Genomic DNA, 132936 nt, shown 5'->3' with positions numbered 1-132936 from the left:
AGAGATTCAGAAGCTCATTGAAGCTGGATATGTTAAGAAACTAAAGTTAAATGAGATTAATCTCAGTGACGAATCTTGGTATATTCCCCACCATCTTGTAGAACATAATGGCAAGCATCGTGTGGTATTTAATTGTTCCTATCAGTATCACGGAGAGAGTTTAAATGCCTATTTGTTACCTGGACCGGTTCTAGGCCCTACCTTGATTGGAGTTTTACTTCGGTTTAGAGAACATCAAGTTGCGATAAGTGGAGACATTAGATCAATGTTCCATCAAGTTGGTCTCCTGGCTTCTGATTCTCCTTTGCTACGTTTTTTGTGGCGAAACATGAGAAGAAATGATCCAGTTGATGTCTATGAATGGCAGGTCTTGCCTTTTGGTGCTACATGTAGCCCTTGTTGTGCCATATATGCTATCCAGAAATGTGTTCAGAATCTTCCAGTCAAATTTCAAGATGTTCCGTCTTCTGTCTTGCATTCCTTTTATGTGGATAATTGCCTACAAAGTTTTCCAACTACTGAAGAGGCCAAGGAGATGCTTATGAAATTGCGTTCTTCCTTGGCTGAAGGAGGTTTTGAGATTCGACAATGGGCCAGTAACCATGTCTCTGTGACTGACCACTTACCAGCCGAAGCTCGTTCAGTAGAGACCAACCTGGGGTTAAGTCATGACTGCACAGATCCATGCGAGGGAACTCTTGGATTAAGTTGGCATTGCTTGCAGGATACTTTGAGCTATAAGCACCGTCTAGTGGAGTATACTGTCCTAACTTTGCGAGTGATATATTGTATACTTGCTCGCCAGTATGACCCTCTGGGTTTTATCATTCCATTCACGACATGTGCTAAAGTTCTTCTGCAACAATTATGGATGAAACCTAACAGAGGATGGGATAATCCAGATATCCCGGAGGGAATCAAGGCAGCTTGGAAGGCATGGGAAGGAGAGTTGCCAGATTTGGTCAAGCTCCAAGTACCTCGATGGTATGGTCCAAGAACGAATTGGGAAGATCCAGTCATCAGAGAGCTTCACATATTCTGCGATGCATCCGAAAAGGCCTATGGTTCAGTTTCCTATTTGCGTCTGGTAAACGGAAATGGTGAGATTTCTATATCTCTGGTTATGGCTCGTTCAAGGGTAGCACCAAAGAAGACCATTTCTATTCCTCGTTTGGAACTATGTGCTGCTCTGACCGGGGCTCAGCTGGCGAACCTGTTGCAAAAGGAACTCACCTTGGATGTTGAAAGGGTGACACTTTGGTCTGATTCCACAACTGTGTTGACCTGGATCCAGTCCGAATCCTGCCGGTACAAGATCTTTGTGGCAAACCGCATTACGGAGATTCTTGAGTATACTAGACCGGATCACTGGAGATATGTTGACACTGTAAGTAATTCAGCAGATGACATCACTCGAGGCAAGAGACTTGATCAATTGTCCGCAACCAGTTCTTGGTTTCAAGGACCACCTTTTCTATATTTGCCCTATCAGCAATGGCCAAAATCTCCAGCCTTAAGAACAGAGGAGGTTGGGACAGAGCTGAGAAAACTTTTGTTTTGTGGACTTAATCAAGCATCAGTAAACTCTCTCAAGTACGATGCATCTCAATTCAATACCTGGTCAGAGTTGATGGAAGCAACTGTTGAGAACCTCTCTTTGGACTTAAGAGCTGAGACTAAACCTTCTCAAACACAAGCAGAAGTATGTCTTTTGCGTCAAGCACAGGTGGAAGATTTCCCTGAGGAATATAAACTGCTAAAAAACGGTCATGGAGCTCCCTCACACAGCCGTTTAGTTGGTTTGGCACCAGAGTATGATCCCGTTACAGAGCTAATAAGAGTGGGTGGACGACTTCGTCAGAGTGAGGATTTGGATCTTGAAGCTATTAATCCAGTTGTTTTAGATCCTAAGAATAATGTTACCAAACTTTTGGTTGCTGATTATGACTCCACTCTGTGCCATCCAGGACCACAAAGAGTGTTCTCTCAGCTTCGTCGGAAATACTGGGTTCTGAGAGGGCGGCAGTTAATAAAGAAGATTCAGAGATCATGTCTTGAATGCAGGAAGTGGAAAGGTGTGCCTTCAGTTCCTGGAATGGCTGATCTACCAGTTTCCAGACTTCGCCTGTATAAGCCCCCCTTTTGGTCGACAGGTATGGATTGTTTTGGGCCTTTAACCATCAAAGTAGGTCGCCGACATGAGAAGAGGTGGGGCATTATATTCAAATGCCAGACGACACGGTGTCTTCATTTAGAACTCCTCTCTGGTATGGATACTGACAGTTTCCTCTTGGTTCTTCGAAGATTTGTAGCCCGTAGAGGTAGGCCCTATGAAGTAGTATCTGATCAAGGAACTAATTTCAAGGGAGGAGAAAGAGAACTCCAGGAGGCATTTTCGCAGCTTAGTCCTTCCTTCCAAGAGATACTAGCCCAACAGCAAATTAAATTCTCATTCAATCCGCCATATTCTCCCCATTTTGGAGGTACTTGGGAGAGAGAGATACGGTCTATTAAGACGGCATTACGAGTAGTTCTGGGAATACAAGTAGTCTCAGAGGAAGTTTTGTATACAGTGCTCGTTGAAATTGAGGAGTTGTTAAACTCAAAACCTCTTGGCTATGTATCTTCAAATCTTTCAGACCCTGATCCAATCACACCAAATATCCTACTGATGGGGCGGCGAGATGCATCTCTTCCTCAAGTGATGTATGCAGATTCAGAACTACTTACCCGTAGAAAGTGGAGACACAGCCAAGTTCTTGCAGATCGATTCTGGGTCAGTTTTGTTCGAGATTATCTTCCAAGTCTTCAGACTCGTCAAAAGTGGGAACTTGATGGTAATCCTATAGCTCCTTCTGCTATCGTCATGATTGTGGAACCTCAGCTTCCTCGGGGACACTGGCCTATAGGGACTGTCAGTAAGATTTTGCCAAGTTCTGATGGAAGAGTGAGAGTTGCTGAGATTTTCAGCAAAGGGAAATATTTAATTCGTCCAGTCAACCGTCTGATTGTTCTTCCTGAATTGACTGATTCTGATAATTCAACCACATGAACTTTCTGTAAATGCAAATATGTTAACATATTTGGGGGCGGCTGTAGAAAATCCTGCTGTGATCTGATTGGCCGACTGTGTCTTGATAAAGAGCACCTGTGGCATACCTGTCAAGTTTTGGATTTGAAAATAAGGGAAATTTTCAGTCCCACCACCCCAACAAAGCTCCAGTATCCCTTACATTTTAAGACAGGTGTTATAGCCCAAATTAAAACACAAAAGGGTATATATGAAGAGCATTTATTTAAAGGCTTATTTGCATATTTTCTGTTAATTTAACATTGCTTGTCTTTACATTTACATTTTATTTTAATTCCACACATTCTTTTCATTTCATATTGCTTTTCTTTAACAGTTTTTCTTTTCATTTCACATAACTTTTCTTTTACTCTTTTAGTGAGTTGTTGTACAAATTTGTTGCAGACTTTGCATTCTTTAAAAAAGTAAATTCGCTGTCCCATTTATCACGGTATTTACACATAGGTTTTGGTTTTTTGGCAGGTGTGCCTTCACTCTCTATTGTAGCATCCATCATCCGTCTCTGTTTTTTCTTTTGTTGTTGTTGTTTTTCCCACGTTTTAACTCATGTCATCTGACCTCACACACCCCTCGCGACAGGCTACTACAGGTGGGAGTTATCGCGAGACTAGTGAAAGAGCTTAGATTGGGAATGTTTTTATTATTATTATTTTATTAATAACGAAAGAACGAAAGAAGGGTAAAATACGTGACTTTCCCGGCCAAAACGGGATACTTGACAGGTATGGTCTTACCTGCTTGATGAAGTCCGAAAAGGAGGAAGTCGTGGTTGCAAGCGGGAATATAACGTCATCATTAACGGGCATTGACGGGTATTTTCCCAGTCAATTTTCAATTTTCAATTTTCAGTCGAATTTCCACAGCTGGATGCAAGCATACAAGGTTCACATTTGAGAGTATTAATCATATGAATGGTTATTCAGTGTTTTTTATTTTTATTTCTTTTTTAAATTAAATTTTAGCAAATTATGGTGACGTCACGTGACGTATTACATTCGGGTATTTTTTTTTAAATCTTTCTATCGTGTTGTTCTCACGTTTGGGAAGGGTATGCGCTATTAATGTATTATACCATACACAGCAAAAATATATATATATATTATAATAATAATCTTCATGTGCTGGAGTTAATTGTTTCCCGTAGTTGCTAAGCAACTAAAGGTTATGGTTAACATGGTTTAACGTTGATATAACACGTTGTTTAGCTTTCAGCTAAACGAGGAGCTGGAGGAGGCAATAAGAATAAGTTATGATTTTGGCCTGTGATTATTTGGCTTCCTTAACCAGTGGAGGGTGTTTTGAGTCTTACAGAAGTGAGATGGGGTGAACAGTGAAGTGGAACACTACGTATAGACCCTTTGGAACTAAAACATGTTAATCTACCAAGTACAATTATACAGTTATTTCATCAGAATCAGAATCACGTTTATTAGTTTATAAGTACTGTTCTCTATGTACAAGTATGAAGAATTTGGATTTTGGTTAACTGGTGCTTGACAAAGACGAAAGAAAAACAAGTATAAATAATAGAACAATGAGATAATACATTTTTAAATAAGACAAGTAAAAGCTATACATTTGGTTTGACTTTGAGAATCTTTAGGATGGAATTTCACATGAGTTCAAAGGACAAGTTTTAGCCAAAAGTTAGGTATATTTTCACTTAGTCACTGGCCTGGTAAAACGGAAATGAGTGTCTGACGTGCTGTGGTAAGAAGTCACTACTTCTCACGTATTAAACTTCCTTCACTGAAAAACTCACAGAGGAGCAAGCATTTTTGTTCACTATGATGGCGTTGAGGCTGCTTCTGTCCTGTGTTCTTCTTACCCCAGGTACAAAATCCAATCATTGTACTGTTCTAAATAAGTCTTTGATTAATTTCCTCTGGTGAGAAGAGCATTTTTAAAATTCTCTCTGAAAGTAAAGTTTCGTCTTTTTATGACATGTTAATCAAGTCTTTTTTGGAATTGAAAAATGTTTCACTGAAATGTTGCCAGGATTTTATGAGATGTAACTGATTTATTGCAATACATATGGTGTTCATAAATGTGATCACCAGATCTCACTGAATTGTTTGATTCAACAATGATGGATCTGATGATGATAATTGTGTAATCTGAAGTCACCATTATTATTGTGGTTAGTGTTACCATTGATTGAGTATTTTGACTTTGTTGGTCTTGATATTGGTTCTTGTGTTCTTTAATTGGAGAAACAAAATCTTGTTTTTATGCTACAAAATCCATTAACTAAATTACAATTCAACAAAACTATTTAGCTTTTGTCAACTGTATGATTACTGTCTGTATAAACAGTAAACAAACAGCTACTGTTTGTATTTTAATAAAAGGCTTATTTTCTCTGTCCTCAGGGTTCAGTGCTGAGATCTCTGTGTTTGTTCAGACGGGAGATTCTGTTCAGCTTGAAATACAGACACAAGAACTACCAGAGTTTGATGATTTATCCTGGAGTAATGAAAAATCTGAGAATATAGTAACATATACAAGTGAAACTAAAAGAGTTAGACTCTACAAGGACAGAGTGGATTTCAATAATAAATCCTTCTCTCTGACACTGAAGAACACACAGAAGACAGACAGTGGACTCTACACAGCAAAAACAAGTGGAGAATCAAACAAGAATATTGTAACATACAGAGTATCTGTTATGGGTGAGTGTGATGTGTACTGCTTAGTCAGTGATGTAATAAAGTTAAATATATTCAGTTTATATTTGCAATCTGTATATTTTTCTGTAAACCTTTATTTGAAACGAATAAATGTGGAATAAATAAAAATATACATTAAAAAGGAAATAAAACTATAAATATATATCTTTTTAATTTTCTTTGTATACTTATTTCATTTAGCATTTTACATTTCATTGTATATTTATGAATTTATTTATCAATTTTGTCAGGTTTGGCATACCATAGTGTACCACTTATGTGCATCCCTGAATATACATTTGTATAGCACAACAAAATGTTATTAGCTAATGATTTTTACATACTTTTTGTACAGTGATTTTTATAATGACTTCAAAACCTTCAGCACATATTTTGATATATAACAAAATTTATTCAAAAAAATGTGTGTGTGTGTGTGTGTGTGTGTTTCAGATGCAGTGGAAGCTCCGGTCTTGACTGTAAACTCAAACTCATCCAGTCCTGACCCTTGTAACTTTACATGCAATGGAAGTAACATTATCATCAGCTTCATCTATAATGGTAGCAGATGTTCTCCAGAGGAAGTGTCATCCTCTGATAACTACAACCTAAGACTGAACTGCACTTGTGACTCCATCACGTGTAACTACAGCAACCCAGTGAGCTGGAAGAATGACACAAAAAAGGTTAATGAAATCTGCACTGTTAAAAAAGGTACATACTGTATCCACTCTGACCTGTAAATACACTCACAGATTAAGAAACAGAAAATCAATGAGAGAATGTGACTTAATCTTTAATACTGTATGATGTTCAACTCTTCATTTTAAATGCCAAACACTGGACTGAAATTCCTCTCAATGTAAACCTCAAGTCTGTGAAAAGTGGAGATATTTGTTCTTATCTTTCATGTCTATAAACAGGACACCATGAAGCAGCAACTGTGTTTCCCCTTTGGGTCCTTGTTATTTGTCTAATCACATTGGCATCGGCATCGGCAGTGATCGGCTTCTGTATATACAAGAGGAAAAAAGGTACAGAGCATCTAATACTGTGATTATCTTATTTCAATAACAATTATAGCACTCTTTCATATTGATTGCAAGGTGTTTTTGTAAACAGGGTTTTTTGTTTGATTGTTTCAGTTTTTCACCATTTAATTTACACGTTTGCTGTCACTATTTAATTTTAAATTGTCCTGAAGTGTGGCATTGCATAATTCATTTTTAGAAAAAAATATATTCCATGTAATTCCACTATCCCACCTCCTCAAAAAAACTTTTTTCTAAATGCCATAGGCCATAATGACTATAACGTTATATTACAATATTCATGTTTAAAACTTTGGGATGCACTAGGCTAACTGTTTCAGGTATATATGCCCATTGAAAAATGAACGCACTTTAGTACAATGCAAATACATTAAAGAACTACAGATATGATGACTAGCTGCCTATAAGTATTGTTATGGTGCAAAGAGACAAACGGCAGAGGCATGTCATCAATAACGTTTAATGGAATGTAAATGTACATCCAAGCTTAGCTGCAGGAATCTGCGAGGGAAATGGACAAGAACATTAGTGTACCTCAGTAACAATTACTCTTGTATGGTTGTCTATATACAATAAACATTATAGTGCTGTCAAAATGAATGATTAATCCAAGTGATTAATCAAAAACTAAAAATGAAAAATAACTCATAATCCTTATACCTTCTTGATTGATAGTTTCCGGTATTCGGTACATACGTCTGCTATGTCCAGTGTTGGGGGGGTAACGAGTTAAAAAGTTGGTATAGCCTACTTATCACAATATTGACAATTGCGTTGTCAGTCGCAAACGCTAATATATTAAAACGTCTCGCTACCGAACTACCTACAGTAGCTTCATTTGTGGAGGACGAAGAGAAAGCACCCACTTGGTAAATGAGCCAGTAGTGAGAAATAACTTTTAAGTAGGGTCCATTGCCATTTCTATACTTTTAAAATGGTACCGGTGCCTAAACAGTGCCTGAACCAATACTTAAAAAAAAGAACCACAAAAAAAAGACTATGGATAACATTTAAGAACATTACAAATATTAAAAATAAATCCATAGCTTTCACCTTGGATGCTCTCATTTCCCAAGTTGTGCTTCCCTTAATCTAAGGCTAATAAATGTATTTCATAATCTGGGTCATTATTTAATACAAAACCACACATAATGTTTCTACTGTATCTCTGTCATTCACTCTGATATTTAGTTAAGATGAGTGCTGTCTGTCACTGTCTTTAATCAGTTCTGTGGATTACTGTATGCTCATTCTTTATAAAGTAGCAACAATGTCGTTTTTAAAATACAGTACTGTGCAAAAGTCTTAGGCACATTAGTATTTTCACCCCAAAAAAGGGGTTTAAGCCAGTTATTTGGGTTGTTAAGGGCTAGATTGTCTCTGGAGGAAACAGATGAGCGGTGACAAGCGAAAACTTTACAGTAGATGAGAAACCGACTGCTCCCTCGTGACCTTTTGTAAACTGTATTTATGACAAAGAACTGCACAGATACTGATATTCTAACAATCTATCGATAAACACATACCTTGTGTCCTTTGTTTGTTTAAGTGAGCTCACGCTGCTCCGCCGCAAGACGGAAGACGGGGAGGAGACCGGTCTGACGCCGATTTCATATGAAATTTAAGGGGACTGACTCTTAGGCGATAGGCGATACCGGTTCCAAACCCAACCCTACTTTTGAAAAATAAGCTATCTGAATAGTTTTATTTTTTATTTTATTTATTTATTTTTTGAATGACGACAAGCCGGAATGAAAGGATGCCGAAATGAAATAGCAGTAACGAAGCTATTTTTAAAATGTAAGGAGTAGAAAGTACAGATACTTCCGTGAAAATGTGTAGAAGTAAAAAGTCGGCTGAAAAATAATTACTCAAGTAAAGTATAGATACCCCAAATTTCTACTTAAGTAAGGTAACTGAGTATTTGTACTTCGTTACTTGACACCTCTGAAAATACTACAGGTATTTCATTTGAAATAGGGGAGAGCAGGGGCGAAAGTACCATTTTTCAGAAAAACATCATTTTAAAAGATCATGTTGTAGACAGAGATATAGGCTATTTCTGCTGTGGCCAGTAACTCAGAAGTGTTGTCTATCAATACCAGGTGGTATTTTGTAGAAATGCAGAAAGACTTCAGTATAATTTCACTTTGAACATAAGTTGCACATTGTTACTTTCGACCCCATCGGTTGGGATGAAAGTAACACAACAATATAAGCTAGAATTCTTGCTGTTACTCTTATTTTTCTTAAGTATACCTGATTGTGACCTTGTTAATATGTAACTGCAAACATATTTTGCATAAACATATTTATTTTATCTTTGCAAAAAAATGTATTAAATTACATCTTCATATTTTCATTTTAAATTTAAGTTTCATCAGATGTCTCAAAACCTGACTGTACTTCTTATTGTCAATTTCAATGTATTTGTGTGTGTATATATATATATATATATATATATATATATATATATATATATATATAAATCAACAGAATGTACAATATAAAAATTGTATTACATTAGCATAATAAAAAAACTCAAAACATAATGTAACAGTAGGCCTATTTATGTTTCCATCCAGTTGTTTTTATGCATAAATTGAAAATGTGCATTAAAACATATGGAAACACTGCAAATTCATAGGTGGAGGTGTAAAGGCTAAGATATGGCTAAAACCTAAATATAAATGTGATGTAGCAGCTGCCCAGAGAGTGATGTTCCTCTATGTCCAGAAACACCCTCTCAAAAACATCTGGATAAAACCAGACCTCTGTCTGTCTTTCTGAACCTCACTCAGACATATTCTTTTGGTATAATATGACATAAACATTTATAAGAAATGATGCAAGACACAGAAAGTCACAATATAGCATGCACCAGAACAAAATAAATACTTTTTGTCACTGTAGCGGGACAAAAGTAACAATTGTTACTTTCGTCCCGAAAGGAACTCCTCACATTTAAACTCAATTTAATTTTATACTGAAAAAATCTGAAAATGCAAACTTTAGGATGTGTTAAAGCACTAAATAACCTGTAGATTGATCATTACTGTGACACATGAAACAAGAAAAACAACATGACTAATTTAAAAAAATTAATGCTTCAATAATTTACTTTTTGTCCTCGAAACCAGTTTTACCTACGGACCTAACTTTGGGAAACGCTGAGGAAATCACGTGATATTTCTCAGCTCTGTCAAAGATTGCATACTGAATATGCTGTCATAGCTGGGAATGCAAATGCAGAAAGAGGCTTGGAGAAAATCGATTTGTTACTTTCGTCCCACGTTACTTTCCACCCCGCTCTCCCCTACCAACAAACTTGACACTTGTTTTTTTAACCTTATGACACACTTGTTTGCTGAGCTTCCATAGAAGTGTGTTAACCAATTATTGCTACAGATGCTGATCCATTTTTAAAAGCGTTGTAGAGCAAAAGGTTATATCTGTTCTATGCCCATAAACTGAATATTGTTCTCTGAATATTGAATATCTGTTATAAACATCATAGGCACCCAGACGAATGAACAAACAATCTATGCAGAAGTTGACGTAAGTGTTATACTACTATTCTTCATTCTGTTATCTTTCAAAACAAGTATGCAACATGTTTTGTGTCTCAGTTTTTGGTAATAAAATCTTACACTCCCAGAAATAACTAGAAGCTGTCACTGGGGCAGTAACCTTTTAAAAGATACTAATATTTACTATTTAGGTACTAATCAGTACCTTTGAAGTTAACAAGTCAATTCACCTTTGTTTATATAGCACTTTAAACAAAACAGATTTTGTCAAAGCAACTAAGTGTTAATAAGGGAAAATGTGTTCTGATGATGCAAGAACACCATGCAGTATATAATTTAAAGTCAGTTCATTGTTGAATCAGTGATGTCTTCATCTGACTCAGTTCAGCTCTCATCCAGTAGTGTCTGTGCAGTCAAATCAACTCTGCCAAAAATTGTCTCCCCAACTAAGTTAGCCAAAAACGGCAGTGACAAGGAACCAAAACTCCATTGGTGACAGAAATAGAGAAAAACCTTGAGAGAAACTAGGCTCAGTTGGGGGCCAGTTCTCCTCTGGCCAAAAACCAGCATGGTGTGGTTTTATATGCATCATTTAGGGGTAAATAAGGTACAAAGGTGTACATTTTGAAAGGGTACCTCCTCAGTGACTGCTATGTACCTTTTTTCTGAAAGTGTAGAATCTGAGAGTGTATACTATTAGTGTCTATTTTAATTCATTAATTCTTTGTTATAACTTCTTGGTTATTTACTGTTATTTACTGTTATTTACTGTTACTGTTACAGGGGAAGTCATGGCCTAATGGTTAGAGAGTCGGACTCCCAATCGAAGGGTTGTGAGTTCGAGTCTCGGGCCGGCAGGAATTGTGGGTGGGGGGAGTGCATGTACAGTTCTCTCTCCACCTTCAATACCACGACTTAGGTGCCCTTGAGCAAGGCATCGAACCCCCAACTGCTCCCTGGGCGCCACAGCATAAATGGCTGCCCACTGCTCCGGGTGTGTGTTCACAGTTTGTGTGTGTTCACTGCTCTGTGTGTGTGCACTTCGGATGGGTTAAATGCAGAGAACGAATTCTGAGTATGGGTCACCATACTTGGCTGAATGTCACGTCACTTTCACATGACCCCAGTGGCCACTTCCATTTATTTTATAATTTCCTATGGCAGATTATTTGGTATGAAGGAAAGGAGTAGCGGAAGTCAACTTTATTGCATTGGTTTGAATGCTGTATGTGTTCAATACCTTATCAAGTAAATCAAAAGCAAGCTAAAAATGACCAGTCTTCTATTTGATGAAAATGAAGACCAACTGTTTGATGCCGCTAATAGTAACTGTATATGAGTACTCACCACTCATTTCAGCCATACCAGCAGTCTGACATCTTGATTGGATTGTTTCTGCAGGATATCATCAAGCCACAAAAGTCACTGGAGATGTTGGAGAAATCAGAGTATCCTCAGACAGTGTATGATACCGCTGGAGATTCAGGACAGACTGATGTTACCAACCACACCACACCCAACTATGACCCTATGAGTCAGGTGAAGATTTAACATCACTCTAATCTCACTCAGTTACAATTCCTTTAAAATTAACTGATGGTTAATTTGGATTAAATGTCTTAATTGGAATGAAGGTGAAGACAAGCTTAAATTAACAACATTCAAATGATAAAGTTCCTATATTTGTGGGTTAATGTTTAGGAAACAGTCTGCCATTTGCAACCAGTTTTTTAAAGGATTTGTTGGGAAAAGTGTTTTACATGAACTACAGTTGATTTTGTTCTTCATTTCAGAGTGGATCACTCACAGACAAGAGCAAGCCAATGACTATCTACTGTGCTATTCAGCAGCAACCAAAACCCCCCAAAACTGAAATTGATCACACTATTTATGGTGTGGTTAATAAACCATCAGCCAAATATGAATCTGCACATCCACAATCAGAATAAAAGTGCACTTTTAATGAAGCTGAACCCTTTAGCAATACAGGACGTTCAGGAAGATAGTTTTATTCTAAGTGTAAATAAGCAGAATATTTGTGATATGCAATGTGCTGTTGTCTTTAAAAAAGAAAAAAAGAAAAGAAAAAAAACCTGCACTTAGTCTTCCAACATAAGTTACAGCAGAAGCTCCACCACAACTTCTCTTTACATCTCTCCTCCTCTTAAAGTACAAGCCAACACAACTGAGGGGTTGTGAATATGGGTTATAATGGTTCAGGTACATTTGTGCAATAGAATATATTCATCAGAAAAGCACAAAAATGTGCAATGCATGAGCACTCTACATTTTGTTGTAGCAGACACTTAATAAGACAGGCTACATTAATGCTAAATTACATAAAGCTGCACAAGCAGTAGTGAATGAATGTCTTTTTTATTGTAAAATTGTTGTACATGGCTTAAACAGAAATGCAAAATCTCATGTGTGTTCTGTAGATTCCGTTGGAGATTTCACCTCCTCTGCAGGCAACACCTGAGAACCACTTCCTGTAAAGTATGTGTCAATCTATAAGAGTTATTTTTAAGGGTGGCAGGGGGTTCATTTGCCCATTGGCTTTTTGTATTCAATAATTTATTTATTGAATAGGTCTGTGATTGCTGTTCTGTTTCTTTTGGTTTTGTTTCTTTTTCTTAAGTTATTTTATTTTAGTATAAACGTATTATTATTATTTACTCTGTTGTGCAGCTAGATGTAATTTAGCATTAATGTAGCCTGTCTTATCAAGTGTCTGCTCCAAAAAATGTTAGAGTGCTCATGCATTGCACATTTTTTGTGCTTTTCTGATGAATATATTCTATTGCACAAATGTACCTGAACCATTACAACCCATATTCACAACCCCTCAGTTGTGTTGGCTTGTACTATAAGAGGAGGAGAGATGTAAAGAGAAGTAGTGGTGAAGCTTCTGCTATAGCTTATGTTGACCGTTGCTATGGACGCGGAACGGACTATTTTTTTTAGCGGAAGCAATAGAATCGTTTTTATAATCAATAAAGTCATTTTTAAATCAATATTTTGTGCAATGTAATAAGCGGGATCATGTATAGCGAGGCGGTTGTTATAGTGAATAACAACCCCTTCAGGCTGATTTTTCACCAGCAATGACTGCAAACTCATCTGTTGGCCGCTCATCGTGTTCAAATCGTCCCTCACGCTAGCATTTCTTCTAATTACATGACAGTTTACTAGCATGGGTGTGGATCAGAAGGCATTTGCATGTGGATAAGCAAGGCGAAAAATTAGTGCCAAAAGTCACGTGACAGTTTTTCCTACTTGTAGAAATGTGTTTTGTACTCGAAGCTTTTTTTTTAAATTGAAGGATTTTTTTTTTTTTTTTTTTTTTTTTTTTTTGTACTTGAAAGATTTTAGTTTGTACTTGGAGGATATTTTTTGTCATTGAAGAAATAAGTTTCTTTGTATATGTAAAACATCCTTTATTTGTTTGATAGCTACGTTTTTTATTTGCAGAACAAAATGCATTAGTTTGTGAGTGATGTTTTGGATTTGCAAACCACACTGAGTGTGAAGCTTGTGAATCGTTGGGTGTGAGTAAAACACATTTTGTGTGTGTGTGAGGTTTTGGCATGATTCTCGCTCTATAGAAATCTGTCCTTTTTGCAGAGTTTCACTCATCAAACGTACAGAACAGACATCTGGAAAGAAAAACAGAAGCCATACACCTCATTAGAAGTCAGTGTATCATCAGAATGAACAGCTTCATTTAAGACACTGTGGTGGCAATTTTTCAAATTTTAATAAAGGTATGAGACAAAAGTCTTTTGAATATTTATTTTCTTCCAAGAAAAGGTGACAGTCGTACAGTCATCCAAGTTGACTGCAGAGTCAGACCAAAAAGGAAAACCCCGACTTAACATTTATAACTTCATCAAATGCAGATGCTTTGATCTCATCCACTCATAATGCATATTCAACATATATGTCCACTTGAGGTGTTCAACTATGTCCTCCAGATGAGTTTCTAAAAATGCAATGCAAATAATTTTCGAAGTAGCCAGGATATCTAAGAAACTAAAATAACATTTTTGTATCACAACTGCTTAGCACACATATAAAAATAGATATCCTGTTATCACTCAGCTCATCAAAACCTCAAGCACTTTGCAGCAAACTCAAGCACTCAGAAACAATCTATGATCACTCTTTAGTAGAGTGAAGAAAATAAAATTAATATTTCAGATATAAATAAATTTTACTCCACAGAGACACATCCCAAAGATGAAACTTAAGAGGTGCAGCTCTCCTTTAAACTGATTCTCAGAAAGGAAAACCAAAAAGAACAAATGGGACAGGTTTCATCCACAAAGGAAAACACAAGAAATAGCTTTTCCTTCCTTTTGTCTTTTTTGTGTGTGGTATATAGTAGTATATATTTATTTATATAACACAATATTTACTTTTGGCCCATCATATTAATAAGTGGGCACCTCTGTTTTATACAAATCTGTTAGCCAGTAAACAAGCTACAAAACAACAAACAATGTGATGCTATAATACCACATACATATTACACAACACTTGAAAAGAAGTCTGTTATGTTTGACACAATGCTTCAGTCAATGTGTTTCCCACTTGCAAACTTTGGTTTCCTTTAGTCAGTGACACATGATTTATGATACATGAAGTCTCATTGCCAGAAAACCATGTGACTGTTTCAGTATCACGATTCACGAAGTGCTAAAACCAACACAGCTTGATCTTATGATTATGAGTTAGTTTCCCGCTCCAGTTAGTTCAGTATTATTAAAGTTCATCATTTAGCATGCATTTCCTAATGTTCAAGTTAAAATAATCAACTAGTATACATTTATAGTTTTTTTTAACTTTATAATTCATTCATATGAAGCCCTTGATTCTTGCCTAACTGTATAAGATTACTTTATTAATACTATTTAGTGAATAACATTGTGTTCAATGCACAAACACTAGCCTGGTAATACCAAACTCTGCTTCCCTATCATAGGTCACTTCGATGCTGCGGTGACGTCACCACGTATGGGAACACCTCCGGTGTGACGAATGTCTGAAGCCCTATACCATCCCGCCAATCCTATTGGCCAAATGGCGCATAGCATCACCCTACGCATGCGCACGCATGATATACCTGGGTGCAGCGCGCCATTTCGCTCAGATTTCATTCCTTCAGGAATAGCGAATCATCTGTGCCCTATCATCTCGCGTTCTCCAGCGATTTTCTTCGAGCAGTGTTAACTCCTCTTTCGCGGACGCGATGAGTCAACGAAAGGTAAGAGCTGTATATGGGTTTATCACAGGGAGGCACTCATGAGAGATTCGTTTGCAGCCTCTCTCATGTTCTCTCTGTGATAGCCTACGGCTATGGTAAAATAAGAAAAGTAATCCGCGCTCTGGAGTCTATTTCTTCAGTCGCCTCGCGTCTAACCCCCACCGTTCGCTTCTGCGGTCGCCGAGGCCCCGCACGAGGTGTTGGTTAGGGGCGATATGTGCGGCTTGACTATGAGTACAGTGATGCACTGGAGTTTCCACTTGCTCGCTCTCCCCTACTCGAGCGCGTTAATCAGAGCAGTTTTGCTTTATACTATGTTGTCTAACCGCAGCTTCTACTCAGAGTAGGCTCTGACCGTCATAAGCGGTTCTCTCCCTCCGAGCGGACAGGAGAAACGCGCTTCCCCCTTTCTCAGTGTGCTAATATGTGGCTATCCACGCGGTGGATAAACTACCCTTCTCACGGACCTCCACCAAGAGGTTCGAGGTCCTGGAAGCAGCCTTATCAGCGCATATCACGAACGGCGCGGGTTTTTGCCACGATTAAGTGACATGCCATTATATAGCGATGCCGTTTGACTACCTCTCTAGCCGAACGGATCGCGCCTAACTCCGCCGCGACCTAGTCTCGTCTAGACGTATCGAGTCGTGTCTATTTCGGGAAAATTTCATTCTCTTATTACGGTTCTTTACGAGAAGCCTCTCGTTCTTCCCCTACGCTCTAACATTGACTGTCTCGCAGCACAAGCACTTCGAGCGTCACTGAACTGAGCTGTTATTTGAGCGCCCCTCAGACACTGCACAATTCAGTCTTCAGAGTTTGAGGGACGGCACAAGAGACTGGCGAATTTGGCCAGTTTATGACGGCTCACACAGCTGCCGCGTTCTCGCTAGCGGCGTGGCCCTATGTTTATCTTGTTGGTTTAAATCCTGCCGTGGACACGCTTCAGGATTATACACAACGAAACACAGCGAGTTTGACGCATGCATTTCCTTCTATGTTTGCCGGGGTCTGTGCCCTCCACTGAAGAGTGCTGTTGGACTGCTATGCACATCCAACCCTCTCACTGCAGTCCCCACGCTCTAACATTGACTGTCTCGCAGCACAAGCACTTCGAGCGTCACTGAACTGAGCTGTTATTGGAGCGCCCCCTCAGACACTCTGCACTATTCAGCCTTCAGAGTCTGAGGGACGCCACAAGAGGCTGGAAAATATGGCCAGTTTATGACGGCTCACACAGCTGCCGCGTTCTCGCTAGCGGCGTGGCCTAATGTTTTCTTGTTGTATTAAATCCTGCCGTGAACACGCTTCAGGATTATACACAACGAAACGCAGCGAATTTGACGCATGCGCTTTACTTCATGTTTGCCAGGGTCTGTGCCCTCCACTAGAAAGTGCTGTTGGACTGCTAATGCACATCCAACCCTTTCACTGCAGTCCCCACGCTCTAACATTGACTGTCTCGCAGCAAAGGCACCTCGAGCATCATTGGATTGAGCTATCATTTGAGCGCCCCCTCAGACACTCTGCACTATTCAGCCTTCAGAGTCTGAGGGACGCCACGAGAGACTGGCGAATATGGCCAGTTATGATGGCTCACACAGCTGCCACGTTCTCGCTAGCGGCGTGGCCTACTGTTATCTTGTTGGATTAAATCCTGCCGTGAACACGCTTCAGGATTATACACAACGAAACGCGGCGAGTTTGACGCTTGCGCTTTCCTTCTATGTTTGCCAGGGTCTGTGCCCTCCACTAGAGAGTGCTGTTGGACTGCTAATGCACATCCAACCCTCTCACTGCAGTCCCCACGCTCTAACATTGACTGTCTCGCAGCAAAGGCACCTCGAGCATCATTGGATTGAGTTATCATTTGAGCGCCCCCTCAGACACTCTGCACAATCCAGCCTTCAGAGTTTGAGGGGCGGCACAAAAGGCTGGCAAAGATGGCCAGTTTATGACTGCTCATACAGCCGCCACGTTCTCGCTATGGCGACGTGGCCCGATTTTTATCTTGGTGAATTAAATCCTGCCGTGGATACGCTTCAGGATTATACACAACGAAACGCAGCGAGTTTACGCATGCGCTTTACTTCATGTTCGCCAGGGACTGTACCCTCCACTATAGAGTGCTGTTGGACCGCTAATGCGCATCCAACACTCTCACTGCAGTCCCTACGCTCTAACATTGACTGTCTCGCAGCAAACAGCTCTTCGAGCAGCATTGGATCGGGCTGTGACGCCAGGCATAAATAATAACTAATAATCCCTCAGACACTGCGCAATCCAGCTTTCAGATTTGAGGGGTGATTCTAGGGTCTTACACAGACGACCCATTTATGACGGCTCGCACAGCCGCCGTTTTAGTTAGCGGCAGAGCTTGATGTTCAATTCGTTGGTCTAATTCCTGCCGTGGACACGTTCAGGATTATACACAACGGGACGCAATAGCTCTTATGCATACACTTCCCCTGTGCACGAATGCCGCAGGCTTTTCCGTGCACGGACATTATGTGTATGACAACGTTGCAGAAAGCGGAAATTTGAGACTGCTAGTATCGTTTTGGGTCGCGTGTAACGCTTGCCCGGCATTTCTCAATGGGTGTTACGCACAATTGTCACGGATACACCAATTCGCTTTTTAGAGGCCCGCCTCTTTCCGCTGAATTCTTTCCACGGTGGTAGACTGATGGTAATAGCAGTGTTGTGACAGGAGATGTCAACTCTGCTGAGCAAAGGGGCTATAGAAGTCGTAGACCCCGTACTTCTCAATGCATGGATGTAGCTCTGGCCCCGTTGCGGCTCCAGGGCGTCCATCTGTTAACCACTTGGATGATTGATAGCGGCATTCCCCGTAATTTGTCTGGGGTTACTTCACATGCACCCCTTTTCAGTGGAAAAGTGGGCGGAAAGACGAAATATTTCACCCCGTTGTCTTCCGCATCCGACGATTTCGGTGACACGGAGTTGTGTGATGTCGTTAAAACTATGGATGCCAACCGAGTTTCTCCTACCGGGGTTCGGCTGGGGATTGAGCTTTCCCAGAGACCGTCACGACGGATGCGTCTTTGACCGGTTGGGGAGCTGTTTGTCAAGGGCTATCAGCCCATGGAGTGTGGACAGCTGCACAACGCAGTTGGTATATAAACCGGTTGGAATTACTGGCAGTTTTCTGGCTCTCCAGTAATTCGCGAATCTGCTGATCGGCCGTCTTGTGCTGCTCAGATCAGACAACACAGCGTTTGTCTCATACCTGAATCATTAGGAAGGATTACGCTCTCGCCCCCTGTGCAGGCTGGCGAGACATGTTCTTCTCTGGTCTCAGAGAAAATTTCTGTCGATCCGAGTTGTTCATGTCCCCGGACGTTTGAACTTCGGAGCGGATATGCTATCCAGACAGGCTCTGGAACAGGGAGAATGGAGATTACACCTCCAGACGGTGAATCTTTTATGGTGGATGTTCGGCAAAGCGAAAGTGGATTTATTCGCGTCAAACATGACTACGCATTGCCCGCTATGGTTCTCCCTATGCCCCCCATCGCCCCTGGGCGTGGATGCATTAGCTCACAGCTGGCCCAGGACCAGTCTGTATGCTTTTCCTCCGATTCATTTGATCCCAGCGGTATTATGCAGAATACGGCGGGACAGAGTGGAACAGCTGCTGCTGGTGGCTCCGCGATGGCACACGCAGCCGTGGTTTGCGGATCTATCAGTCTGCTAGCGGGCTCTCCGTGGAGATTCCCCTCAGACAAGATTTATTATCACAAGCACAGGGGCTGATTTGGCACCCGAGGCCAGATCTGTGGAAACTGTGGGCGTGGCCACTGAGCGGAGTGCATTAGTATGTCCCGGTCTTTCTGTTGGAACCACTGAGACTATATTGAATTCTAGAGCAGCTTCTACGAGACGCTTATATGCTTTCAAGTGGAGACTGATTACAGCCTGGTGTGGCAATCGTAATGTGGATCCAGTTTACTGCCCAGTGGCTTCAGTGCTGGAGTTCCTCCAGGATTGTTTTTCGGATGGCGTAACACCAGCCATTTTTTTAGGTTTACGTGGCAGCCATTTCAGCTTACCACGAATACATAGGCGGTGCCTCTATGAGGCGTCATCCACTAGTTTCTCGTTTCGTACAGCGTGCGCGACGGCTGAGGCCTTTCCGCCCTGTGCGAGTTCCTTCATGGGGTTTATCCATTGTGTTGCTAGGTTTATCAGGGCATCCGTTTGAGCCCTTGGAGCCCGTATCGGATAAATTCTTGACACTGAAGACATTTCTTCTCATGGCTTTATCCTCCCTCAAGAGAGTTGGGGATTTACAGGCTCTTTCTGTTTCACCCTCATGCATGGAATTTGCACCGGGCTCTGTGAAGGTGCTGCTGCGGCCCAGGCCTAACTATGTTCCTAGGTTGCATCTAACCTCTTTCGCTTTCAGTAAGTGTTCCTGGAAGCTTTTTCACCTGCTGAGGCTGGTTCAAGAGATCTAAGTCTTTGCCCTGTGAGAGATTTAAAGACTTATGTTGATCGTACAGCCCCTTGGCATGAATCTGACCAGCTGTTTGTCTGTTTTGGACATAAAAGTAAGGGCCATGCGGTTACAAAGCAGCGCATGTCCCATTGGCTGGTGGAGGCTATTTCTTTGGCCTATTAGGCGCGCGGACTCGCTTCGCCCTTAGGAATTGAGGCTCATTCCACTTGAGCTGTGGCTTCTTCTCAAGCTTTTCTCAGTGGATCTTCTATGGATGATATCTGTGCTGCGGCAGGATGGTCCTCACCGAGCATTTTTATCAAGTCCTACAGTCTGGATGTGAGGATGGCTCCTGGCTCCCGGGTTCTCTCCGCTTGAGCAGATGCTTCCTCGGATCTCAGTTATCAGGTACGTCAGGCGTTTTGGTATATCGTTCCCATACGTGGTGACGTCACCGCAGCATCGAAGTGACCTATGATAGGGAACATCTCGGTTACGTATGTAACCTTGGTTCCCTGAATAGGGAACGAGATGCTGCGGTTCTGGCCGTTCCGTACCTTGATAATTTCTTCATCTTCAGTCATGAAATCTGAGCGAAATGGCGCGCTGCACCCAGGTATATCATGCGTGCGCATGCGTAGGGTGGTGCTATGCGCCATTTGGCCAATAGGATTGGCGGGATGGTATAGGGCTTCAGACATTCGTCACACCGGAGGTGTTCCCATACGTGGTGACGTCACCGCAGCATCTCGTTCCCTATTCAGGGAACCAAGGTTACATACGTAACCGAGATGTACTTCACTTTGCTTTCTAGACAGAGTCTGGAAGGGCATAATTGACTAGCGTTTACTTTCTCGTGGCGGGGCGTTTGTCTGAAGTTTAAAATCATTGGTGTACCTGTAAGCCAATCACCTAACGTTTGGTTATGACGTGTGTTATTCGCCGGCTCAGCCTCCTCGAGTTTTTATATATAGTTGTGTCTTTAATTTGTTTAATAATTATTACACAAATAGTATATTAAAATTAAATTTCACAATTTCACCGTTGTTCTCCCTTTTCATATTATTCACTTTACTTCAAGTTGTACTACATGTACTTTTTAATGTAACATATCAATTTTACTATATTTTCACTGTGCACTGTATCAGTGCATAATATTTTAATTGTCACTGGATCCATAAAGGCTTTTCAGTTATATTTGTTATTGTGAGTTTATCTATAGGCTATTGAGTGCTATCAAAATAAAAAGCATACTACCAGTGTGTCAGTTTTTGATTTGTATTTCATGGTTGTATTCAATTTTCCAGTGTTGGGCAGTAGCGTCGCTACAAGCAGCGAAGCTACTAGTTTAAGTACATTTCTCAGTAGCTTGGTCGTAGCTTCACTGCTTTCTGAATCAAATAGCTTTTCAGTAGCGAAGCTCTTTTTTTACCAAGTAGCGCGGTAGCTTCCATACAAGCTACATTTTCGCAAGCATTTCTGAAGCTCAACTCAGATCGGGAAATACAACTGCAAAGATCGCTGATCCTGGATCAGTACTGACGCGACGGCGCCACTTCATCTTGTTCGTGTTTACGGTGGATAGCAACCAACCATCATTATGAACCATCTTTAAGCCACCTTCTGCTCCGGATGGTACCACTCCTTGGCCAGTCACGCAAAAAAATTATTTGATGAAATGATGTCATAGGATGAGGTCGGAGAACAGTTAATCCCGAGGAGTGAGTCGCCGTGGCCGTACCTCGACAAGTACATGACACTGACTTGAGATAACAGAGAGAAAATACGTTTTCAGATGCTGCTTGTAAAAATGATCAGGGTCCAGCCTGGCCATTTTTTTTGTACTGTTTGGAGGTCTTGCATTTTGTTCTGCAAAGGCCTACAGTATATTAAGCATGCCCATGCAACAGGTGCATACACTTACTTGTGTGCACATTGTTAATTGTATTTTGATTGTTTTTGTTGCCAAATTGATAAGGAACACAAAAAACTATTAAACTAAACAATTACACCTGCCTATCTGTTTGACAGTTTTGAGCACTGAGATAGCATTGACTTGTAATAAAACGTGTTCAACTAAAAAATGTAATTTTAAAAGTAGCTTAGATGTAGCAAGCTATTGTTGATGTAGCTTAGCTTGCTACATTTCCCAGGGGGGTAGCTTCAGTGTAGTGAAGCTTCATTTACTGTAAAGTAACTGGTAGCTTAGCTCACTACATTTTCCAAGTAGCTTGCCCAACACTGCAATTTTCTCAATGATGGTAAATTATTAGTGTTTAAAGATGCATTATATAAATTTTCCCCATTATTCCAAAGGGAATGAACTGTGTTCTGACTTGAGACACAAGAAAAAAATAAAATAAAGAAAAATGTTGGGGTTGAACACAGGGAAAGAAATAAAACAACTACATTTCATTTAAAGCACAAATTACATTGCATGCATATGTCTCAGTTATACTACATTAACATTAGAATTGTAAACCAAAAAAAAATCAAGTGAGACAAGTGTGAGCTTTCACAATTTTAATTTAAGTTCACAAAATGAATAATTTTCCAAAGTTTATTGTCAAATGGAGTTTGAAAGGCTGCGCGTTCGATTTTCCACATACACTGAGCTGCTTCAGCAGGCAAAAACGCACACAATCATTAAAATGTGAAATTAAAATGTGCAGTTATGGTGAGTTACCTCGTAAACACAGTCTTAAAGGTGCCATATGCAAAAATTGAGGTAAAAATATCCAAAACATGACCTACACGCATCAAAAGAATGAGAAGAAATAAGGGCGATAATGTCATTAAAAAAATGTCCAGTTATAGTGCTGCAGAGATATCAACCTTAATTAGCATTAGCATTACTAGCCCCGGCCCGACAGGTGTCGTTATACCAGTTTCGGCCATGGGAGGCGGTATGCGGGCAACATTACCACCAGCCAACCTGCAATACACGAATAACTCGCATGGCTTGTGGGCGTGTACTTGAACCTGATGTCAGTCGTGTGGAAAGTACAGCCCACTACTTCATTTCAGTTCAGGGAAGAGAGCATCACCCGCTACAGGGAAACAACCGCGCTCGGAAACACAAATCAAATCCGATAAGAAAAGGAGCCGAACCAGAGTAAACATCGGCTTTTCTTTCAATCGCTGGAGACAACTGATGGACCTGAAAGAAATGAGGTTCCACTCTTAACTTGCAACATTTCTTTTGGATTGGTAAGTAAGATGCTGTTAGTATTTCGCTAGAAGTTTGTTTTATATGTTTGTGTATTTGTTTTCGTAAAGTTATAATATAGAAATGTATTGAAGGCTGTTCGATAAACATGCTAATGTTAGCGATGCTAACCATAGCTGCGTTTGATAATTAGCTAGCTATAACTAACCCATTGTTTTATTTCATAAGTAACCTGCTCTCTCTAGTCTGTTGGTCTCCATGTCCTCTTTGCTTCGCAGGGGCGTGTCTAGGGGGAGGCTGGGGGAGGCAGTGCCTCCCCTAGGATAAGCCCTGCCTCCCCGAGAAACGGACTGTCCCTCTGATGATAAATAAACATTTAAAAGTTGATTGTTTTGTGCATATTTTTCCATCAGTAGCAGATGAGTCTGACCCAACAAAAATCCGGTTTGGCGCTGTTTGACAGTGCGCGCGCGCTTCAGGCTTACGGGCTCAGAAAAAGTGCATCATGTGAGAATATTTTATATTATATTATTTTTTTGCATCTGCTTTAAATCCTTACCGCTTATTTAAAAGTTTCATTCGTGTGCTTTTCTGACGTTCGGTTCTTCTAAGCACAATCAAAGCGCGGCACGAAAACGAAAAAGCCCTTCAAACTGTGCCTGATTTCTAAGTTATGTGCTAATACTGTCGAAACACACAAGGTTTATGTATAGACTAAGTTGGATATGTCTAAAATGAAAGTAAACAACTGAAAGAGGATACATGTCTGTATGCATGCATGTCTTAAAGGGACAGTAGGCAGTACATGCTGCCGTGTGAATTAAAGGGATAGTTCACCCTAAAATTTAATTTCTGTCATTGTTTATACACTCACATGTTGTCCAAAATCTATATTAACTTCTTTCTTGTGCTGAACACAAAATAAGATATTTTGTAGAATCTGTGTAACCAAACTGTTTCTGGTTCACATTGACTTTGATAGTAGTAAAACATACTCTGGAAGTCACTGTGAACCAGCAACTGTCTGGTTTTCTTCAAAATAATGCTTATGTTTAGCAGAAGAAGGAGTGTTTTTCTTCACTAATAAAATTTTTGGGTGAATTATTCCTTTAATGTTAATAAAACACCAAACCCACAGAGAAAAATCACTCAATACTCTTGACTGAAAAAAAAAAATATACAGTTGCTTTAAAAGGAATCAGTGTATATAGTGTTTTATTTTTATACTTGTTCATTAATTTTTTTTAATGCTCCTGCTAAATACATCTCTTGTACCTGAAAATAAAAAAACTTTATTTGTATAATATCCGTATTTTTAATGTGTATCTTTGTTCTAATTTTTTAATAACAAAGATAAAATAATTACAAAGATTTTTATCTTCACCCATGCACTTTGGCCTAAATATCTGCCATACTTTTTCATATTTTGTTACCTTAAAATGCTTTATAATAGGGAAATTAGTTAGGCTGTGATACTCAAACAGCTTGCAAAATAGAAAAAACAACATGACAAAGAATCAGGATAAAATCATGATTTCTAAAAAAAAAACAGACTTATTAGATTTGTATTATATCACCCACCCCCTGAGGGAGAACAAACCCATACAGACTCCACACCCCTGTAAAATAATAATAACATTGCCTATGACAAGCACCACTAATAATAAATAAAATTAAATAAACAAATAAAATAAAAATAAAACCATATTTAAAAATAATTATGTTGCCGCTGCTAATGAGATCATAAATTAAATTCGTATAGTTTCACAAAAATTTCTTTTATTTCAACTCTCTAAGTCTCCTTACCCCCTGTAGCCTAATATGTTCCCTTTTATCTAGGCCTACGTGTTTACATTTATTAATTTAGCAGACACTTTTATCCAAAGCCACTTACAACCAGAGAATAACATTCAAATACTGTTCTCATACTGTTCAAATGAGCATATGCATTTTTTTTTTTTTTTACCTGGGGCCGCATTCACAAAGAAACTTATAAGAGGCTAACTGGCGAATTTATGGTAGCACCTACGTCTGGAACAGCTTAGAAGAAACAAATTAATTTACCTCTTGTCTATACAAACGTGACTTCAGATTCATTTTAAAAAAGCCTACTCGTGTAGCAAGTCTTCTCACAAGCAAACACCTGTCACTCATCATCAGGCAATCACCATGATATGTTCTATATATGAATCTGTGAATAATAATAATAATATAATCATCATATTATTAATGTTGACCGGGTTTAACTAACTTTTATGTGACAGCTCTATAGTCTAATAGGGACCCTGTACCTATCTCTGGGTCCTGGCTTAGAAAAAGATATGCACTAAAACAGATTGTGTGTAGTATAGCTTAATTTTGCGCCGATTTTTTTCAGTTGTTTATGTTGCCCCCCCAAACATTACATCCTGGTAACCCCTCTGTTGCTTCGTGGTTTTTCTGTGCGTGAGAAAATTGATGTGTGGCGTGAAAGCATGTGAAAAGAGTCAATTGCGTGTGTCTCACGGTGAATGCTTGAGAGTTGGCAGCTCTGGTTACGTTGGTTGGCGCTAGCTTTGATCAGATGTCTGATGTTTACCAATGATGTTGACAGAATGCTATCTGTCAAATTAATTTAATTCAAATAATGTGTATAATACAACTCAAAAGGTAATATGAACAAAACGAATAGGAACAAATTGACTGGTAAAGGTGAAGGGGAGTAGCTTGAAGATGTCATGTTTCAATATCACTTGACATCACCCAACGTTCCTCTGGAGGCAAAACGTCCTCTTTTAGGCTTCGGCCAGGGGCGTCGCTAGGCCCCCTAAACTTATGCCCAGCACCCCTAAAAATTATTTGATTAATCAATTAGTGATCGCTTCAGTCCCCTTTAAAATCTCATTTGAGACGGTGGCAAGCTGCATCAAGTTCCGGCTCCTCCCCTGATCTGAGTCTGCATGGATTCAGCGCGTTTTTCAATCCACAGGGGCGCCGAGCAGAGCGAACATCAGAGAGTACAAGGTGTGTGTGTGTGTGTGTGTGTGTGTGTGTGCGCGCGTGTGTGTGCGTGCGTGTGTGCGTGTGGTGTGTGTGTTCTCGCATCCAATACCAGTAGGCTACGTCTTCGCTGCGTTCACTTTCAGCCTTTATCACAGTGTGACAGATTTTTTTTTTCTTCCAACAAAAAATGAAGCGATTAACACCCATGAAAACATACTTTAGAAAACGATCATGATTTATTTTAATTTACTTGTTGAAATTGAAAACATATTATTGTGTATTTCGGCATTACATTATGCAGCCATGCAAAATAAAATATTAATGACACACATCATTGTCTGAAAGTACTAAATGGCACAGAGAGAGAAACATCATGTGGAGTTATTTTGTTTTCTATTATTAAACATAATTTTGTATTAAGTAATAATTAATCATTAGTGTATCATGATACATATATTAGAGTAAGAGTAGGCTAAAGGGATCTGTGATTTTTTTTTTTTTTTAAGTAATTGATTTATAGAAGTGGCAAATTGATAATGATGTTATTTTTAATAAATATAAATAAATATAGAACAGATTAAACATATTGCCAATAGACAATTACATTAATACATGTTTTGTCTATATTCTTAATGAATATTAGCTGGTTAGTTAAATGATTTGAAATGAAATAAATGTTCAGGGGCTGACTTGATGTATAACCAACCGTATTGTTGATTATAAAGGCTAAAAAGCTAAAAATTAATAATAATAATAATAAAAATAAAATATAATAATTTATATTTCATTGTAGATGGATATACATTTTTTTTGTCGTGCGGGAGTAGGTCTGCAAATGAGCAACAGTCAGATGAGAATAGAACAGACAGCCTCACACACACACACACACACACACACACACACAATACCACTGTGTTCCCAAGATTCATTGCAGTCATTGAACCCTTATGTTGTTTTAATTTTCTGCCAATTTCCACGTACATTTCATAAGAAAAAGCAGTGGTATCATCAAAGGATGAACATGAATGTCCTAATACTGAATCAGGAAGTCTTTATTGTAAATAAGGGTATGATTAACATCTTATAACATTTAGTAAAGCTAAAGATTTGTGTGACAATAAAACTGTCACTCAAAATATTAAGATGAATAGAAATATATGGAACTAAGTATTTTTACTAAACAATCTTAATATTGGATTAATTTTCTGCCATTCATCAATAATAAAAGATAATGTCTTCATCTTCAGGGTCGTCGTCATTAGTGTCTTCTGTCTCAATGTTGTCTATTGTGAACCGTCTTGTGAGAGAGTCCCTGAAAAAGCTGACTTTCACTTTCTGATCACAAGCTGATGATGATCTGGATGTGTCCATCATGACTGCAGTGCACCCATTCATGGCTTTACTGCGCTTCATCCTTCAAAGAGATTGAACATCAATTATTAAACCATTAATGGAGCAATAGGGGATAATAAAACTAGAAATATTAAATGGTTAAGTAGTATTATAGGACAGACCCTGTGATAATTATCCTGCAATCGGTATCCATCTGAGAGCTCTGCAGAATCCTCTCTACCTCCTCCAACAACAAGCCACCACTTTCTATGCAGTCAAATCTGAAACATTAACATTTCAATACCATTTTTTCAATTTTTAATTAAATTGCATTCAAGGACAAACAGCAATTTCTTTTAAACATCCTGAGACCTGATCTCCTGAAGACTGGGACAGACTTCAGTTAAGAACAGACACTTCTTCATCCAGTTCTCCGTTAGACTGCTGATCTTGAGTCTGACCTTCTGCAGACCAGAAACGGAGAGCAAGGTGGACATCAAAACACCCACAAGCTCTTCATGCTCTTCACATCTAGATTATGGGTATAATAATTAAACTTGAGGAATATATACAGTGCATATTTTCAAATTAAGAAACATAAGTGTTTAACTAGAAGCAAACAATTAATTTTCAGGTAAATAATGAAATGGCCGAATCCTTACCCATCTTCTAAACCTTTAAGGATGTCAAGAGTTTCAAAGAGTTCCTGTCCGTCCAGTTTAGAAATCTCTGAACACGGCGATATGAATGAAATGAATGATGGAGATGTTTCAATCATGCTATCACTGGCCAACTGAATGTCGACTGTCAAGCTTGAAATAAAAGACAACTAGATAAGTCCCAAGTAAATTTTTCTATGGTTATATTAGAAATCTTTGTCATTTCTTTACAACCAGTACCGTCAGGGATAAACTTACGTCGAGTCTGTGTTTCTGGTGATGTTGAGAGAGGAACACACACTGAGCTCACTGTGTGTATTACTGTACTCCACCTGCAAACTGACAGGCTGATATTTAAAAAATGTACTTAAATGTACTTTGCTATCTAATCATTGCCTGCTTTAAGTGAATAAAATGATGAGGATGATGTTATGTTAAAATATAATGAATATATACCAGATGTTATGGAGACTGGGAGCTGTGTGACACATGGAGAAGATCTTCACAGCCAAGTTCTCGGTCAGTCTGTCGGTGGTCAGTCGCACCTCGTTCACAGCAGACATCGAGTGCAGGGACAACAACAGAGCATCCACACTCTCCTCAAATGTAAGACTTCTGTTATTGCATGGAAAATGATTAACAAAATTATTATTTAACATTCAGTTTCATGGTAAATGCCAAAATATCCAGTGATTCTTTTTACACTATAGAGATCCCTTTGCATTGGATATATGCTTTTAGAAAGTTTTTCCAGTCACTGCTAGATTTTTCTGAGTTTTCAGACAGGATGAGCTCTATCTCTGAGAACAACGACTTTGTCCTGGGACTGGAGCTGGTGCACTTCAAAGACACTCTGAAATACAAACAGAAATTGAGCTGGCCAGCAAAACCATACACAAAGATTCATAAAACAGTGAAATAAAATGTTCCTATTTGCTACACAAATGTTTTTTGATTACTGTAAGCAATGTACTCCCTTCTGGACCACTCCTAACTGATCTTATTTGTTCTAAATAGACTCATCTCATAAAATAACATTCTGTTGAACAGTTTATGTTACCTGCATTGCCCTGATAATCTCCTCCACATCCTGATATCTGAGCAGACAACATGCTCCACGCTGTCCAGTTCATAAGAATCACTCTGGCTGAAAAACACATAGCCTCTAATAAGTTTCTCAGCAGACAGTATGGTGTTGTAAGGGAAGTAATGATTTGAACAGTAGATGATTCTCACTTGATTTCATCGCTGCAGTCACTGAGAGGAGGGGATATGCCATCTTCATCACTGTCATCTGATATCTCTCCTGCAGACCGAGCCCTGTGTTTAAATTTTTTTGTAAATGTATGTTCATACTCGAAAACTACAAATCCATTAGGCATGTTTGTTAATGACCGGTTATTAATTAAAAGTTATATTATGGTGTATTTTGTTACACATTAATAATTGTATTGCTTAATAACATCACTAGATGAAGCTGGATGACGAGTAATGAGATTGAGTTAGTTCTTCAGCTCTCTCTCTCTCTCTCTCTCTCTCTCTCTCTCTCTTTAACTTTCTCTCTGTATGCTCTAATTAAAATGTGTTCTTTAATAAAGCTTTAGTTAGTCTTCATTGATACAGCTCATCTAGAATACAGGTATCACTACTGCCTTACCAGAAGAATTCATTCCTGCAGTCCTTCTTGATGTTAGCCTTACTTATCTCAGGCCGCTTGACTGTCACAAAACTAAGTCACAAAAATAATAATATGAGATTTTGCCATCGTGAAATTAAATTCACAAAGGGTTCATTGTGCATATATTATTCACTGAGAGGCTGCAAACACCCTGTTATGTGTACTGTGTAAATAAATTAAAGTAAAGTAAATTCTCACTTTAATGTAGTCAGACTGGTGTTTGTCTGAATGAGGTCCAGGACTCTGGATGCTCCATCCACAGTCATGAATCTGAAGAAAAGATCCAATTCCTTCAGACCAGAGACCGAGTGGAGGACAGAGATTAGCTCACTCACACTCTCATCATATTCTAAAGAACTGTAAAAAAAACAACAACAAAAAAACACAGAAACAGATTTTTTTAAATAATTTTGAACTAAAACATTGCCTATTTATCGGTCATTCTCACCATTTAACAATCAGATATAAAAACACTCTCTTTGGTGAAAACATTGACTTACAACTCAGTCAAGTCTTTTAGCTGGTTGTAGGCCTGAAAGAATCTCCTCCAGTCAGCATTTGCATTCTCAGAGGCATCTGTTAAAGTGATGCTTATGCAGGGAAGCACTTTGTGCTCTGGAGGTTTAAACAGGTTGATATCAGAGAAGTCATCTATATATTTCAGATGATTACAGCCAACAGAGAGCCTGCAAAACAACAGAGGACAACCGCTACTAAAAACATTAAAAGTAAGAGAAGAGTTTAAGAAATTGTATTTTCTCTGAATTTCCAGACTTGTCAGAAAGCTAGTGATTGTAGGGTATCAGCAAATCAAACATTCGATCAAGGCCATGATTGAAACACGAAAAGCTGAATTCCACAGAAAGGCCCAAAGACAGCGGGACGTTCGTAAATCAGTTTCTAGGACCAGCCAGTCTGAAGCAAGCCTAAGTAACCAACTCTTTAACAGAACAGCCTTCAACATTAACGCAAAAGAACACATTGATCACAATAACTCAGGATGGAGATAATCAATTTTGAGGCAAGTAATCAAGATTGATGGTCAAAAAAAATGCACAGCATGACCATCACATGTAAATCCATGATAGCAATCATGATCACAAGCTCTTTGGATTGACTTCCCCCACCTATGTATTGGCATAGAAACATTGCAACACCCCGAGCTATAGTTGGCAAAGGCACCATTTGAGTCCAAAAATCCACTTTAAACACTCAAATTTTTATTTTTTTAGCTTTTCAGTCATGTTTTTTTTTTTTTTTTTTTTTTTTTTGTCATAGCTTTTAGCTTTGATTTTTAGCACTCTTTGTGTGTGCTCTGGCTTACACGCCAGCTGCTCCTCCAAAACTATGAGGAGAAATGCCACCTAGTCTGAACTTCTAGCCAATCAGCAACCTCTGGAAACCCCTTTCGGCAACCAGACAATGAAGGGAACCCCTAACAAACAGGCAACGCAAGTACCTCCAGATTCTAGCTGAACTGGTGAATTTAATAAACTTTTAACCTAATAAGTGTTTGATGGTTGATCATGTTTATACAATTTCACATATTCCTATAAACTTGGGATTTCACATTTTCATTCTCTTATACTCATTCTTTTCTTACTTTCTCTCTTCCTGCATCGTATATGAATGTGTGAGTGCATGAATGTTTACTAATATTTATATGTTAATTTGAATAAACATTTATGTAACCTATTCCAGTTTAATATTTTATCTGGTCTTCCAGATACAACTTTCAGTGTTGTACTATAAAATGTCCATGTAACTGTACTTATTCATCATCATGAAAATGAGAATGATGCCATAGAACATTTCGGATGGAAATATATGCTTGCTTTACTGAAGATATGTGCCACAATATACAAAGTAGTACTACAACCACTATACTAACAGCACTACCTTTGTGACTGTGATGATCTTGCTGCATAATGACAATAACATAAGATTAGTGATAATGGAAAAGCACAGTAATATGGACATTTTTATAGTACAACACTTAAGTTGTATCTGGAAGACCAGATAAAATATTAAATTGGAATAGGCTTAATAAATGTTTATTCAAAATATATTAATATTAGTAAAAATTCACTTGGAAGTCACGGCTTGTTCATGTTGTGGGTCAAAGACAGAGAAACTGCACACACAAGGCAGGAGGAGAATTACCAAGACATTCACTAAGCCAAACGTAATGTCAAATACAAAGTCAATATCCAAACCTCATGGTTATCCCAAAGCCAGCCAAAAGTAAAGAAAAGATTACAGGTTTGTCTCTATGGGGATATAGCGAGGTCAATAGCATAGGTCAGGACGTTAGTACGCAATTATTAAAAAATTATTCAGTAAAATAAGATGAAAATCACCACAGTGGTACCTTGGGAGATGTGGTGGAGTTTACAGAAAACAATTTTATTAAAATGTTTAATGAATTTTCAAATATGAATAAATAGTGAAAAAGATAGCATGTTTCATGATTTTGGCATGCAATTATTAAAGAATGATACAGTAAAATGATATGAAAATGACCACAGTGGTACTTGGAGACATGTACAAAAAGAGTCTGGTGGAGTTTGCAGAAAACAGTTTGATTTTTTTATTAATTTTCAAAATTTGACTATAGAGTGAAACTTTTACTATTTTTCATGATTTCGGCATGCAATTATTAAAGAATGATATAGTAAAATAATATGAAAATCACCACAATGGTAAGTATGGACATGTAGAACAAGAGTGTAGTGGAGATTTCAGACAATAATTTTGTAAGATTTTCTTTATTTTGGCATGCAATTATTTAATAATAAACAGTGAAATGGCATGAAAACAGTTTATTTTAATCATTTTTTATATTTTTCCCCCTCACTTTATGTTGATTTTCTCTGCAAAAACAGAATACACCGTACAATAGCAGGTACAGATTGAATGATAAAATGTACTTATAACACTTAAAACGTGATTTAAAAAAAAAAAAAAAAAAAACAATGGATCCAACTTATATAGAATAATGTTAACTGTAAGAAGAAAGGCAGTTGTAGAAAACATAATCCAAATTATGCATTAATTTAGCATCATTCCTCATAAAAAAGGAAAAAGTATAATTTGAACTCAAAAATACGTAAATATAAAAAGAATAATTATAGTAAAATAAATGGTGAAAACATAAATAGAAGGACGTGAATATAAATATGAATACGAATATAAATATATATGACAACCGAATGAGGATTTACTAAATAAGAAGACTGTAGCGTCTTGTACAGCTTGCTCCGTAATCTACCACGCACCGCTGAGAAGATGCGCAATAACCTTGAAGCGCAGATAGTGTGACCGCAGTGCTTTACCTTTGAACTAGCAAAATCTAACAGGCTAGGACAAATCGACAGAACACCAGACTGCGCTGATGTCTTTTCCCAGATATAGCCTAGTTGTCCATTAATTATTTTGATCATTTGTATTAAGCCGCAAACAGGAGGTGATAGCGAGATTGGGAGCGAGCACAGATGCGGGGATGGTGCAAACTGCAAACTGTATTCATCATAAAATTCTTTTTTTTTTTATTATATACGTAGATGTACCCTATGCAAACTGTGTATGGGGACCGGCGGTACTATCTTACCTCACTCCATCATCTCTCATTATACCCAGACTCTCCACATCACTAACAAGAGACATACTGGTTTTCAATCTACCAAAAGAGAATTTATATAGTTTAGTTTTTAGTACAGAAAGCATATACATCCATTTCCATACAAATGCATTGCGACAGTACCATGGTATATATCATGGTACTGTCGCAATGGATTTGTATGGAAATGGATACAAATAATAATATAATATGGTATTTGCATCATTGTACATCTTTGAACATTTTGTTATTCTTACTGCAAGTGAAGTAAGCTAGAACAAGACAGAAAGAGGGCGAACAGACCAGCCGCCCAGCTCTCAATCAGGTTGTTTAGCCAAACTTTTACTTCCTTCAGACCGGGAACAGAGTGAAGGAATAGCAGCAGAGAATCCATATGCTCATCCAAATCTGGGCATCTAGCGAAAAGAATCCATGTATTAGAAGAATTATTAGATTCTCCCCTGGCCACTGTACCAAATCATGCATTCTTGTATTCATCACCCTGTTTGAAGTAAACTGATATCGATGCTATTGGAAATTATGACTTAATGTTATAAGGAAATTCAGAATTTTAAATTTTAACTTTTAAACAATACTATAACTGAAGTCAGTTTAATTCATTAAACTCACTGTTCTGTCAACTGAATGAGTTGGTAAAGCCTTTTGAAAAGAACCTCCCAACTGGCACTAGATCCTTTAAGAGGAGGGAAACTGAGAATGAGCTTCACCAGTGCCGGTTTGTCCAGTCGATGTGGATGTACCGACTCTCCATTGCTACCAGATCTGGAAAAATTCATATTCATAAAGTAAATGTACACACATTAGGATTTAAAATGGTTATGAATTTACATTTCTTTGTCTTGAATTTAAAATAAATAATTAAAAGAACATAGGATATTTTATGCATGTGTTCTAACGCTATATCATAAGCCCATCTGTCCATTGCAAGAATCAATGATGGATTTTTCTCTTCACTGTCGTGCATCTTGAACCTGCAATAGATTTTACCAACAGTTAGTTAACACAACCACCAAAAAATTAAGTCAAAGGAAAAGAAACAATGACTTACTCTTCAAATGGCTTTCTAGAGACCGAAAATGTTGAACAAACCCTTTCCTCATCACTAATCATGAGATTGCTCAAATGAAACCTAAAAGATCAAAAATGTGTTACAAAACAAATAATAGTCTGATTTAGTGAACTTAATTTAAATAGTAAATTTACAGCCAAAGAAATTAACATGTAAATCAGCTGTACATTTCAGTTTTTATGGCTCAGTGGTAGAGCATTGCTTAAGCAGCGCAAAATGTTGTGGGTTCAGTTCCCATGGAACACACATACTGTACACACAAATGTATAGTCTGAATGCACTGTAAGTCTCTCTGGATAAAAGCATCTGCTAAATGCCTAAGTGAAAAAACTGCTGACTACTCTTGTCTAACTCAGGTTCGGATTCATAGAACGGCTACAGGGTGTCCGGTCAGAACATTAGGTCTCACACCAGGAATGTACTTCAGGGTGATTTATTGTGCAAAGATGCGTGTGATTGATTAGTTGCACGCACACATATATCCACACAATCCTTAAACGGGCCACTTCTAACTAATTTAACTATGAAACATTGACTATAAACACATCTACACATCCAGCCTCTATACTGTCTTGGTTCTCACTCCGTGGAAAGATTTGGAACAGTCCAAATCACGAACACAGGCGGGAGGGTTCGGAAGAGTTCACTTTCAAGGGGTGGCCTTTCTTACAGCCGCCTTACTATATATTGGAATGTCATTCAGTCAAAGGAGATTATCTTGGTCACTGGCCTTAGGTAAGTTCTGATTGGCAATTCCAGTGCAGGCCAAGTGTTGATTCCTGAGCTTCTTGGTGGCCTTCGCTGAGCCAGAGGATGCTACTCTTTTTATGTCTCTCCAGATGTATCTAGGCAGAGGTTTATCTTGTGGCAAGAGGCATACCTGATGGAACATACCGCGGATGTCACTACTGATGGCAACAGAGTGCTCCCGGAAATGCAGAAGGACTGCCAGGAGAGATGGACCAAGTGTTGGACCAGGTAACAGTAGCTCGTTCAGGTTGTGCCCTTGATATGTTCTTACTGCTGCTGGCCCACCAGGGGGCCCCAGTCGGACTGGTTCTATGGGTGTGAGGAGGTGAGGGCAATCAGAGCCAATGAGAATAACAGGATGTACCATGTCAAGTTGTTGTAGAGGTAACCCTGCAAGATGCTTAAATTTCTGTTGCAGGACACTAAATGGGTGTGTATGTTCTGCCAGACCGAGTGCTTTGGCTGTGAAGGCATTACGGATCTTGTAAGCTTTGCTGGGGTTAACAGTTTGGGACACAGTGAAAGTCACTGCCGCCCCGTCAATGATCTGGGTATCCTGTCTCACTGTACGAAGTACAAGGTCCTCTGGCTCCCCCACAAGTCTTAATTTCTGCACTGCATCATGCAGAATGATGGTCCGCTCTGATCCATCATCTAATATGGCGTAAGCCTCCATTGCCACATTGCCATTCTTGATCAGAACCTTGGTCACTTTGAGAAGTACTTTAATTCCGGAGGTTGGTCGGTCAACATATAAAACTGCACTGGAAGGAGCTGCACTTGACTGAGATGGCTTGACCTGGTCATTGACATCATGTAGTTCCATAAGGTGCTTCTTGTTGCAGGTTGGGCAGAAAGTCTTTAGTGTGCAGTTAGCTGCTTGATGTCCACGACCACAACGCCAGCATCGGTTCTTTGTCTTTATCCAGTCTATCTTCAGGTCTTTGCTAAGAAGCTTGAAGTTGTCACAGCCATTCAGATAGTGTTTATTATTGGCACAGTATGGACAATAAGCTCTCACCTTCTCTTCTCTGACTGAAACTGGTTTAGACGTGGCTGACGACATTGATGTGGAATGTGACTTGTCGGTACCAAGTAGAATGGTAGTTGGTCTGCGAAGTTGCTTAGACTCTCTTCTCACCTCTCTGCCACGCACTGAAGATTCCTGCCTTGTATAACAAGTGTACTGGCTATTGTCTTCCTGTACTTGAAGCTCATATTCCAACCAATCAGCGAAGTCCAGCAAAGTAGGATTAGAGACTTGCAAAAGGTGGGTGTACCGCTTGAAACTTGATCTGAGATCATGTGGCAGTTTACTCAGGAGTCGAGACACATGTGATCCACATTCCAGCTCTACAGTACCTTTGTGGCCAAGCTTCTGCAACATACTGACAAGCGAACGCACCTGCAGTCCAAACATCCTGAAGGCCTTTACATCTCCACTGCGTATATTAGTTCCATCCATCAGCTCAGCGATTCGTTGCAGGGCTAATTGGTGGGGTTGACCATACATCTTATCCAGAGCTTTCATGGTGTTGGTGAAGGGAAATCTGGAATTGCTGTAAGAGTCTGCCACAAGGTTGGCCTCCTCCAGTTTCAGATGGTCTGTTAGGATTTGAAATTTGAAACGTTCTGTGGCATCGTCAGGCAGGATGTTCTCTAAAGCAATTCTCAGTCTTGAAAACTCCCTAGGGTCAGAAGACGTTAGGCAGGGGATGGTAGGGGCTGGACCTCTGTTGATTTTCTCTTGGCTACATGAGGGTAAGAAATGATCTAAGCTGTATTCTGCATGGGCTGGCCTCCTCCTTTCCTATGATGGGACCACGGACTCAGACAGCTAAGGTGGCTGGGAATATGGAGAAGTGTGGGAAAACCTGAACTGAGCTGAGTCACTATAATGTGCTGTAAAGGAGGGTCTCTCATGAGGGGAGGAAGAAATGTTCATGTTTCTCATATCTTCAGTCAGCTCTGAGCTTTCCTCTTGCACAGCTGGGTGTGGCAGTCACTTAGTGGCAGATGGTGGCAACCTGGAGCGTGGAGCTGGTATTGGGCGGTATGGCTGTAGAGTCTGAAAGTTTACTGCTGGAGAGTGAGAGCATGGTGATAGCATTTGTGGAGTGACCGACTCGGTAGAGAGCTCTGCTTCGATTTCAAGCTTTGAGGCTCATGTCATAATGCAGCATTCTGTTGACGCATCTCTTGGAATGCTGAAATGATCTCAGGGAGCTGGCTGGATTGTCGTTGCAAGGCTGCGTTCTCCCTTTTCATCTCCTCTAATATGGCTGTAAGCTCTGGCAGCTGTTTCACTTGCCTTTGCAATGCTGCATTCTCCTCTCTCAGCTTCTCAGAAGTACAGTCCCATTGGTCAGTCAGTATCCACTCAGAATGTTCTGATGCTTGGCTCACTGGTGAAGTGTATCTGGAATGACCTGTAGCACTTGCTGGTTCATTCTCCAGTACTCCCTGGCAGGTAAGTGACCGTGATTGCTGTTGATGAGACCCAGGTCCACTGAGCTCAAAGTCTTCTTAGTAGGCTGGAGGGTTAACTCGTCTCCTCGGCCGCACAGCAGGGGCTTCTCTTTCTGGTTGAGACATGTCTGTAGCAATCCACACATCCGGCTCGATGGACCATGAAAAAACTGCTGATTACTCTTGTCTAACTCAGGTTCGGATTCATAGAATGGCTACAGGGTGTCCGGTCAGAACATTAGGTTTCACACCAGGAATGTACTTCAGGGTGATTTATTGTGCAAAGATGCGTGTGACTGATTAGTTGCACGCACACATATATCCACACAATCCTTAAACGGGCCACTTCTAACTAATTTAACTATGAAACATTGACTATAAACACATCTACATATCCAGCCTCTATACTGTCTTGGTTCTCACTCCACGGAAAGATTTGGAACAGTCCAAATCACGAACACAGGCGGGAGGGTTCGGAAGAGTTCACTTTCAAGGGGTGGCCTTTCTTAAAATAAGTGTAATTTATTGAGAGATTAAATCTTAATATGCAAACATTGTTTTCTCTTACTTTATGTGAGAAATCTTTGGATTGACTTGAAGGTAGGACAGAATCTTAGAAGTCCAAATATCTGTGAGGTACTCAGCTTGTATGTCCACCTCAGTTAAACCAGGAACATGACTTAGGAAAGACAGCAGTGCATCCACATTCACATCAAACTCAGTGTTTTTCCTGGGAACAAATGCACAAATGTTAGCAAATAATAATAAAACAATATGGGGAAATTAGCAGAATTGATCTACATGTCTGAGAAGCTCCTGAGGTTTTGAGATGTCTTGAGTAAGTCAGTCATGGGTATTGCAGAGAAAGGACAAAGACCAAAGGATATTTTTGAAAAACCCTGATAATAACAAAGACCAGCTTCTCCTGAGATTTCACCCTGATGCCCGTTTGAGTGGCCAACAGTGAACCTGAAATGAGGAAAAGCAATTATTAATTATTTTATATTGACAAATGTATCTTCAGCTTAAGTTACACAATGTTGTATTTTTGTGAATAAATTCAAGAAATATTAACTGAGAATAAATTCACGAATGAATATGAAATATTAATTCACTTACCAGAAGGAATCGTTTTTTCTTGCAATAGTGAACTCTGAGCAAAGACTCTTGTCCATGTTTTCTGCTTGACTGGCAATACATACACTGAGAAAACAAAAATGAAACCAAGATTAAACTCAAAAACCTAGAAAAAGATTGTATGTATGCCTGTCCATCTAAGACTGTTAAAGCATTAATATACACTTTAATAATTACAACGCATGTCGTTTAATCACCTCACATTAATTGAGAGCCTATATGGAATTTTTATACAAAAATATGCCAAAGGTGTCACAGTGTCTGGGTTGTGTTCCCTGGATTTCCACTAGATGTTCTCCTTTCCCACGGTGTCTGTCACCTCATTAACCACATTCCTCACGTCCCTGCCTAAATCATTGCACCCAGCTGTCACTGGTTATCAATCATTACACTCTGTCAATTTCCCATTAGCGTTCGTCTTTCCCTGTGTATTTAACCCGGTCTGTCTTAGTATGTGCCACGGAGTCCTTGTTAATTCATGTCCGTCAGTCATCGTGCCCTAGCCTTGTGTCCTTGTCTAATTCATGTTTTGTTTATTCTTGATTTGGTTTTGTTTGGTATCGACCCCTGCCTGGACTGTTTATTCTCTTTGGATTGCCCCTTAAATAAAGACGTACCCGCAATTGGATCTCTCACCGTATCCTTGTATCACCGGTCGTGACAGAAGGACTCCGTCACAGCAAAGATCCAGCGGTATATGTCAGTTGATGTTTCCCGTTCCCCAGCCCGGATGGTGGAGCGGAGAGCAAAATATTTAAAGTTGACTGCCCTCCGCCAAGAGGGCAATGAGGTGGGTGCCATGACACAGGTGTTCTGGTCCCTGGCCAAGGGCATGGGATACAATGACAGGTCCCTAAAGGATTATTTCAACAGCAGGCTGGATGACCCGGTTCCTCAAAGGGAAGTTTAATCATTTAGAGACATTTGAGTTCTGGGAATCTGTGTGCTACTGCAGCATCGGCTTCCATGGGATGCCCCAGCCACTCCTGTCTCTTCCGGTGGGGTGGTCGTCAGCCCAGCACCACTGCCCAGGATGGCCACCAGCCCAGCCCCGTTGCCTAAGATGGCCGCCAGCCCAGCACCACAAGACAAGATGGCCGCCAGCTCAGTGCCATAGCAAAAGATGGCAGCAAGCCCAGAGCTACTGCCCAAGATGGCCGCCCGTCCAGCGCCACTTCCCAAGATGGCCATCGGTCCAGAGTCATGGCCCAAGATGGCCACCAATCCAGCACCACAGCACAAGATGGCCACCAGCCCAGCGCCACAGCACAAGATGGCTGCTAACCCAGCGCCAATGCCCAAGTTGGCCCCTGGTCCAGCGCTACAGCACAAGATGGTCGCCAGCCCAGCACCACAGCACAAGATGGCCGCCTGTCCAGAGTCATGGCCCAAGATGGCTGCTTGCCCAGCGCCGCTGCACAGGATGACAGCCACAGCTGACCCGCCAGAGTCGAGTCAGGTGCTCGTTGACCTTCCAGAGTCAAGTCATGTTCCAGTTGATTGCCCAGAATCAAGTAAGATTCCTGTTGATCTTCCAGAGTCGAGTCAGGTCCCGGATAACCCTCCAGAGTCAGGGCCAGTCACCGACGACCCTCCAGAGTCAGGGCCAGTCACCGACGACCCTCCAGAGTCAGGGCCAGTCACCGACGACCCTCCAGAGTCAGGGCCAGTCACCGACGACCCTCCAGAGTCAGGGCCAGTCACCGACGACCCTCCAGAGTCAGGGCCAGTCACCGACGACCCTCCAGAGTCAGGGCCAGTCACCGACGACCCTCCAGAGTCGAGTCAGGTCCCGGATGACCCTCCAGAGTCAGGGCCAGTCACTGACGACCCTCCAGAGTCAGGGCCAGTCACTGACGACCCTCCAGAGTCAGGGCCAGTCACTGACGACCCTCCAGAGTCAGGGCCAGTCACCGAGTCAGGGCCAGTCACCGGCGACCCTCCAGAGTCAGGGCCAGTCACCGGCGACCCTCCAGAGTCAGGGCCAGTCACCGGCGACCCTCCAGAGTCAGGGCCAGTCACCGGCGACCCTCCAGAGTCAGGGCCAGTCACCGTTGACCTTCCAGAGTCCGAGTCAAGTCACCGGTGATCTTCAGGGACCGAGTCAAGTCACCGGTGATCTTCAAGGACCGAGTCAAGTCACCGGTGATCTTCATGAGCAGAGTCAAGTCACCGGTGATCTTCATGAGCAGAGTCAGACCACCAAGGATCTTCAGGAGCAGAGTCAAGTCAGCATTTATCTTCTGGAATCCAGTCTCAAACACCATAGGGTTGCCAGAGCCTCGTCAGGTCCCAGTCGAACTCTATGAGCACCTGACGGATCCTGTTGTGGCCACGGAGGCTACTCTTAACTTGTTCAGATTCTTTGTTTCAGACTTGCCCAACCAGACTCGTCCTCCTGTTGGTCCGGCCGCACGGTTGTGGTGGTCTTCTGCACCGCCCTGGAGGCTTTCTGCATCAACCACAAGGATGTGGTGGTCTTCTGCTCCGCCCTGGGGGACTCCGATCTCGACCACATGGACGTGGTGGTCTTCTGATCTGCCCTGGGGGGCACCCGTTCCGACCACACGGTTGTGGTGGTCTTCTGCTCCACACTGGGGGGCTCTCGTCCTGACCACACGGTTGTGGTGGTCTTCTGCTCCGCCCTGGGGGACTCTCGTCCTGACCACACGGTTGTGGTGGTCTTCTGCTCTGCCCTGGGGGGCTTCCGCCCTGACCACACGGTTGTGGTGGTCTTCTGCTCCACCCTGGGGGACTCCGGCCTCGACCACAAGGACGTGGTGGTCTTCTGCTCCGCCCTGGGGGACTCCGGCCTCGACCACAAGGACGTAGTGGTCTTCTGTTCCACCTGGGGGGTCTTCCGCCCTGACCATACGGTGGTGGTGGCCCTCTGTTCCGCCCTGGTGGGCGCCACGTGATGTCCTTCATGGAATTATGTTTTGTGTTTTTTGTTTTTTGTGTTTTTTTCTTCTGTCTGTTCCCCTCTGTTAGCCTGGGCCTCTGTCCCTCCCCCTGAACCTCCTCCGCTCCACCTCCCTCCGGGTCTCCCTGTTTTGTGTTACACTTCTGGTGTCTGTTCCCCATGTTTTTGTTTTTTCTGACCCTCCGTCCCTCCCCCTGAGCCTCCATCTGTCCGCCTCCCTCCTGGTCTTTGTTTTGTGTCTTGTCGTGGAGCGTCTGGGAGCCGCTCCGTAGAGGGGGGGTATTGTCACAGTGTCTGGGTTGTGTTCCCTGGATTTCCACTAGATGTCCTCCTTTCCCACGGTGTCTGTCACCTCATTAACCACATTCCTCACGTCCCTGCCTAAATCATTGCACCCAGCTGTCACTGGTTATCGATCATTACACTCTGTCTTGTGTCCTTGTCTAATTCATGTTTTGTTTATTCTTGATTTGGTTTTGTTTGGTATCGACCCCTGCCTGGACTGTTTATTCTCTTTGGATTGCCCCTTAAATAAAGACGTACCCGCAATTGGATATCTCACTGTGTATCCTTGTATCACCGGTCGTGACTAAAGGTTGTTTAATGTGATCATTTACAGCATTTAAAATAAATTTTCAAAGTGAGATAAAGGTATTTGTTATCAGTAATGACACCCAGAGAACATCTATTGCTCCTGATCTTGACTCTCTATCACTAAAATCAGTTCAAGAACTTCGAATCATGTTTGATAGCGTTGCATGTGCGTGACATTCTCCCCGCTTCTGACAGTGATTTATGTTGTTGGATTTTGTTGTATCTTTTTTAAGCAACATTCATATCTCTTCAGTAAAGAACTTTGTAAACACTTTTTTAAAAGGTGCTTTATAAATAAAGCTGTATTTATGTAAACTTACGCATATCTTCCCAATATTAATTTACAAATTTGCCTATATTAACATGCATTTAAATGTTGAATGTTCCTGTGTTGTCAGCTGCCTGTTTGTGTTTGTCATTGTGTCTGGTTTACCTGAACTTTCTTTCCGTCATCTCTTTAACAAGAAAATTCATGGTTAAATCGACACTGGTGTTGCTGATGTTCCTCATCACCAGCCGAATGTTACCCACTGATGTTTGTCCATTGAGGGTTTTCAGGATCTTCTGCACACTTTCATCTGACAGGGCTCCATCATCCATACTGCAATGCATTCACAACACTGCTTTACTAATCATGATGTAGCACAAGAACATGGGTCAATTCACCATATTGTCTTCTTTACTATTATTTATAAAAGTAAAACATGGATTTATGGTGGACGCATAAATATAAAGAACACAATATCTATAACAACACTGCTGCAGTTAAATTAGTTACCAGATTATGGTTTTATAAGGCCATTTAGTGTCTAAACTAATTTTTAGAGAACTTTGGCAATGTTGCATTTACAGATATAAAGCATAGGATATGCATAGAAATCACAAGCAAGAGAACATTACGTCAAATAGCCCACGTTCTTTCTTCTCCCCAGGGCTGATGTCAGGAGGGTAACATCAGCGTCAGATATTGAATCAAAATCCAACCTACAAATAAATAAATGACAAAATCAGTTTTCATGTTGCAAACAAAACCTCTTATACTATAATAAAGAAAACAATAATAAGAATACATGGCATATAAGATGATATAATGTTAAAAAATTTTTGGACACTACTGTGATGGCGCTCTTTGAAATAATAAATAAATCCCATTGGATTTGAATGGTATCACCAGAGCCCTGCTTGTAAGAGCGTGTTATTGAAGCAGACTTACCATAAATTTGTACACCTACAAAGCACAGGGTGAAGCATCTTTAGATCTTTCGCATTGCTTTTGACTTCCATAGTTATAATGCGTGAAGAATACTGGAGACAGTACATCACGACATGAGAGTCGACCCCCTTCAAAGACCAGTGGATGTTAATGCCTGAGCGTTCCCACAGCATCATGACGTTCTTCAGTACGTTACTATCATGCAGCTCATACAGACAATGAAGAATGAAATCACTCATGTAATATGTATCCATGATGTTCTTCTCTATAACTTTGCTGATCCATATCTCCAGCTCTGCGAGAATAATGGTAGATGTCGACTTTGTGTGTTCCCCTGGGATTAAACGGCTCACTTTCTTGTTCGAGAGACCAAAAAGGAACCGGATTACAGGTAAGAGTTGCTTATTGTGCCTCCCATTGCCTGCTAATTCCAGTAGGTTCCTGACTTTTATTTTCGCCTCTGCCTTGTCTGTTAACATGTAGAAGAGAGCGGTGAAGAACTCCTGAAAGCTGAGATGCAAGAACCCAAACATCTCCTTTAGATAAATTCTCTCTTGATGGTGAAATTTGCACAGGAAGGGAATGTTTGGTAAATCTGAGATTGCCTTTGGAAGATTGTTTCTGGAAAAAAGGACTTGGCGTTTTGGCGTTCCACTCTCTGCAAGCTGACCCAGGTTCTTGAGGAGGTTGAGCTCGTCATGCGGATTCAAACTGCTGTGATGTTTCAAGAGTGTGAGCACAAAATCAACAAATATGGATGTGGTTGTTGTCAACTCGCTAGTTGCAACACCATTCTTCCCTTTTCTCTTGAATATTGTGCAGACGATCCAGCAGATGACAGGGACGAAGCAAGCGGTGTAGAGCATCTCATGTATCTTCACCTGCTCATACACTTGACTTGAAAACTCTTCATCCTCAAAGAACTTTCGGAAGTATTCACTCACTCCTTTTTCCGAAAATCCCATGATCTCCACAAAGCACTGTGGCTTTTTCAGAACAATCTCCAGTTTGTCTACAGAGGTGGATCTCGTAGTAACTAGCAAGAAGGACTCTCTCATCATATGTCCTTTCAGAAGAGAGCAAACAATGGCCTGTGAATGGGATTTGATGTCTGGTTTTGGAGGCAGTAACACTTTGGTTCCTGAAAGCACGAATTCATCAAAACCATCAATGATGAACAAGATCCTCTGTGGTATGTCTTTTAAGATCTGACCAATCTCTTCTGGAGCTAAACTACAGTTCAGGAGATCCAGCAGGCTCACCTCACCAGAGAGCCCGTTGAGCACTTTGCATCTCAGATGAAACACTACATCAAAGAGTCCAGCGTAGAGCTCTCCAGAGGCCCAATCCAGAATGATCTTTTGTGCAGTGATTGATTTCCCACTTCCAGAATCACCTTGGAGAATGACAGCTTTTCCAGTCACCATTTTGGAGCCATTCTCTGGGCCGAAAAGCTGATCAAGCCTGATGTTTTGGTTTCTTTGATTTGTTTCTCTGGTGCTGAAGAATCTTTCCCCTCTGGAGCACATCTCATTCTCTCGCTCTTCCTTTTCTCTGTGTTTCTGAATAATCAGCGGTTCAGTGTAGCGGTCATTAAGCAGCACCTGTTCACCGGCACGGGAGGTGTATTCTGTAATGTAGACATAGTCGGACAGCACGGACTTCTTGTATTCGGTGATCAATGTGCTTGTATCTGTAAAAAAAAATTTACACAACTGTCTTATTGCAAATTTTAGATCACAGTTATTTCACCCAGCAGTTTCATGTGCATTTCTAGTAACATTTTGTACTTTATTTTATTACAAATTCAATGTTTCTGTTTCAGATGTATGTGGAATTAACAACGATGGGAGTAACATTGCAAAACCATTATCAGATGTACTAATGTGAATTTTATCCACTTCAGATAATCTCAAATAATTTCACATGCTGTGTAAATTCAAGTAGATTTTTACAAACCTGTGACTTCAGATTCAGGTCCTATAGCAGAAACAAAAAACCTTAAGTTAAAACAAAATATTTTAAAAAGTATAAAAATATATGAGTTTTATTACAGTTGTGTTTTGCTGTGCTACGTCCACCAACCAACAGAGAGAGATGCTTACACACACACACCTGGGAAGTAATTAAGAGCAATGTTAATATTTCCAGTGACTGTTGAGTTCTGTATCACAGGTGCCGAAATAATGCTTCCATTCTGGGCACAGATACTGATTTTAGAAACAGCATCATGAGGCTCCACAGTTCCTCTTTTGTCTTCTGTGGAAAAGGAAAGAAAAGACAGATCGCTAAGGTCATTTTTAGCCATATTTTACCTGCAAATCAGCCCTTATCTTGTAAAAAAAATAATAATAATAATAATGCACTATTAACAGAATAATTATATTTTAGCTTAAGATGTTTAAGTTAAGCTCTCTCATGTAAAGTCTTCTTTTAAGTTCTTTAAGACTACCACTAGGTGGAGCGCTAAGCATATGTTTTTGTATTCTGATTCTTTTACTGAAGAGCACGCAGTAAAGTAACGCACTTTTTTGTTCACTGCTCAAGAGTCTTTATTAAAAGCAACACATCTGACTGGCCTGTTTCATGTGTGACTGTAAGTTACCATTATTAGAGACATCCATCTGCTGTCTTCAGTATATCTGAGCACTCCTGTAATCTGAAATGACCAGCTCAACCTGAAGAAAATAGGCAAGATGTCATGTAAGTGTCAATTATGGGAAAAGGCAAGAAATATTTTATGTTTTGCGTTCTATAATTTAGCAGTATTTATCGCATCAGGGGCGTAGCCATCTTTTCAGAAGTGAGGGGGACAGAAATAACATAAATGGTATATATACCATTTTGCTGCCATTACAATATAATATAAAACATTTCATTATAAAATTTCTGTAATCTATCTACAGTTTTTGAACAGCAAGATTTTTTATGTTTTTTAAAGAAGTCTCTTCTGCTTACCAAGCCTACATTTATTTGATATCTAGAATACATACATCTCCTATATCAACCACCAGGGAGGTCTGCGTTCGCGCCCTTTGTACAAGCTGGCGCACCAGATCCTGGTGTGGTCCCAGAGCAAACTCCTCTCACTAAGAGCAGTATATATTCCTGGGAAACAAAATGTGGGAGCAGACATACTGTCAAGGCAGGGGCCGAGGCCCGGGGAATGGAAACTTCACCCACAAGTAGTGAAGCAGATATGGAGAATATTTGGCAGGGCTCAAGTAGACCTATTTGCATCTCAAGAGACGTCTCAATGCCCCCTTTGGTTCTCTCTAGTTCATCCAGCTCCTCTGGGACTGGACGCTATGGTACAGACCTGGCCGAGGCTTCGTCTGTACGCATTTCCCCCTATTGCTCTGCTCCCGGGAGTTCTGGCGAGAGTGCGCCGGGACGGGGTCCTTCTGTTGTTAGTAGCCCCGTTCTGGCCGGGCCGAGTATGGTTCTCAGATCTAGTCTCGCTCCTTGACGGCTCTCCGTGGGAGATACCGATCAGGACAGACCTTCTCTCGCAGGCGCAGGGTACGATAATTCACCCTCGCCCGGAGTTGTGGAAGCTGTGGGTGTGGCCCCTGAGGGGGCACAACTTTAAGCAGCCGGTCTCTCAACCGAGGTTGTTGAGACCCTTCTCCAATCCAGAGCTCCCTCAACGAGGAAACTGTACGCCCTGAGGTGGAAACTATTGCGGCCTACCACGCCCTTCTCGATGGCCAGTCTTTGGGAAGACACCCCTTAGTTACACGTTTCCTCCGCGGTGCGCTGAGGCTGAAACCTCCAGTACGGTCCCGTATTCCCCCGTGGGACCTGGTCGTGGTGTTAGAGGCAATGTGCAGACCCCCATTTGAACCTATTCAAGATATCTCAGACAGACATCTTTCACTTAAAACCTCCTTTCTGTTGGCTATCACCTCTCTGCGGAGAGTAGGAGACCTTCAGGCCCTCTCTGTGGCCCCTACTTATCTTGAATTTGCACCAGGCATGACTAAAGCGTTCATATACCCTCGAGCGGGATATGTTCCTAAGGTTCCCTCTGTTACACCACAACCTGTCGTACTGCAGGCCTTCTGTCCTCCTCCCTTTCGGGAGCCCGACCAGGCGAAGCTAAATTGTATGTGTCCAGTTAGAGCGCTGGACGCATACGTCCACAGAGCTGCCCTGTGGAGAAAGACCGATCAATTGCTTGTATGCTACGGTCCCCCCAAGAGGGGTTTTCCTGCTTCTAAGCAGACTATCAGTCGTTGGATAGTCGAGGCTATCAACGCTTCCTATGAGTCCTCTGGTCGTCCCCCGCTGTCGGGAGCCAAGGCTCACTCTACCCGGGGTATGGCGGCCTCCAAGGCCTTCTTAGCAGGTGTATCCATGCTGGACATCTGCAACGCTGCGGGATGGTCCACGCCCTCCACGTTTGTCAGATTCTATGGCCTAGACATGCCAGTCACTCCAGGCGCTTCAGTCCTCCTGACCTAAGCTGTGCTCTTCGGATACACACTAGGCAGGGGTTTGGTAGTCTGGCGGCGTTGGTACTCGTTCCCCAAAGCGCTTTTGACGCAGCTCGAGTTCCTGAAGAGGAACGTCTCTAGGTTACGTATGTAACCCTAGTTCCTCGAGGGAACGAGACGCTGCGTCTCGGAGCCATAACCCCCGGCACCCCTGCCGGCGCTTGCTGGTACTCGAAGCTGATGCCAGCTGCGTGGCACGTGCTTTTATAGCTTCCTGGTCGCTTACGTCACTCCGCCGGTGACGTCACGCTCTTCCATTGGTCTGATTTCACACGATATTCAGAGTCGCGCACGCTGGGCGCGTTCCCCAAAGCGCTTTTGACGCAGCGTCTCGTTCCCTCGAGGAACTAGGGTTACATACGTAACCTAGAGACGTTTAATGTGTTCGTGTTTCCAAAAGTGTCTGTTTTTCTGTGAAAACAACTGTTTTCATAAAGTGATAGCTGGACGCTTTTGTCCATAGGAGTTTCCTGGGATGAATTTCTGCGCGAGAGCGCCCTCCGGTTTCGAGTATGAATGAAACACACACGCACGCGCGCGCGCGCACGCACACACTCTGCAGGAGAGTTTAGGGCTCCGTGATGTTCATTTCGCCTTCTGGATTCTAATAAAATATCACGTCATGCGCAGACTATCCTGTCTCTTTGAGTTTACATCTATATTTATTCACACCAGCTCTTGAAAACCTCTATGCGAACACACTTGACCGAAAAAGTGCGGGGAACAATTTCCGTGATATTAAAAGTGGGAGGGGGACACGTCCCCCGCGTCATCTACGCCCCTGGGTAGCATAAATTAGCTTGGAAATGCCATTTACTCCCAAATGAGTTCTCTATATAGCAATGAGTTCGGAAACAATCACAATCATTTGTTCATACCTCCTTGACAAAAAATGAGAATGGTAACCATAGTTACCAGAGCTGTCACGTAAAAGCGTAGCCTACTAAATATAGCAGCAGCTAGCATTGTTATACAGTAAACAATGGCACATAGAGTCTGAAAGACTGACTGCGATCCTGTTATGATTTTACAATAGTAGGTTATATTTACGAGTGAAGAACTAGTCAAATCAAGGACTACATACAGTACAAAAAGAACGTTGGATTATGTAAAACGATCTTATAGTTATGATGACAACAAACGTTACTTGAAAGATGAATTGAAAAGTACGAGCTGGTTGAATGTTTTTTTTTTTTTTATCTTGGTGATTTTTAGTTTAGTTTCGCTTTTTATCTGTGTTGAGCAAATGGTAAAATAAAGGCTAAATGTTATACTTCGTTTTTTTATGCACTGTTAAACGTCATGAAGAACTTTTTCGCGTCTCTTTGTCGATGGAGATGTTTAATAAAATATTTATTAGGCTACTGGGAAATGATTTGTACTATTAATAGTTGTAAAGTCCAGAAAGTCTTACCTTAGCACATTTACATGTAGCTTCGCTGTGTCCCTGAGCATTTGTCCTGAAATGATGATGCCCAGGAGGAAAATACTTTTACTTTTCATTTCAAGTGTGACCCGCCTTGACATCATCATTCTGGGCTTCTGTCACGAACTGTAGTCTGTACTGAAAATGAAAGCGTTCACTCAGACACACAAACAAACAAACAAACAGCAAAGTGGTCTTTAAGACTGTCTTCTTAAAATTCATAGTAAACTCACAATCCTGATCAGACCGTAGTATCAAAGCATAATAGATTGGTGTGTAAATGCATTTCTGTCACCTCTGAACCGCGTTAAACAGTCTGTGTAAAGACAACAGGAGCCAGCTGAAGACATAACGCCAGAAAGACAAAATAGCTACTATTTATGATTAAATAGAATATATATCTTTGTCCCTCAATCAGTTTGAAACAATCATAGCTACTCTCAATTCTTTCTTAATATAATATATTTCTAATTTACAGTATAATGAATATCTGACAGTATTGTTTCAAATCTCTGTGTTGACCAATATATTTTCAGTTTCTGTAGCTTCTTTTGTCCCAAGAATTAGTAAAAAGACAAAAAAAGAGAGACTTTTAATATGCTTTATTTATTCACCATTTCATTTATCACAAAGAAAGTCTCTGAAATGCAGACCAGTGTGTTTGGTATAGAAACTGTACACAAAACCAAGGCACTATACTGTACATTTAAATTAATATATTTTCTTTCTCTCGTCAACTAGTCCATGCTGTTCGAAATACAAACAAACTTGACGTCTCTCACACCTCAAGAAAAAGAGACCGGCACCAACACAACCAACAGCCATTCACACGAGAAGAACACACAAAAAATACAGACGCAGCATGTAAACTCCTCTTGAATCAAAAAGGAATATTCTAAGACATATGACAACATTTAGAGTGATCACACAGGATTTTCTGCTGTTTCTTTGCTTGCTACAAAGTTTATATAATTTTCATTTATTCAGCAGACTTATCAAACATAAACACACATTACAACAAAAACCCAGACCGAATGGGAAGAGGAGAGAATTGATTTCATGTACATGAATGTGGTGAGGAGACACACACAGACATCATCTCCACAGACAAAAGTGGACGCCACAGCAGGTGCATCTGTAAATCCTAAAGTTACCTTTGACCTGACCGTTTACCCTGTTCTCATTGCACAATCACCTCATTTAACCCGAAAGAGGTCAAAATGGAGGAAATGGACTGTGTTAATTCTGTCACCATGATGACTTTAGTCAGGTTTTTAAAAGAGTCCTTTGGCTTTTTTTAGGTTCACTTGCTTCCATCCAGGCAGAGCGTCAAACTCTTCTCTCTTTATGTCTAATACTCTCTGAGAACACAGAAAATAGTGTAATGAGTGAAAAGAGAGAATCACACAGGATACACATACACACTGCCTTTCAAAATGTTATGTATATGTTTATGCTCACCAAGGCTTCATTAATTCGACTAAACAAAAGAAAATAATAAAAAGTAATATTATGACATACCCTATTTTTCGGACTATAAGTCGCACCTAAGTATATGTCGCATCAGTCCAAAAATATGTCATGACGAGGAAAACAACATAAGTTGCACTGGACTATAAGTCGCATTTATTAAATATAAGAATATAAAATATTATTTTTTAACATCATTGCTCCAGTCACTTTTGATCAGTTTAATAGATCGTTGCTGAATAAGTATTAACGTCCTTTAAAAAACAAAAACTTGCTGACCATATTGTTTTGAATGGTAGTGTATATGTGCAAAAACTTAAACACAATCTGATTGCAGGATATTACATTTGCAGAAAAGGAAGGAGAAAAAAAGGTTTACAGTAACACTGTGTCTTAGCTAGGCACATTTTGTTTAAATCATAAAAAAAGAACTCCCATATACAGATAAGAGGAGAGAGACTTTGGACCAATCAGAATTGACAGTGGGCAGGGTTACTCAGCATGCCCTTCCTGCTGCTTGTGCAGAAATCTAGATTGGAAATGTACATTGTGTTAAAAATCTTTCACTTAATACAATTTAATGTGCAGAGACAACTTTAAACAAGCCAATCATAGAGTGAACAATGTATTCAACCAATGGTCTGAACTTAAGGCGGGAACACTGGTTTGCCAACCGCTGGTGGACTTTATATGCACATTGACTGTGATTGTCTAAATTACGACCACAGAAAGATTTCAAGAAAAAAAACAGACAAAGCACAAGTGTATGAATTTTATCACAGTTGGCAGTTTGCCAATGTGCATTGGTCCAGGTGTCTTACTCTCCTTAAAGCCAAATCTCACTGAAAATGAGTGACCTTTGGTTACTCTGTCACAGCAAATCACTATCTGTGTAACATTAACATGGAAGATTTATGATTTATAACATGCTTATCATGTCACGCCTAGTTATAACACAGTGTGTTCAGTAAAATGTTATCAGAAATATGTAAAGTATTACTGGAAAAAAAAGCTTGTGAAAAAAAATCTGCGTTTGTGTGTACTGTGCATGCATGATTTGTTCAAAGATTTCTCCAGGATTCAGCTGGATAAGAGAAGCCCAAAGTGAGCGAGAAACAGGGAGGAAAACAAGGCATAAATGTGAGGCTGTCAGGAAATAGTGTCATAGAAACATACTGTATCTCTCCCCGTGACATCAGTCCATATCTGAGATACTTACCCACATTTAGAATTCCCTACAACCCTAAAACAGCAAAACAATCCATTCTTAGTATCTAGCCACATCATGCCTTAAGAAACTATTCATGGGTTAAGGAACCTACTCAGTCATTTCTATTTGCCAATTTACATTTACAAGAAAAAAGAACTGAAAATTCAATATACAGTAATAGAAAATAGACTTAAACAGAATCAATCTTAGGAGCATTAAGGTTTTTTTTTTTTTTTTTTTTTTTTTTTTTTTTTTACTAATGGGTTATTTGCATTTTCTTCTACATCAAGCTGTCATCTGGTGCTCAACAATGCTATTCTGTATGTTATTCTGTACTGTCCTTGTCAAATAAATATATATTTTTTAAATCTTAAAATAACTCTGTTTGAAATGTGATTTTCACAACTCAAGATGCACAGGTGATCTGTCTCGTAGTGTTTGCCGTTACCTCAAAGTCCTCGTCGGTCAGGTACATCTCCAGTTTCAGCGGGTCGACGCCGTGGGGAAGGGGACGGGTTTGCAGTGTTTCTAGAGGATAATATTTGTCTGTTTCTCTCTAATATTTGTCTGTTTCTCTTTAATATTTGTCTGTTTCTCTCTTGTTCTGAGGTCACCGTGGCCACCAGATCCAGTCTGTGTCCAGATCAGAGGGTTACTGCAGTCACCCAGATCCAGTACGTATCCAGACCAGATGGTGGATCAGCACCTAGAAAGGACCTCTACTGCCCAGAAAGACAGCAGAGACCAGGACAACTAGAGCCCAGATACAGATCCCCTGTAAAGACCTTGTCTCAGAGGAGCACCAGGACAAGACACCAGTAAACAGATGATTCTTCTGCACAATCTGACTTTGCTGCAGCCTGGAATTGAACTACTGGTTTCGTCTGGTCAGAGGAGAACTGGCCCCCAACTGAGCCTGGTTTCTCCCAAGGTTTTTTTCTCCATTCTGTCACCGATGGAGTTTCGGTTCCTTGCCGCTGTCGCCTCTTGCTTGCTTAGTTGGGGTCACTTCATCTACAGCGATATCGTTGACTTGATTGCAAATAAATGCACAGACACTATTTAACTGAACAGAGATGACATAACTGAATTCAATGATGAACTGCCTTTAACTATCATTTTGCATTATTGACACACTGTTTTCCAAATGAATGTTGTTAAGTTGCTTTGACACAATGTATTTTGTTTAAAGCGCTATATAAATAAAGGTGACTTTGACTTTGACTTTGACTTTGATAAATGCTCTGACAGAGACCAAAAATATCCTCCACCAGAATGATCTGGTTACACACCTCTGCCTCCTGCACACACACACACACACAGACACACACACACACACACACACATTTTTTAAAAAGAGTAAAAACTTTGAAATACTGTATGTATAAGAAAATATAAAATTTTCAAGTTTCTAGCAAATCTCTAAAATATTTTATGAATCAGAAATTAACAGAGAAACAAAAAAGGGAAAAAAATCCTTCTCCAGAAAATCATAAACAGGTAAAGTTTCTTTCTTCTGTAGAACACAAAAGATGACTTTGCTGAAGAATTTTGTTAACAGATGGTAGCCATTGGAAATAAAATACTACTAAGTCAGTGGCTACTGTTAACTGTTTGGGTTGGAACAACTTGAGGGTGAGTAAATGATAACTATTTTAATTTTGGGGTGAACTATGCCTTAAAATACACTGATTAAAATCACGGTTTCAGTCAATGATTGTGGCCCTCCAAAACTGTTTGACCAAAACCAAAAATTTGTTTTCCGTCGTTCAAATTTGGGTTGAATCACTGACAGAAATACAACCCATGTTCAGCGTCTCACCCTCTCTGTGATTTCAGCAATGTCCTCTCTGTGCTCCCAGCTGGGGAACATGTTTGTGAAGGTCAGAGGCTCCAATCCAGCATGGATCAAATATGACTTCTGAGGCTTCTTCTCATTCTTTTCTGCAAGGCAAAGAGAGGCATCACTTATCTGTATTCACAGCATAAGTGGAACGGAAACTGTATGTGAAGCAGCATATAGTTGCTAATTCATGTTTCTGATTTGCTGGACGACTGAAAGGACGACTGGCTTTCAATCACCTCTGCAGTACTGCAACACAGTTTCCATAGCGCACTTCCTGTCTGAGTTCCAGCGGATGAGGGCAGAACCGGTACTCTCAGTATCCTGCGGCCACCAGCCCTGCCACAGGTAAGCTTCATGATAGTTATCCACCAGGAACAGAGCTACAAATAGACACAGAGAGGGAGAAAAACACGCATAATTATTTATGATTCATTGTTTACAGCCTGAGAGAAAGAGTTCATGTGGCATTTCTTTTTACCTGGCTGAGGGGCAGAGTACAGATCCTCCTGCAGGAACGGCAGGGAACAAACAAGGTCTGCAGCTCTGGACGGGTTGAAAAACTCCTGCGCCACAAACTCACCCGAAGGACTACTGAGCTGGAACAGACGCAGTGTGAAGTTAAACTTGCCAGGGTCTGATAAAAAGTGAGAAATATTGACATATAAACAAAAAAAATTTAGATTTTAGAAAAAAAAGAAAGAAAAAAAAGAGAAAAAAGCACACAATTATGATATTAAAAAGTAAAAAAAGATGCAAAAATTCTGAGAATAAATATTCACTTGGAGATAATAATTTTTACTTTTTGCCTCATAAATACAACTTTTTAATCTCATTATTATGTATTTGTTATAAGAATTGTCAGTTTTTTTTTTTTTTTTTTTTTTGTGCACTAATGGTGCATTATTTTCGAAAGTGAAAGTGAAGTGACAAACAGCCAAGGATTTCAAGTCCAAATCTCTAACCATTAGGCCACAGCCTCCCCTTTTCAGAGAGATCTCGGAATGAGGAACATACAGGTGCACAACAAGCATGCAAAATTATGCATCTCCACTCTCCACCGGTGAAGCATGCAGTCGTAGGCCTTGCGGTCCTTCCTGCCTAATGCTTCCCAGAATTCCACAGGCTCTCCACCTTCCTCACATTCATGAATGGTAACATTACAGCTGCTGTGAAGTCACGCCTCCAGTGGCCGTCTTAAACCAATAATATGTTCCTGCACAACCGGAGGCTGCTGATTCAGGACCGCAGATCTAGGACCGCAGTTCTAGGACCCTAGTTTTCCGTGACAGCGCCACCTACCGTACTGGACGATATAGCGATGGCTGCAGTTTCAGGACTGCAGTTCTAGTACCCTGCTGGTTTAGTTTGCAGTCACATTACTTTGTATATAGCATCAATATATTAATATCAGTAGTATTTGTTTTTAAATGTGATTTTTGATTTAAAATGCAGCAGAGGTTAATTACTAAGTGTGCTTTGACTCACGATTTTAAATTTAAACCTGAATTTACAAAAAAATATAAATTAAATATCAATTTTGTATTATTTACGTAAAATGAAGAACCTTAAAAGTCTAAGTCTCTTGAATTATACAGTATATCAGAGAGCTGCACGGGTCCGATTTTGTAAATCCGCACCCGCCCATACCCGCAGTGTTTAAAACCGCATCCGACCCGTTTTCCGACAGCAGCACTAATTCAAATCCGCACCCGACCCGACCCGCTTAAAATAGAACCGACACCCGAAATCAAATCGGTTAAGCAAATCACATTAGACACACTTTTTTCGAATTTTATTGCCAGGTCATACAGAAGTTAGGATATTTATGGAAAACTCTTTTTAAAAGATATTCGTTTTTTATACATTGTATCTTAATTTTGATCAATGTTTTATTTATCAATTGCCCATATTTTAATAAATAAGAAGCAAATATATAGCAGACAATGAAATAACCTTAGTTTAATTGACAGAATTACTATAAAATATTTTGCTACCTAATATTTCAATATTTTTTGTATCACGCATGCATGCATGTCTATTTCCCTCATATTAAATATAAAACGCATGTGGACTGATATTTTCCAATGTCTGGACTCCTTTATTAATGGAGTAGGCTATATAAACAGACGTTTCAATATACTGGTATTAAATGCATTTTCTGAGAATTTATATTTAACTTTTTTTACTGCAAATGTCGAAATACGTGCTCTTTGGTCCATCAGTCACTGATCACATTAGAATAAAATATCTCATAATAAAATACAAAATTGACTGATTTATGAACGTATATGCATAGTTCTCATCAGTCGGAAATACAGATAATCGGTTTCATTTGTTGTATTTTTGATCCTGAAAGAAAACAGAACAACAAAAGAGCGAATCATACCACCGTCTGAGGTTGTGCTTCAAGTCGAAAGCACCCATTTATTAATCGTTCACAGCTGAGCATCGCGAGAGGCGGATCCCGCGGGTACCCGAACCCGTGCAGGACTCTACAGTATATTGATTAACCTCCTTAAGGTGAATTAGCTCGTTATCAGGTAAGTTAACGTTGGAATCAGCGCATGGAGTCACTAATCTACAGCCAATATTTAAAAGTTGTTGAAAAGCAAGATAAGACACAAGAATGATTCAAGAATGTTTATTTATATATATATGTGTATTTCTACCGGACCGTTTCGGTACACGGCTTTTGGTACGGTGCACGCAAATATGGAGTGAGTTTTGGTTCTTTATTACATGCGAGAAAATAAAAGATCTGAGAGAAAAAAAAAAGTTTGAGAGAAAAAGTTATCACACTGATAGCAAAAAAACATTTCATGAGAGAAAAAAGAATATTTGAGAGAAAAAGTTTTCATGCCAATAGCAAAAAATAATTATATTTGAGATTAAAAAATGTTTTGAGAGAAAGTATTTTCTCATAGAACATAAAAAAAATATACATTTGAAATTTTTAAAATTATTTCTGAGAAAAAAAATCTCTCTCAAAATACTTTGAAAAAAACTCTCAAATATATATTTTTTGCTATCAGTGTGAAAATATTTTCTCTAAAAAAAAAGTGTTTCTCTCGAAACGCTTTTCTTTGCTCTTGATGCAATTTCTTGCTCTCGTGTCAGGATTTTGCTTTCACTGTGAGAATTGTGTCATGGGCGGGGCCACGTTCCTATTGGCCAGTCGGGTGAGCATCGTCTTGTCTTGGGAGTCGAACTGAATCATTACACCATTGTTCGGTTCACCTGCATAGATGCAACCTCTGCCTTATGGCTAGTTAAGTTGAGCACGGACACTCCAATGTTTGGGCAAGATGATGACACACAGCTGGCTGAGCAAGTTCAGTATCACTGAAGATTAAACATTAAGAAATAGCACTCATATTCATGAATGAATGTGTATTATATTATTTGCTTGCTAATCGCTAGTAAAGCTAACCAGCCATCATGCTAGGTAAACTTGCAAACTCACCTGGTTTATACTATGTTTAAATCAAATGCCAAATTAATGTTTTGATTTAGATAGTTTCACGCCTTATTTAGTGAGTAGTGAGCTAGTTTCTACCTTTGCACTTGCTAGCCTCAAAGCACCTGAAGAGTAACTGCTTGTTCTTACAACCTCCCGTACAACTTTCAACTAACGTTAGTATGCATGGAAGGTGGCAACCCTACAACTAGCTAACGTTAGACAGTGATTGATATACCGTTTGAAAGATTTAAAATAAAAAAATAATTACCATGAAAGTACAGGCACAAACATATTTGTGGGTTGCTAATGTAAGAGTTAGTCCTAGACCTGCAATTTACCTTGTCAGCTCTAGACCTCGGCTAGATGGTAAAAAATATTTAGAATAAGCCCCGTGTAGCTGAGTTTGTGAGCTATACATGCAGTGTAGCTAAACATGTGCAACAACCATACAAAGACTATTTTTAACAAAACTAGGTGGGACACTTTCAAACGGTATATCAATCACTGCTCACTACTCACTAAATAAGGCGTGAAACTATCTAAATCAAAACATTAATTTGGCATTTGATTTAAACATAGTATAAACCAGGTGAGTTTGCAAGTTTACCTAGCATGATGGCTGGTTAGCTTTACTAGCGATTAGCAAGCAAATAATATAATACACATTCATTCATGAATATGAGTGCTATTTTTTAATGTTTAATCTTCAGTGATACTGAACATGCTCAGCCAGCTGTGTGTCATCATCTTGCCCAAACATTGGAGTGTCCGTGCTCAACTTAACTAGCCATAAGGCAGAAGTTGCATCTATGCAGGTGAACCGAACAATGGTGTAATGATTCAGTTCGACTCCCAAGACAAGACGATGCTCACCCGACTGGCCAATAGGAACGTGGCCCCGCCCATGACACAATTCTCACAGTGAAAGCAAAATCCTGACACGAGAGCAAGAAATCGCATCAAGAGCAAAGAAAAGCGTTTCGAGAGAAACACTTTTTTTTTTTAGAGAAAATATTTTCACTCTGATAGCAAAAATTATATATTTGAGAGTTTTTTTCAAAGTATTTTGAGAGAGATTTTTTTTCTCAGAAATAATTAAAAAAAAATCAAATGTATATTTTTTTATGTTTTATGAAAAAATACTTTCTCTCAAACCTTTTTTTAGTCTCAAATATAATTATTTTTTGCTATTGGCATGAAAACTTTTTCTCTCAAATATTCTTTTTTCTCTCATGAAATGTTTTTTTGCTATCAGTGTGATAACTTTTTCTCTCAAACTTTTTTTTTCTCTCAGATCTTTTATTTTCTCGCATGTAATAAAGAACCAAAACTCACTCCATACACGCAGAGCTGGGTAGATTACTTATGAATTGTAATCAGTTACTGATTACAGGTTACATGAAAATAATTGTAGTCAGTAGGTAATATAATCTCTTAGATTACACATTTTTGGTAACATAATCTGATTACTTTTGGATTACATTTAGATTACTTTTGTGCTAACCCTTACTTGATATTGCACATATTCAGTATCTTAATCTTGTACTTAAAAAAAAAAAAAAAAAAAAAAAAAAAAATATATATATATATATATATATATATATATATATATATATATATATATATATATATATATATTTTTTTTTTTTTTTAATTCACCAAAAAGAGACCCAATAGCTTATTGTGTCTTTACACACTTGTGGCTTTAATCAAAAAGAAAAAAAATGAAAAAAAATAAAGACTAGAAGTAAATATGACTGTATCAATGAAAAACATCAAACAATAGCTACATTGCAAACATGAATTTTGAAAAAGACTAAACTCACACAGCAATGACATTTCTATCCATCTCAAACTATTTTAAGTGCATAGTAACAATGAGAAAAATTGATTGAGGTTACACTTTTTAACTTTATAAAGGGGAATATTTTCCTAAACTGATTAAATGTTGAATTCTGGCTACCTGTGATCAACATTAGAATAATACGACATTATGGTTGTTATTATTAAAATGAAAACAGTATAAACAAACTCCATCTGTACAAATGCATAAATAATGTTTATAGATTAATGTTTTACTTTTTTGACATGCAAAATATGTAATGTTGGAAAAATGCAATGATACTTTTAAATATGATATTAAACCACCAGTAGCTGGTAGCAAGTCTTAATGAGTGAATCATTGATTCAACCGATTTGTTCAAACGGCAGATTCATTTAACAAATGAAGCAAGTAACCGGCTCACTGAATCATTGACTTGTTTAAAAATGAATAATTTAGTAACGAAAGACTTGTGTGTTGCTTGGGGATACGTTACTGTTCTGCTGTGGCTTTGCTTGTAGTTATTTTTGTTTGGGATTAAGTGAAAATGATCCACAATGTCTCTAAAATGTAAATCAGTTAACATTCCTTGTTTATTTAACTGAAGATGTATAAAATCAATATCAAATTTGCAATCGAGCTGAAAGTCGGGAAAACATCACTCCTGGTCGTGTGATGTTGCACAGATTATACAGAATATTTAGATTTTTTTCTACCGTAGTATGTTTGTTCATGTTTGTTTCTTTGTGTGTGCGGTTGTGCTTATAGTGTTTATTTCTCTGTGAGTCAGACCGGCTGCCTAGCCTCAACTGACACAACCTTGATACTGTCAGAGTCAGAATAATTCTCGCCAAATTGTGCTGCCCTAGTTATTGTTTGTTATAAAGAATGTTATCAGAATAAGAATGTCCGTTTGGGGAATCCAGATTACATGTAATCCGTTACAACCCAGCTCTGAGTGCACATGTGTACCTAATGACGGAATGCAATATTTTGTGCACGGAACATAAGTACATTTTCGTGTTTCCAAACGAACATATTAAGTGGCGGAAATCTCCGCGTTCTGCACAAATCCCGCCCTGCAGCTGATTAAGGCCGGCGACACACACTGGATGCATGGTGCAAGCGTCTCAGCTGCGTGGCGTGTCTGTTTTTAATTCGGCATCTCAGGCGCCTATTTTTCACGCGATGCGCAAGCCTGTTGGAAGAATTTCCAGGCAAAATAGAATAGGAAAATATGTTTATATGTAATTTTGTACACACATACATATTAATTCATGACACTTTGATGTTTGAAAGTCTATAGGTTGACATAAATTCAGATATAAATGTGATTTAAAATGTGTGTGTGTCCTTAATCAGTAGGCTTTATATTTATGCTCAACATGATATTGTTGTCATGAAGACAAGAGCCTGGTCTGTCGGCGGTCTCCCTGTCACCTACAGCAGCAGGCACGGCACGGTTCTGGTGAAGCAGGCCTACAAACTGGGATTGGTAATTTATATATTTATTATTTTATTTTTTTATATGATATTGGTTTGAGACTGAGAGTATTTTATTTAGTGGGGAACTTTGCAGCAGTATTTTATTTCTTATTCTTTTTTTATTTTATATATATTTTATTAAAAAAAAATTTAAAAGTGTACCTTTGATATTTTATAAATGCGACTAAAACGTAACCTTTTGCCTTTCACGATAAGTAATGGCAATGGATTTTGGTGGGATTTAGGCTATATTTATTGAAAAGAGGTATTTGCATGTATCTTTACAGAAGCAGCATAGACAGCTGCTTCAGAAACGTGCTTGGCATGGCTGGAATAAACAAGCATTGACTAGAGTGGCTGCAATAAGCTTCAATGGCAGTATCAGAGCCACACTGCACCGCAGATGTGTGCAGTGTAGCATTAATGGAAGGGAAAGCCCTTTATACTGGACGCAGTCATATATGAAGTTTTTCTTGGAGGCTATATAGTACATTGAAGAATGATAATTTGTCTTTTTACATACTCCATGTGACCTGTAAATGCGAGAAAAAAAAAAAAAAAAACAGTGTATATTTGTAATTGAACCCAAGTACAAATTCTCAGTACTTTTTACACCCCTGAATGTTTTAATATGGAAAACAGCAGCAACTTCATGCAAAATTATTATTTTGTATGAATGTAAAAAGTTTATGTTATAACATTATAGCGTTTCACATCATAGACACCATGGTCACTTGTGCTGGTGGATACACATAGGTTTACATATCACATAGGTCTTTATAAAAAATAAATTAAAAAAAAGTAGGAATAACCAGTGATGCCTTTTAAGATTTGATGTTGCTAGGCTACAGTCTTTTACCTTTTTATTAAAGCCTTGCTCCTCCATTATTTGACTACTCTTCTCGCTTACAGACACCACTTCCTGTATAACTTCCTGTTTCTTATTGATCCTGTTTTTCCAATTTTCCTCTACACTCTTCTTCAACATTGCCAACCTGAAAAAAAAAGTATCAAATGTTTCAATCCACTCGGAACAGAAGACATTTACATTGTAGATGGATAACACTACTGTAAAATAAAATGAAAGAAATGACAACTGAAAATAATTTGGGGGATGCTGTTTGTTGTACAAAACATTCAGAAATCCCACCAAATAATACAGCATGCAAAATTCTCCACAATTCAGCTTTCTTATGCTACTCTGTCATGGTGTGTTCTCTCTATCTCTCCGTCTGCACTCATTTCCTCCGGCCCCGTGGGAAAGGCTGGGAGATCTAAAATAGTGCCCTGCGCATTATCAGCGCTCACTGAGAGCAGAGGTGACCCAATTTCATTTATAAGATGAGACAGAAAGAGAACAGCTCCAGTCACCCTGCAACATCTAAAGCCATCAGTACACGCCAACGTATGTGCAATTGTTACTTACACCACAACTCTCTGACTATAGACCTTTTTCATGGAACGCGAAATTACCCATTATGCTTATGTCAGAGAGATTTCTTGTCATGAACCTTAAGAGAACTTTTATACAATGATTCCAGGGGCCTTAATGCTGTTTTATAAATTTGATGCATCTATAGACCTTTTTCTTCGCTTCTCCATGGAGGGCGCCATAGTGGCGAGTGACTTCCTGATGCATCAAATTTATATCTAAATGCGATGACAATTCCGCACTTTCGGTACTGCATGACGAGTTGGTCAGAGGCATGTAAAACAGCATTAAGGCCCCTGGAATCATTGTATAAAAGTTCTCTTAAGGTTCATGACAAGAAATCTTTTGTTCAAGATAATAAATGGTACTGCAGCTCCTCCGTTAAAAAAAGTTCATCTCACTGAGTTCAGAATTTACATCTCGAGGTACTCAATCGACTGTTCGGGGGGACTGTAATAATAATTTCACAATTATTTATTTTACTCTATAATTTACTATTAATTTATTCTTCATTTTTGTCTATTCTGTATTACTCCACCCTTGATATTACATATTCTTCTTGCAATTATTAATCTATCATTGTTCAGTTATTTATGGTATTATTCATATTATACATATAATGGTATTGTACCGTTGTACTCACTTTTCATATTATTCTCTTTACTTCAAGTTGTACTACATGTACTTTTTAATATAACATATCACTTTTACTATATTTTCAGTGTAGTGTATCAGTGCATAATATTAAATTTTTCACTGGATCCATAAAGGCTTATCAGTTATATTTGTTATTGTGGCTATAGAGTGCTATCAAAATAAAAAGCAGACTTTTTAATGTAATTAATAATTTTCCAAAGTTAATTGTCAAATGGAGTTTGAAAGGCTGCGCGTTCGATTTTCCACATAAACAGATCCGCTACAGCAGGGGGGTGGGGGGTTAAAGGGGGTGTCTGCGGTCTTGGGTGACGGGATGGGGGGCTTATGATATTAGACCGTAGCCTATAATAAAAGATAATGAATTTCAAACCTTAACTAAACACATTTTTATTCAAAGATCAACCGTCTTTCATTATAGTCTGCCACAAGAAACAATAACATTAAAATCATGAACTCAAATGTCATTGTAAAAAGAAAAAAAATCAGACCTTTCTGTAACCCTAACGCTAATGAGCTTAAACTTATTTTTTTGTACAAAGTGTCACTCCTGTACGCGTGCATCACTGTCCTCCTCGCAGCTGCAGCAACTTGCGCTCTCTTTATCAAGCTTTAAATCAAAAAGGGCGACAAAAAGGTTGTATTGTCTTCGTGCATATGGATTAATTAGATGAATATCTAAATTCGTGCCTAGTCGCATACGGTATTTTTTAGAACTTAGAAAAAAAGATGCTGCAGCCAATGAGTAATATAAAGAATAAAGAAACTAAGTGTTTAACTAGAATCAAACAATTAATTTTTGATGCTAATGATGTCTCTATTTGTTTCTATGTTTTGCTAGGATTTACACAAGCTCCAGTCTGGATCCAGAACACCTGAGAAGAGATGATGCTGACCATCAGAGGACCTCAGATGATGCTAACCCTGAATCAACAACAGAACCAACTAATATTGCTACAAGTGTGACTGCATCATATAATAATTATTAATTATTAATAATATTAAAATTGTTCATCATCTGTCTGACTACGTCTTGTATTAATTTTTCTACAAATCCTGTCATACGTGCATAAACTGACAGTCATCACTTATAAGCTATTACTAAATATTGTACAAACATAATTTTCTGTAAAGTTGCTTTGTAACAAATAAACTTGAATTGAAAAAACTTTAATAAATATATTAATATGCAATTAATCACAATTGTATAAAAAATGTGTGATTGATTAGTTATTTTTTAATTAATTGATAGCACTAAGGTTAACCTTTCAAATATGTTATTCTTGGTATAATATTTGTTTAATTTACAGCTAAATATGCCTTTCAATTTAATTTTTTATAGCCTAAAAAGTAGGCTAATAAATGTCATTACTTTAACAAATCTTATTGTTTCAAAATCAACAAGTTGTCAAAGGAACCATTAAAGTGTCAAGGGCACATGTAGCTGCTCCTGTGATCACACTGTATTCAGCATTTATATCATGACATCCCTCGTTAATTTCATCTTATAACATTTAGTAAAGCTAAAGATTTTTGTGACAATAAAACTGTCACTCAAAATATTAAGATGAATAGAAATATATGGAACTATGTATTTTTACTAAACAATCTTAATATTGGATTCATTTTCTGGCATTCATCAATAATAAAAGATAATGTCTTCATCCTCAGGGTCGTCATCATTAGTGTCTTCTGTCTCAATGTTGTCAATTGTGAACCGTCTTGTGAGAGAGTCCCTGAAAAAGCTGACTTTCACTTTCTGATCACAAGCTGATGATGATCTGGATGTGTCCATCATGACTGCAGTGCACCCATTCATGGCTTTACTGCGCTTCATCCTTCAAAGAGATTGAACATCAATTATTAAACCATTAATGGAACAATAGGGGATAATAAAACTAGAAATATTAAATGGTTAAGTAGTATTATAGAACAGACCCTGTGATAATTATCCTGCAATCGGTATCCATCTGAGAGCTCTGCAGAATCCTCTCTACCTCCTCCAACAACAAGCCACCACTTTCTATGCAGTCAAATCTGAAACATTAACATTTCAATACCATTTTTTCAATTTTTAATTAAATTGCATTCAAGGATAAACAGCAATTTCTTTTAAACATCCGGATACCTGATCTCCTGAAGACTGGGACAGACTTCAGTTAAGAACAGACACTTCTTCATCCAGTTCTCCGTTAGACTGCTGATCTTGAGTCTGACCTTGTGCAGACCAGAAACGGAGAGCAAGGTGGACATCAAATCGCCCACAAGCTCTTCATGCTCTTCACATCTAGATTATGGGAATAATAATTAAACTTGAGGGATATATACTATGCAATGCAATTTTCAAATAAAGAAACGTAAGTGTTTAACTAGAAACAAACAATTAATTTTCAGGTAAATAATGAAATGGACGAATCCTTACCCATCTTCTAAACCTTTAAGGATGCCAAGAGTTTCAAAGAGTTCCTGTCCGTCCAGTTTAGATATCTCTGAACATGGCGATATGAATGAAATGAATGATGGAGATGTTTCAATCATGCTATTACTGGCCAACTGAATGTCGACTGTCAAGCTTGAAATAAAAGACAACGAGATAAGTCCCAAGTTAATTTTTCTATGGTTATATTAGAAATCTTTGTAATTTCTTTACAACGAGTACCATCAGGGATAAACTTACGTGGAGTCTGTGTTTCTGGTGATGTTGAGAGAGGAACACACACTGAGCTCACTGTGTGTATTACTGTACTCCACCTGCAAACTGACAGGCTGATATTTAAAAAATGTACTTAAATGTACTTTGCTATCTGATCATTGCCTGCTTTAAGTTGATCTTCCAGTATAAGAGAATAAAATGATGATGACGATGATGATGATGTTGTTATGTTAAAATATAATGAATATATACCAGATGTTATGGAGACTGGGAGCTGTGTGACACATGGAGAAGATCTTCACAGCCAAGTTCTCGGTCAGTCTGTCGGTGGTCAGTCGCACCTCGTTCACAGCAGACATCGAGTGCAGGGACAACAGCAGAGCATCCACACTCTCCTCAAATGTAGGACTTCTGTTATTGCATGGAAAATGATTAACAAAATAATTATTTAACATTCAGTTTCATGGTAAATACCAAAATATCCAGTGATTATTTTTACGGTAGCACTTTATTTTACAGTCCTGTTCCTCATGTACATGCTATGTACTTATTATAGTAATTACAATAACTATGTAATAACTAGGTACTAACCCTGAACCTACCCCTAAACCTAACCCTACCCCATGTAGTTACCTTGTATTACCAGAACTTTCTTAGATAAATACACTGTAAGTACACTATAAGTACATGTTAGTACACGTACTGTAAAATAAAGTGCAACAATTTTTACATTATAGAGATCCCTTTGCATTGGATATATGCTTTTAGAAAGTTTTTCCAGTCACTGCTAGTTTTTTCTGAGTTTTCAGACAGGATGAGCTCTATCTCTGAGAACAGCGACTTTGTCCTGGGACTGGAGCTGGTGCACTTCAAAGAAACCCTGAAATACAAACAGAAATTGAGCTGGCCAGCAAAACCATACACAAAGATTCATAAAACAGTGAAATAAAATGTTCCTATTTGCTACACAAATGTTTTTTGATACTGTAAGAAATGTACTGCCTTCTGGACCACTCCTAACTGATCTTATTTGTTCTAAATAGACTCATCTCACAAAATAACATTCTGTTGAACAGTTTATGTTACCTGCATTGCCCTGATAATCTCTTCCACATCCTGATATCTGAGCAGACAACACGCTCCACGCTGTCCAGTTCATAAGAATCACTCTGGCTGAAAAACACATAGCCTCTAATAAGTTTCTCATCAGACAGCATGGTGTTGTAAGGGAAGTAATGATTTGAAGAGTAGATGATTCTCACTTGATTTCATCGCTGCAGTCTCTGAGAGGAGGGGACATGCCATCTTCATCACTGTCATCTGATATCTCTTCTGTAGACCGAGCCCTGTGTATACATTTTTTTTTTGCAAATGTGTGTATTAATATTAGTAAAAATTCACCTGTAAGTCACGGCTTGTTCATGTTGTGGGTCAAAGACACAGAAACCGCACACACAAGGCAGGAGAATTACCAAGACATTCACTAAGCCAAACGTAATGTCAAATACAGAGCCAATATCCAAACCTCATGGTTATACCAAAGCCAGCCAAAAGTAAATAAAAGCCTACAGGTTTGTCTCTATGGGGATATAGCAATGTCAATAACATCGGTCAGGACATTGGTACACAATTATTAAAAAATTATTCAGTAAAGTAAGATGACAATCACCACAGTGAAACCTGGGGAGATGTAGAACAAGAGTCTGGTGGAGTTGCAGAAAACAATTTGATTTGACCTTTTTTAAATGTATTTACAGTAAGGAAGAAGATAGCATCGGTAATTATTTGGTAAGCATTTATTAAACAATTTTACACTAAATTAAGATGAAAATCACCACAGCGGTGCCTTGGGAGATGTAGAACAAGAGTTTGGCGGAGTTTACAGAAAACAGAAAACAATTTGATTAATGAATTTTCAAATTTGAATAAATTGTGAATAATATAGCATGTTTCATGGTTTTGGCATACAATTATTAAAGAATGATATAGTAAAATGATATGAAAATGACCACAGTGGTACTTGGAGACATGTAGAACAAGATTGTGGTGGAGTTTGCAGAAAACAATTTGACTAGATTTCTTTATGAATTTTTTAAAATTTGACTATAGAGTGAAAATTTTACTATTTTTCATGATTTTGGCATGCAATTATTAAAGAATGATACAGTAAAATAATATGAAAATGACCACAGTGGTACTTGGAAACATGTAGAAAAAGACAACATTTTTTAAAGATTTTCTTTATTTTGGCATGCAATTATTTAATAATGAAACAGTGAAATGACATGAAAACAGTTTGGTTTATCGTTTTTGTTTTGTTTTGTTTTTCTCACTTTATGTTGATTTTCTATACATAAACAGGATACCCCGTACAATAGCAGGTACAGATTGAATGATAAAATGTACTTATAACACTTAAAACGTGATAAAAAAAAAAAAGAAAATCCATGGATCCAACTTATATGGAATAATGTTAACTGTAAGTAGAAAGGCAGTTGTACAAAACATAATCCAAATGATGCATTAATTTAAATAAAAAAGGAAAAAGTATAATATGAACCAAAAAATGCTTATATAAAAATTACAATTATAGTAAAATAAATGGTGAAAACATAAATAGAAGGCCATGAATATAAATATGAATATGAATATAAATAAAAATGACAACCAAATGAGGATTTACTAAATAAGACGACTGTAGCATCTTGTACAGCTTGCACCATAATCTACTACGAGTAGATGAGCAATAACCTTGAGGCGCAGATAGTGTGACCGCAGTGCTTTACCTTTGAACTAGCAAAATCTAACAGGGTAGGACAAATCGACAGAACACCAGACTGCTCTGATGTCTTTTCCCAGATATAGCCTAGTTGTCCATTAATTATTTTGATCATTTGTATTAAGCCGCAAACAGGAGGTGATAGCGAGATCGGGTGCGGGCGCAGATGGGGGGATGGTGCAAACTGTGTTCATCATAAAAATTTGTTTATTATATACGTAAATGTGCCCTATGCAAACTGTGTATGGGGACCGGCGGTACTATCTTACCTCACTCCATCATCTCTCATTATATCCAGACTCTCCACATCACTAACAAGAGACATACTGGTTTTCAATCTACCAAAAGAGAATTTATATAGTTTAGTTTTTAGTACAGAAAGCATATACATCCATTTCCATACAAATGCATTGCGGCAGTACCATGATATATACCATGGTACTGAATGTCCACCATATTAATATAAAATGGTATTTGCATCATTGTACATCTTTGAACATCTTGTACACATCAGGTTATTCTTACTGCAAGTGAAGTAAGCTAGAACAAGACAGGAAGAGGGCGAACAGACCAGCCGCCCAGCTCTCAATCAGGTTGTTTAGCCAAACTTTTACTTCCTTCAGACCGGGAACAGAGTGAAGGAATAGCAGCAGAGAATCCATATGCTCATCCAGCTCTGGGCTTCTAGCGAAAAGAATCCATGTATTAGAAGATTCTCCCCTGGCCACTGTACCAAATCATGCATTCTTGTATTCAACACCCTGTTTGAAGTAAACTGATATCGATGCTATTGGAAATTATGACTTAATGTTATCAAAGGAAATTAAGAATTTTCAATTTTTTACTTGGAAACAATACTATAACTGAAGTCAGTTTAATTCATTCATTAATTCAAAACTCACTGTTCTGTCAACTGAATGAGTTGGTAAAGCCTTTTGAAAAGAACCTCATAACTGGCACTAGATCCTTTAAGAGGAGGGAAACTGAGAATGAGCTTCACCAGTGCCGGTTTGTCCAGTCGATGTGGATGTACCGACTCTCCATTGCTACCAGATCTGGAAACATTCATATTCATAAAGTAAATGTACACACATTAGGATTTAAAATGGTTATGAATTTACATTTCTTTGTCTTGAATTTATAAATACTAAAAATAAATAAAATAAAAAATAAATAAGTAAAAGAACATAGGATATTTTATGCATGAGTTTTAACGCTATATCATAAGCCCACCTGTCCATTGCAAGAATCAATGATGCATTTTTCTCTTCACTGTCGTGCATCTCGAACCTGCAATAGATTTTACCAACAGTTAGTTAACACAACACCAACAAATTAAGTCAAAGGAAAACAAACAATGACTTACTCTTCAAATGGCTTTCTAGAGACCGAAAATGTTGAACAAACCCTTTCCTCATCACTAATCATGAGATTGCTCAAATGAAACCTAAAAGGTCAAAAATGTGTTACAAAACAAATTAGTCTGAATTAGTGAACTTAATTTAAATAGTAAATTTAAAGCCAAAGAAATTAACATTTAAATCAGCTGTACATTTAAGTTCCTGTGGCTCAGTGGTAGAGCATTGCTTAATCAGCGTAAAATGTTGTGGGTTCAGTTCCCAGGGAACACACATACACACAAATGTACAGCCTGAATGCACTGTAAGTCACTCTGGATAAAAGCATCTGCTAAATGCATAAGCGTAATTTATTGAGAGATTAAATCTTAATATGCAAACATTGTCTTCTCTTACTTTATGTGAGGAATCTTTGGATTGACTTGAAGGTAGGACAGAATCTTAGAAGTCCAAATATCTGTGAGGTACTCAGCTTGTATGTCCACCTCAGTTAAACCAGGAACATGACTTAGGAAAGACAGCAGTGCATCCACATTCGCATCAAACTCAGTGTTTTTCCTTGGAACAAATGCACAAATGTTAGCAAATAATAATAATAAAACAATATGGGGAAATTAACAGAACTGATCCTACATGTCTGAGAAGCTTCTGAGGTTTTGAGATGTCTTGAGTAAGTCAGTCATGGGTATTGCAGAGAAAGGACAAAGACCAAAGGATATTTTTGAAAAACCCTGATAATAACAAAGACCAGGTTCTCCTGAGATTTCACCCTGATGCCCGTTTGAGTGCCCAACAGTAAACCTGAAATGAGGAAAAGCAATTATTAATTATTTTATATTAACAAATGTATCTTCAAGAGCTTAAGTTACACAATGTTGTATTTTTTTGTGAATAAATTCATGAAATACTAACTGGGAATGAATTCATGAATGAATATGATATATGAATTCACTTACCAGAAGGAATCGTTTTTTCTTTCAATAGTGAACTCTGAGCAAAGACTCTTGTCCATGTTTTCTGCTTGACTGGCAATACATAAACTGAGAAATCAAATTAAACCAAGATTATTCAAAAAAAAACTACATACAGAAAAAGATTGTATGTACAGTATGCCTGTCCATCTAAGACTGTTAAAGCATTAATATAAACTTTAATAATTACAATGCATGTAGTTGTTACAAACACGCAAGGTTCCACCTCCACACAATCACAGCGCACACCCTCACCTGAATACCAGTCATCACTACCTGCTCCTCATCATCCACTCATCAGCGCTGTACCATAAAAGCCACACACACGCACCCAGTCATCGTCCGGTCACATTCGTGACAAGATCATTCCTGTATGCTTACTATTAGGACTAACTCCTCTTCTACTCTCTCTCTAAGGATTGCCTCAGAAGATACCGATTCCCCTAAGTGCGTGTGTATGGTTCACCTACCCTTCTAGAAGTCACTACCTTCCCGGCACGGATCCCAACGCCCATCCACTCCTCACTTCCTGCTCCTCTGCTTGTGTCTTAATAAACAACTTCATCTGTTACTCCTCTGTCTCCCGAGTGATCCGTAACAGATAACCGGACCAGCACAGAGAGACACAAGCATGAGCCTCACAGATCCCTTCCAAGACCTGGTTGATGCACTCCGTTGTACACTCATGTCGGCACCAGCATCCCCACCACCAGCGAGCACTTCCGCCGATCCCGTCATCCCTCTTTCACCTGCCGTGCACGCCAGTCCCATGGCCAGGCCGACGCCCTACTCTGGTTCGGCGGAGGAATGCAGCGGGTTCCTGCTTCAGTGTTCACTGGTCCAGGAGATGCAACCGCTCTCGTATCCAACGGACCGCTCTAAGGTAGCATTCATCATTTCCCAATTGCAAGGCAAAGCATTACTGTGGGCAGATTCACTCTGTGGTTTGTGAGCCATGCATTGATTATCGAGCCTTAAATAAGATAACTCAGAAATTCCGGTATCCACTTCCCCTCGTCCCAGCGGCCCTGGAACATCTCCGTGGTGCCACTGTGTTCACCAAGTTGGACCTCCGCAGCGCGTATAACCTCATCCGGATACGTGAGGGGGACGAGTGGAAGACAGCCTTCATCACCCCTACTGGCCATTATGAGTACTGCGTCATGCCGTATGGGCTTGTAAACGCCCCCTCTGTATTACAGGATTTCATACATGAGGTGCTCCGGGATTTCCTCCACCAGTTCGTCCTAGTTTACATTGATGACATCCTGATATACTCCCCGGAGCCTGGCAGAACATCAGCGCCACGTTGCGGAGGTCCTGCAACGCCTGAGGGACTACCAGCTCTATCTGAAAGTAGAGAAGTGTTCATTCCATCAACCCTCAGTGCAGTTCCTTGGTTATATCATCGACCGCAGTGGCATCCGGATGGACGAGGGGAAGGTAAGTGCAGTTAGGGACTGGCACATTCCAACCACTATTAAGGAACTGCAACGATTCCTTGGCCTCACCAACTTTTATAGACGATTCATTCAGAATTTTAGCACAATCACCAGACCTCTAACCAACCTCCTCTGCCAGAAAACCAAATCTCTGTCTTGGACTCCTGCCACCACCGAGGCCTTCCAGGCCCTCAAGCAAGCCTTCACGACCGCCCCACTCCTTGTACATCCAGACCTCGATCTACCATTCGTAGTGGAAGTGGACGCCTCAGTGGGAGCGGTCCTTTCACAGCCTCAGGGGACTCCCAGCCGCCTCCATCCATGTGCCTTCTTCTCCAGGAAACTCAACCCAGCGGAGGTAAACTATGACATCGGGAATAGGGAGTTACTTGCCATCAAACTTGCCCTGGAGGAGTGGAGACATTGGCTGGAGGGAGCCAAACATCCATTTCAAGTTCTCACTGACCACAAGAACCTGGAATACCTTAGAGCAGCCAAGAGACTCAACCCCAGACAGGCCCGCTGGGCAATATTCTTCATCCTCTTCCAGTTTTCCATCTCCTACCGCCCAGGAGCAAAGAACGTAAAGGCCGATGCTCTATCCAGATGTTATGCACCCGAAGAAAGGTCAGAAAACCCAGACCCCATCCTCCAGGATAAGGTCATGGTCGCTCCTATCACCTGGTCAGTTGAGACTCTTCCTCCGGCCGAACCTCCTAACAACACCCCGCCGGGTTGCCCACCAGGACACCAGTATATCCCCAGGACACAGCGCACTCCACTTATCCACTCCACCCATACATCACTTGGCACTGGTCACCCAGGGGTCAATGAAACCCTCTCGTTGCTACGGAAACGCTTCTGGTGGCCCAACATGACCTCGGATGTCAGAAGGTAAACTGGCAAACTCCATCCTCTGCCCATTCCCAACCACCCGTGGTCACACCTAGGGGTGGATTTCATCACGGACCTTCCACCCTCTGACAATAACACATGTATACTAGCAATTGTGGATATATTTTATATATATTTTCTAAAGTCGTCTTCTTCCTCTGAAGGGCCTACCCACTGCCATGGAAACGGCAGAACTGATGTTTAACCATGTCTTCAGGTACTTCGGCATTCCAGAAGACATCGTGTCGGATCAGGGCCCCCAGTTCATCTCCTGGGTATGAAGAGCGTTTCACTCCCTCCTAGGTGTGGCCATCAGCCTGTCCTCTGGCTATCACCCACAGTCAAACAGGCAGACGGAGAGGAAGGTCCAGGAGATCGGACGCTTCCGCCATACCTTCTGTCATGGCCACCAAAACTCCTGGAACCAATACCTGGGGTGGGCCAAGTACACACAGAACTCCCTCCATCAACCCACCACCGGACTCACACCCTTCAAGTGCGTACTCAGCTACCAGCCACCTCTATTCCCCTGGTCAGGAGAGCTCTCAGATGTTCTCGCAGTTGACTACTGGTTCTGGGAGAGCGAGAGGGTCCATTCACCCCAACCGACCAGCTCCCATGGGAAAAGGACGTCCACCCCGTCATCGGGGTCCCTGGCCCTCAGGAGCGGGCCCTGGGGAGGGGGGTACTGTTACAAACACGCCAGGTTCCACCTCCACACAATCACAGCGCATACCCTCACCTGAATACTAGTCATCACCACCTGCTCCTCATCATCCACTCATCAGTCATCATCCGGTCACGTTCGCGGCAAGATAATTCCTGTATGCTTACTATTAGGACTAACTCCTCTTATACTATCTCTCTAAGGATTGCCTCCGAAGATATCGATTCCCCTAAGTGCGTGTGTGTGGTTCACCTACCCTTCTAGAAGTCACTACCTACCCTTACGTTGTTGGATTTTGTTTTATCTCTTTAATATAATGTGTGTGTTTTTCTGTGAATGCAACATTCATATCTCTTCCGTAAAGCACTTTGTAAACTCTTTTTTAAAAAGGTGCTACATAAATAAAGTTTTCCTTTATGTAAACGTACGCATACAGTATGTTCCCAATGTTCATGTACAAATTTGCCTATATTAACATGCATTTAAATGTTGAATGTTCATGCATTGTCAGCTGCCTGTTTGTGTTTGTTATTGTGTCTGGTTTACCTGAACTTTCTTTCCGTCAACTGTTTAACAAGAAAGTTCATGGTTAAATCGACACTGGCGTTGCTGATGTTCCTCATCACCAGCCGAATGTTACCCACTGATGTTTGTCCACTGAGGGTTTCCAGGATCTTCTGCACACTTTCATCTGACAGGGCTCCATCCTCCATACTGCAATGCATTCATAACACTGCTTCACTAATCATGATGTAGCACAAGATAATGGGTCGATTCACCATATTGTCTTCTTTTCTATTATTTCTAAAAGTAAAACATGGATTTATGGTGGATGCATAAATATAAAGAACATAATATCTATAACAACACTGCAGCAGTTAAATTAGTTACCAGATTATGGTTTGAACAGGCCATTTAGTGTCTAAACAAATTTTTAGAGAACTTTGGCATTGTTGCATTTACAGATATAAAGCATAGAAAATGCATAGAAATCACAAGCAAGAGAACATTACGTCAAATAGCCCACGTTCTTTCTTCTCCCCAAGGCTGATGTCAGGAGGTCAACATCACCGTCAGATATTGAATCAAAATCCAAACTACACATAAATAAATGACAAAATCAGTATTCATGTTGCAAACCAAACCTCTTATACTATAATAAAGAGAACAATAATGAGAATATATGGCATATAAGATGATATAATGGTAACAACATTTTTATGGACACTACTGTGATGGCATTCTTTGAAATACTAAATAAATCCCATTGGATTTGAATGGTATCACCAGAGCCCTGCTTGTAAGAGCATGTAATTGAAAGTCACTTACCATAAATTTGTACACCTACAAAGCACAGGGTGAAGCATCTTTAGATCTTTCGCATTGCTTTTGACTTCCATAGTCATAATGCGTGAAGAATACTGGAGACAGTACATCACGACATGAGAGTCGACCTCCTTCAAAGACCAGTGGATGTTAATGCCTGAGCGTTCCCACAGCTTCATGACTTTCTTCAGTATGTTCCTATCATTCAGCTCATACAGACAATGAAGAATGAAATCACTCATGTAAAATGAATCCATGATGTTCTTCTCTATAACTTTGCTGATCCATATCTCCAGCTCTGCGCGAATAATGGTAGATGTTGACTTTGTATGTTCCCCTGGGATTAAACGGCTCACTTTCTTGTTCGAGAGACCAAAAAGGAACCTTATTACAGGTAAGAGTTGCATATTGTGCCTCCCATAGCCTACTGATTCCAGTAGCTCCCTGACTTTTATTTTCGCCTCTGCCTTGTCTGTTAACATGTAGAAGAGAGCGGTGAAGAACTCCTGAAAGTGGAGGTCCAAGAACCTAAACATCTCCTTTATATAAATTCTCTCTTGCTGGTGAAATTTGCACAGGAAGGGAATGTTTGGTAAATCTGAGATTGCCTTTGGAAGATTGTTTCTGGAAAAAAGGACTTGGCGTTTTGGCGTTCCACTCTCTGCAAGCTGACCCAGGTTCTTGAGGAGGTTGAGCTCGTCATGCGGATTCAAACTGCTGTGATGTTTCAAGAGTGTGAGCACAATATCAACAAATATGGATGTGGTTGTCGTCAACACGCTAGTTGCAACACCATTCTTCCCTTTTCTCTTGAATATTGTGCAGACGATCCAGCAGATGACAGGGACGAAGCAAGCGGTGTAGAGCATCTCATGTATCTTCATCTGCTCATACACTTGACTTGAAAACTCTTCATCCTCAAAGAACTTTCGGAAGTATTCACTCACTCCTTTTTCCGAAAATCCCATGATCTCCACAAAGCACTGTGGCTTTTTCAGAACGTTCTCCAGTTTGTCTACAGAGGTGGATCTCGTAGTAACTAGCAAGAAGGACTCTCTCATCATACGTCCTTTCAGAAGAGAGCAAACAATGGCCTGTGAATGGGATTTGATGTCTGGTTTTGGAGGTAGTAACTCTTCGGTTCCTGGAAGCACAAGTTCATCAAAACCATCAATGATAAACAAGATCCTCTGTGGTATGTCTTTTAAGATCTGACCAATCTCTTCTGGAGCTAAACTACAGTTCAGGAGATCCTGCAGGCTCACCTCACCAGAGAGCCCGTTGAGCACTTTGCATCTCAGATGAAACACTACATCAAAGAGTCCAGCATAGAGCTCTCCAGAGGCCCAATCCAGAATGATCTTTTGCGCAGTGATTGATTTCCCACTTCCAGAATCACCTTGGAGAATGACAGCTTTTCCAGTCACCATTTTGGAGTCATTCTCTGGGCCGAAAAGCTGATCAAGCCTGATGTTTTGGTTTCTTTGGTTTGTTTCTCTGGTGCTGAAGAATCTTTCCCCTCTGGAGCACATCTCATTCTCTCGCTCTTTCTTTTCTCTGTGTTTCTGAATAATCAGCGGTTCAGTGTAGCGGTCATTAAGCAGCACCTGTTCACCGGCACGGGAGGTGTATTCTGTAATGTAGACATAGTTGGACAGCACAGACTTCTTGTATTCGGTGATCAATGTGCTTGTATCTGTTAAACAAAAAAGGGTTTAAACAGCTGTCTTATTAAATTTTTTAGATCACAGTTATTTCACCCAGCAGCATAAACAAATACATATACACACTTATGATTTCATTTCTAGGGCCTACAGTATGAAAAACAAAACTTGAGTTCTAAAATAATTTAAATCACAAAAAGTGTAACGTTCCATTTCTTTTCTTGTTTATTTTCTAGTAACATTTTGTACTTTATTTTGATTACAAATTCAAAATTTTCTTTTTCAGATGTATGTGGAATTAACAACGATGGGAGTAACATTCGGCCACACCCTTAGTGTGATACCAAACGAATGTTAGAAAGAGAACCATTATCAGATGTACTAATGTGAATTTTATCCACTTCACATAATCTCAAATAATTTCACATGCTAGTGTAAATTCAAGTAGATTTTTACAAACCTGTGACTTCAGATTCAGGTCCTATAGCAGAAACAATAAACTTTAAGTTAAAACTAAATATTTTAAAAAGTATAAAATTATATGAGTTGTATTACAGTTGTGTTTTGCTGTGCTACGTCCACCAGCAGAGAGAGATGCTTACACACACACACACACACACCTGGGAAGTAATTAAGAGCAATGTTAATATTTCCAGTGACTGTTGAGTTCTGTATCACAGGTGCTGAAATAATGCTTCCATTCTGGGCACAGATACTGATTTTAGAAACAGCATCATGAGGCTCCACAGTTCCTTTTTTGTCTTCTGTGGAAAACGAAAGGAAAGACAGATCACTAAGGTAATTTTTAGCCATAGTTTACATGCAAATCAGACCTTATCTTGTTGAAAAAAAAAAAAAAAAAAAAATATATATATATATATATATATATATATATATATATATATATATATATATATATATATATATATATATATATATATATATATAAGCTTAAGCTGTTTAAATTAAGCTGTCTCGTGTGAAGTCTTCTTTTAAGTTCTTTAAGACTACCACTAGGTGAAGCCCTAAGCATATGTTTTTGCATTCTGGTTCTTTTACTGAAGAGCACGCAGTAAAGTATTGTTCATGTGTGACTGTAAGTTACCATTATTAGAGACATCCATCTGCTGTCTTCAGTATATCTGAGCACTCCTGTAATCTGAAATGACCAGCTCAACCTGAAGAAAATAGGCAAGATGTCATGTAAGTGTCAATTATGGGAAAAGGCAAGAGATATTTTATGTTTTGCGTTCTATAATTTAGCATTATTTATCGGCATTTTACTCCCAAATGAGTTCTCTATATAGAAATGAGTTCGGAAACAATCACAATCATTTGCTCATACTTCCCTCCTTGACAAAAAAATAAATAAATGAAAATGGTAACCTTAGTTACGAGAGCTGTCACGTAAAAGCGTACTAAATATAGCAGCAGCTAGCATTGTTATACAGTAAACAATGGCACATAGAGTCTGAAAGACTGCGATCCTGTTATGATTTTACAGTAGTAGGTTATATTTACGAGTGAAGAACTAGTCAAATCAAGGACTACATACAGTACAAAAAGAACGTTGGATTATGTAAAATGATCTTATAGTTATGGTGAATTATGGCTGACAACAAACGTTTCTTGAAACAAATTAATTGAAAGCTACGAGCTGGTTGAATGTTTTTTTTTAGTGGTGCTTTTTACTTTAGTTTCGCTTTTTGTGTTGAGCAAATTGTAAAATAAAGGCTAAATGTTATAATTCGTTTTTAATGCACCCGTTAAACGTCATGAAGAACTTTTTCGCGTCTCTTTGTCGATGGAGATGTTTAATAAAATATTTATTAGGCTACTGGGAAATGATTTGTATTATTAATAGTTGTAAACTCAAGAAAGTCTTACCTTAGCACATTTACATGTAGCTTCGCTGTGTCCCTGAGCATTTGTCCTGAAATGATGATGCCCAGGAGGAAAATACTTTTACTTTTCATTTCAAGTGTGACCCGCCTTGACATCATCATTCTGGGCTTCTGTCACGAACTGTAGTCTATACTGAAAATGAAAGCGTTCACTCAGACAAACAAACAAACAAACAGTAAAGTTGTCTTTAAGACGGTCTTCTCCAAAATTCAGAGGTAAACTCGCAATCCTGTGTAAAAACTTATGCCTGCTCTGACCCAGATCAGACCCTAGTATCAAAGTATACTAGTAATTGGTGTGTAAATGCATTTCTGTCACCTCTGAACCGCGTTAAACAGTCTGTGTAAAGACACCAGGAGCCAGCTGAAGACATAACGCGGGAAAGACAAAATAGCTACTGGATTTAGTATGTATGATTAAATTATATATATTATTTGTCTCAATCAGTTTCAAACAACCATATGCTATCAATTCTTTCTTTATAGAATATATTTCTAATTTCCAGTGTAATGAATATCTGACATGACAATATTGTTGTAAATCTGTGTTGACCAATATATTTTCAGTTTCTGCAGCTTCTTTTGTCCCAAGAATTAGTAAAAAGTTAAACATAAAATTAGACAAAAAAAGAGAGACTTTTAATATGCTTTCTTTATTCACTATTTTGTTTATCACAAAGAAAGTCTCTGAAATGCAGACCAGTGTGTTTGGTATAGAAACTGTACACAAAACCAAGGCACTATACTGTACATTTAAATTAATATCTTTTCTTTCTCTTGTCCACTATTCCATGCTGTTCGAAATACAAACAAACTTGACGTCTCTCACACCTCAAGAAAAAGAGACCGGCACCAACACAACCAACACCCATTCACACGAGAAGAACACACAAAAAATACAGACGCAGCATGTAAACTCCTCTTGAATCAAAAAGGAATATTCTAAGACATATGACAACATTTAGAGTGATCACACAGGATTTTCTGCTATTTCTTTGCTTGCTACAAAGTTTATATAATTTTCATTTATTCAGCAGACTTATCAAACATAAACACACATTACAACAAAAACCCAGACCGAATGGGAAGAGGAGAGAATTGATTTCATGTACATGAATGTGGTGAGGAGACACACACAGACATCATCTCCACAGACAAAAGTGGACGCCACAGCAGGTGCATCTGTAAATCCTAAAGTGACCTTTGACCTGACCGTTTACCCTGTTCTCATTGCACAATCACCTCATTTAACCCGAAAGAGGTCAAAATGGAGGAAATGGACTGTGTTAGTTCTGTCACCATGATGACTTTAGTCAGGTTTTTAAAAGAGTCCTTTGGCTTTTTTTAGGTTCACTTGCTTCCATCCAGGCAGAGCGTCAAACTCTTCTCTCTTCATGTCTAATACTCTCTGAGAACACAGAAAATAGTGCAATGAGTGAAAAGAGAGAATCACACAGGATACACATACACTGCCTTTCAAAATTTTGGGGTTGGCAAGGTTTTCAAAATGCCTTTTAAAAAAAGTTTATGCTCACCAAGGCTTCATTAATTCGATTAAACAGAAGAAAATAATAAAAAGTAATATTATGACATAACATATTTTTCGGACTATAAGTCGCACCTAGGTATAAGTCGCATCAGTCCAAAAATATGTCATGACAAGGTAAAAAACATAAGTTGCACTGGACTATAAGTTGCATTTATTTAGAACCAATAACCAAGATAAAACATTACCATCTACAGCCGCGAGAGGGCGCTCTATGTTTTCAGTGTAGACTACAGGAGCACTGAGCAGTATAGAGCGCCCTCTGGCGGCTGTAGACGGTAATGTTTTCTCTGTTCATTTCTCTTGGTTCATGTCAAATAATTTTTTTAGAAATAATTCGCAGCTGACTATAAGTCGCAGGACCATGAAAAGGACTATGAAAAAAGTACCGGACTTATAGTCCGGAAAATACGGTATATTAAAACAGATATTAAAATATCAGATTTTTATGTGAATATAAATGTATATATTTTAAAATGACTGAGATGCAAAGATTCATTTTCAACATCATTGCTCCAGTCACTTTTGATCAGTTTAATAGATCCCTGCTGAATAAGTATTAACGTCCTTTAAAAAAAAACTTGCTGACCACATTGTTTTGAATGGTAGTGTATATGTGCAAAAACACAATCTGATTGCAGAATATTACATTTGCAGAAAAGGAAGGAGAAAAAAAGGTTTACAGTAACACTGTGTCTTAGCTAGGCACATTTTGTTTAAATCATAAAAATATAACTCACATATACAGATAAGAGGAGAGAGACTTTGGACCAATCAGAATTGACAGTGGGCAGGGCTACTCAGCATGCCCTTCCTGCTGCTTGTGCAGAAATCTAGATTGGAAATGATGTACATTGTGTTAAATATCTTTCACTTATTACAGTTTAATGTGCAGAGACAACTTTAAACAAGCCAATCATAGAGTGAACAATGTATTCAACCAATGGTCTGAATTTAGGACGGGAACACTGGTTTGCAAACACTGGTGGACTTTATATGCACATTGACTGTGATTGTCTAAATTACGACCACAGAAAGATTTCAAGAAAAAAAACAGACAAAGCACAAGTGTATGAATTTTATCACAGTTGGCAGTTTGCCAATGTGCATTGGTCCAGGTGTCTTACTCTCCTTCAATGGCCAAATCTCACTGAAAATGAGTGACCTTTGGTTGCTCTGTCACAGCAAATCACTATCTGTGTAACATTAACATGGAAGATTTAGATTTATAACATGCTTATCATGTCACACCTAGTTATAACACAGTGTGTTCAGTAAAATGTTATCAGAAACATGTAAAGTATTACTGGAAAAAAAAGCTTGTGAAAATAAATCTGCGTTTGTGTGTACACTGTGCATGCATGATTTGTTCAAAGATTTCTCCAGGATTCAGCTGGACAAGCGAAGCCCAAAGTGAGCGAGAAACAAAGCATAAATGTGAGGCTGTCAGGAAATAGTGTCATAGAAACATACTGTATCTCTCCCCATGACATCAGTCCATATCTGAGATACTCACCCACATTTAGAATTCCCTACAACCCTAAAACAGCAAAACAATCCATTCTTAGTATCTAGTCACATCATGCTTTAAGAAACTATTCACGGGTTAAGGAACCTACTCAGTCATTTCTATTTGCCATTTTACATTTACAAGAAAAAAGAAATGAAAAATCAATATACAGTATGGTAGTAGAAAATAGACTTTTAAAATAGAGATTTTATAAAAAAAGTTCACAGAAATGTGATTTTCACAACCCAAGATGCACAGGTGATCTCTCTCATAGTAGTGTTTTGCGTTACCTCAAAGTCCTCGTCGGTCAGGTACATCTCCAGTTTCAGCGGGTCAACGCCGTGGGGAAGGGGACGGGTTTGCAGTGTTTCTAGAGGATAAATGCTCTGACAGAGACGGGCCAAAACATCCTCCACCAGAATGATCTGGTTACACACCTCTGCCTCCTGCACACACACACACACATACTTAATTTTTTAAAAAAGTAAAACCTTGTGTATAAATATGTATAAAAAAATATATATTTTTCAAGTTTCTAGCAAAACTCTAAAATATTTTATGAATCAGAAATTAATAGGAAAAAAGTTTAAAAAAAGTAAATTAAATGATAACTATTTTTATTTTGGGCATTTGTGCATTTTATCCCTTTAAATGCACTGATCAAAGTCACGGTTTCAGTCAATGATTGTGGCCCTCCAAAACTGTTTGACCAAAACCGAAAATTAGTTTTCCGTCATTCAAATTTGGGTTGAATCACTGACAGAAATACAACCCATGTCCAGCATCTCACCCTCTCTGTGATTTCAGCAATGTCCTCTCTGTGCTCCCAGCTGGGGAACATGTTTGTGAAGGTCAGAGGCTCCAATCCAGCATGGATCAAATATGACTTCTGAGGCTTCTTCTCATTCTTTTCTGCAAGGCAAAGAGAGGCATCACTTATCTGTATTCACAGCATAAGTGGAACAGAAACTGTATGTGAAGCAGCATATAGTTGCTAATTCATGTTTCTGATTTGCTGGACGACTGAAAGGATGACTGGCTTTCAATCACCTCTGCAGTACTGCAACACAGTTTCCATAGCGCACTTCCTGTCTGAGTTCCAGCGGATGAGGGCAGAACCGGTACTCTCAGTATCCTGCGGCCACCAGCCCTGCCACAGGTAAGCTTCATGATAGTTATCCACCAGGAACAGAGCTACAAATAGACACAGAGAGGGAGAAAAACACGCATAATTATTTATGATTCATTGTTTACAGCCTGAGAGAAAGAGTTCATGTGGCATTTCTTTTTACCTGGCTGAGGGGCAGAGTACAGATCCTCCTGCAGGAACGGCAGGGAACAAACAAGGTCTGCAGCTCTGGACGGGTTGAAAAACTCCTGCGCCACAAACTCACCCGAAGAACTACTGAGCTGGAACAGACGCGGTGTGAAGTTAAACTTGCCAGGGTCTGAAAAAAAGTGAGAAATATTGACATATAAACAGAAAAAAATTTAGATGTTAGATGCAAGATTTTTTTTTTCACAATTATGATATTAAAAGGTAAAAAAAAAAAAAAAAAAATGAGATAAAAAGTAAAAAAGATGAAAAAATTCTGAGAATAAATATTCAATTGGAGATCATTTTGACTTTTTGCCTTAAATAAAACCTTTTAATCTCATTATTATGTATTTGTTATAATCATTTTTTTTTTATTAAGTGGCATTAAGTGGTTTTTTCCCTAATGTTTTCCCTAATTTTTTCCTCTAACCATTAGGCCACGACCTCCCCTTTTCAGAGAGATCTTGGAATGAGGAACATACATGTGCACAACAAGCATCTCCATTGGTGTGTTGTACCTTGAAGCATGCAGTCGTAGGCCTTGCGGTCCTTCCTGCCTAATGCTTCCCAGAGTTCCACTGGCTCGCCACCTTCCTCACATTCATGAATGGTAACATTACAGCTGCTGTGAAGTCCCGCCTCCAGTGGCCGTCTTAAACACAAATGAGTCAAATTTTTAATCATATAAAATTTTTACAATGCATTTTTTTTCCATCTTTCTGAACCCCAAACTTTTGAACATTACCGTATGCTCTGAACTTAATCTTATAGTATTAAGTATATATTTGTAAAGAAGAAAAACTAAGTTATGCACAAAAAAAAAAAAACGCATGAATGACTCACTGTTCTTTGATCTTTTCTGCAGCGGTTTGAGCAACATGACGTGCGTGTGTCTGGGTTTTACAGCCGTGCCACAGATAGATGAGGGCTTTGTTGACGTTCAGAAGGACCATTGATGTGCGTGATCGCAGACTGCTGCAGTGACACGCCACTTCCAGCAGATGGCCCTCTACAGGCAACTCACCACGCACACAGTACAGACGCCAGTCATCTGAAACAGGCAAAAATGCACAAGGATGATTGTGCACAAAAAAAAAAAAAAAAAAATGCTGGTATACAGCTTCTTGCACAGTACACTATTTTAATAAAGTACTTGAAACTGGAACACATGACAGAATGCTTAATGTTTTATGTTACTATATTATTCTCACATAAGCACATTACATTCAATTTATATATGGCAAATATGGCTTTTTATGTATTTTTAATCCAATATGGTTTAAAAAAAATTAAATAATTTTTGCTTCTGGTCCACATGTGACAAGGCAATGGAAGGACAAGTACATTGCATTGTGGGATATACTGCTACACTATGTGCTCTGGTTATATTTGAACATTTCTGCAAAATTAGTAAGGTAACCCATGTGCACAAAAATGCACATACTGTGAACAATATGCAGTATTTCAGGAATCTGATTACATCAATCTGATTACATCATCCAGCTTATATGGAGCAGTTACTACCCATCATTATTCCTAACATACCAAAAAATATAAAAAAACTAAACAGGAGTGTTGCAAATACGCTATACTCCTACTCTGAATGTTCTCCTGTTCTTCTTCTCTCTTCCCAGAATGCACAATCATCCCCCCGTTGAAACACTGCAGGAAACAGGGCGGCTCCTTCCCCTGCTGGACCTGCATCTGAATATGAGTCACAGAAATTAGTGAATGAGAGAAGCAGAAAGCAGTCAAGTGTGTTTAGTCCAGTATCTCATCTTACCTGTGCTCCTCTCTCTTCATCCAGTTCAACAGTCATGAGTGCAGACGTTCCTTTCTCACTGACAGTTGAGTTTCTGCCCTGCCAGAAGAAATAGCAGCACTTCTCCCTGCCGGGACCGGCACTGCGCACCTGATCCGGCTTCTGCCTGCTGCCCACTGCACACGGACACACACATCTTTATACCAGCCTATACAAAGGTAGTGTATTGCATTCTGTTTATATTTCCCCCTTAGTCCGTTTGCTGTATAATTTAATTCAAAATAGTGTACTAAAAAAGTGTAATGGCTTAAAAAAAAAAAAAAAATGAAACAGAACAGCACAATAAAACACAACAACAGCAAATAAATCCAAAACATCCTATTCCACTAAACAAACAGATCTATATATTTTTTGCATAATGTACTGCAAGTTCATCTGCTCCAGTGCCGTTACTAACCTGCCGCGCTCACCATGTACTTCCATTTCACTACATAAGCATCTCCCTCGTGAAACTGGCCGATGCTCTGCTTTGGCAGTCGGCTGTAGTCAAACTCCAGGATATGCCAGACATCAACCGAAACGGTGCTGATCTCCAGAGAGCGCATGCAGTCGTCCGAGCTGTTCTCCACCGGACCGTGTCCTCGACCCACATTCTGACCGTCCAGAACTGTGCTGATGGGTGAAAGCAGGACCGGCAGCATCAGAGAGGCGCTGAACGCCTGGCACTCAGGACGAGAATCTGTGCCCGGAGACTCCTGAGATGGAAAGAAAAGCGGATAAAGAAAATGGAAAAAAATGGGAAAGAAAAGTTGATGATCAGAAGAACAGCAAAGAACCTTGATGGGAATCAAGAACATCCTTTTTCAACGTAATACATGAAACCCAATGAATTGAAGACAACTGAATTTTTTTTAACATAGTTGTATGGTGTGATTATTATTGTGTTTGTATGTTTAATATTGTAGTTTAGTTTTCTGTCTTAGACACACTCATGTTCAAAAGTTTGAAGTCAGTATAACGTTTTATATAAATAAATGCAGCCTTGGTGAACAGAAGACACTTTCAAAACCACTTAAAAATAGTGTTGGTTTAGAACCAATTATGAAGGGGAATCATTATAGGAATCATTACATTACTCACACTTCCCAACCATCCTAATAAAAATTTTTCCCTGTTCCGTTTTGCAGATTTTCAGCAGATACTGACACACGCAGAGACCCACCTTCTGCTGGAAGGGGTGTTCGATGACATCCTTAGGTGACAGTCTACAAGCATCTCTCCAGTCCAGGAACTTCTCTTTAAAAAGGCATGTTTCATTATGTTCGGTCAGTCTGCCAAATATGGCCCAGTCTGGACGACCTTGACCGCTCCTAAAAACATTACCACACAAACAACCTTACACTGAGGTTTTCTAAGTTAAGTGGATAATTAGTGTGCGTGAAACTCAATATAATCAATTTAGGTAAACCCCTGAAACGTGTGTGAGCACCTTGGTATGAGTGTGTTGTGTCCTCCGGGGTCCAGAGGGTTGATGTCACAGTTGGTATAATCAAAGATCCCGTTCCAAAGATGCTTGGCCAGCTGAAACGCCACCTTCCTCTGAGCCAGTGTGACCTCTTTACCATGCCACACGTACACTTCACTACCGAAATCAAACACTACCACCTAACGAGAGAAAGATTGCTAATATAGAAATAATGCATGGAGATATTAACACAATATCTAAAAGTCTAAATATGTTACTTAAAAAAAAGTGAAGTGAAAGTGAAATTTCCTGACCTCTTTAGAGCCCAAAAGTGAACTACGAGGCACTTTTCCCCAGAAGTCATCATCTGGAACCAGTTTATCGTCCACAAGACGGAAGATACAGTTCGTCTCCACAATTGCACTTTCAAACTTCTCATCCTCGTCTGGAGACCCGGCCGCTGTAACCATTACACACACACACACACACACAGTAGAAGGACACATATTGTACATTTCAGTCAGGATAACAGTACATAAATATCTATTTTTGATTTCAGGTCACATACACTGGTAGTCGGCTGGTCCTCCCAGGATCTTCCAGAACTCTGCAGCTGCGGGGCTTTGTGAGCTCAATCCTTCCTCGATCGTCTCTACCTGTGCTGCTCGACAACCAAGGTCGTGGTTCAGCTGGATGAAAGTGGCCAGTTCTGATGCCTGGATGTCAAACGGAGCAATACAGCAGTGAAGCACAAAGCTGTATGGGCATGTGAAGAATAATGTGTGCAAGAAATCAGAGTATCAGTCAGGTCATACCTTGGCTCTCTCAATGACATTTGCAAACTCTCCAGTCCAAACGAAACAATGCTCAGGAGTAACCAGCAGAAAACAGTCACCGCTGTTCAGAGAGGACACTCTAGGCTCCACTAGTCTGGTCTGGACATGACGTCGACCTGGAGAACATTCACGCACATATCGTTTAACACACAGATTAAAAAAAAATACTGCTGCAGCAAAATATCACAATATTATGCTGCATTTCAGCCAGGCATTATGCTACTTAAGTCATTCTTCTGTCTTCACTGGAAGTCTATCAAAACACATTTGACGTTTGGACCAATAGGAGGACTTTCCAGCTTTATATTACAGAAAAGAACTTTCCATGCATCACTTTATCACATCATGCCTGGTAAGGAGACAGTATTAGATTATTACAGACTGACCTTTGACCTGCATGAGCATGAGTTTTTTGTAGGGAGCTGCGCTGTTGTTGGTCATCTGCTCTGAGATGCTGACACTGCGCAGACTCACACTGCTGTAGCTCTCTTTACTGGCCAAACCAGCCAGAGCTGCGTCCGACAAACTGCAGCTGTTGCTCACTGGAGAACACATGTTAAAAACACTATTACAACAGAAAGTTAAATATATTTGGTTAATCTTCTTATTTTGAATACAAATTTTCAAAGCAGAAACCTATTGCAGCGGTATTTTGAGACTACTTTTAACTTATTTATTTTGAAGAGTTATATATCACTTTTACTTTTTCCCTTTTCTTTTTTTTCCTTTATTGTTTATATGCTGTTCTCTATAAAAAAAAACTGAAGAAATGCTATTTTTGTACTATTTATTTACACATTACATTTATATTACAACTCTTATTTAGAATAGTACTCTATAGTATGACAGTACTTAATATTTGGAATATTTATAGTTTTCATTTTAATTTTAGTTTAAGTTTTGAGATATACTTTTATTCATAATTATTTTTATTTGGCTTTATTTAAATTTTATTCCAATTTTCGTTTTAGCAAAAGTTTGAAACTTTTTCACTTATCTATCAAGGCAACATTTCAGATTTTTGTGTAGGATTTTAATATCTAATATTTGCATATTATTTTTTAGCTTTATTTCAGTTGTCGACTCACTTTTCTCCTGTTTAATTCTCTTGGTCTCCAGCTGCCCCACGTTCAGTCTCTCCTCGGTGTACTCCTGTTGGATGTCTTCTCTTGCAGCGAGAATCTTTAAGGGGTTCCTGGAGGCCTGGACATTACGGGAGGGACGGACGGCCCGCTTGTGCTGCACCATCGCCGATGTCAATCTGGGAGTCAAAGAGAGGCATTATTTGTACCATAGTCTATAAAGTTCTTTCCAAAAGCTTCATGCAACAGAAAAAGCTACACTATGCCTAACTTAAACAAATATTTTATCAAATTAATATAATTTAAATATTTTTAAATATAAAAATAAATAAAAATATTTTTATGTATATTACAGAAACCCAAAATCTTACGTTGGAGTTTGTTTTCCAAAGATGGCATCAAAGTCCTCATGCAGATGCATTCTGCTGCTCATGCTGCGGGGAATATCTGTCATGTGACGGTAAAATTTTGAAAAGATCTCATCATCCAGTCGCATCACTTCCTTCACGGCTTTCTCTGTCACTGTCAAAGTCGTCTCCTGCAAACCTGATACTGAGAGGGAAGAAGAGATTGAGATGACGGAGTTATGATGGTTTAATTAAAAGCTCCATTATCAGTTCACTATGACAGCAAATGAAAACGGATAAATTTTTCAAAGACTTTGACACCAGATGACACCAGATGATGTAATTATGAATTCTTCTTTCACTTCAGTAACAGGCTCATAAAAAAAAAAAAAAAAAAAAAAAATACAAGAAAGTGAACAGATTTGGCATTGATCAACTCACCTTTACTGTTCAAACGCCCCAAAAACGTCTCCAGCTTTTCCAGCTTCTTATCAGACTCCATTTCTGCTCTGGCCTCAATTTCTGCAGCACATCAGGTCATTTTGCCCTGGTTATATATTTATACTTTCTCAAACTTTATGATTTTCTAAAGAGAGATATCTTCGTGAAGTGTGTTTGTCTAATGTACCTTCCTGTGGTTTAGAGATAGCCGGCACACTGCTCTTCAGTTTAGCAGAGACTGGAGACAGAATAGGGCTGATCACTGCAGAGGAAGCTGCCAAACCTGACACACACACAGTAAAAAATGACTATCATACATTTGTACCTTAAATTTACAGAAGACAGCCACCAAAATGTTATTCAGTATAACAAGTTTATATACCTAAAAGTCTTGTCAGGCATATTTAAAACAAGAATCATTCCATTATATTAAAATACTCTATTTATGGACCACACTGCAGCTCCCCAACAATAATGAACTGGAATTATAAATAGACAAAACTCATTGCCACTATAATTAAAATTATAGTAAATTAAAGTAATAGTAATTAAAAATTTAATAAAATTTAGCATGAGCACTTTTTCTCATTTATTTTTTTTAATAGGTACAGGTCAGAATAAGTATGTTGTTTCATATATCCAATATTATTCTACAACGGGACATTCCTTCACTCATATTTTGACTTTTAAGTTACATTAATCACTTTACTTGCATTTAATATGTTTTCTATATGAATAAAATCACTTTTATAAATTTAATTTGATGTGGACACCAAAATGGGATATCTTGTCTTAGACAGTACTTTGAAGTATTTCTACTGTATATTTATGTTTGATATATAACTTTTAATGGATAATTTGTCATTTCAATTTAAGTTTAATTAAATTTCGATTACATTTTGTAATATACAATTCTTCAATATGCATAATTTATTTCAGTGTTAATTTTTTAAGAGCATTTTTAGAGGAACTGATTTGATTTTAGTTCGTTTTGGAGCCAAGAAGCAAAAACAAAAAGTATTTTAATCTCAGTTTTGTCCAGTTATTTTTTAACTAATGAACATTTAGCAAAAGCTTTAACATTTTAAGGATAATGTTAAATCAAAAGCTTTAACATTTTAAGGATAATAACCCTGACATGTAACCTTTTTTCACCATCCTGGCAGCCACAGTGTACTGGACCGAGTCATTGGCCACGCCCTTCCCTGAGCTCTGCCACGCCTCCTCTCGCGTCGAGATCATCTGTTTCCTTTCTTCAATGGACATCTGCCCTTCATCCTCTTCAAGTTTCTGATTACATGAGACAAAACAGATATGCCTATAGATCATTCTGATATGTTTACAGGAGGATAGTCCAATGATTTGGACACAATGGACAGATAATTCATACGAGCAGATCATCAGAAAACTCAAATTGTACAAACCATGTCAAAAACTTGTTTAAAACATTTGAATATGTCTATAATCTTTGCTGTTCATACAGTATTAAATCTGCCAGTCAATGGCAAAAAATATGCAATAATCCTGACTCAAAGTGCTCAGCATTTCCTTCTAACTTTGATTTATGCATTTATTCCGCCAACACTCGTTTAATAAATGCATTTGCCTGGAGTAAATCTACAGAAATTTGCCTGTTGCCTCATGTTTCCATCAGAGAAAAAAACTTTTCTGCTGTCATTCACAGTGAACTGAAGTATAAATTATGTAAACTAGTAATATGAGTCTTTTATAAACTAAATCAAACAAGACCATTTCTACTCGGTGTATTAAAGCAGAGGTATGTCTAGTTTTTTTAGCCTCACAGAGTTTATACATCATGTAATTTACTTGGATAACATTTGATACAGCAAAATTATAATTGTGTGTGTAGTCTAAGGCATGAACTAGATTCAATTCAACAAGAAAAAAAGCAACTCTCATCTCATCTGACAAAACCTACTGATCTAAACCACCAAACATTCTAGACTAATAAAAGATTATCTGTTGGCTGAAAGATGAAAGTGACAAACCAAGAGGACATTCAGAGTTATGTTAGAAATGAAATGGTTCCAAAATGCACACGCTCTCTTACCTGGCCTTGATGTTCTACAAATTGGCATTTTGGAGTAGATGAGAGAGGAGGAGAAGAGTAGGTGGAGGAAAAGACAGGCTCCTACAGTCAGGAGAAGGACGAAACAGGAAGTAGATAGAGGTCAAGAATGAAGGAATGCGCGAGAGACACTGAATACAGGTGTAGATATGAATGGAAGAGAAACATAATCCACAGATTATGAGGAATGAATGAGCGATAAAAGGGAATGAATAGGGATAAAAGGCCAGAAGGAAAGTCTGGACCAGTGGTTCTGAACTGGATCACATAATCATAATCAAAAAATGTGTGTGTGTGTGTGTGTGTGTGTAATACTGTATAAGCTGATAACAAACTAAAAAATTTGGTTTTTATATCAAAGTTTTCATGTTCTTGGTTAGCTACATTTTATTAATCCTAATTTGCATTCATCTCTGCTGTCCATAGTGATATCAGAACAGACCAGTCACTTGATTTTGAGTTGTGACCCATCAGTTGAGAAGCACAGATCTGGTCCATCTAGAAAAGCAAGGGGTTCATCTATAATGTTAAGTGAAATATTTCAGCACGTTCCTAGACATTAAGTTTTAAAGAAATGCAAGTTTTAACTTACTACAGTCACCTGAAAACAAACAGAAAGGTGGCACTTTCCAAATAAGGCTTTTGTTAACATTAGTTAATGCAGCTAACAATTAGCAATGTATTTCTAGGACATCATTAATATGGTTTATGTTAACTAATAAAAATACAATTGTTCATTGTTTTCTCATTTTAGTTTACAGTGTATAAACAACTTTGAATATAAAGAATGTCATGTAAATATCAAAATAACAAAAATTCTTAAATGCTGTGGAAGTGTTGTTAAATGAAACCTTATTGTAAAGTGTTACCAACTGAAATGTGTAAAATATTTTATTAAACCAAATTAGGTTAATTTAGAATACAAGGCAAACAGTGTGTCATTTCTGTAAGAAACGGCCAATTGAACTTGAGTTTGCACAAGCAGGCCAGCCAATCATCTTGCAGCTAAAGCCAAAATTGTCTAAGACAGACACTTATGTTAGCGCTTACCCAGAGCTGCTCAGATGACGTGAACTCGCTGATAACAGTCTCTTCCTAAACACACAGGAGAGATGCGCTTGTAGGGTTAAGACTGAAAAAATGCTACATGAAAACTATTTGTTGTGCAAGACCTGGCCTTTATCTTTGGATAAACTGACAACACTTCATTACTTTATCCTTTGCACTTGCTAAATTGACAGTAGCACAATAACTCAGGAATGCACAAGTTACTATATAAACCTTAGTGAACACTGAAAATTATACCGGGTCTGAAAAGATGAATACCATGCATTTTACTACACCGTGCTGTGAAATGACTCAGACTGTGTAAAATACAGGTTTCAGGTCTAGGCAGTCAATTCACAGCTTTGCCTGCGAGAGTAAATGAATGTGTTACTATTCACAAATTAGAATAACACATCAGATTCACAGTTTTGATTGGGGAATCTTCACCAAGAATGAAAATTCCTATCATTTACTTACCTTGAGCACTTTTTTTCTTCAGAGGAACACAAAGTGAGCATTTTTAAAGCAAATCCTGGACATTGTTTTTTTTTTTTCAATTTTTTGGAGAAATCGTACTTTACAAGTAATCTAAAACTGAATACTTGTACTTTTACAAAAACATTTTTTTTTTCTTTTCAAAAATACAATTTCATGCAGACTTAAAAGCAAAATAATGATGTCACCAGAAATTAAAGCCAATCAGCTGTTTTCAGTCAATATGCACGTTTAAAATACATATTTGCGCAAACCTTTGATGATTCGCGATAAGTAATGGCAAAGGATTTTGGTGGGATTTTGGCTATATTTATTGAAAGGAGGCATTTGCATGTATCTTTGCAGAAGCAGCATAGACAGCTGCTTCAGAAACGTGCATGGTACGGCTGGAATAAACACAAGCATTGACTAGAGTGGCTCAAACAAGCTTCAATGGCAGTATCAGAGCCACACTGCACCGCAGATGTGTGCAGTGTAGCTTTAATGGAAGGGAAAGCCCTTTATACTGGAGAGTGGTGATTCTTGGAGGCTATATAGTACATTGAAGAATGATAATATGTCTTTTTACATACTCCATGTGACCTGTAAATGCGAAAAAAAAAAAAACAGTTTCCATTGCAGTTTTGCTAATTATTCCTTTTTCGCATTGAAAAACTACCTCATGTGAGCGTAAAAACTTTTGTATAGTTGGTTTGTATAATTGACGTTTCCATAGGCGTATTTTCAATTCACAATTTCAATTTGCACAATCTGAAGAATAATGGAAATGTGACAGAGAAAACCAAACAATGGGAAAATAGTGTTTTTGAAAGAAATTTTTTTTTTTAAATTTTTTAAAGTACTAAAGGATCTCTACTGTCTCTTGTCAAAAATCCATTTAGAAAGCTGAGAAAGCAATTTACATTTTGCTTTTCAAAATTTAAGTACAATTACAAGTGGATGCATTTTGAATTTCTTTGTTTTTTTGACTGGGTACTTTTTGCATATATTGCTGGCTTTATATATATGTTGCTAGGCTATAGGCTCTTACCTTTTTATTAAAGCCTTGCTCCTCCATTATTTGACTACTCTTCTCGCTTACAGACACCACTTCCTGTATAATTTCCTGTTTCTTATTGATCCTGTTTTTCCAATCTTCCTCTCCACTCTTCTTCAACATTTCCAACCTGAGAAAAAAGTATCAAATGTTTCAATCCACTCGGAACAGAAGACATTTACATTGTAGATGGATAACTCTACTCTAAAATAAAATGAAAGATTTTGGGGGATGCTGTTTGTTTGTTGTACAAAGCATTCAGAAATCCCACCAAATAATACAGCATGCAAAATTCTCCACAATTCAGCTTTCTTATGCTACGTTGTCATGGTTTATTCTCTATCTCTCCGTCTGTACTCATTTCCTCCGGCCCCGTGGGAAAGGCTGGGAGATCTAAAATAGTGCTCTGCGCATTATCAGCGCTCACTGAGAGCAGAGGTGACCCAATTTCATTTATAAGATGAGACAGAAAGAGAACAGCTCCAGTCACCCTGCAACATCTAAAGCCATCAGCACACGCCAACGTATGTGCAATTGTTACTTACACCACAATACGCAATGAGTGTGATTTTAACATTTACCGTATAATGTGCTGTTTCAAGATTTCTATTATATTATTATTACATTTAAAATTTTTCTTCTTTTGAGATTTCAAAAGTATCATAAAAAATAGTATCAGTTTGCACAAAAATATTAAGCAGCACAGATGTTTTCAACAACAATAAGAAATGCTTCTTAAAGCAGTAAATCAGCATATTAGAATTAAATATAACATATTAGACTTGTAATATATTTGATTTTTGAAGGATCATGTGACACTGAAGACTGAAAATTCAGCTTTGCATCACAGGAATAAATTATATTTTAAACTATATTTAAATAGAAAACAGATACTTTAAAGTGTTATAAAATTTCACAAAGTTATTGTTTTTACTGTATTTTTGTTAAAAATAGATGCAGCCTTGATGAGTAAAAGAGACTTCTTTAAAATAAAAATGTAATTAATTTATTTATTTATAAAAAGGTATTTATTAATATTTTTATTTCATTTTTTAATATATATTTTCAATAACAAATTATATGTTACTTTGTTTACTAAAAAAAAAAAAAATTATAGGGATGAATACTTTCAGAATCCAACCCATTTTATGCTAATATGCTATATTTTGTGTGAATTACTATAAATGGGATTATTTTCTGTATACTCACAGACTGTGTAAAAGTACCGAGCCCTGCACAAGGCATGCAAAAAAATAAAAATAAATTAATGGTGGGCACGATTTACTAATTCATTTCCTCGATTTACAAGATCGTGCACATTATTAATTAGTTCCCGCGATTTACAAGATCGTGCACGATTAAGTCGTTCCCTCGATGTACAATATCGTGCATGTGATAAATAATTTGTTCCCTCATTTTAAGTAAATCGTGTGCACAATTTATTCGTTTCCTCGATTTACTAGATTGTGCGCACAATTAATTAGTTCCATCAATTTGCAAATGCGTACCCAGACAGGAAGTACAACTAATTATTTTGTGTGCACAACTTTAATTATTATAACGAGTGCATGTTTTACTTAAAACGAGGGAACAAATGATTAAATTGTGTGCACGATCTCGGAAATTGAGGGAACGAATTAATAAATTGTCACCATTATTATTTTTTTTTATTTTTTGCATGTCATGTGCATGCCTCTGTATAAAACTTAAGTAATCAGCACACACCTCTCTTTGATTGACATGGATGTCATGGCCTCTGGATCTTCGTCGATCTCTGGCTTTTGGTCTTTTGGGACGCTGTGTCCAGATGGGCCGTTTTTTCCCAGGATCTCTTCTTGGGGCTGTGTTTGAGGTAGATTGAAGCACTGAGGTTTTGGATTGGTTTGAGGGGGTACTTTGGGTTGCGACTGTGGCTGGGGTTCAGGGTACAGCTGGGTTTGCCATGGAGGAACCTGAGAGTCAATGTGGATGTGAGGTTGAGAATCAGAAATGAGGTTTGTTTGTGGCAGTGTCGGCGGGCTATAGGGTTGTGTTTGAGGTTGAGCGTGCGTCGGTGTATAGATCTGAGGGTGCTGCACTGGTTCTGGTTGAGGTTGCGGGGATGTGTAGGACTGGGTTTGCTGGAGATAAGTGACCGAGTGAGAGATTTGTGAAGAACATTTGGACGAGGCCGCAGCTGTGCTCACTGTCCTCACGGGAACGGTGGGATCAGAGACATCTGGAGAAACACATCGAGAGCAATGACACATACAGAAACTTAAAAGGTAAATCCCACAAAAACTGTCTGGAACATGTCTGTTTCTCCACAAAAAGAAAAATATTCAAAATTATAATGTATTTTGTTTACATCATGGTAGTATTTGTTGTACAACCTTAAAATGCAATGGCATACATTATTTTTACACTATCCTGATTTTATGCTGATTTATTTGAATAAAGTACACTGTACTTTAATACAGTAAATGTTTTATAAGTTTGAGAATTTAATGAGAAACATCACTGAAAGAAAGGAATTACGGCAATAAAATAAAATGTTTTTTATGGTGAATGAGGTGAAATTATGAATTGAAATTATAATTATAAATAAGGCATTTGTTGCATTCAGTGGGGACATAAATACTGATTATAATGACTTGCGTCGCGTAAACATAAAACCATGTCACCATTTGTGATCCGAGAAACGTCAAACAAGCGCTACTCTACACTGCTCAAAACTAGTGTTTGATTTGTCAATGCTAAATACTTTAAATATGAAAACATACTTGCAGGTTGTGAGTCAGAAGCACCAGACTGTACTGAAGTTATAACTACCCAACTTTATAGAAACAGCCTTTGTGTATTATGAACTGGACCTTACAAAATTGACAGGATTCACGAGACTGAATCTAATACCAGAGGCATTATGTCAGTACTAATTAAATCAGATGCTATAAAAAAACAACTCAACACTAATATACCATTCAAATATTTACTTAAATCCATCCAGCTATTAATAAGACATGTGTGTAGACATGGCTACTCGATACACTAGATACAGACAGACACACACACACACACACACACAATCATGTTTATAACAGACCATAATCAATATCTGACAATGAAAAAATGGCAGCCTAAAGCACCACTGACACACAAAACACCTTTTACCCTGTGAAAGCCACTGTCGCATTCTGCTATCATGGCTGTCCTTTAACATGTGACAGATGTGAACCTAATAACCCGCTGTGTTTTTTCCTGTAGAGTGACAGCATGTCTGTATCAGTGTGCACTGAGACACACTTCCAGCCATCTTACTGCTCCTGCCTTTCACTCATTTCCCTCTTTAGTATGAAACAATTCACACACATGCCTACTGCTTCCAAGCAAATGGACAATAACAGCTTTGGCGGGGAGCGCAAACAAAATCACGGTGCCACTTCAGCACAATTCATTTCGGCATCATTAGTTTTACATGACAGACAAAGACAACAGCACACTAGATGTAAGATAAATTATGCTGATCACATTCGACTCGAGCAGCATGTAGGCTGTTGGCCGGTAAACCCGGTTAACATAATCAGTGCAGACGTGCAGCATGTGTGTGTGTGATTTTGTGAACAGAGGCAATAGACAGTTGACTGGTTTGCACACCATCCAAACCCCTTTTCTTTTCGTTCCATCTATCCTTACCTGAGACGGTGGTTCTGGTACCGCTTCCTCTTGCTGTCTGATGTGCGTCTGGCGAGAGGTAGCCTCCCTGTGAGACGGGTGTACTCTCTTTTTCCCTCTCTCGTGGGCCACTCAGCTCTGTGTCTCCCCTGCCGTGAGGAGGTGTGTGTCTGAGTGCATGTGTGTGTGGAAGGGAAGTCACACTGGGGAGCTCTGTGTTTCTCTCCTCTCTGCCTAAATACCCTAGTTTTCCCCTCCGCCCACTCTCGTCACTCACATCCTTACTGCACACAGATTGGCCAGGCTGCTCTGTGGGGGGCAGGGACTGAACATCAGGTGTGGGTTTTTCCCCACTCTCTGAAAGACTGAAGTATCGAACTCCTCTCTCATAGGCCGGAAGCTGAACAGAGACCGCCTGATTGGGTGAGGCCTGAGTGGTGGGCGGAGCCGTGGAGATCCCCACGGGAACATCTGCGGTCATTGATGGGGAAGCACTTGTCACCGTGGCAACAGAGGTCTGGGTGGTGACCGCGGTAACAGAGCGGACCAGTGATGCAGAGAGAGGTTCCAACTTCTTGCTTCCATTTTGCAGCTGGAGAGAAAGAGAGAATAATTATATTTTTAGATGGCGCTTATATTTACAGAGCCCAAAGAAGTAAGAGGTCATATGCAGGACATGATTCAAAGGCAGCTTGCAGAGATCAGATGTGCTTTGCATTCCAAACAACCTCATCAGTTAACGTCTCGAACATGCAACAAACCTGATTTTTATTTTTATTTTTTAACACCACTAATCATCCAAATCAAGGTCTATTTAAAACACAATTCTAATCCCACTTTCTTAAAAAACTGTCCATAAGCAGATTTTCTCTCAAAAGCAAGCACATATTTGACAATTTAAAGGAATAGTTCACCAAAGCAATTATGCTTGGTCATAATTTCTTACCAATCCTCTAAAAATCATCTTTTTTTCTGTGGAATATAAAAGGAGTTATTGTGCAGAATGCCCTGGCTGCTTTTAACCCCATCAGTCTAAGTAGATGGGGCTGTTCAGCTTCAAAAAGCACCATAAGAGTTACTCATGTGACTTGTTCCTTGTGATAAATGAAGTATATTTAAGCATAGTTTTAAAAAGGGTACTTATTATTATTAGAAAACACAATGAATTATCTTATATGTGAACAAGCACACAGGTAAAAAGAGGAAGGTCTCACCTGATCAACCTCGCCCTGGGTGATAGGTTGAGTCTGAAAGCGGGGGTTGGCTCTACGCTGGCGTGTGTCAGGACGGGGTCCATTCGCTGATTGGTCAGGGGGTTGTGACAAGCGATTGAATAATGCCATCTTTTCAGAAAGGCTTAGTGTTGATAAGTCCGGCTCCTCAGGCCCCAAGTCCTGTTCTCCCAGAACCACTTCCTTTGAAACATCTTCTTTCTCCTGCTCAAGGTGGGTCGATCCATGTGCTGATGATGCCTGCAGACTGGAGGACAATTACAAAGTTGTTATGCTATAATAAAGTACTGAACACAGAGTGACCCAGAACAGTCCGGCTGCTAACAAAACTTCACTAAACACATCTTTAACAATTAGGATAAGTATCCCAGTAAGTAATCCAGTTTGTTAGATAAGACATGTTAGATATACTTAGATATTTATTTTTTAAGCATTAACCAAATCTTGTCAGAAAACAAGAAAACTATTTGCCAATGGGACATTAGAGTATAATTTAGCTAAAAAGCAAACAAACACACAAACATGGAATAACAACAACAAAAGTTTCACAGAAATGGATTCATGAGATATTTAGAAGTCTACAATAATTACGTAATTGTACAGTTACTATCAATAACTTATACCATGAGATGGCTACTGTGTTATTAGTAGAATGAATCAGTGAGGCGTTGTAGTTTCAATCAAATTGTGTAAGTTTCAACAAACTGAGTTCAACTCAATGTCTGGCCAATGTTCCAGTCCAGTTCATGTCCAGACACAGGTCTCACATGCATTGGTGTTGTGCTCTTGTACTTAATTTAATTTCATTAAAAAAAAATGATTTACTCTCTCTTGCCTTTCTAGTTTATGTTAATCTCTCACCCTCTGTCACTCTTGTAAAGTTGTTGACAGATGGGTGATACCTCTGACATTTCAAAGCACAGAGAGAATGCCAAATGTGTTTTGCTACTTAGCACGTTACTATTTACTGCTAATCTGGGTGGCCACGTGCTGATGTAGACACCCAAAACATCTGCACGTTCTCATACACATCTCCTACACATGCTCATACTCTTACTTTTCAATACACACAGGCACTTGGTCACATTTCAAAATATGGGAACTCTTTTCACACTTCCAACCACAATTTACACCAGTGCATGGAGGACAGATCCACCAGCAGATGGTGCACTGGCACATGAACATTCCCACTGAGATGTGCAACATTTTGAGAATGGATTAATCCAATGCACCAGTCAATGAATGAACTGGGTAATTGGTCTCTTTTTTCTAAGTATGGTCTGAATTCTTTATTAATATGTAATCATGCTATCAAAAAACATAAAAGTCTAAGTCATGCAAAGAAACAGCATGCAGCTAAACACGACAAGACCTATATTTTCATTTATACACAAAAGAGCATAAGATATGCTCTTTTTTTAAAATGAAGCATTCAAATGATACCTGAAACTATTCATGGAAGTGCTGACTACAGCGGGACTGGGGATTCTGGGAGCAGTGGTTTGAATAGTGATGCCTTGGGAAGGGGGAGTGTGGGAACTAACAAAAAGAATGTAGAGTGAAGTGAACAAGAATCAGTTGGGCTGTAGAACAAATCACAGAAACATCACGGTCCAAGTACAGTTTTAAAGCAATGAGTCATTCAGCATCAAACAACTGATTATGGGAATGTGAGTAGTCAATGATGAGTTTATTGAATTAATTATTCTTTTTAAAGGAATAATTCACCCAAAATAAAAAGTCTGGACCACAAGTTCAAAGCATAACATAAAAACACTAAAAGTAGTGTTGTACTGGCTTTATGGAGTTTTACAAATACAACACAAAATCCAAGCTGTTATTTGTTAATAATTCTACCTTCTTCAGAATTATTTTTGTGTTCCACAGGAAAGATGACAACATAAACAGAATTTGTCACTTCTTGCAAAACTATTTCTTGAAACATTGCAGGGAAGTGATTTAGTGATATGAAAGTAGATCCTTTAAATCTCAAAAAGTATATATGATAATGACTTACGTAGAAGCAATGACAACTTCCTGTGACGTGACTGGCTGTGTCTGTGACCGATCCTGCACTCGTCTAAGCCTTCGTTCAATCGCAGCATTGCGTGATCGAGGTTTGGGGACACCTCCATCTGAAGTCTTCTCCAGCTCCTGCAAGACAGGACCAGGAGAGGTAAAAAAAAATAAAAATTGTAGTATTAACTACATTAACTAACTAAATTTATTGACTCTTTTATGCTATTTAGATTCAGATATTTTCTGTAACCATTAGGATAATCTCTCTCTATCTCTCTCTCTATAGATGGATAGATAATATATAAAATATAAACAAGTTGTGTATGCTTCAGAGATTTGATACCCTGAAAAGAGACCTCTTGGCTGCCACACTCATTTTAGCTCGTTCATCCATTTTTTCCTCATCCACTGAAAAAAAAAAAAAAAGTGAATGAGTTTCTCAATTTTAACTTTTGTTTATAGAACTCAAAAAGCATGACTATGACCAAATCACAGCTCAGGATATTTGGTACAACAGTATATTTGATATTGCTTAAATTTTGACTCACATTCTGCATGATGAAGCTCTGGACTAATACGGGACCTAAAAATAAAAGTACAAACAGAACAAAAATATTTGACCATGAGTATTCAGTTGTTGTGGTATGATGACTAAAGAAATGAAAAATTAACAAGACCTAATGCATTTCTATGCGTTCATAATCAAATTCAGAAGAATATTTATTAAAAATACTCGGACACAAAAAACAGTGACAATTTACCACTAATGATAGAAAATGGTTGTTTCAGTGTAACCCCCCACTTCCTGTTTCACTGTACCTATCAGTTTCCAGCCTTTCAGCTGATGTGATTGGCTGGGTTCTAAACCTCTCAGATGACTTCCTGTCATCACCAGGAGAAATGTAAAGTCTGGGTCGACGTGCTCCTCTATCGCGGTCACCGCTGGTAACTGGATCACTCTCTGTGGGAACCTGTTCTCCTTTAGACTCCCTTTGTTAGACAGGAAAGATTGTATTAACAAAAGGCATTTTTATTTAGAATTAGTTTAGTATGGAGCCTATAAAACAACATTTGCAGACAAAAATCCCTAAGACTTTTTTTTTTTGTGTGCACAAGAAAATTCTCATTCTCAGCAATACATTAACAAATAAATTGATACATTTCCAAATCTCACAATACATTTTATTCACAATAATAATCATGCATTTGATGAAGTCAAATGTATTTTCACAATACCAATGCAAGGTTAAGATCAAACAGTTTGCACACCTAGCAATCTACAACATCTTGTCCTGATGTCCATACAGTTAGAGGAGATGCTAAAATAGATTTAAATTAAGTTTAGATTAAGTCATTTAAATAGGAAGTCATCACTGAAGCTATTAGTCAATGCCACTATTCACACTAAGTTGCTTAGATTCTGAGTGGCAAAGTCTCAGCAATTAGATTAAACCTCCGATTAAACAGCAGCAAACACATGCTTGCTTATGATTAAAAAACAAGTTTATATCCAAAAGTAGGGATTATTACTTTGAGGTTAGTGGGTTTAATCATAATCTTTGTTAAAACTTTAATTAGCATGCTGGACATGCCAGTTCACATACAGCTCTGGCCTGCGTCCAGAAGCATTCTCCAGGTAGGAATGTCTCAGCTTTGCCACAGAGACTCTTGTGTCCAAGGTGCCCATTTCAACATTGGCCACACCACTCGGCTCTCTAGTATGAAACCCTGTATCCATCACCATTGCAGACTCTCGACTGGCAGCACACTCCAGACTTCTCAATGCAGCAGACCGTTGAGTTACTCCAATATCTGACATGGAACGGATTCGCACCTTTGGTCTCAGGTCACCTGCATCCTGACTCACTCGGTGTTGAGCTTGTGGGAGGGAGGAACCTTTCTGCAAGTACCCTCCAACATCCCCCACCATATGGTGTGGGAAATGCTGCTCATTGGTTAGCTGTGTGGGAGCAGTGTCCATTTCCTCAGGTAGGTGTGTGTTTACCCCCTGTTTTCCTTTTTCATGTCTTTCAAAATTATCATCTTGCTGACCCATTCGATGCACTTCTTCCACCTCCCATTCATCCAACTGGCCAATTTTATGTACCCTACGTCCCTCCCAATCATCTTCTGATTGGCTTATCCTTCTCCGTCTGACATGCCCTTCTTCATTCTCTGACAGATTGATCCGTCGTCTTCTACCACGTCCTTCTGACAATCCCTTTTGCAGCAACCTTTGGCCTTCTTGCTGTTCCTCTACCCTTTGACTGGTTTTCTTATCACCATGTACCAGTGGTTCAATGGACTGTACAGTTTGGCTTTGTCTTCGAACAACTTCCCATTCTCTTTCCTTGAATTCGTCAACCTTGCTCACACTTCTTTGTTCCATCCACTCAAACTGGTTAGTGCTCCAATTATCTTGACACTCCTCTTTTTTAGTTTCAGTCCCTTGATTGTTTTCTTCTCTTTGTTCAATCTTCCTTATACCACGTACCACATCTTCACCTGTCCAACTATTCTTTGTGCCATTATCTACCTGTCTTTCTTCAGATCGACTGGTTCTTCGGTCTTCATGCTGTTCTTTGTCTTTTATTAGACATATTACCTTTTCTCCTGTTATTGTTCCCTCCTCCATCTGAGCAATTCCTCTTCCATTAGGCCCTTCCCTTTCTTCCAACTGGTGCAACTTTCTTCCACCTTTCCCCTCCATTTCCTCTGACTGGCTGATCCTTCTGATTCTCAGAATTTCCAAACCTTCCTCAGTTTGTCCACGCATGGGATCATCCACACTCTTTTGCCTGCGGTGGATTTCTGAGGGTAGCACAGCCTTTCTGCCCTTAAGTAACCCTTCTGAGGCTGAATCCTTTCTGGACACTGGTCGACATTTTCTTTGAATGGTCTGAATGTGATCGGCACTAGCCCTCTGTCTAGTCTCTTCACCCTCTTTGTCAGCAGATGTTGAACCAGGTGCGGCCAAGTGTCCTTTGGGGTCCATCATCTCAGACTTACCAAGTGAAGGTCCAGGAACAGGGTGAGCTGCATGAACATTTGAAGGTGTATAGGAAGGAGCTGAATGAACAATTTGTCCATATGCTGGAGGTAGTGCCTGGACTGAACCATACTGCAGAGGTTGGCTGTGACCATAATGGCCATGTGACGGACGTGTATGCAAGGTGTGTTCATGTTCATGTAGAGGTTTCTGAGTAAATGCATGTGCTTTAGCTCTCTGGAAAGTATCCCGATCCAAAGGTACTGGTTGAAGGATAGCCCGAAAGTTGTGTACATGTGGTGGGGCATCTCTGGGACCAGGTGATGGCTGCTGGGGACTTTTGTAAGCTGGGTGTGGTTGTTGGGAAGGTCTGTGCATTTGTGATGGTTCTTGAACATCTTGACCATCTTGCCTTGGTAGAAATTGCTTGATTTTCCTAAATCCAGGCTGATGACTCATGGTGCTAGGGTATATACCAGGACTCTGTTCATAGTTTGGGGGCTCTGCACTTTGGGCACGCTGATGATTACCAATTTCACGTATTTGATGAAAGGCAGGTGAATCCATACTGTGAGTGCGCTGAAATCGTGGCCGCTCCACACTATGCGCCCTTTGTTGACGAGTCTCCAGTCCCTGATGTGGTTGTTGGACTGGGGGTTCGGAGCTCTGTGTTCGTGGTTGGTTTGCAGATTGAGGTCGTGGAGCTAAATATGGAGGGGCAACTGTTGGATTATGTCTGACAGAGGATGCATCTGGCCATGAATCAGAACCTCTTCCCGAGATTGTCTCTTTCTCTCTTACCCGTATTCTTAATGAAGGGAGGAAAGAGAGGAATTCACATTCACATCTAAGTCAAAAACATGACATGCTATCATCCTGAGAGAAAGTGTCATCAAAATCATTATAGATAATGATAGATTAAACATTTTGCCCCACAAATCAAGAACAAGGACCACCACTTCCCTCATCTTAGAATAGTATGTTTCAATTTTTACAACTAACTTTTGCCTGAAATAAATGTTGAAATAATAGGGGAATAAATTATAATTCTCAAGTTCTTCAACAGCTGGAAAGAAAAGTTCCTTTATTTACAAACCTTTGATAAATATAAAAACATTAACAAGTAATAGTAACCATTTACTAGTAACCTCTCAACCAGCAGTGGCTCCCTGACACACAAATAAGCTCCACCTGTTATATGGTTTTGAGGTGAAAAAATGAAAAGGAATGAAGCCAAAGTTCATTGTTAGGTGCTGGCCTCTGGTTAGCGGCAAAGGTCAGTGGAATTAAAAAAAAAAGGGATAGAGGAGGGGGATCAACTAGGGAACTGTTTGGCAAATTCTACAATGACTGCATATGGAGAATGTCAAGGGACGAAAACTAAAAATGTACAAATGTATATTTGTCTTTATGGACTTCATAGGATATTAGGTCAAATGTTGGAAAATGGAGTTAGCGGGTCATGTGGGGAAATTTAAAGGGTTACACTCCCACTCTGATACCTGGATGGCCAGTTGATTTGTGAGTATATTTCATTGTCCTTGTCTCTCCTGAGGGACCACTCACTCTGAGAGAGAGCTGCCAAGCTAAAGAACACAGAGGCCCAGACCAGACCAGTTATCACAATAACATCATCATGACATTCAGCACTATAACAAAACACACCCATAGCTTTACCAATCCTCAATGAGCCTTTGTGATTTCACAGATACTGTAAAACATCGGTCCACTTTTCTTTACCGTTTCCTCTTTTTTCTTGTATAGATATTTAGCTTCATATAAGATTCCTAAATTAGTCTGTCATCATTACTGCCTTAGTGGCCTTCATTTAAGTACGATATCATCAGTATGGACTTCTTTCTCTTCAAGGGTTGTTTAGAGTTTCAAAGATATGTAAAAATTCAGATAGAACACATGCACCTGTACTCGGATATAAAAGATAAGAAGTCTTTAAAAAAATATATTAAATTGGTCTCAAATAGTCACAATGACATACACAAACTGTGGTCAGTAAATCTGAAAGTACAAGTCACCTAGAGTCAACTAGTGTGTCCCTCAGTGTTTCAAAAGAAATGCATTGCTCTTCTCTACTAATCTTAAGATAGATTTTATGAATGCCAATTACTGTCATACTAAATAACGTGCATTTCTCATCCACTACTATGGGGAGACTAAGCTTTGAAAGTAGGTGACCATGCAGTATCTTTCAACCAAGCTTCAGAGTGAAATTCTTGATGTCCAGTGAACAGTTCTACATATTTCACCCCCGCTCACCAGCTCGCTGGCATGACTGTGAACCGGACTAAACACAAAAGCTGGTCTGTTTAATATTTATTACCTGGGCTATGTTCAAGATCTTCAGCATTATCTGAGTAATTTAAAAAAAACTTGCAGAGGTCCACCACTTTATTGGAAGATAGACGATGGCAACTGTTAACCCTGTTGCTTTTACTTACTTTATAGAATGATTTCCAAAAAGCAAAATTTTTTTAAATTAAGAGCAGAGATCTAGATTTTTCTTGATGAAAATCTCTTTTCTTTTCTTTTCTTATGAGAATTTTTGTAAATCAGTCTTGGTACCAATTAACTATCCAATTAACTTTGAGGCCTTCAATTTCCTTTAAAATAAATGTTAAAAAAGAGCAAGTCCCATTCTAACTTGTTGATTTTAAAGAAAGTATTCCAACACAGGAAGAAAATAACACATCAGTCAAAATCAGGGGCCTCTAACACATATTTTTTAAGATCCAGAACTCAGTAAACATACTTACCCCTGTCTGTTGAGGATATTTTGAGCTTGTTGCTCAATGAACAGGTCTCCAGGAGAGATGCCATATCGTGTTGGGGGTAATGAAGCTCTGCGTGCTGTCCTAGGAGAACTTGTGACAACAGCGACACCCCTCGTTGGTTGGGTTGTTGTTGTTTCTATGGGAACCGGAGCTTCCTGTGGGTGTGGTTTCGGACTTCGGTCAGGTGCTCGTCTGTAATTTTCCAAGTTCATTGCCCTCTCTCTCTCTCGCTCGAAATTAAAGCCTGATGGAGGAGAAGCAGGATTGGGGGTGGGGTCAGAAGGCATGAAGACCCGCCCTATCCCTGAACTGGTGTATTTAGACCTGCTACTGCTTCGGTCCCGCCCCTCACCCTGCTCTTGCATTGCCCTGCCTCTCATCCTGCTTTCACCACGTCCCCTGTCAGGAGGAGCCCCTTTGTCCGACAGGTCAGACTCTCTTCGTGCACGCGTGTAGCGTGGTGTGTAATCCAGATCCACCTCCTGGTCGAGGAGGATTCCATAACGTTCTGATAACTGTCGCCGACGTTCAGCTTTGTAACGCGCAATCCGCTCTGCTTTAGAGCTGAGGCTGGCTGCATCAGAGACTGCTGGGGTAGGGCCGACTGGTTCAGGATTGGTGGACGACTGTGGATCTGGATGTGAACGAGCTCTGGAATGCCGCTCTCGAGCTTCTATCTCATCACAGCTATAGCGCCGTACTGTAATGTAACAAATAGAGAGTGAGTAGGGATCAACAAAATTCTACAATTATTTGGGCACAAGATATGACCTAAGCTTCTTGTTCAGTGTAAATCTAGGGGAATTTTTTTCCCTGCATTCCAATGTTAAAGGAGATTTGTCAAAATAATAGTATAAAAAATATCAAGTCATTGTGATTCTTGTCTTAGCTAGTATATCGTCTGCTGTCGTGACCTACCCACAATTCCTGGATCCCTGGTATCTGAAGCACGTGTATAGCGTGGTGTGTCCTCCTCCAGAAGTCGGTTGGTCACCAGGCCAGCTGTTTGTTGCATGCTTGTAGTAAGAGCAGGTGGAAAATCAGCCTCAATCACCTCTAACCTTTGTGCGATTCTCTCTTTCCTGTATAAGAAGCCATTATAGCCAGTGTTGGGGGTAGCGCAACATTGTGGAAGACAGAGAGTCTAATCCTGACAGTGCTTTTCATGAATAAATCATGTAAAATAAGTTACTTATAAATGGAGAATTGTATTTTCAAATGTAACATTTCTCAACACTTCTACCCGCTTACGTTGCATTCGAAGTACTACACATTTTAACGGTTCATGCATTTCATGGGAATCAAACCCATGACCTTTAGCTAGTGCAAAGTTCAACTGTTTAAGCTTTAGGGATGCCTTATTAATTTTAATCCATAGAAAACATGTGCTAGTCCAAATGTACCTGTTCATTTCTGGATTACTTCTTATAGAGGTTTCAAATTGCTTCCTTAGCTCTGAAACTTAAAGACAAGTGTTTTAGTAAATATTCAACTACTTTACTTAAGCCAAAAATCCCTATTGTTCAACGTTTCAAGCACATTGTTATCTTAGCATTTCTCACCTTTGGGCAGTACAGCAAGGATGTTAGCATCAATTTCTGCTGTACTCTTAACCAGTGAGGTCCTGTCATCCACACCAAAGCTGTAAGAATACAGAGTGCATGATTCAAAACAACAGTGCTTTAGTAAATGTGGTAATTTCAATAGATTTAATGTTAATGTTTTAACATTTGATTGGTTAATGTTAGGAATAACAGTTTATCTATCTCTGTCGCTGATGAGGGATTCACATGTGATAAATGCAGGGAAACAGTTAGGCTGACAGAGAAGATTTCAGAATTAGAGACACGCATCCAAACTTTAATTGAGGACAGTAAGAATGTTAGGGCTCTAGACATGGCTTTGGATGCGTCTAGCTCAGGGATTCCTGTACATTGTCCGGTTCCAGCAGAGCCCCTGCAGCAGGGCAACTGGGTGACGGTGAGGCAGCGTAGTCGTGGGTCAAAACACCGCTCTTCTGTTCCGATCAAAACATTAAACAGGTTCTCCCCACTCAGTGATGCACCCACTGAGAAACCTGATGAAAGTGCTCTAGTTATTGGCGATTCTATTGTACGGAACGTGAATATAGAGACACCAGCCACCATAGTCAAATGTTTACCGGGAGCCAGAGCGCCTGACATCTTGGCAAATTTAAAAGTGCTGGCTAATGCTAAACGTAAATACAGTAAGATTGTTATTCATGCCGGCGCTAATGATGTTCGACTTCGCCAGTCGGAGATCACTAAAAATAACTTTAAAGAGGTGTGTGAACTTGCAAGCACGATGTCAGACACTGTAATACGCTCTGGTCCCCTCCCTGCTTACCGTGGTGATGAGATGCATAGCAGATTGTCATCACTCAATGGCTGGATGTCTAAGTGGTGCCCACAGAATAACATAGGTTATATAGACAATTGGACGAGCTTTTGGGGCAGACCTGACCTGTTTAAAAGAGATGGTCTTCATCCCTCCTGGGGTGGCGCCACTCTTCTGTCTAGAAATATGGCAAATAGTCTTAGTGTTTATACTTGACTAACTGGGGCCCAGGTCAGGAAGCAGACAGACTGGCTAAACCGACCGTCTGCTAGCTGCCTCCCGTCACAGAGGTCAGTTAATTCTCAGCACATAGAGACTCTTTCACCTATATATCACACTATAGAGACTGTGTCTGTTCCACGAACTAGAAAATACAAAAAACGTCCAAACCAAGTTAAGGTTAACAATTTAATTGAGGTTCAACAAATAAAAAACAAATGCAATATGGATAAACAAATGATAAAGATTGGCTTATTGAATATCAGATCCATTTCTACGAAAACACTTTTTGTAAATAATATGATAACTGATCATAATATAGATGTGCTCTGCTTGACAGAAACCTGGCTAAAACCTGATGATTACATTATTTTAAATGAGTCCACCCCCCAAGATTATTGTTATAAACACGAGCCGCGTCTAAAAGGCAAAGGGGGAGGTGTTGCTTCAATTTATAATAACGTTTTCAGGATTTCTCAGAGGGCAGGCTTCAAGTATAACTCGTTTGAAGTAATGGTGCTTCATATAACATTATCCAGAGAAACCAATGTTAATGATAAATCCCCTGTTATGTTTGTACTGGCTACTGTATACAGGCCACCAGGGCACCATACAGACTTTATTAAAGAGTTTGGTGATTTTACATCCGAGTTAGTTCTGGCTGCAGATAAAGTCTTAATAGTTGGTGATTTTAATATCCATGTCGATAATGAAAAAGATGTATTGGGATCAGCATTTATAGACATTCTGAACTCTATTGGTGTTAGACAACACGTTTCAGGACCTACTCATTGTCGAAATCATACTCTAGATTTAATACTGTCACATGGAATTGATGTTGATAGTGTTGAAATTATTCAGCCAAGTGATGATATCTCAGATCATTATTTAGTTCTGTGTAAACTTCATATAGCCAAAATTGTAAATTCTACTTCTTGTTACAAGTATCGAAGAACCATCACTTCTACCACAAAAGACTGCTTTTTAAGTTATCTTCCTGATGTATCCGAATTCCTTAGCATATCCAAAACCTCAGAACAACTTGATGATGTAACAGAAACTATGGACTCTCTCTTTTCTAGCACTTTAAATACAGTTGCTCCTTTACGCTTAAGAAAGGTTAAGGAAAACAGTTTGACACCATGGTATAATGAGCATACTCGCACCCTAAAGAGAGCAGCCCGAAAAATGGAGCGCAGCTGGAGGAAAACAAAACTAGAGGTATTTCGTATTGCTTGGCGGGAAAGTAGCATATCCTACCGAAAAGCATTAAAAACTGCTAGATCTGATTACTTTTCTTCTCTTTTAGAAGAAAACAAACGTAACCCCAGGTATTTATTCAATACAGTGGCTAAATTAACGAAAAATAAAGCCTCAACAAGTGTTGACATTTCCCAACACCACAGCAGTAATGACTTTATGAACTACTTTACCTCTAAAATCGATACTATTAGAGATAAAATTGCAACCATTCAGCCGTCAGCTACAGTTTCGCATCAGACAGTGCACTATAGACCCCCTGAGGAACAGTTCCACTCATTCTCTACTATAGGAGAGGAAGAATTGTATAAACTTGTTAAATCATCTAAACTTACAACATGTATGTTAGACCCTATACCATCTAAGCTCTTAAAAGAGGTGCTTCCAGAAGTCATAGGTCCTCTTCTGACTATTATTAATTCCTCATTGTTATTAGGACATGTCCCCAAAACCTTCAAACTGGCTGTTATTAAGCCTCTCATAAAAAAGCCACAACTTGACCCCAGAGAACTTGTTAATTATAGACCAATCTCGAATCTCCCTTTTCTGTCCAAGATACTAGAAAAGGTGGTATCCTCACAATTATATTCCTTCTTAGAGAAAAATGGTATATGTGAGGATTTCCAGTCAGGATTTAGACCGTATCATAGTACTGAAACTGCTCTCCTTAGAGTTACAAATGATCTGCTCTTATCATCTGATCGTGGGTGTATCTCTCTATTAGTTTTATTGGATCTTAGTGCTGCGTTTGACACAATTGACCACAACATTCTTTTGCATAGACTTGAACACTTTGTTGGCATCAGTGGAAGTGCATTAGCATGGTTTAAATCGTACTTATATGACCGCCATCAGTTCGTAGCAGTGAATGAAGATGTATCATATCGATCACAAGTGCAGTATGGAGTACCTCAAGGCTCAGTTCTAGGGCCGCTACTCTTCACGCTTTATATGTTACCCTTGGGAGATATCATCAGGAAACATGGTGTTAGCTTTCACTGTTATGCTGATGATACACAGCTCTATATTTCCTCGCAGCCCGGTGAAACACACCAATTTGAAAAACTAATGGAATGCATAGTCAATATAAAAAATTGGATGACGAGTAATTTCTTACTGCTAAATTCAGAAAAAACAGAGGTGTTAATCATAGGGCCTAAAAACTCTACTTGTAATAACCTAGAACACTGTCTAAGACTTGATGGTTGCTCTGTCAATTCTTCGTCATCAGTTAGGAACCTAGGTGTGCTACTTGATCGCAATCTTTCCTTAGAAAGCCACGTTTCTAGCATTTGTAAAACTGCATTTTTCCATCTCAAAAATCTAAATTACGGCCTATGCTCTCAATGTCAAATGCAGAAATGTTAATCCATGCATTTATGACTTCAAGGTTAGACTACTGTAATGCTTTATTGGGTGGTTGTTCTGCACGCTTGGTAAACAAACTACAGCTAGTCCAAAATGCAGCAGCAAGAGTTCTTACTAGAACCAGGAAGTATGACCATATTAGCCCGGTCCTGTCCACACTGCACTGGCTCCCTATCAAACATCGTATAGATTTTAAAATATTGCTTATTACTTATAAAGCCCTGAATGGTTTAGCACCTCAGTATTTGAATGAGCTCCTTTTACATTATACTCCTCTACGTCCGCTACGTTCTCAAAACTCAGGCAATTTGATAATACCTAGAATATCAAAATCAACTGCGGGCGGCAGATCCTTTTCCTATTTGGCGCCTAAACTCTGGAATAACCTACCTAACATTGTTCGGGAGGCAGACACACTCTTGCAGTTTAAATCTAGATTAAAGACCCATCTCTTTAACCTGGCATACACATAACATACTAATATGCTTTTAATATCCAAATCCGTTAAAGGATTTTTAGGCTGCATTAATTAGGTAAACCGGAAACACTTCACATAACACCGTACTTTCTACATCATTAGAAGAATGGCATCTACGCTAATATTTGTCTGTTTCTCTCTTGTTCCGAGGTCACCATGGCCACCAGATCCAGTCTGTGTCCAGATCAGAGGGTCACTGCAGTCACCCGGATCCAGTACGTATCCAGACCAGATGGTGGATCAGCACCTAGAAAGGACCTCTACTGCCCTGAAAGACAGCGGAGACCAGGACAACTAGAGCCCCAGATACAGATCCCCTGTAAAGACCTTGTCTCAGAGGAGCACCAGGACAAGACCACAGGAAACAGATGATTCTTCTGCACAATCTGACTTTGCTGCAGCCTGGAATTGAACTACTGGTTTCGTCTGGTCAGAGGAGAACTGGCCCCCCAACTGAGCCTGGTTTCTCCCAAGGTTTTTTTCTCCATTCTGTCACCGATGGAGTTTCGGTTCCTTGCCGCTGTCGCCTCTGGCTTGCTTAGTTGGGGTCACTTCATCTACAGCGATATCGTTGACTTGATTGCAAATTAAAACAGACACTATTTCAACTGAACAGAGATGACATCAATGAATTCAATGATGAACTGCCTTTAACTATCATTTTGCATTATTGAGACACTGTTTTCCAAATGAATGTTGTTCAGTGCTTTGGCGCAATGTATTTTGTTTAAAGCACTATATAAATAAAGGTGATTGATTGATTGAATGTTGTTCTAGGATCAACAAGGCATGGACCCAGGAACATGTCCTACTTGGCGCATCCAGTATATGCACTGCCTGCTTGTCTATGACTCCAACCTGACTCAATATATTCACTTTTCCAACACCTGCACACCTTATAAGAATTTAATTTGGCACAGAGTGCCTCCAAAATTTTACACTGGCAGGTCAAGAGCAACCTTTCCAATGTGTTCCCGTGTGAAAATGCTGAATTAGCTTTCAGGATCTTGAACGTTTACTTGAATCTGACCAGAGGAATAGATTAGCTGCTAAGGTATTTATACATCTAGAGTTCCCTTCACCCTGGTACCAGTCCTGCCAGCCCAAACAGCACACTCCAATTACTCCTGTTTACAGCAAACCCGTTGCTACACATGCTGCTATGCAAAATAATTTCAAAAGCAGGGCAGCAGAACTCTAATAAGAGCTTAAACTAATTTAGACTGCATTCGCAGAAACTTTTCAGACACACCCAAAATGGAAACAATGCATGGATGGATAACTGCCTCTGTACAACTGCAGTATTGAACATTAATGCATACCAAAGTGTAATGGCTATTACAACACTGATTAATTTAAAAACAAGCAGTGACTAACCAGCTTAAATGTGTCCAGAAAGAATGTGGTGGAATTAAATGCTACTGTAATGTGGTCAACAAATCTCACACTACATCATCACCATTCTATAAAGCCCTTGTAACATGTAGCAACCAATCAGAATCAAGAAATTAGCTTAATTTAATTTTAAATTAAAATTGAACAAAATTATATTTTACTAATACTGTAAATAAACATACAAATTCTGACTAGATTTCTGACTTCAGATTTTTGTTAAATACTGGTTGAATTTGTGTAAGTGACTAAAACATGTCTTTTTTCTATATTGTGTTATATTGAGGACACCAGGATGACAGAAGTTTTGATTTATTTTGAACACAAAGATGTCAAGAGCAAATTCTTCTCTTTCAACAGTTTAACCAATGGAAACAACAAAAGATAACATGCATACACCCACACATACACACTCTGGGTCTGTGATGATAAAAGCAGACTATGCCTCCCCTTCTCCTACAGCAATGTCTTTTTCGTTGGCCAGGACTCTGCACAATATATTGATTCTTAAATCACAGTTACTGACCAAAGTATCCAAAATATCTATCCCTTCATTTAGCTCAAAATGTGCAAGACAACACACAATCAATGTCCTAAAGTCCATAGTGCAAAAAAAAGCATCTTATTAACTGCATTTAGTGCAAAGTATTAAAGAAGATAAAGAGATTGATTCCGTATTTAATTTAACTAATGGGATCAGCTTTAAAACAAAAAGAAGAAAGGTTGGGTCATAAAAAGTCTTTAAAATTGAGAGATGAATGGATTCTGACCTTATTGCTCTTTTCGTCAGTAGTGCAGGGCTGTAGAGCTTAGCAGAAGCTTCACCAACAAAGCCTGTGAAAAGAAACAAGGCAAACTCTTAAAAATGTGCATTTGTTTTTAAAACTTAATAAGAAAATATCTGTCTGAAATTCTGTTATGCATTGCCCAAATCTATCCGAAAGACAAAAAATAAAATGGACCATAAAGGCCTGTTCCCACTAAGAACTATAACCACCCAAGTTTAAAGATCTTGAGCATTTAAAGTAGCAGACTATAAAACTGCAGCGCATACTTCTAATAAACATATCATTATCAACACTAATATAGTTATAATAACAGATTTTGTTCTTGGTGTGAATGGGCCTTTTAAAGCACAAACCGAATTTTTCAGTTCAACTTGAATACTTTTGTGTACTTAAAATGTAATGTAATGTTGCTTACAGTGACGTTAAGCAACCCAAGTTCAGGAAAGATACAAACTTATTTTAGACAAAACATGAAATGGAACATTTCTCCAGAAATATGCAACCTGTTGCCAACAACCACAAAAATTTCAACCACATTCCATCTTGACTTCATGTATTGGCCATTTAAACCCATAATGTTTTTAACCCTGTTGTACGGACAAGCTCGAATTACTGTGTTTAACGTCCTCCAGCATGGGTCGGCTGATAAATTTACCCCCTCCAAATAGAGTACCTGGGCTGAGGACTGATCACTTTAAGAATGAGTGGAGAAGAAAAGTTTCCATCCCAGAGTTGCCTGAGAATCAAGATGCGGACAGCCAAAAAATGAGCAGAGGGGAGACTAGAAGAACAAGGCATTTGATAAAAATACTAGTTGGGGAGATCAGGGTAAAAAATAGACCATGCTCAAAGGTCCACGCTCCTTAAAACACACGTAGTTCACAGCACAGAAAAACAGAACGTCCAGTAAACCACTTTTACGCAATCTGCATGAAAGATTTCATGATCTGAAGTGTAGATAGCAAAACACGTCCTGCCATTAGCCCATTTTGACACAGTGTTGACATACAGTCTGGGGTCATTTCATGGTGAACAGTACAATCAGAGAGACAGCTGCAGGCAAAGAGATTCGACGTCAAATCCATTGCAATTGTGAAACTTTGGGGTCACAAAATTAATCGCAAACACACAGAAATCATCTTAGACTGAGACATTTAAAGTTATTACTGTTCCACTTCAATGAGACTTGATTAAAGTTAAGCAGCTGACCAACAAGTTTCTCAATGGCTGATGTTCATACTGCTATCAAAAATAGAGTAAAATATTATTACAACTTCAAATGACCATTTTCTATTTTAATATATTTTAAAATGTAATTTCTTTTGTGATGCAATGCTGAATTTTCAGTCTTGAGTGTCAGTCAGGATCCTTCAGAAATCATTCTAATATACTGATTTGCAGATCAGATCGAGAAACATGCTGACTTAATATTTTATTTTATGATATATTTTGTGCCAAATTCAATGATTAATAGAAAGAACAAAATAACAGCATTTATTTGAAATATAACTTTTTTATGGAACCTTGGTTAATAATTATTAATTAACCTTTTTTTATTTTATTTATCTTAACATAAACTTTTGAAAGGCAGTGTACAATATTGCTGCAAATTAAATTAATTTGACACAATATTTACTTAAAATTAAAAAAGAATGAACTGTTCCCACAGAAGACTTAAGCTAATAACCTCAAAAAGACTATGCTTTATGATTAATTGTCTGATATACACGTTAAAGGTTGGTTGATTTTGGTTGCATATGGATGTATGCAATTATATGTTTATTAATTTACGTTGTTTAATTGTGCTTGTCACTATTAACCCTTTTACACATTATTTACTCAAGTTCCACAAAAAAAAATGCATACTTTGCATCTGGTAATCTCAGCTGACAAGGAGACACTGACATTGTCTTTTAGATTTTCTAAACACCACTTCGATCTATTTGGCATGAGTCATCAGCTGATTCAGACAATCTCACTGTGGTCAAATCAGTCTGGCAGGACTATCATTAATCACTTCTGAAGTACAAAGCAACCTTTAGCAGCACACCACAATAATTCAGTCAACTTCTGATCAATGATCAATCTTCATTCTCAGGAGAACAAAAGCAGAGCAAGAGTAATATACTTCTATTTCGTTCAGCTATTTAAAAAAAAATCCAGGATCACATAATATTAAACCGATTTAACCAAATCCATTCATAAATCAAACAACTTCACACAATTTTACTCAAATTCCCATAAATCAACCTCACTGCCTGGTTACAGTAAGAGTTCAACACTTACCTTGACTACACTGTGTGATGTGGTTGAGATAGTTAGTAATCCACGGGTTATGAAACATGTTGGAATGAAAAGGAAAGAAGAAAACGGAGGAAATAGAGGAAAAGAACAGACAGTCCTGATCACAGGCTCAGACAGAAGAATAAAAGAGCAGGAGAGAGAGAGAGGGATCGCAACGGACAGACTCGATGTGATGGAAACGCACAGAGGCAAAACTGGAGGGGCTAAGCAAACACATGGGAGGATGGAAGAGAGGGGGGGGGGTGCTAAAGCAGCTCACAGGCAGTAATCTGATTAGTTAAAGGCAGAAATTAACCTGGATGATAAAATTGGATTGTGGGAGCACGCTGGATTCCTGTACTTATGACACAAGTGCTGCTACATTTACACACACACGTCAGCAATCCAGGACATGAGTCACAAATACTTGGTGATGCAAAGATGATTTGCTAATTAAAAGACTTTTATTAGGTCTGACCTGCCTTTAACAGTGGTAGAGCATTGAATAAGCAGCACAAAAAGGTTCAATTCCCAGGGAACACACATACTGGCAAAAAAAAAAAATGTATAGCCTGAATGTCTATAATGTGAGTCGCTTTTTGAGTTTTTATGCTAACTGCTATGAGCATCTGGGTTCTACTTTTGTTGTGTTGCCAAAGAAGTTCAGGTTTAGCTGGTTAATATTGCATTACAATACTTGCTTTTTTTGGTGTTAACATTAAAAATTAATCAAGCAAACTGACTGGTAATTTTAAATGCAAAACAATTTTAAATTTTTTTAGAAGATTTTTGCCTAGTTTTAAGTCGCTATGTTTGATAACATTTCTGCCAGTGTTGCAGAAACAGTAAAACAAATACTTTAACTGAAAAAATATAAAATAAAATAAAAATATTAGATGAAAAACACTGGAAAATTGGCTTGAAACGTTGCCCATGCAAAAACTTTAAAAAATAATCAAATAAACTACTGTATATAGTACACAGAAAAATAAAAATGACAAAAACAACTCAATTAAAAAAAATACATAAAAATAAGTCATTTTAAACTATTAATAAAAATGATAAGTCTATAATATAAATATATAGCATATAAAATACAGTAATAACAAAATAGCATTGATTCCTGTTGTATCCAGCTGCATCTGGATCATGTGAAACCTTTGTCTGCACTCACATGTTCAAAGTTGACTTGTAAAGGGTCTCTATCAATCACATTGCCAATTCTTACTGAAAATTGAAAGAGCACCATATGTTGCAGCAAATCACTGTTAGTATAACATCTGTTCAGACAGAGAGAATGAAAGACTAACCATACATAATGCAACAAGCCAGTTACCTGATAAAAAAACAGGCATATGCCAGTACAGCCTAATAATACACCACAACTAGGTGTGAAAGTATTATAACAAGTTGACAGTGTCACAGTTTGCTCTAGAGGGCATACTGAGAGGAAAGGTCCTGTGGGGTTCACTAAATAACACGGAAAACTTAGTCATGACATGAGAAGGGGCTGAAGGAAACTATTAGCATGTTTATAGCTAGCTTACTGAACAACAACACAGCCACTTTTATTAGCACCTTGAATATTGTTAACAGTACGATGCACACTGTGCAAAGCAGGACTGCACATGGTAAACATGCAGTTTAGAAAGTTATCTGGATGGAAAAGTAGCAATAATTAGAATACAAATAGGTACAGCGTAATACCACTAAATCAACAAAAGAGTGTTTTTTATTTTCATAATTAACCCAAGTACATACATTTATTATCCAAATTTTGAATAAAGCTCTAACATATTAAAAAGTTTTTAAGAAAAGCCCAGCCATGTTAGCACGTGCACACACGTCCATCTTTCTGTCCGCTGTCTTACTGGACCACCCAAGCATTGCTGCCCTTAATAAGGTAATATGTGATGTGATTGGCTGAGAGGCCTCAAGGGGGAGTGGCTAACTTATGTTTATCCAGCTCTGCTGTGCAGGTGCTCTTCTCTTAACAACACTACCTCATCTATCATATTCCTTTCACTTCTTGAAGTCATATCTCTAGCGCTTCTTCTCCCTTAGCGTATTCTAGGATACACTCTGTATGATAAATACAATGTATACAAGATTTTGACATAGTTATGACATCTATTTTTCTTTCCTTGCCCTGACTAGAGATTTAGAAAGTACATTTAAGACCTAAAAATACACGCACAAATATCTAAAATCGATGCTTCTAACCCAAGGATTTATTTGTCAGCAGGGGCGGATCTACCGGGGTGGCATGGGGTGGCAAATGCCACCCTTAAAGAAACCCTTGCCACCCCAGCTGCCACCCCAGTTGGCAGCAACGAATTAAAAGTTATGGCCAATTTGAACATTTACGAGCGCAAATCTCCATTGTCCGACTGCAGTGAATGCGGCCAGCACGAGAAGACGAAAGAGTGGCAATAGACTATATTTTAAATTTGTTTGGAAAACTTTATGAGTGCGCGCGAATCGGAGTAGCGAGGAGACACAGGAGGAAAGAGGTAAAAATAATTTATCTGAGTCAGTTGAACACATTCATTTTTTTATGCCCATCTTGTCATTTCCATTCAGCATTTTTTTATGGGATATTCCAAAATGCACATAAAAATAGGTGGATGGAAACAGCTAATGTCACAAACTGTTCCCAGGTCTGTCAAATCTGTCAGGTCTGATATTAACTGTCAAAAGATTTTATTCAAAACCAAATGACTATATGTGAACAATGCTATTTACTTTAATTTTTACATAACTATAGTCTCAATCATTGTCTATTTTTATTTACCTAATGGAATTTTATGAGATATAACAAAGTTTGTTGAATAAAAAACAGCGGCGACCTCCATGAGCTAAGAAAAGGGAAATTTAAGCAATAGTTTCAAAGTGCCTTTACAGAATATTATGATATTAATGTTTATAATATTTCTTAATATGTCTTTAAGGTACATTTAGCAGATTAAAGCTGACACAAATACACAAATATACTGTGGTAAGCTGGGCTTAAACTTTAAAAATAAAATAAAATTGTAAATACATCAAGATAATATGAGTGCATTTTACAAGAAAATACTATTTAAGACATTTCTACTTCCATGTTTAATTCAATGTGTTATTTGCCATTTCTTAATTTGTAATTAATTGTGAAATTTACTAGATATATATATAGAGAGAGCTGTGTGATAAAATAATTAAATTTTGTGATGAAATACATCAGGCAATAGAGATTTAACATTTATAATCACATGTTGTGAGCCATGTTGAGTAATAGTATAATTTTATTTAATGCCATGTCAGCATCTGAGGTTATTTTCATGGCAAAATCTCAAATACAAAAATACAAATATCACATAAATACAATAAAAACCAAGCAATCAAACAAAACACAGCAAGCAGTATTACACAATATATTTTTTAATTAACATAAAATCTTACTAAATAAGTCCTTAAGTGAACTAACTTCATAAAAGAGCTTTCTACTTGCTTCAAAACCGAAGCCATATTCAAGCTACTTATAAGAGCATTTTAAAACATGTAGATATCTAGGTGTAGAAGATGCATATATTATGCTTTATCAAATAGAAATTAGATTTGATTTCTTATAGGAGAAGTCAATAATCACGCAATTTACCTTTAGCGTTTCAAAATAATGTCATCAAAAGCAATAAAAAAGGTCCCATTTATGGAAATATAAGAGTTATCCTAGTGGAAAATGGTCCAATCACTTCTGAAATCTTAGCAAAACTCCCTTTGGTACATTTAACCTGCAGTCACAGCACAGCCTGGAGGAGGAGTTCAGTCAGACTGCATTCTCTAGTCGTTCTGGTCTTCATCTTCTGCCTTTATTAGGACACAGAGAGCTCACTGGCAGCATGAGGTTTGTTTGAATTACTGCTGAACTACAGACTGCGCTGAGAACAAGCAGTCGAACATACCTTGCAGACAGCAGTCAGGTGTGGATCTCTAACCATCTCAAACACTACAGGCTAGACTTCCCAGATAGATAAAGTCCTGGATTGTAAATGGCTCTCTACTGGGACTTCTTTCAAATGTCTCATCATCACTCTATGTCCCATCCAAAAAACAGACAACAGTCTTTGCACTTTTCTGATAACCATGGTGTATGTTTGAAACAAGATACCTTATACTGTTTTTACGTATGGTTAATAGAATATCTGGAGAACCTACTATACCAAAATATTAAATATATAATCAGTGAACAATGCATCATGCAATACAGTATCCCAAAATGCAATGTGTTTGATTTGAACTTTACAGTAAATTAATCAGTGGTGACATCTTGCCTTCTCTTACTATACTGCCAAAATATATATATTATTTTTTTTTCATTATTATTTTTTTTTTTTACAAAAAACTAGATTGCAACAAAACAAATAGTATTTTTCAAGATAAATGGAACCCACCCACGGAATTAATTGCACAATACATTAAGTGCAAAAAATCTCATATGGTAATCTCAAATTTAACAAAGCCTTAAGATCATAACTGGACACCATTTACTGAATTATTCATTTACTACATTAATTATATTAAAGGACAAGAAATGCATTTCACATTTTTTATAGTTTATTTTTTATTTTTTACGATGATAACTGGATCCCATTTACTGAATTAATGATAATCATAGAATACTTTAACTACAGTATAGAGTGATATAAATGAATTAAAAGTTAAAATATATTTATATCAAATTAAAAGAAAATGCTAAATAAATAATTGTATTTTTGGGCAATACAAAAAATTACAAATCAAATATTAATCTCAAATTTAGAAAAATAAATGCATATTTAAAAGGCTATAAATGAATTAAATCACACAATATCATTGTTGTGGTAAAGGGTACAATATAAATCCAGTATTAATCTCACATTTAAAACAAATGCAAAAACAATTATAACTTATTTAAACAATTATAGCTGGACACCATTCACTGAAAATCATAAAATACATTAAAAGTAGTAAAAGATATAAGAAATAACCACATTTCAAAATAAAATAATAATGCAAAAATAATCTTATTTAAAACATTATAGCTGCCATTCACTGAATTATAATAATATTAACTGTATAAAAGGGTAATAATCTCAGAATATTTTTTTTTTTAATTATAAATAAATTAGATTATGTGTAAAAGATTAGGTGTGTATGTATAACTAAAGCAGTATACGGTGGATACTTTGCAGTACACTAGTAATTCAGTCCAAACACATCCTGCTCTCTGAGGTCTACAGAAGGTGAGGACTCACAATCTCTGCTCTTATAAGGTTGAGAAGAGTTTGAATCAGTCACAGGCCTCATCTCTCCAAGAAAGTTGTTCTTGGCTCACTTATGGGAAACAGCTGATCTTACGTCAACAACACTTTCTAAACAATATGTATTGCTAAAAATCCACCCAAGGCATGCATTCTGAACATCAGTTCATTTGAGCGGTTACATGAAAACCTGTGCTCTTCACTCCTCTTCTGTATCACAAATTCTTGAATCTCTCTTGTAATCCAAGAATCACCACAGACAGACACTCACATACACTTGTCAAACACAGCTGAAGTATAACAGGAAAGTGTAATCTGAAGTCTGTAAAGATAGATGGAGTTAGCCAAAGTTTTAATCTGTACTAAGGGGACATGTTTTGGCTGGCTAGCCTGACAGATGCTATAACTACATCATCTGCACACAGAAAGAATCTTTTACAACTGACTGCCATTCATAAATGGGTGTTTAATTCTGACATTTGCTTCCAGGGCATTACAAGCCTACAGCCCTACAACATCTAACTCCATCCACTACACAAATTCAACTTCTATTTGGAGAGATGTCAGGTTCTCATAAACCACAGCAGGGAAAGAACCTCAAAAGGACACAGACAGACTGTTGTGAGCTCCAAACAACACCAGCGGGAAATTTATGGATGAATTATATTCCAACTCTTGAATCAAATAGTGATACACTGAAGAGCTAATCTGATAAGAAATGCACATCCATACACACACACACACACACACACACACACCCACACGCAAGACATGGCTTCTATGCAAATCAAAACACAAATAGTTACAAAGTGCAGAATAGAATCTAAAATAGAATCTTTATCACCACATAACATTTAGATTTGTTTTTATGATTATTTCACTGCCTTTCAAAAGGGTGCTGTCAGAAAGACAGTCCAAACAGACGATAAAAAATATTAAAAAAACAAACAAACAAGAAATACACACCGAGTCCACATCACAATGAATATCATAAAATCAAAAAAAGTACATATTTTAAAAATCAGGGTTATACCATCTTAAAAAAAAAAAAATGACTGTAACACCAAGTAGAAACAATAATTACAGTATATAGAAATACAAAAAGAAAACAGAGAGGGTAAGTGTTGGAAATATATCTGACTGTTTGTTTTGACGGAGAGGGCAGGTGCGACTAATTCAACAGCTGCAATATCAGAGTCTGGCTCCAGGCCTCACACACACACACACACACACACACACACTACAAATGGAGCCATAGACTGTATGTAGGCTCCTTCCAGCCTCATCACCACAGTGACTGTGCAGACCACCGATTACATACAGTTTTTCAGAAGGTCCACATTTAGTCTGTTCATCAACACACATGCACTTCAGATACGTTCCCAGAATTGCAAACCATATTCAGAAACAACTTGACCAAGACCACATAATGGCTTCCCTTCACAAAGTATGAGCGGAACAAATGTGTGTGAATCATATGTAAAACTTAAACTGTTGCAACAGTTTTTGTCATTTTAGATAAAAGCATCTGCTAAATGAATCAATGTAAGTGTAATGTATAAAAAAAAACAGTTTTACAATGCCATTTACACAGAAATGTGAAGCTCAGTGGTCTTTTTGTTATTTATTTCTGAAGGATCATGTGACACTGAAGACTGGAATTGTGATGCTGAAAATTAAGCTTTGCATCACAGGAACAAATTACATTTTAAAATTTACAAACAGGTATTTTGAAATTGTAAAGATATTTCACAATATAGCTATTTTTGCTGTATTTTTATCAAATAAATAAAGAATTGGGGAGCAGAAGAGACTTTAAAAAGCATTATAAAATCTTACAGACCCCAAACGTTTTAATGGTAGTGTATCCTGCTTTTTTAACATTTCATTCATGCACATTGCCCAACACTGGCTCTAGACCAGTGCATGTTCTTTTTCACGAGGCAGGAGGTCATCTTCAGGGTACGGTTTCAGTCACTGAGGTTATGGAGTTCTAGCCGGTCTCATATTTAGTCTGTTGGACCAATCTTCATTTCTCTTGGATATTAGCATCTGAATCACAGATCGTGATGCACATATCTGACCCCAAAATATTGCAGAGTATACAGTCCAAATATTTGGAGAAAGGGAATTTGTGCACTGCCTCACAGTATCATGCATAAGCAAAATAACCAGTCATTAATATCTGACCTCAAAGACAATAGAAGCAAATACTGCTTGTTAGTAATGATCTGAGTGAACAGCAGCAGGTGGTTTTATCGAAGTGGTTGCATGCTCCTCTAGACATCGCAAACATAAACACACATGGGACGGCAGGCTTAGACATAACGGCATATGTTGGCACTGAACTCAGACACACTCCGGTTACAACTCTGCTGTTAGCAGCTGAATGTAGACTTCAGACGTAGCTTCAGATGACTTGAAGGCACAGCGAGTCCTGACCTTCACGTTTATGAGCAGCACAACAGGGCAGAGATCTCAATGTATCATGTCGATGTAAAATGTCAGTGTCAAGTAAAAGGTCCATTCAATTTGCCAACCCTTTGGTTTCATTAACGAATGTCAATGTAAATCAAACAACAAAACGGTTAATTAGACTTTTACATGATGTGAAGAAAATCTGAATGTTTCCTTTCTATGCAAAAATAGTGTTATAAGTGGGTGCCATGCAGTTGCTAGGGTGTAGGACATGACTAAGTTTGTTAGGTGGTTTCTTATTATAAAGTCTCTAATTCCTTGATATGGCTTAAAAATACCACTTAAAGAAACAGACTATAGTTTCTGACTGCTTTACAAGCATGAAATAATGTCATGTTGAGAGATCTAGAATACATTTTACAAACAAAGCAAAGTTAATCAAGTGTGTTTAATGACTCATTTCTTGGTGTAAATTAAAAAAAAGGATATGGTTTATATATATAATATTATAATTAAAAACAAAATAAATGTATATGATATATATATATATATATATATATATATATATATATATATATATATATATATATATATATACACACACAAATAAAAATAAATGTAAATAGCCAACTAAAATAATTTATTTATAAAGATATATTATATAAATTTATATACAATGTATAAATAATCACATAATATATTCTAAATATATTTACAAATATATAAATAAAATAAATAAATCAGCAAATAAATTAGTACATTAAAATGTGTAAATAAAACATACAAATAAACATTACTGACTTATTTCAGCTGTTGCACCAGACATCCTTTTTATTCTACTAACTACTCAAGCATATACTCAGGACTGCAGGATATCATAAACAACCAATGATACATCTATGCTGTCTTCCAAATCCAACCAGATAAAGGCATCTTACTAGACCAGATAAGTCATGATGCCTCTCTATCTCTGTGGACTGTGGTTTCAAACCCAGCCATTATGCTTCAGTAAAAATCCCAGCTCCTCTGTGACAAACTCCAATGCAAACTTCTTAAAACAAACCAGACAAACCAAGCAGGAAGTTACATCAGAATCTGCAGAACATTAAACAGTCATATAAGATTGCCAAGATATACCTGTTGAGCTGTAAGAGGACGTAGACGACACAATCACTGACATATGCTTCCCAACCTGTTCATTGTCCAGCAGGAGTGGATCAGGGTGGGATGGAGTCACAGGGGGATTACGCTATCATGGGTCTTAATAAAGCCGGCTCAGACCTAGGGCTTACTGCTACCGCCACACACAGAAGTACACGGAGAAACAAAAAGAAGATGGAAATGTTACTTACTGGTAGCTGCCTCCTAAGTTCATTGGTAGAGCCGAAACGCAACTAATTCCAAATGCAAATGTTTCCAAAGAGTATTTTGTATTAAGTGCAGGTCAGTTTGTAAATGATGAGAGGTGAAGAGATGGCAGGCAGATGTCCCACATACTGAACGAAAGGATGCTGATCCATGTGAAAGAAAGATGTCAAGGAATAATACTGTTGATGATAGACAGGAAGGAGGAAAAAGGGGGAGGGAAAGGGGAAAAGAGGGAGAAGAGGGGAAAAGATATTTGGAAGGGAGGAAATAAAGGGTGGGAAATAGGACACGGTGGACAATTAATGAAAACCACACAACAGAGGAGAAGATATCAGACAATTCCAATAGCGTCCAAATCCAAAAGAAAAAAAAACAATATTCCAAGGAATCTTTATGGAGAACTTTTGCCGGTCACTGAAAGTTCACAGGTGGCAACTTGCTGAATTCCCTGTTCAGCTAACAACTCCAGAGTGACAGAATACTGAGAGTCATGCTAGAGCACATGCCCTCACACACACACACACACACACACACGAGCAGAGGTAACCTCACCCAGTGGACTCCATGTATGGCCTGAGAACTGAGTCCTGCAGGGGAATCTGCCTTAAATAGACTGGGGGGGTTAAGAGACCCAGGGATTGAATCGGCTGTTAGATCAACAAACTCACCAGAGTACCAGAGATATAGGCGTGCATGGATCAGAGAAAACACACACAGATGGATCAGACTTGAAATACTGATGCTTTTACTGTATTAATCAGCACTAAAATGAATTTGCATCATCAGCTGCAAAGAGCAAACAGTGCAGTCAGTGTATAAATGGAATATTTTTCACATTTCTTGAAGCTTGTTTCAATTAAAAGTGGTTAATTATATTTTCAATCATCAATGTGCATCATACATCTAGCATCTACACAAAAGTGTGGTACTCACAAAAATAGAACTGTGCTAGATTTATTGTTAGTTTATTTAAAGTAACAATTTTTAAAATTAGAGTTAAAATCAATGTGCATCATTAAAAAAAACATTTATTATAATGAGTTGTGCACCATTAAATTTATTTTAATAAAATGTGGTTAAATACTGTTTTTAAAAAACTAGTTAATGTATAATTTTGTGTAAAAATCTATGTAAATCATAAGTTTAAAAGAGCAAACAGTGTAGCATATTAAAATGGAATTGCGAGACATTTTTTAAGTTTATTTCAATGAAAAGGTTAGTTAACGAATTATGAAATGTCCTTGAATATTTTTCTCACCAAAAATGCCAAGGGAAATGAGTAATGTGAGCGTGTGGCACCTGTTTGTGAACCTTATCATTATGCAACTTCATATAAGAACAGACACAGATTTCAAATGAAGCTTCAAGCTCAGGTGAGGTGAAAAATCTTATTTTAAAATGACCAATATAACTGAACTAAACAGACATATTCAGGCATATTCCACAGCTTATCTGGACATTAAATGTCAAAATAACTTAAATAAAATATTAACAGACAATAAACAAAATTATTATATTATACAGAAATATATTTATTGATTTTGGGGTGAAATGTATTTATTTTCTTTTTTTATGCACCCACACACAGACAAACTTCAGCCTCTAAAGGGAGCACAGCAACCGAAATGGATAGAGTAACTAGTAACTATAACTAGAAAGACATGAAAAAAAAAAAAAGTTCATAGGACAAAAAATGATTATGATGTGATGGCACAAGTCCCCTCCAAATCCACTATACATTAAGACAGGCAGCCATCTGTTGGACAAATCGTGCTATGACAATCATTCAATAAGTTACTTTCTTAATAAGTTACTCATTTCTTGAGGTGAATACTGTGTTCTTTAAAAGTAAAGAAAAAAGTAAAGTACAGACATAAATATATTGGTAAATATGAAATCGGTATGTTTTCCCCCATTTATGACACCAGTGCATAGGCTATTTATGTATGCAAAGGCCAAAATTTGATTTGCAAACCAAAATTATGTTTAAAAAGATATTTTGATAACGGACCATGAAGCTGCTCTTGGTACTGTCAGTAGATGTTTAAAACAGTAATGCCTTAACATCTGACACACAGTACTAGGAGCACTCGGGTCACTTATCCAATTGCCAACAGGCAGCTTCAATCATGGGGTCAGATGTTAGTCCTCATGAGCTTTATCCATGTCCACATATGCAGCATGGGACCAAGCAGTGGAAAGCTGATTATTGTCCCTATAGACAGAACTGCATTCATTCATGAGCTTTACCTTCAGCTGCTTGAACAGAAAGCACCAAAGCACACACGTGCACTGCTCAATTGATCACATGACCACACCGGACAAATCCATTCACTGAATATGTCTAAGCAATATGTCTGTTTTTCTAATGTGCTTAAAAGATTATAAATTAAGGGCATTTACAAACAGAAGTATAGGGGCGTCTTTTGTTTGAATTTAAACAGCAACCGCATTTGTGTAAATCTATATATATTATTTATTAGTGTTATTCATTTCAACACTTTTGTCTATTATATATTTCTCATTAAATAATCTACTGGTCACACTAATTAGATATAATGGAAGTCTATATCTGTAATTTCATCCTCTAAATAGCTGAAGTCAACTCTTGCCAAAGTACAAAAACTATCAATGCAACTAGAACACTGTTCACCAACACACTCCTCAGTCAAAAACTAATTCGTCAATGAGTCTAAAGCCAATATGCAATTTTATCAGTATTTTTTTTTTTTTTTATCAGTTTTATCAATTTAGTGTTCCTGTAGCTCAATTGTTAGAGCACTGAGCTATCAAGCGCAAGGTTGGGGGTTCGAATCCCTGGGAACACATAATATGTAAAAATTGATAGCCTGAAAGCACTGTAAGTCGCTTTGGATAAAAACGTCTGCTAAATGCATACATTTTATTTTTAAATTTTATTTTATTTTATTTTATTTTATTTTATTTATCAACAACTTAAATGCATGTCCTCAAGTTTATAACTCAAATAAAGAGACGTCTCAAAAACTGCGTTTTTTCACATTTAACATGAAAGAGTAGGCTACTTAAAACTAATAAAACAAACATTAATACAATCAAGATAAGTAGTTCTGATCAATTTTAAAAAGAGTTCAAGCAAGACACACTAGAGCTGTAATCGGGCCTTAAAAGTTAGGCCCGACAGGACCCGAGCCCGACAGGTTTCGGCCCGAGCCCGACAAGTACATTTTGATTGACAGCTTTTTTAAAGCCCGAACCCGTTTACAGCCCGACATTATTCAAATGTGCGCGCGCACAGCTCTTTTGCCTTTTGCCAACAATGAGCAATTTATTCATGTTTTAACATAATTTACTCATAACTAACGTAGACTAGACCACTTGGAAGTTGGAATAAAGAAATAAAATAAGTCCTGTGTCACATCGTAACATCTCAGCATTCTAGACATAGGCTCATTTAACCTATAAATAGACCAAACGCACCAATAAAAACGAGTCATTTAAAAAAAAAAATTAAGATAAATTTTAAATTAAGATGGGTATTTGGCAATAACGAAATTAAGATAAAGGCTCCGCCGGATTTGCTTTATTTAATAAAAGAATAATGCCAACATTAGCGTAAACACTCTGTCAACATTATGCATTTAAGACTCAATGAATATTTAGTTATCATTTGAAAAACCTTTACTCACAGAAATTAGGCTAGGTCTACATGTTTTTGTGGAGGAAAATGATTGAATCACTGTAGATGTCTTCAGCGCGCTCCTGCGCTCACTGATGGTGCGTCATTATTCACTCATTATTCTCATTATAAACATGGTCAAAACTTTTCCACACCTCAGAGTTTGCTTTAGTTGCTGGTGCAACCAAAACGTAATCACCAGAGGCAAGCCTCCGTTACACCTGCTCAGCATTCATTTTCGCATCTTTCTCGCGCTAATCGAAACACATCACATGACCGCTCGTTTATCTCGCAAACCGGAGCGCAAGCCCGAGCCCGGCCCGAGCCCGCGTAAGATGATAGAAATTAAGCCCGCAAAGATCTTCAGCTCAGACACACTACATTTTATACCATCGATATAAAACAAACTTTTAATTGAGTCAAGTAAAATACTGATGCAAGCGTTTTGAGTAAAGATATTCTTACCTTTAAATACACGTTCGCTCTGCTTGACACTTTATCGCTTATTTTTCTGGATTATTCGTTTGTTTCCTTTATACTGTGGGGACCGAATAACTTCAGCCCGCGGTATCGAAGCGTTTGGTGACATCAACTCAGATAAACACGAGCTCGTGGTTTCCGCTGATATGAACCAATGACAGAACAATATCACTGCAACTGGTGGTCGCCGAGCTTCATGTAGCTTAGCTCTCGCATGGTGCTAGTAGCCTATTCAGTATTAGGTTTGGACACTCATTACGTATTTTTCAAATGTAGGCCTGTATGCTGAGGCTGGTTGTCATTACCTGAGGTAAGCTGTCACATTATAGGCTTTGAATACATAAACATTTTTGATAGTTTCATGTTGTATAATAGTTTTGCTTTTTAAATTAGCCTGATAAAAATCTAATAGTGTATAGGATTAATATATTCGATATCATTATTAGTACAATAAATCCACCCTGCTAAATATTCACTGCAGTAAAAAGTATAAAAACTAACTTTTCTTTTTTGACAAAAACAAAATCATTGTTTATTCATTCATTCATTCATTGACTCAAAATAATTCATTGCCTACTGCCACATATGGAATCTGACATGACATCTTGGTTGTGTGTTTTGCTAACTATAGCAAACACAGTTTCACTAGAGAGGACCAAGTCTGAGAACATGAAGAAGAGTGTGTGTCTGTGTAATGTTGGTGATTTTAGCACTTTTCTCCAGCCAGACTCGCACACTGAGCTGCCAGTTGGACCCAAATGTTGGCAAAACTTATTATCAATGGATCACAACATTGGCACAACATTTCATCAATGTATCAGGCCAGCAGAGCATTTTATGAATGAAACTTCATAAAATCCTCCCAGCATGCTGAGATTTGGAGGATCTCCATCTCGATTTTTTTATCTTTTCAGTCACACATGGACATGAATACACACATTTATAGACTATATTTATATATTGTACTTTTAAAATCTCACACTATAACCACAAGGTGTCAAAATACTTGGAATCATTTTCAATAATATATTGTATTATAATCTGTTTTGTAAACTCACTTGACAGAAAGATCTTTGTTGATTGTTCACTTTGCTTGTTACATCAAACCGCATTAGTTCTCCTTAAACCAATGAATAAAACATGGTTTTTGTGGAATGTTTCTCACTCAACACTCAGTTGTTATTGGCCATGTAGTTATTGTTTAAGGGTTTTTAACTATAGCAGTACACCATCCCTCTACTTCTCAAAATGTGCAAACTAAAAGGAAAAAATATATATTTTAAAATAAATTGTCACAATTAAATGAAATTTCAACCCAATTAACTATTGCAAAAATAAACAAAACTGATGATACACTTGAGTAGAGCAATACAAAAAAAAAGTTAATTACATAATTAAAAAGTCAAAATAATAATTGCATACTTGATTTTGACTCACTTAACATATGCAAACGAAAAAACCCAGGTAAAGAGGGTTAACCAACTCCAAACAGTTATGCATATTAAATCACAACAATTAAATTGTAGAAAATGTTTATTAAATTTGATTTTTTTTATCCTTATGTCACATATTTACATTTCAAATGCCTAAAACATTTACAAACATGGAACCCAAAAATTATGTATGCAAATGCAAAACATGATATCCAGACATGTCCAATGATACAAAATAAGCATTAAAAATGCAACCGATGACACTCTTGGCATGACAATGCAACAGCTTGTGTTTTCAAATACAGACAGTGTTATCATTATGACTCCCATTACAAATTAAAATAAAAACAGTATGATTCAGTGGCTTCTTGAATGCTACAATGGCAAAAATGCTACATAGTTCATGAAAACAGCTTGAAATCATATAACAGTTATGGCCATTTTCAGTGAAATAGGGAACAGATCCTGTCAGGGTGCTACACATCTTACTTTCCGTCCAAACGTTAGCTTGTCATACTTGCAAAGAAAGAAAGAAATATTTGGCTGCATGTGATCTAAAGACTGTTTACTTATTGATTTCTTTTTCATTTCTTTTTAGAACAACGTTGGTACGAGCTCATGATGATAACAGTGCATGACTCTGAATGGAAGACGTACAAATGCTCAAATAAAATAAGGCCACATTAAGCTTTGAAGGGAATCAAGATCAAACAAAGTCACTTTTAATGTTGCAATTTTTCTTTGCTGTAACAAGTTTCTAGGCAGCTGTGAATGGATCCACTAAATTTGTTATTTGATGTTATTAAACTGAATGAACATTACAACTATACAAAGCGTCAAATATCAACTGTGGGCCTTTTACTGCAGCATTTACTACAAAAATCCTGGGACCGTCCAATGTTCACAATGAGAGCCCCTAAACTTCGAGAAGCCAAAACGGGACATGCTGCAGGTCTCTGACTTAAATTTGCCCATCGTTTTTTCTTGATTTATTTATTTTTTTCTTTAAGCACTAGAAAATTATAGAATTTTCTTATCATTCTATACAGCAACATAATACTGCCATCTCGATCCAAGAGTGAAGAAATGAATTATTATGGTTAAATACAAAATATCTTTTAAAATATTTAAAATATACTTTTATTTTATACATTATGCAGACTGGTTAACAATTTCAATGATAACAAAAATAAGTATTCAGTGAAATGTATTTTTTTTTTCACATGGATGGCGCTATGACAGGAAAAAGCAAGCAAACACACACATGCACGCGCGCGCACACTCATTCACACGCTTGCACGCAACTTTAAACGCTTTTATGTGAGTGACATTTGGATAGACAACTCTTTAACACAAGTACATCCAGCTTCCCAGATTTTCTACAGCCAATGAGCTTTTGTGTTGGACAATATTGCTCAAGCTTTCATGCATAATGATGTCAGAAAGTATCTCTCCATTCCATAGCATATGGTATCTTAGAAGTTTAATTTTTTCCTAGAATTGTTCCATACATATCACACATTACCATAGAGTATCTTTCTCCTAAACTAATCCAAATCATTACATATCTAGAGCTGTCCTCTACCTTGCAACCATCTACGTTTAAACCATTAAAATTATCTGTACACATTTAGCTTGTTCATCGAAACGCTCGTGAGCATTTATTGCTTCCCGAAGTTACCTGGGGTTTAGGTTTAGGGTATAGACACGCAACATTACAGTAGCTAAAGTGTGTCTTTGTGTTCGCGTTTGGACCCTGTTTTTTTTTAAGTCTACATTGCCTGATAATAGTTCCCTAATTCAAAGTCGCAACTGCGTGAAACCTGGGTCACACAACATCATTTAAGGTATTT

The 132936-nt window shown here is 38.5% G+C and overlaps 5 protein-coding genes across 20 annotated transcripts; 1 reads left to right on the top strand and 4 right to left on the bottom strand.

Annotated features, from left to right (window-relative positions):
- Window positions 1–4840: 4840 nt before the first annotated feature.
- Window positions 4841–13659, top strand: LOC113113533 (natural killer cell receptor 2B4-like). Its single transcript, XM_026279783.1, has 7 exons — window positions 4841–4924; window positions 5464–5763; window positions 6214–6474; window positions 6684–6794; window positions 10330–10370; window positions 11744–11881; window positions 12136–13659. The coding sequence occupies exons 1-7, from the start codon at window positions 4879–4881 to the stop codon at window positions 12289–12291; spliced, it is 1053 nt and encodes a 350-aa protein (XP_026135568.1). The 5' UTR covers window positions 4841–4878; the 3' UTR covers window positions 12292–13659.
- A 13648-nt stretch (window positions 13660–27307) lies between these two features.
- LOC113113517 (uncharacterized) lies at window positions 27308–49710 on the bottom strand. Its single transcript, XM_026279748.1, has 27 exons — window positions 49599–49710; window positions 46291–46363; window positions 45801–45944; window positions 45645–45665; window positions 43686–45378; window positions 43373–43456; window positions 42906–43073; window positions 38938–39021; window positions 38620–38787; window positions 38387–38548; window positions 34579–34659; window positions 34427–34501; window positions 34140–34292; window positions 33767–33925; window positions 33501–33569; window positions 30391–30576; window positions 30089–30247; window positions 29870–29941; window positions 29449–29532; window positions 29273–29359; window positions 28916–29065; window positions 28669–28827; window positions 28471–28551; window positions 28216–28365; window positions 27926–28084; window positions 27736–27834; window positions 27308–27635 (listed from the first exon to the last, which is right to left on the bottom strand). The coding sequence occupies exons 2-27, from the start codon at window positions 46307–46309 to the stop codon at window positions 27437–27439; spliced, it is 4665 nt and encodes a 1554-aa protein (XP_026135533.1). The 5' UTR covers window positions 46310–46363; window positions 49599–49710; the 3' UTR covers window positions 27308–27436.
- A 518-nt stretch (window positions 49711–50228) lies between these two features.
- On the bottom strand, window positions 50229–62380 carry LOC113040181 (supervillin-like). The gene is made up of 7 exons (XM_026198486.1): window positions 62377–62380; window positions 54615–54770; window positions 54373–54516; window positions 54113–54234; window positions 53522–53591; window positions 52739–52836; window positions 50229–50971 (listed from the first exon to the last, which is right to left on the bottom strand). The coding sequence occupies exons 1-7, from the start codon at window positions 62378–62380 to the stop codon at window positions 50885–50887; spliced, it is 681 nt and encodes a 226-aa protein (XP_026054271.1). The 3' UTR covers window positions 50229–50884.
- Window positions 62381–64268: 1888 nt separating this feature from the next.
- Window positions 64269–78742, bottom strand: LOC113113526 (NACHT, LRR and PYD domains-containing protein 1-like). 2 transcript variants are annotated; one of them, XM_026279760.1, is made up of 24 exons: window positions 78631–78742; window positions 77849–77921; window positions 77364–77507; window positions 77204–77224; window positions 75083–76775; window positions 74767–74850; window positions 74300–74467; window positions 70736–70819; window positions 70413–70580; window positions 70176–70337; window positions 69788–69868; window positions 69655–69711; window positions 69324–69476; window positions 68947–69105; window positions 68691–68759; window positions 66905–66988; window positions 66729–66815; window positions 66373–66522; window positions 65895–66053; window positions 65667–65747; window positions 65412–65561; window positions 65118–65276; window positions 64928–65026; window positions 64269–64827 (listed from the first exon to the last, which is right to left on the bottom strand). In XM_026279760.1, the coding sequence occupies exons 2-24, from the start codon at window positions 77865–77867 to the stop codon at window positions 64629–64631; spliced, it is 4230 nt and encodes a 1409-aa protein (XP_026135545.1). In that variant the 5' UTR covers window positions 77868–77921; window positions 78631–78742; the 3' UTR covers window positions 64269–64628. The 2 variants fall into 2 exon arrangements, with proteins under 2 accessions (XP_026135545.1, XP_026135556.1); XM_026279771.1 differs by lacking the exons at window positions 64269–64827; window positions 64928–65026; window positions 65118–65276 and having other exon boundaries at window positions 65421–65478.
- A 539-nt stretch (window positions 78743–79281) lies between these two features.
- LOC113113450 (supervillin-like) lies at window positions 79282–125378 on the bottom strand. Of its 15 annotated transcripts, XR_003293594.1 has the most exons (42): window positions 116451–116662; window positions 114147–114210; window positions 107864–107943; window positions 107705–107762; window positions 107220–107383; window positions 106284–107001; window positions 105015–105098; window positions 102128–104320; window positions 101343–101513; window positions 101072–101106; window positions 100867–100931; window positions 100522–100658; window positions 99948–100043; window positions 98487–98751; window positions 97294–97864; window positions 95347–95839; window positions 93616–93751; window positions 92094–92138; window positions 91026–91106; window positions 90100–90244; window positions 89142–89237; window positions 88955–89035; window positions 88538–88718; window positions 88173–88345; window positions 87471–87626; window positions 87064–87200; window positions 86817–86964; window positions 86563–86708; window positions 86273–86448; window positions 86006–86153; window positions 85241–85538; window positions 84805–84959; window positions 84614–84725; window positions 83865–84072; window positions 83540–83673; window positions 82996–83151; window positions 82754–82897; window positions 82494–82615; window positions 81994–82149; window positions 81710–81733; window positions 80934–81026; window positions 79282–80055 (listed from the first exon to the last, which is right to left on the bottom strand). XR_003293594.1 is itself a non-coding variant. In XM_026279675.1 (41 exons), the coding sequence occupies exons 1-40, from the start codon at window positions 116506–116508 to the stop codon at window positions 81716–81718; spliced, it is 8604 nt and encodes a 2867-aa protein (XP_026135460.1). In that variant the 5' UTR covers window positions 116509–116662; the 3' UTR covers window positions 79282–80055; window positions 81667–81715. The 15 variants fall into 15 exon arrangements, 13 of the variants coding, with proteins under 13 accessions (XP_026135460.1, XP_026135452.1, XP_026135435.1 ...); XR_003293592.1 differs by lacking the exon at window positions 81710–81733; XM_026279675.1 differs by lacking the exon at window positions 80934–81026 and having other exon boundaries at window positions 81667–81733.
- Between the last annotated feature and the right edge of the window lie 7558 nt (window positions 125379–132936).

This window comes from Carassius auratus, chromosome 2 (genome assembly GCF_003368295.1).
Source record: "Carassius auratus strain Wakin chromosome 2, ASM336829v1, whole genome shotgun sequence".
Classification (NCBI taxonomy): Eukaryota; Metazoa; Chordata; class Actinopteri; order Cypriniformes; family Cyprinidae; genus Carassius; species Carassius auratus.
Note: the sequence above shows the minus strand (reverse complement) of the source record. Positions and strands in the feature narration are given on the sequence as shown.

Coding starts and splice junctions, on each gene's coding strand:
- LOC113113533 (XM_026279783.1), top strand. CDS start 4,879: ATGATGGCGTTGAGGCTGCTTCTGTCCTGTGTTCTTCTTACCCCAG. Junction 10,371..11,743: donor CAATCTATGCAGAAGTTGAC/GTAAGTGTTATA, acceptor TTGTTTCTGCAG/GATATCATCAAGCCACAAAA. Junction 11,882..12,135: donor ACTATGACCCTATGAGTCAG/GTGAAGATTTAA, acceptor TCTTCATTTCAG/AGTGGATCACTCACAGACAA.
- LOC113113517 (XM_026279748.1), bottom strand. Junction 45,379..45,644: donor ACCTGAATCTGAAGTCACAG/GTTTGTAAAAAT, acceptor TTTTTTTTACAG/ATACAAGCACATTGATCACC. Junction 43,457..43,685: donor TGTAGGTGTACAAATTTATG/GTAAGTCTGCTT, acceptor ATTTATTTGTAG/GTTGGATTTTGATTCAATAT.
- LOC113040181 (XM_026198486.1), bottom strand. Junction 52,837..53,521: donor CTGTCAGAGCATTTATCAAA/GTCAAAGTCAAA, acceptor AGAGAGAAACAG/ACAAATATTATCCTCTAGAA. Junction 50,972..52,738: donor TGACCGACGAGGACTTTGAG/GTAACGGCAAAC, acceptor CTGTGTTCTCAG/AGAGTATTAGACATAAAGAG.
- LOC113113526 (XM_026279760.1), bottom strand. Junction 65,562..65,666: donor ACCAGAAACACAGACTCCAC/GTAAGTTTATCC, acceptor TTTTATTTCAAG/CTTGACAGTCGACATTCAGT. Junction 65,027..65,117: donor CCCAGTCTTCAGGAGATCAG/GTATCCGGATGT, acceptor TTAATGTTTCAG/ATTTGACTGCATAGAAAGTG.
- LOC113113450 (XM_026279636.1), bottom strand. CDS start 116,508: ATGTTTCATAACCCGTGGATTACTAACTATCTCAACCACATCACACAG. Junction 91,107..92,093: donor CGTCATCTGAGCAGCTCTGG/GTAAGCGCTAAC, acceptor TCCTGACTGTAG/GAGCCTGTCTTTTCCTCCAC. Junction 80,056..81,993: donor TGACCGACGAGGACTTTGAG/GTAACGCAAAAC, acceptor CTGTGTTCTCAG/AGAGTATTAGACATGAAGAG.